The sequence below is a fragment of the Vanessa tameamea genome, chromosome 10 (assembly GCF_037043105.1).
Source record: "Vanessa tameamea isolate UH-Manoa-2023 chromosome 10, ilVanTame1 primary haplotype, whole genome shotgun sequence".
NCBI classification, from domain to species: domain Eukaryota; kingdom Metazoa; phylum Arthropoda; class Insecta; order Lepidoptera; family Nymphalidae; genus Vanessa; species Vanessa tameamea.
In genome coordinates, this window is record NC_087318.1 from 4,131,048 (window position 1) to 4,275,226 (window position 144,179).

Sequence of the window (144,179 nt, forward strand, 5' to 3'; positions counted from 1 at the left end):
TATTACAATGATTTGGGTGAACACCTATTTTAATTAAATAACACGTTAATTAATATATTTAAAAAGGCGACTCCTTGAGTACACTCAAACCATTTGAGTCAGACATAGTTCAGTCTAACGTTAAAACAAAAAGGTTGCAAATCAAATCTTAAAATTTAGAATTCATTTTAAGCAAAAAAGAAAATATGCCGACTCCATTACAGTTTTATATTATGTGTTTTGTTTTTTCAAAATTAGAAATATTTTCAATAGATTTATTGATAAACAAAAACATTTATCAAAACAATGATTTAAAAAGGATATATTCGATTGCCATTCGGAAGATTCAAGTCAAGAATAGATTCGTAAGGGTGCGTGTTGAATAATTTTATTTGTTTATAATTTTAATAACTCCCTACGCGCGTCGTATATTACGATGAGGGGGTGTGCATACATTTTTCACGTGGCTCGGGTACAATAAGGAATATTGTCGCTTTAAAATTTGCTACGAGTGAAAGTGTCGAGGGCAATATTTATAGATTATCCCGGATTTCCCTCTTGAAATATTTCGTGAAAGGCCATAAACATATTTCTGCGTAGATGTCACATTATTTGTAGGTTATCGCTGTAAATACTAAAACTATTTTCTGAATTTAATAATTTTTATTTTTATTGTAAACCTTTTATGTACAAACATCAAAATTATTCTACTCGTCTAGATAATCCTCTACATTTTATTTTAATTGTATTTGTAACTATGATTTTATATGGCAATAATTGAACAGGCACCTAATATCATTGTAAACAGTACACAGAACGCATTAATTTAAATCGAAGATCACATGTGTATCATTGTGCTTCCATACGTCGAATGATATTCGGCCACATGAGTGGCTTGGTATAGAACACCTCACATTGAAGGAGCATGATGGAATAAGCTTCAAGCCAGTTTTAGCCTTAAGAAGAAAAGCCTTATCCCTAACATGTCCCATGGCTAGGACATTAACGGGTTGATTCTATTATATTAATATAAATAAATCCATATAATATTATTATTTAAATATTTTTTCTAATTATGCAACAGCTTTGAAGTATCTTTAAGTATTTCAAATATAAAGTATATAATGTAGGCAAACGTATGAGGCATCGAAGCATATATTTTTGTTAAATTTACTCCATAAAAGAAAAGATTTAACAGAAACTCATGAGCATAGACAAACATTACACTCGCAGCTGTCGATAAGAAAATAAAAGAAGATAAATAATACGAAGACAAACAGAAAGGTGAATCGAAATTACCGCGACCTGAATTTGGAATTCAAATCTCGAACGCTGGCTTTTGCATTGGTAACACTGTTCTGATTCTTGATTTTCATATGAAATATAGATGTACCTATTAGCTACATGCTATAACACTTCTTTTATAAAAAATGTTTGTGATAAGTTCTACTTTTTCAGCGTAATTAAAAATATTATAATCACATGCAAGTAATTATAGTAATTTTTTCACCAATTCCTCTCTAATTTAAACATTGTAAAGTGAGATTAGGTGTGAAGTTGTCTATTTCGAGCAATTTGACATTTTATTTGCAGTTTAGCAAGCAACTTCATTATGTAGCTTTCATATCATCGTTTTTTAAAACGCGCTAAAAAAGTGCAATTAACAAAACATGTATTTTTACCTTTGACATGATAGACTTATAAATATCTTAATAAGCAGAGGTCTTTGGAGGAACTGCTATTGTTGAAGGAAAAGTAAACTATATTAAAACAGAAGGAGAAATTCTCTTGTTTTGATATGTTTCTGCCATGTATTTAACGCTAGTCCCTTGAGAATTTCGGTAAGTGTTCTCCAAGTACCTCAATATTATGATGCTCGTAAGCAGTGCACGGTCACCCCTGTTGTCTTAGTAAGCACTAAGCTCAGGTCAAGTAAATACCCATAATGGATTCCAACCGTCGGTAAATTATCATTTCTCCGGATATTGAATATATTACGACAATATTGCTGTCTGAAGATGCATAATGGATCTTATAATTGTCGGAATATACAACACTGTATATTCGTGTATTATTCCAAATTATATTTATTCGTATTTGCTGGTGAAACACTTGAATCTTCGAGTATTAATGTAAAAAGATTCATCAAATGTATAACGCCTCGTCTTATTGCTTCCACTGGTGACAGGAGGACTGGTTCATTTTTTGCTCAGAGGATCGGAATTGCGATTCAACGGGGAAACGCTGCTAGCATTCTTGCCATCATACCACGCAGTCATGATTTTTACAGTAAATATTTTTATTTCTTATTTGTGTATAGTTAAGGACTTAATGTTAATAATTCATATGTTAATAAATTTACTCTGTTAGATTGAATTATAGCACAGCTGACTTCAAGTAATACTAAAGTTGTAATTAGTGCAAAGTATGTAGCTTATAAGAAAATGTACATTTCAATATCATTGAGTTGTTAAAAAAGATATGGATCTTTTATACTTTTGAATGACGATTCAACAAGATTAAATTGTTATGTAAAGCCTTTTAAGCATCCTACAGTCTCATCGTTTAGTTGCAAGAGGAAGGTAATTAGTTTTAAAATCAAAGTGATGGTACAAGACGATCTTGTCGTCCAAGCAATAATGGAAAAGGAGATGAACCAGACCGGCCGAGCCCTGAATATTAATCGACTGCGGGAAATGGATTAAAAATTCCGTGTCCCGACAACTGCGGCCCCATCACGATCTCTTGTGTTTCCAAACAACTTTTTTTAAACATTTCGATCTAATTTACATTATTTTTTATTCTTTGTTCCCTTGTGAATAATTTAATGAATCTTAAGAAATATCGTTTCATTTGTTCCTTTCGAAGACAAGGGAGTTTTATTTATAAGTAAAATACAACGTCAAACACGCGCATTGAATACTACTAATGTTATTTTTTAAATAATATTACTTTAAGAAGAAATCCACGGTAACTTAAGATACTAAAGTAAGCTCTTTTAATTCCAAAAGTAAGGGTATATATACATCCTTTCTTCTTACTCCTAACAAGATTGTCGTTAAGTGCTAGATTTTTTTCAAAATTTCCTTAAAAGGTATTAGCGACAGCGTAACAAAATTTAACGGATATTAAAAAGTTTAACTCTTCGTGGAGTTAATATCGACGGGCGTAGCAGATGGGAAGAAAGGGGTTTCTTCAAAAGAATTCAAAACGGTGACAAAAAGGCGTAAAGAATCACGGAGGAAAGGGGTGAAAGTAACTTATGCGGCGAAGAAAGAATCCCTGGAATTAACAAAAATAAAAGGTGACGGCCGCAACGCTGTTTACGGGGTGGCGGAGGGGACGACCTTAATTAAAGGCTTTCCTTGGACTTCGCGATGCAATTTGCTTAAAAGACAAGAATTATTTTTATTGAAGTCATCACTAATTTCGTAAGAAAAGGGGGCCGAAAAGACCTCCTTTTGTTGTGGACAAATGGCTTCTAATTGCTCGATTTTAGGTCGAGGTCTGATAATAGCATGCCATTCGATTATTACCAATGCTTATGAATAAATTATATTTTTAATGTTATCTTTTTTTTGTCTTTTTATTTTTAGCTAAGTTTTGTTAAATACAATCAAAGAACGCTCATTAATTTATCGTATACGGAAATCTTTTCTCGTAATTCAACCCTCCTATAAAAAGTAGCTTAAATAGTTTTGTGGAATCGCTGATTGCCACTGAGGGTGAAAGGATCGATGACAAAATTTTGGGCTTGTATTTAGTTTAGTGTAATAGATTATTTTTTACATAATTCTAACATCAATATAAGATAAGTAGCAAAATTGAAAATAGTTACTACTAACAGTTGTACTGATTACGACTGCGTGTTGGTGGCAAGAATTCACAAGACAGACATCAATACATATCTTTTTTGAAACTAATACAAATCAAAGAGTGTTTAATACTAAACATTTCAAGGCAATACGAAAACAAAATTACAATTTTCTTTTAGTATTTTATATAATATTTCTATGAAATACAATGCACTGTGTATTTAACGTTTATTGTACATGTTAAGCAACTACAATTACAAATATAGGTACATGTCGTAGAATAATCGGAAAAAGTGGGATATTTCAAAAGCCCTAGGACGATTGCAAAGGATTCATACGCATTTTAAAGAATCCAAGGATGTCCAAGTTTTTTTAAATATCATTGCATATCATGTTTTAGTTTGCTTAGGATAATTGGACAACTAATCAAAGAGTTGATTTTTGACATGGAACAATATAAGTCAAATGAATGTAGTCGTTGGCCAATCAACGCTGTTCGTCAAGTCTACCGTTAAGTCATACCCTTAACGTCAGCCAATCAACCCTCATAAAATGATAGTCCTACACAACTTGACTAACATTATTAGATTTTTTTAACCCAAAAATAGCGATCGAGGTGAAAAACTTCCTTATTATCCAGACATTTGAAATCTCTAAGAGATCGTCTCAAAAATCGCTATTATTAGTGTTTAATATTTTTTTTGTAAGTAATTATTAATTTTCAATTTAAAACTTCAAAAAATTTTATGCGTCTGTCGTCTTTATTTTTAAATAATTGACTTTAAAGTTAAATATAATAATAGACGACCTTCGTGGTCGAGTAGTGTGTACACCGGTTTTCATGGGTACGCCACTCCGAGGTCCCGGGCTCGATTCCCGGCCGAGTCAATGTAGAAAAAGTTCATTAGTTTTCTATGTTGTCTTGGGTCTGGGTGTTTGTGGTACCGTCGTTACTTCTAATTTTCCATAACACAAGTGCTTTAGCTACTTACATTGGGATCAAAGTAATGTATGTAATGTTGTCCAATATTTACAATTTAAATTATACATGAGCTGCCAAATAAACAGCACAGGGAATAATAAGAATATTACAAAAATAAATATTAAGATATTTTATGTGAACTGTATCAATAACTATCACATAACTATCACGACCTTTTGTATCAACAGTTTTTCGAAATAAGAAAATAATGAAAACGTTTTCACGATGCAAGAATTTAAAAATGTTATTTAAAGCTTTATAAAAAATCTTAATTAAGTTTGATAATGCTTAAACAAATTTTAAGTAGTATTAATTATCTTTGTTCTTTATTAATAAAAGTCGCGAAACTCAAAGTTAAAAAAATCAGAGTGGAGACAGTTGTTCGAAAATCCAAGATTGGGTGAGGGTGTTGAGAAATTAAAATCATAAGAAAATAATTAAAGTCCGTAAGGAATTTATTGGACAGAGTCGACGTGATTAATTGGTTTTTCGGGATAAATTCACCCGAAAGCAATAAGTGTCAATTTTACGTGCGCTGCGGAAAAATTAATAAAATTGTATAATTAATGCTTGCACGCATAAAATTTGTAAATTGAATTGTATTTTCAGCTACAATTATGAAAAATAATCTTTGAGAAATCGAATTAAATAATTATTTGACAATAAAAAACGGGAATAAATTTTCAAGGAAAACGTAAAACGAATAACAATATTTAAAAAATCGAATAATAATTATAAGTCAAAAATCATTCTGAAATATAAAATTTTATTAAACAAATTACCTAAAATAAGATATCTCATAACAAATGGTGTCAATTTAATAATTCATTTAAAGCAATCAGTTTCAATTGGGGCGTTCGCGGCAGGGTTGAACTTGACCATTAATAAACGCAATGATACTTCAAAGTTAACCCTCTCTAGCTCAGAACGAGTGGTACGACTCGCTGCTGCGAGGTTTCTAATCTGATAAATCGAATTTAAGAATTGTTCTTCTGGATGCCAGTTTTATTACGTTCTTTAACACCATGCAATTTGTCGTAACTATATTCAGAAAATATTCATCTTTGTTAAAATTATGAATATTATCATAAATTGCGCTCGGCTATCTCTATAGGTATATAGCATAATTTTTTTAATATTTTCACAGAGAATACAACTAATTGTCTATTATTTTTCAGTAGTTAATTAAAATTTAATTTGATTTCTTAGATTAATACATAATATCAAAATGAGACTTTCAATATATTTAATTAGTCTATCAATGTTTTTTTAAAATTTCAATTACATTTAATTAATGATTGGTTTTTGCGTACATTATATTAAAAAATATAAACATCTAATTTACGATACCATACAACGACCATTAAAAACGTTACACACTTAAAAATGAATAAAACACCGCCCACCCTAACCTTTTTAATGGCCTTGGCTCACCCTCAGGGAAACAAAGAAAAAAACTTTACAAAAAAAGTAGTGTATCTTGTGATATTTATTATTATATTAAAAGTAGATCTAGGGACGGGAAGGAATTTCGCCGTCGGCGGACGATTACTGCGACCACCGAATTTATGGTCAAACTTCGCGCGAAGGCGACGGCGCGAGTTTTTATTATGATCAACCCAGTGGACCGTGAAAGCAAGTCGCCGCGGGGAGACGTAATTTCCATACCTCATGTCTGTTTCTGTCGCTCTGGTACTTTCTTAATAAAAGTTCAGTAAGCGCCGTTAACCGATGCGTTCCGGTTTTTTTTTATTATTAAAGTGATTCCTTTTTTTCATTAAATTTTGTATCATTTTTTCATAACTAGTAAAATAATAATTCAAACGCTTTTTTCATTTTAAAAAAAAATCTTCTTGTGAGGTAGATTTTTTTATTTCACGAAGTTTTATTACTTCTACCTTATTGTAAATAAATAAATTATAATGGACTAAAATGTTATTTAAGTACAACAAAGTTATTTAAAATGTTAGCAATTAGGAAAAACAAACACTCGGAGAAAAAATCCGTCAGCGGAAAAAAGTAAAAATAAACAGAGGAATTGTAAACTCCCCAGTCATTGGATGAAAACTTTAAGTAAGACGTGAAAAATGAGAATATGAAAAGAAATAATTTTCCGCGCGAGTTGTCTGTGCAAATGAGCTGAAGGAGCAGCTCATGCGAATGATTGAGTGCTCAATGAAACAATGTTTAACTTTATAACGTTAAATATTACTAATCTTAAATTATTTACCCAGTAACAGTATATTTACCTGGCTTAATAAATAATAATCTTATAGATGGATGTTTTAAATACAAAGATTTAGATACAACTTGACCAATCACTATGAAAATAGTCAGATGATATAGGTAATAATTATAATTATATAATTTTTATACTATCCAGGTTTTTGTTCTCGCCACAAGATGGCGTAGCTGCAAATCGATTTTAGATATTTATTGTATACATATGTACATGATATTATGTATTACATAGCGTTCGACCGATCGTCATAGAAATTGCTATACAGAATATTTAATCGCAAGTCGTGTCATACGTATATAGTTTACAAACAAATTTAAACTCAGACATGAACCATACAGGCCAAACAGGCGTAACAGACTTTCAGGTACACGGAGATGATTTTTTTATGGTTATAGTTCTTTAAAAGTAAAATTTAACAATCTGTAAATATTTCACCTCTGGGCCTCCTCTTCCATTGAGAAGGTTCGGAGCTTATTCTATCACAATGCTTCAATGTAGTTTGGTGGCACACATGATGTGGCAGATTTTGTGACAGAATTAACTTAAGCACCATATAAATTTAGGGTTTTTTGCCGAGACTTGAACTGGCAATCTTCAATCAAGATGCACGTGTTATTGGACCACTGGTAAGGACCTGTAGTTATTTTATTTATTCCTCATCGGTAATAACGTGTTGGATAACTATTTAAAAAAATTGTAACTTATATGTTAGTTACAGTTCACTAGGCACCAGGGGTCTAATATATATAAATTATAAACTTCGGCAGATCTAGTAACAATTTCTACGTACTCTACATGTTGTAGTAATAGTAATATAACTATATTTTGTAATGTTGTTATCATATCTCTTAAAGATTATACTTTATATTAACAACAATTTAATAAAATACATATGTATATGTATGTATGTTATTTAAAGAGCAGTTGTCAATCCATTTTGATGCTAAAAGTTACTTTTATTGATGTAGTGACATCTCTTGTCATCTGGGAGAAGTAACTAATACAATATTGTTTTGCATAAAAGAGCTTCTAAGACAAAATAAAATAAATTGTATATTTTTAATTCATAAATATTAAAAGCTGTAAAATAATACGTATTTCAGTTAAAATAAAACATATATTGTTTTAAAATGATGTATAATTATTTCTTAGATTTTTTTATACGGCCGTACTGCCATCTATCGGAGTCACACAATCAATACTACTCTTAATGCCATCTATTGTAGAGTAGACAAGATATTCACAATATTTTAGCTAGCTACTTGCTACCGAGTTCTGCAAGCCTAGTACTTATTGGGCCAAAATGGCCGTCATGGCGGCGGATAAAAGTGCGCGCGCACGAATGACGTAACATAAAATAACGTGTTTTGTGTAACTCGATTAAATTAAAACGAAAGTATATTATTTAAATACATTTTAACGTCCCTAATTGAATATATTATAAAATAAATATTAAATATGTTTTAATTACACTGTTATACTGTGTTTAACGCCTGACTGAAGAAAACTTAAATAGCATGATCATAGGGAGCATTTTTCTCACAATATTCTATCTATTAGTTATTTATATCTATATATCTACTATCTATTATCTATTGTTAGTTTTAATCAAATATTCTATATCTATAATATGCCTACTTGATGGTAGGGCTTTGTGCAACCCTGTCTGGGTAGGTACCATCCACTCGTCAGATATTCTACCGTTAAACAACAGTACGCGGTATTGTTGTGTTCCGGTGAAGGGTGAGTGTGCCAGTGTAACTACAGACGCAAGGGACATAAGATCTTAGTTCCCAAGCTTGGTGGCGCATTGGCGAGGAGTTAATATTTTTTAGAGGGTCATTGTCTATGGGCGGTGGTGACCACTTTCTATAGGTATCCTATATGCTAGTCCGCCAACCAATGCCATTCAATTAATATTTGCAGTTATACATGCTATTTATAAGATAAGTTGGTAATGGATGTGTTACTTGTAAAGGAAACCTAAAACTACATATTAATTATTATGTTTTAATCTATTAATTTTATTTAAATAAATAATTATACTAAACTAAAGATAGAATAAAACAAACGTGTAAGTGTATAATAATATAACTTTATATTTTATAACAAATATAGAATTGCATACTGAAACAGTACGACTAATGTGGATGGTGAAATATTTATATACAATAGATTTATTAAAGCTATAATTAATTTAAATAATACTAGACCTTAATTTAATATTTATTTACAATAAATTGTTTCTTACAGTAATTTTATTTATAAACCAGTCATAAATAAAGGCAGTTGATTCATTAATATTACCTAGTAAATGTAATAAAAATATTATATACAATGGTTATAACATTATGAGAACATGATTTATTTAATAAATAGGACGGAACAAACTCTACAATTAATAGAAAAATAATATATATAAGGCACTCTTGTTGTCTGGTAATAATTTGTTTTTTTATCTAATACGACGTTGAACTACTGTCGGGTCTGAGCTGTTTAGTTTGTACCTCATCATAAGCAATAGTGAAAACACTTTTTTTCTCTGTTATGGGTAATCTTTTAATGTTACCAGCTTGTTGAACTAGCGTGCTCATTGCGATTCCAGAATCATTGTCGTCAATTTTCGATGTTGAATTTCTTTGATTAACATCGACTACAGATTCTCCACCGATATTTATTTTAGAAACATGCACCTCAGTTCCGGTTTTTCTAGCATCATCATAGTTTGTTGAAATTGATATACTATGTGTTAATGCACTTTCAGATATTTCCGGCTGCTTTTCTTTATTTTTAACATCATCTTGATTAACGTAAATCGGTTGTTGTTCTAAAGACGGCCGTCGCGGAAGTACAGGAATATTTGACGCACCTAAGTATTTGGGAATATGGGTTGGTTGAATGTAACAAAGCGGATTTTGGTTTTCATATTGATGTTCATATCTGTGTTCAGAATGCTGCAATAACGGATGTACGTCTGGTAACGGCCCTTCGGGAACAGGTGTAACCTTTCCTTCTTTCAACAAACGAGGATGAATAAAGTCACTTTCTTTATCTTTGTAGTTTTTTTTTGTCTCTGCAATTTGACTTAGATTATCTTTGCTAGTAATTTTTCCATACCGACCGTTCTTTTCTTTTAATTCTTTGTCTTGTTCTTGTTTTGCTTTTGACGGCCTCTTGGGCTTATCCGGTATTATTTTTTCGGATGTAGATGTTTTTGTGTTTGCATTTGGTTTTTTACTATACCATTGCATATATCTTGGTAGACTTTTCTGTAAAGGCTTAGTTGATTCACTGGCTTTCGTTGATTCATTTTCATGGTCTTTTTTAGAAGTTAAAACTTTACTAGTATCAACTTCTGGGATAACTAAATCAGTTATCTCTAATTTAGTTGCAGTTTTGTCAACAACGTTATCTTTTTCTTCTGTAGAGGATCCTTGTCGTGAAAATATCTTATTTTTGTTACTCTTACTCGCAGAACTACTTGTACTTTGACTATTTTCATACTGTTGAATATCATGTTTCGATGTATTGTCATGTTCGATCGATTCACGCCTTTGTCTCCGTGATTTGTTTAATGAAATGTCAGCTTCCAATTTTTCATCTAGAGAATCAGAAATTTCCATTAAGACTTCTCGTCGTAATTTAGGTTTCCTGTCAGCTTCGGAGCCTTTTATTTGCGTGGAAGATATTTTTTCATTTTTTGATGTAGTTATTGTGCTCTTTGTTACATCACCATAGTGTTTAACCCGTTCTTCCCTTTCATTGGTTTTACTAATTTTAACATGCTTTTCACTCTCTAAGGAAGGTGACACATCACTCTCTTCAATTATAGGTGTTTTGATTTTTCGTTTTAGTTCATAAATACGTATACTACGCCTTGGATCTCTATATTTTATTTTCTTTTTAGGTTTTTTCTTCCTTACCCATGCCATCTTTTTTAATTGGTCTGACGTTGGCTGTGAGTCATCTTCACTGTACGAATCATTATCGCTTCGTGATTTTCTTTTTACCTCACTAGTAAAATCTGCTTCTGTTTGTGTGCCAATATGACATTCAGTTTGAGTCGCCATGACAGAGTGGCCAGGTAAACTTTGAGTTTCTAATTTGCTTTCAACTTGCGATGCTGTTTCTTGATTTTGTAACATTTTATCTCTCTCTATTAATATTTGGTGAAGAAGTTCATTCTGTTTACGCAAGGACGATTCTAATAGCTCTTGGTGTATTGAAGATTTATTTTGCATTTCGATTAAAGCATTTTGTAAATAATCAGATTTAAGTGGTACGGTACCCGGAACATCTAAACGCACGTTTGAATATTCACGCGATTCATTTTGATTGTCAATATAAGTTTTTGATTTTTGTCCAATACTTTTGTCATCTCGGTTTGATATATTATCTAAATCAGTTACTATTTTATCCATTTTATCCCTAATATTGCTAGCTTCATCGCCTTGTTCTCTGATAAATCTTTCCATGAGTAGCTCTTTTCCATTATCTACAACGACGTATTGGGTATGTGGAACTAAAGTAACTGGTCTTTGTTGGTGAACGGGAAGATTAACATAACGTTCTTCTTCAGTTTTACCACGTGTTACTAATCTTAAAATTTCAGTATTACCTTCTTTTATAAAATATTGATCTCTACCGAGAGACGACGAAGCATGTTTATCATATTGGCGTTTCAGTTTATCTTCTTCTTTTTCTTGTTTGTTCTTGTCATCAGATTTAAGGAATCCGCCAACTTCAGAACCTCTGTCAATTTCATGTCGTCTTATAGAATCATTATCTTGATCCTTGCGATGATAATGCAGTGTAGCAATTCTATCGTATCCGTTTTCCAAATCATCAATGTATTCTTTATGTTTATTTGCAAAAGCTTCCTGGAGCTGCATTTCTTTTGTATAAATTACATTTGGTCCATCTCTGAAATAAATAAAACATTTTTAGTATATTCAAGTAAACAGTAACCTCATAATATATATATTTTATTGCTATTTACCTTCGGCGAACTGATTGTCGGGTATCATCGTATTTATAATCGTTGTCTGTGGCAGCTTGAACGAATTCTTGTCGAATGTCACCAGGTGTTGATGCGGGCTTACTTAGGTCTTTTGATCTATAGTTCCTTTTATTAAATTTCCATTGTGTCGGTTTAGTCCTCAAATCTGTTTGTTCAGCGCTCCAGGCTTCGCGTCTCCTCCATTCAGGTGCTTGTATTGATTTATTTTCTATATTCTGCGTCGACTTGTTTTCCCTCCCAACTTCCTTGTCGCGAACCACTAAATGCACGTCGTCCTCTGTGGAGTTGACACGTATCACTCTTTTCCTAGAATTTATTAATGGATTTCTATGTACCTATCTGTTCTTTATATTAATTCTTTTATTAAGTAACATTGAATAAGTGTGAATGTGCCAAATTATGCGTTAGGTAAAAAGTGTAGCGAAAAAGATAGTAACTGTGCTATTTATTTGAAAACTATTTGCTGGTGAAAGTTTTTAAAAAGCGATTTGAAATGTTTTTTACATAAACATTTTTTTTTCTTTCTGATATTGATAAAAAAATTCAGGCATACTACAAGTTGGATTTTACTTGAAATATACATAACAATTTTAAACTGATTATCAAAAGCGTTAATATTAAATAAAAAATATATATTACCTTGGTGGCATATACAAAGGGCATCCTTCACATATACAACAACATATAAGAAGTAGTAGAACTAAGGCAATTAATATTGCCAGTAAAATTAATAACCAAAATAGTAATCGACTTTCAGCTCTATAAACACCCTGCAACAAATTAAAAAAAATTATGCATGAGCTTTATATTATATAACGTTAACGTTAACTTTATATAACGTTATTATTTATATCTCAGGAATATTCAATAAATATTTATACCGAGTGATTGTCCTCAGTTGTTGATGATTGGTCTTTATGAACGGTGCTCGTAGTGTATACCGTCATATTTTTCGCTAGTTGTTCTTGCAGTTTTGCCACGTTAATTGCTGAGTTTCCGGCCATTCGAACTACTGCAGTAACTACACTCCTAAAATAATAAAAATTATACACATTTATTATCTATGTATTTCTATGAGTCATCATGGCGTATATATTTTTTCATTCCATTTAAAATAATGAAAATACGTTATGTATTGAATATTTTAAGGAATGAAATACACATAATACTGCACTTACTTTTCTTGACTAGACTCTTGGCCACTAAGGTCTGCAGTACCTTTATCATCATTTCCTTTATACGGCTTTATATCTATTATTGTGACTTTCCCTCCTGAGAGTGTACTTAATACTTCCTCAAGTTTTTGTCTATCGGGATTTGCACCTGGTACAATGAAGGACATTGTCCGTGTTTTACTTTCTGGAGGGTAAATTTTTACCATCGTCGTCGAGGACAAATTGGGAACACCAAGATCATAAGCTCTAATGGTTAACACGTAAACTTCGCTTTCTTCTTCGTTATCATATTGTCTTTTTTGTCTATAAATATTTTGTTTTTTTGATCTTTTTAATGTTTCTAAAAGATATAATTCACCTGAAATAGAGATAAATATAATTTAATAATTTATTTTATTTCATTTTCGCATATACGTAACATATGAATAAAAAGATGAACATGTTACCTGTATCTTCATTAATAGCAAATTTGCCATCTCCGTTCCCTTCGATTATTTCATATTTTACTATATTATTTGGTGGCTCAGCGTCTTTATCGATAGCCTTTACAAAAGCCGCTGAAGTAAAATTGTTTAAACTCGGCGATAAGACAAATTCATACAGCGTCCTTTCAAACTCTGGTGGGTTATCATTAACATCTAATAACTTAATAATTAATGGCACTGTAACTCTTAAACCTACACCGTCATTATCTCTAGCCTCTACTAAAAAATGCAAGTCTGGCATAGCTTCGCGGTCGAAGCCATGGTTATTTGTAGCTATAGTTATTAATCCTGATATAGGATCTAAATTCAAAGATGTATTTAAATATCCTAGTATGGCAGTATATTGAATTTTTCCAAATGATCCTGTATCTACATCATCAGCTGCAACTTGTACAACTCTTGTACCAGCTGTCGCATTCTCTGGTACTTCTTCATCATAAGAAAGAGCCAAAAATACCGGAGGATTGTCATTAACATCATTTAAGTAGACGGTGACATTTGCCGTGACAGACAAATTTGTTGCTGGACCAAGCTCTTGAGCTAAAATCTGAAATAAATATAAAATTCATACGTTAATTATGACAATCGAAAAAGTAATATCAACATGAGTGAAGAAAAATTTATAATATATTTTTATTGTACATTTTTAGCTACACATTCGGCTTCGTACGGGTAACATAAGGTTAATTTTACTTTAAACATACACCAATTAAATTTTATTTGTTTAAACAGATCGATAAATTATATTGTATTATGTTATATAAGATCTACCTGAAAAATAACTGATTTCCGAGCTTCAAAATCCAACATCGTATTGTCTCGCACTTTGATGATGAATTGCGCATGTCTCTCAGCGACAGTTGGCGATATTTCAAAAGTCCCGTTATTTCCCACTAACGATAGAGAGAACACGCCGTTTTTTCCTGCATCATTGTCATTCACTTGCGGAATGTAAGGATCGTTGAATATCAATGCTGTTCCTTGAGGAGCATTTTCATCTAAATATGTGATGTAACTGAAAGAGATCGAATCATTTTTAAATAATGGTTAATAACATATACAGGAGCCGAGATGGTCCAGTGGTTAGAACGCGTGCATCTTAACCGATGATTTCGGGTTCAAACCCAGGCAGGCACCACTGAATTTTCATGTGCTTAATTTGTATTTATAATTTATCTCGTGCTCGGCGGTGAAGGAAAACATCGTGAGGAAACCTGCATGTGTCTAATTTTAACGAAATTCAGCCACATGTGTATTCCACCAACCCGCATTGGAGCAGAGTGGAATATGCTCCATACCTTCTCCTCAAAGGGAGAGGAGGCCTTAGCCCAGCAGTAGGAAATTTACAGGCTGTTTATGTTATGTATGTTATGTTTTATGTAAAATATACATAGGTACGTGTAAGATAAAGTAAAGTAACCAGTAAAGTACAACGAAAGCCATAACCAGTGGTCGTTTTGGAAAAAATACTGATTTTAATACAATATTACTGTCTATTTTTTTTTGTGTTGCGGTCGAAACTCTTATCATTGCTTCTAAATTATGAGGTAAAGGTGTTTCGGTATATTTTCTATTAAATAAATTCTATGTTTTATATAATAAAAAAAAACTTACGAATCATTCTCAAAGTAAGGAGGCGAATTGTCTCGTTCAGGCAGTATAAAAGCGAGCTGTACGGTTGAGGACATCGCTTCTGGCTCTTCTCTTGATAGACGTACTTCTTCTGCAACCACTGTAAGAAGTATCGGCGCTCCTGCATGAGATATCGCCGCTATTTCTTCAATTGGCCGCTCCAGAGTCACTTCACCTTGAATTTATAAAAATATAAATTAGTAAATATAATATAATTTCCACAATATTATATTTTTAATTATAAGTTTTACAGATTTTATTTTCAATTTACATAATTATTTATAACTTATATACAGCGCCATCTGTTAATGACTGAAATAAAAGCAACTCTCACTTTGCTTTCAACAATTTAGGTAAGGTAAAGTGACAAAGACAAGTATTTAGTTATAAAAAGTATCGCTAGATGGCGTTCTAATGTCATATAATATACTGAACTTCTTAATGTTTGTGAAAATTGTAACAAAAAAATATGCTCTTCTTTAGGAAAAGTTGTAGTTTTCTTTGGGAAAATAAAACGCGACAAAAAAAAACAGTCTCACTACGATTTAGTAAAAATTTTAAATGTCAGTCATTTTTAAGTCATTCAGCGCGCAGTTAAAACTGCTGGGTCGATCATGAATCTCAGTCTCAGATCATGAAATTGTGCTCAGGACTTGAATATGGACGTATGTACATAGTTATGGTCGACCACTGAGGGAGGATGAAAATTTGTGTTGCTAGAAATATAAAAAATCGATGTTAAGCGTTCTATTTATACATAACTTGAAGAAAGTTAAAGTTAAAGTATAGAAATCGATGTTGAAAATTACCATATGGATGTGAAATTGGGGATGAAAGTTTATAACTTATTTGTGAAGTTCGAAATATGAATTCTATCTCAGATTTAAAAAAGGCAACTTTACGATCAGAAAAAAATCTGTCAATTTGTAAGGGTTCAATATGAAAACAGATTAAAATAGATGAATGTTCAGTTATTAAATAAGGCTAGTGATCAGAATAAATAATTATATACTGTAATTAGCATACGTTGAAATAGGAATACCTTTACAGCGGCATAGACAAGGCTTAGACAATGTACTAATATTTTAATATTTATATTATGTACGACAGTATCCGCCCACATAAGTTCACTCACAAAAGGAAATTATAATGAGTCATTTACTGAGGCAATAGGCGTTATGTGAAATGGTCTTTTGTTTAAATTCGTGACGTATATTTCGTTATCACGTATATTTATTGTTGTCTAAAATTGTAGTTAATTAAGATTATCTTAATTATAAACCAACATCAACAAGCAATTGACATTTGTCAATAACAAAATTTATGGCTGTTTTTATATAATTCGTTTTTATTTCTCGTACAAAAACAAGCCATCTTTGTCCGGTTCGCAATTACAACTGATTTTATTACACTGAAGATTTTTATTTTAATCCTAATAAGTATTTCAGTAAATGTAATATACATATATATTAAATATCTTAATTATCTTGAAAATACGTCTTAATTTAAAAAAGGGAAATGTGCTGCGTTCTTGATATAGAGCCGTATTAAGAAAGGATTTTGGGTAATTTATAATTCAAGATGTATGAATCTGAATAGAACTGTATAAGAAATCCTAGCCATTTTAAAGTTGCAGGTTCGATTCGAATTCGAAATAAAAGCTATACATTAAAAAAAGAGTGGAAAATCATAGCATTGGAATGTCTGTTGCATAAGAAGTAGTCTTTCGAAGTATTTTATAATAATTAGACATTCCATAATAAAAAAAACTGGTAAGGACGTAGTGTTTAATTTGTTTCTCCTCTATCACGTATTTATTTGAGGCAGAACAAAAAAAAAACAAGTCAGTACTAAAAAATATGTCATTTATATTATGCTCTTGTTATATTTAGGGGGGTGCTGACGTGGCATGTATGTTATTAAAGACGCTTGCGACGTGTTAGGGAGCTTTGAATAAATTTTCATTCTTTAGCTTGACAGATTGTATAAGGCCACATAAATAATACTTAAGTCTCACGTATAATTGAAAAAAGAATCCGTGATGTACAATGACGAGTCATCATGATGTGAAACTACATCATGACTCGTATATTTAATAAACAGATCGTATAATTAATAAATAAATAAAGCATATTATTCGATAGAAGATTATATAGATGATAAAAATGCATGGAACTAGTATTTTCACGCAGGATATATTATATGTACATTTATATATATAATTGTATTTGACTAAGATAAGTTTTTATTTTAAATGTTGGAAAAGAGTAACTACTGAGTTTATTGCCGGTTCTTTTCGTTAAAATGTACATTCCGAACCGATGGTAGTTTTACTTAATATCGTTTGTTAATTGACGATTCAAAAGTGCTTGTAAAAACCTACTTGAATAAAGTATATTTAGATTTTGATTTTTTTGAATATGCCTATGTTACTCATATGTAATAATCAAATTATATAAGATCAGTCTGTTGTAAGACATCACTCTACTCTGTGTATTACAAAAACAATTCATCATATAAAATAATCAAAGATTTCGTTACCAAGATCGAAGACAGACAAAATCTGTGACAGTAATTAGCATACAAAAGTCCTGGCAGCGATTAAATGTTTCAAGTGCTCTTTCAAAATGATAATTCATTATTGTTTCATTCATCTTATAAATTACGTTTGAGTACCTACGTCTGCTAGGATACATTTAATTACAGTTCACGTAAGTAGATAAGCACTCGTACAGTTACAACAAAATTCTATATTATTAAAATAGCCTGATCTTGTCAAAACATTCTTGTTTTGTATTTACAGATAAGATTTTTTAGAAGAAAAAACTTTGAATTGTGATATTCTAGGAAAGCGGCAAGGAATTCGGTATAAAATATCACATAGCCCGGACATGTTGCGTTCGGTGAAAACCTCTTTTTATTTTAAGAAGAAGGTTTGGATCTTATTCTCTTTCGCTTTCGTGTGTGTTGGTACATAAATTTGCCAAAATTTCATGCGAGATAGCAGGCATGGCAGGTTTTCTGAAGATGTTTTCCTGCACTGCCGAGCACGAGATGAATAACATTTACTTGGTGGTAGAACTTTGCACGGTAGGTACCACCACATATTTTACCGTATAACAGCAATATTATGTATTTTTTATTGCGGTTTGAAGTATGAGCCAGTGCAACTAGAGGCAGAAGGGCCAACATCAACATTAAAATATTTTTTTTACAATAATATTTAGTAGTTATACTTGCCCTGATTTGAACCTGCGACCCAAGTGTTCTATCAACTGCATTTTCTTTTGTTTTAGAATGCCGTCTAAATATAATTAATTAATATTATGATGGATATCGTACCGTAAGTTACTAATACCTATCAAAATTTAAGCCAATTCATTCAATCCCAGAATTCAGAAAGTCACTTTGGTAAACATTTAAGTCTGTTACGTATATTATTTGTGTTTTTAATAATAACATTCCAAGTGATAAACTTGTATTTATTTAGTTGCCAATAAGGCTTACGACAAAATAAAATAACAGTTTTCCTCGAAAAAGTTCGGGAGTTTGTCTTTGACATGCGATCTGTCCAATAACTGTTCAAGCGAAAAATACATTATTACAAAGCGATTTCTAAATAGATTATAGTTTATATTATTTACGTTTGAAAATCAAAGGGTACAATAACATTCAATATATGACAATTGTGTTTTATTAATACGAACATAGACAGTAACGTTTTTATTGTTTGGCCATCGCAACATCTGTCGTATATCTCGTAAGAAACAAGAAAATCTTTTCTAATCCAGGTTACGTTTTATAGGTAATGAACACGTTCATTAAGCACTAGGCCTTTTTATACCAATAAACTGGTTAATATTAGTATTACACCCGAATATACTCGTACACACAGCATTTTTTTACTAATACCTTATTGCAATAAAAATTACAGCATTTTTCAAAATAAAGCATAAATTAAGGAATTATACTTTAACATTCCGACTTCGGCAGACTAGCCGAGAGACGTTTCATGTTTTGTTTGTATGTCTATTTTATATCATTACCATTTAACGGTAGTACTAAGCGAATCTGTGAGGCACAGTTGTCTGAAGTCGGAGTTGGAGTGTGTATTGTCATGTCTCCTGGAACGCTATTCAAACTAAGTACCTCTTTATTATGAAAAGTAAGCAAAGACAGCAGAATTGTTTACAATAGCAAACTTGGTATGCAAGTGAAATAATGTATTGCCGGCATTGGCATCAATAAGTGACTTTGATGGCGATTTTATTTTACTTATACTTTATATTTGACCGTGTATTATTCAATTATATATATATGTATATACATTTAATAAAATTGGAGTATCTGTTTGTAATATTAAAATAACCGCTTTTTACTAAATGCATATGTATGTATACACGGTACATATATTAAAATAACATTTTTTACAATTTTTATTTTGTAATTATTATTATATATAAAATAAAAATAAAGTCACGCTGCGATGTTCAAATACTAACATAAATTAAGATTTCAAAGTCGCGGACTCAGCTATGTAGTTAAGAATATGTAAATAAATGTTGCTCGTGTTTAAGTTTTAAAAAAGTACAATTCTAAAAGTTAGAAAAGGTTTTTATACAAAGAATATTTAAAATAAATTGTTACAAATGCAGAGAACGTAATGATTTTGTATACGACTAAACAATTATATTTTCAAAATTAAAAAATTCTTGGACACTTACTTATTTCAACTAAGCAAACCAATGTAAAATTAGGCATAATATGAAATACTGCATACTCTTTACAAAGAATGGAACGTAGACCGACAGCACGGGTATGGTCTAATGAGGTATTATACCAAAGCTAGGCGAAATCCTAGGCACGGCATTCGATAATACGATCTTCGACTCGAAACTACCGAACTTGTAAATCGAACCACTATTGGATCTTACATACTTTTGCCATATTAGCATTAAACAGTTAAATAATACGGTATGTATTTGCATGAATAATAACGGAACGTTACATCTTTAGTTAGACTTCTTCAATAGGTCCTTTCACAAGACAAACATTGTACGAGACTCGTTATCAAGCGCTTTCAATTTAAAACCTCATAATTCCATCTGACATTTAGCGAAGGCTAAAAAGCTGATAATTAATTTAACTTTAGTGCTTACTAGTTTAAAATAGGGTTTACTTTGGTGTCGATTCGTTTTAAATTTTCATTGAGTTTGTCAGTCTGTACCAGGAAATAAGCAAAGCTTAGTGGTTAATTGTTAAAGTTGGCGGCTAGAGTTGGATTTAATTTCGTTAAAATGACTAAAGTTATTTTGTGTAAAATAGTGGATGAAATAGGTCACGCGATGTGGTTCAACTCGGGTCAAGTCGAGTAAAGTCAGGGGTTGATAAGGAAGAAGAATATCCTACGGAAGCCTGCGGAATCCGTACTGATTTTATCTAATAAAAATTGTTTGTCTACATTGACCTAGTATTTGAAATTAGAACGGAAGGAGTACTCATTTAGAAATGACATTATTGTTGAAGGATAAATAACTTCACGTGCGGTATAAGGTAATGTCATAGTAAACTAGGACGGCAATATAGAATATCTAAGTTGTTTAAATATTCATATGTACAAACTAAATGTTACATTTATTTAAGCAATGATATCAAATTTAATGAATTTATATGAACTATGTCATAGCGATATAATATTGAAATAGGAACGTTCGAAGGGAGGGCGTCGACCTTTGATATTAGTTACTATTCTAAGCGGCGTAATAACTTCAAGGGAAAAATGCAAACAGTCCATAATTTATGATTCTATTTCTGTATAAAAAAATATATATATTATATTGATAATAAATATTATTTTATAGGTCGAAATATTTATGGTACGAACAAAGGCAAGTTTTTTTTTTTTAATATAGAATTGCAATCGGGTAACTTGATAGTAATCGATCACCAACTCTTAAGCATTTGGACTATAAGAATTCTTAAGAAATTGTTACACCGCCAAAGCGCCGCCAACCATGATAACTAAGATTCTATGACCCTTGTGCCTGTAACTAAACTGGCTCGCATACAATTTAAATACAAACATTTGCCGGAACACGGTACTACTAATTGAATATAGTATTTACCCATACAAGCTTAAGTTGAACCGTACCAAATAGAAAATAAGTAAAATTTGTATTATTTTAATATGCATATAATATACATCCGTAACAAGCCTACTTACTACTATTAAGACTTTAAATGGCGTGGCTGTGATTCATGATTAAATGATTCTAAGTTTATTTATACACACTTTGAATGCAAATCGAAGTCTCGTAGGACTGAAATGTGGTAATCCATTACCTTTAGAATAAACGTTAAGGATTCAATTTATTCTAATGGACTTTCATAAGTTGTGGCTTTCGACATGCTAAACTAGAGTGATATGTGCGTCTTCTTAGCTAAATATGTATTATCAAATAAATCCGTCGAAATATATATCATCGGGGATGATGTTAAGTTTAATGTTATTTTAGAATTAATAGTTGTATATTGATTATTTCTCGTTAATAGATATTTGAGTTATTTGACTGTCCGTGTTAAAATATCAAATGGATTCTAAAATACACAAAGAAGCTTCTGAGTTATATGTGCACACATGTAAAGAAAGATAAATTAAATTTGTTGAATTGTGGAGGAATAATGTTAATAATTTGAGCGCGTTTGTGCTTTATTCGTATTTTATAATTTGTTACGTCACCACGCTTTTTCACAGCTAATCTGCAATGGAAAAGTGTTGTGAGATAAAATCTCATTTCCTTCTTTTTGATTTGGAATACCAGCTATTTTCTCAGACAGGGATTTTTTTAACGAACAATTACATTATGTTTCATTATTTACTTGGTGGTAGAGCTTTGTGCCACTCAGCATATATTCTACCACCAAAGAGCAATATTTATGGATAGCATTTGTCCATCTGCCTACCTATACCATAACAAAAAAAAGCAACTCCAATATTAATATATGCGATTTTGCTGAATCTCGATCTTAATTGTTAAACCTCTACCTAACACATTAATATTTCAACAAAATTATCAATTTATGTCAAAAAAATATTTATCGAAGCAACTTACACTACTGGTCGTTATTAAAACGGTTAATTAAACTTTCAATTTAAAGTTCAGGTACCTTACTATTAGTTAAGTTTTGTTACATTTTATATTACTCTCTACTAAATTCCGGTAGACGTTATAATGTCTGTCTGTGTATATATGTGTATCTATACGTAGATTGTCATGGCGATCAGTTGAACTGTGTGGCTAGTTACAATAAAGTGGATCGTATAAACTACTGCATGATTAAATACATATAATATTGCTTTATATATGCCAAGTTTCACGGTGATCGGCCATGTAAAATCAAAGTATATTAATCAAACTAACATTCGTTACTATAAACACGTATTATTTATTGTAAATTATTTTAAAATAAATAAGGATTTGAATGAGACATAATAAAATATTAACCATCCTATTTTTACAGTGACCTTAATAAGTTAATTATTTTTGGTCATTCCACGGTAGTAAGCGTGAAATACAAAGATCATACACTATATTTACATTTAAATGTGATCCAGATTTACATAAAACTCATAAACATAAATGCCACTTGAAACACGCAAGGTTTTCGCACGAAGACGGCTGTCGTGAGATATTTTGATTATGACCCCTACAACGGCTACTTTAAAATCAATACAACTAAGGGGCTCTGACATCTGCATATAGTATATTCACTGAACTAACATGTCTATCTATTATGGTATTTCTAGAACATAGTTCTATAACAATAATATTGGGAAATCTAATTTTAAAGGTTTTCTTTTGAATATTTTGCTTTATATATTAAAGAGACCTGTTCCAACAAAGTGGATGACAGCCTAACTGGTGGGTTTCGTAAAATCTATTTATAGATTTTTTGTTAACCCACGTTATTGTTTAAAGTCTACCCTCCAAAATCATTCCTAAGGAGGATAACCAATATTTTTGTTTTTCAGAAAATTATATTACAAAAATTGATATAATAAATTGTGACCGAGACATTTTTTTCGCATCTAAGCCTTCATACGAGATGTCGCATGGGAGCTAATAAAAATAATTCAAGCTATCTCGTCGGAATTATAACACCTCAGTAGCTGCGAGCTTAAAAGATTTAGGGCGGCGACACGATCACACAATGCGTGGTTGAGATCTGATAAGTTAGCTCCTGAATTTCAAATACAACCTCGATCCGATTTGCAATAAGTATGTACTGGTAATGCATTTTACATGAAACTTTCGACTTATACAATATTAAATTTAAATACATGTTATCGATGACTTACATGTAAAACGCACAAATTGTGTACTTGAATATAGGGGGAAAGGATTTGACTTACATAATAATAGAAATAATAAGATCTTATATAAAAGAGATTCCTACGAAAATAAATCGTAGTGGACATTACTATCTTTGCATAAAAGTAAAACACAGCTTATTCCCGTTTATTATATATATATCATCGTAAAATTCTAAATACCGTTAGAATATAATCTATCTCGCGCAATTGTAAACTGTCGAAAGCTTGTAAACGGTTATTCAACTTACAATAAAACATATATACAATTTCGATAGTTCATAATATTTCGATTAGGTTAGGTTAGAGTATATATATTTTAACTGAAATTTAATTCGATAGATTATAAACTAACGAAAAATAATATGCTAAATTGTAAGCAGTGATTAACGGTTCACGATATATAATATTTCGATTGTTAACAATTTCGCGAGATAGATTATAATCTAACGGTATTTTCAATTTCACGGTGGCATATATATTACGCACAATTATTACAAAGAATGTTGTCAACATTTTTAATTTTAATATTCCAAAATCCCATGTACGTTTTCGCAGTAACACGGGCTGCCAGATTTAATTAATTTACATTTTGATATTTTAATCCATTTTAATAATTTAACACTTTCTGGGCACTCTGAACGTCTATTAGACGTTGTAACAATAATTTAGCTATAGTCTCTTGTTACTCAAAGTGTCATATAAAAACATTTATACCGGGTAAATTTAAAAATGGAATTATTAAAACTTTATGTTTTATTGCTTTAGCAACAACATTATTTAGTCAGTGTTGCAACTTACCAGAAGTTTCATTAATGTTGAAAAATGGCGTGAACGGGTTTCCCTCAGACACGAGACCGTAGCGTGTCTGCCTTGGTGCTCCTTTATCTCCGTCTTCAGCTCGGACCTTCACTATCATGTCACCAGGCACCACTTGGCGTGGAAGGTGAGTAATAGGAGGTGCTGATGTGAACACAGGTGGCATGTCTTGGACATCTTGAACGACCACTACCACTTCTATTCCAGCTATATTTCGGGTGTCTTTACCCAGTTCTACGTAAGGGTCCTGTAAGAGAATCGTATTTATAATAAAATTATTCGTTGAATATTTTTGATTAATCCATAATGAAAACAAAATAAATAATTTATGTTTTTATAAGTTATAAATACCAAAATCATTGTTTGTTGTAATTTAATGTTAGGTTAGGCTAGAAAGTAAATTTGAAGTTAACAAAAGGTCATACATTATTTTTAAATTAAAAAATAGAACTGTAACTTATTTATATTACGCAATAACGCAACAGCACTTACCACAGCTAATAATGTCAAATGATACATGGACTGAGCTTCAAAATCCAATGGACCGACAAGGAATATCGTGCCCTCCGTATTCTCTGTAGATACTCGTCGCTGTCTTATTGCAAAAAGCGGCGAACCCTGCACAAAGAAAAAACGTCAAGTTAAAAATAGTTTTTAATCAACCTTTATGAAGATACCGAAGAAAAGCGCAATGTGTTCTTTTTTCAAATATTCGAGAAATATTTATTCACCTTCTGTTATTTTTTTGTGCGAAAAAAAATATATACTAAAGCTCTAAATAATATTTGAAAAATTAAAATAATATTTGAAATAAAATACGAGCGTGTAGAGCTACGAAATACAAATAAGCGAAATTCTATATATAACAGTTAATTTCATCACGTAGAGCTCGCTTTTAAATTACAGTGCGTGTAAAGACACGTTCCCGTCATTATAGCGTTTAATGGACGATTAGAAGCGTTTTTCCACAGAGCACTTTCAATAGAACCGGTAAATAAAGTACGGTACGATAACATCTCCGGAACACGCTACCAATAATACTTTGTGCTTAAATATCCTATAATAAAGTTATAGATTTCTGGTCATAATAGATATTTATATACTTATAAACAAATATTTTTAATGTATTGTAAATATGTCATTTTTTAAATAATATTGTGCAGACTGTCTCAAAATATTACAAGTTTTACATTACAGCTATTTATAATCGGTAGTCTATGTGATACCTTTCTCCTAATCACAATATACGTATATAAATGCACATAACATTTAATGTGAGTAGTGTCACTTCATAGCTAAAGAAATACTTCATATAATCTAACGATGTGATTATTCTATGCTAAATTATATATTCTTTAAGATTGCCTTCTGTTTCTCAATAGAATATTACAAGAACCTCAAGGCATGGGTGCCGCCCATTTACCACGGATAGTGAGAAATTTAACACGCCTGAAGACATCCTAATGCTCGGTAATTGTGTAATATCGTACTACCGAGAAATTCTGATCAAAGAAATTTTTTAAATGTATCGTTTAACATCCTTATATACCCTACCCTAATATAATGTGGTACTTGATAAGTATCAAGAATTTTTAATATTCTGCTTAAGCCATAAACATAATAGGTTGTTAGGGAAGATTGTGCTTAAAATGAATTTTCACTCAAAATGAAATGGTAAATGAATTATGGTGAAATTCCGTCAACGCGATATCACTGTGAAAATGAGCCCGATTAGCGGTGGCAACGAAACTTAATTATGTGGTTGAAGCGAAATGCGTGCTGACACGCCGCGGTTCGGGAACATCCAATCATCACCTCGTATCATTTAAACGAATAAAACATACCCAAAGTTCTAACTCCAACGGCTTCGGTGACAATGGATTTTTTCTAGCGATTACTATTTCTAGGTCCGTTCCACGTTTCGCATCCTGTAACAATAGTGATGTTTTATCGATCAACATTATAAAATAATTAATTCAAACGTGAATAGGGAGGCCATTTTTAATATTGTCTTTGTACGTGCGATCAATTTGCTACAATTTATTTATATCGTTTTAAAAGGTCAAGTACGATTTAATAACATAACAGTTAATCTCCGTTTCGTTTCCGCGAGGAAGCGAGTGTGAACGTAATCATCATCAATCACGGTACTTCACGCCGCAGGCGCCCGGTGCGGCGTCATATGATGACACCCATATTTTGAAGTATAGATATGTTGCCATTTTTTACATAGAGATCGCTATCTACTACAATTAAGTCATTAATGTTTAAGTTAAAAGAAAGTTACAATGACGATTACTCTTGCTGTGCTATTGCGAATAAGCGAATTGTCATGTTCTGTTTTAATAACTTATAATAGTCAACAAGCCAAGGTGGGCTAGGGTTAGAACATAAGATTCTCAACCGATGATTGTAGGTTCAAACCCAGGAAACCTCAGAATTTTCATGTGCCTAATTAATATTGTATTCATTTAAATTTAGCTTGTGCTTGGTGCTTTTGGTAAAGGAAAATATCGTGAGGAAAACTGCATGTGTCGGATATAAATCTGCCACATCCGTATCCACTAAATCCCATAGGAGCAGCGTGGTGGAATAAGATCTAAATTTCTTCCTTAAAAGTAGAGAAGTCCCTTTCCCATGTTCATTTACAGAATGGTACTTTACTTTTTGTACAGCAAATAGACAATAAATGTTTCAATTATACCTCAGGTACTAATATAATGGCCGGTTGGTGAGGAAATACGGTATCTCGTGGAGTGGTGGCATTGGTGCCAGTAATAGAACAGGCAATGCGAGCACTCCTCCCTCTGGTGTTGCGGGCTGACAGCCTGAAGTCCACGTATCGACCAGGTTCCAGCCTCCGAAGTAATATTACATTTGCTTGGCAGACTGAGTTGTATCGCGTGCATGGAAGTGACTCGATGCCGATATCTAGACGTCCCATTTGCCCTGCGTAAATAGAGTACAATGACAAATATACTTATAACCTACATATAATATAGACTTATTGACTTCCAGGTAGAATGTATAATATTATATAATATGTTATTGTATTTAACTAACATGACTTTGTATTTTTATATGTTGAAAAAGAGTAACTACTGAGTTTCTTGCCAGTTATTCTCGGTAGAATCTGCATTCCGAACCAGTGGTTCACTTAATATAGTTTGTTAAATGACGATTCAAAGTGCTTCTAAAAGCCTACTTGAATAAAGTATATTTTGATTTTGAGTATGCTGTTTACAATTTGACATTACTCTCGTATATCTGATTATACATAGTAAGAGTAATTTTATTCTATATATTATAACTAGGAAATACATTTATGAAACAATTCAATGCCGTCATAATAACTTAACTGTTTTTTTTTAAATTATGTCCATTTGTATGTTCAAAACTACTGATTACAGTTCAAAGAGAGTTTATTAAGCCTCTAAAACATTCATCACGTTTAAAAATATTCATAACTTAATACATACCAATAAGTTCAAAATGCAACGGATAATCGAAATCTGGGTCGGAAGCACGGACGCGGTAGATGACGGAGCCGACAGCCGCGTCCGCCGGTACGAGCACTAGACGCATCAGCGTGCTCGGATCGAACACCGGGTCGCCGCCACGCGCCGCTGCACACAACGCGAGCAACACCAGCGCCGCTGCGAACGTCATCCTATAAAAAAAAATAACAGATTATTAAAATAAAAAATAAATCAATGCTTGATCAGTTGTTCATTGATCAATGGTCAGAAATGTGGACCTCAATCAAAAATCATCCATTTCTCATTAGTAATGAAAAACATTGCTAGTAAACCTCCACATAGGAGAGTTCAGGTGAAAATCTATACACATCACCAGAGGAGATCCATTCCGCAGCAGTAGAACTGTTACGTACTACCTAATATTATATAATTCGGCAATCAGACGCAAGTAAACAAAAAACGAACATTGCAATATTAATAGCTTTTTTTTTACAATATATTTTACACTTACTTATACTTTAAAGTGTGTAAGTTACGTTTAGTTATAATATTTTATTTTGTAAGAATGTAGAAAGAAAGCTACTCCTAATAAGTCTCAAGTTAAACCTTCTTGTATTGCTCGACGATATCTGTCAATACAATAATGAAATATTACCCACGATCCACCAGATGTGGTATGATCTAAGTATTAAAATATTTAAGGCCATCAAATGTGTGATGTCAACAAATATTTTGTTACAAGATAGTCTTAATCCGGGCGGCGAGAGAGCGAATAAAAAGTAACGACATGACACTATCTGGTTTTACGATTCACTATTTACTTAAAAACACGAGTTTATGAGCTTTCGTTGATCTGTTTAAATATTATAAAGGTGACTTACCTTATTACCTTATGACTTACCTTACCTTATATTATCAGGTTTTCAATCAAATCTTCTATAATAATAAAATATCTATGAATAGAAAAATTAGAATTAGTCATAGTAGTATAGGAGTTTTTGATGTTGCCTCGGGTATGCAAGATGCACTTGAGATTTTTCGTATTAAAATAGGCACAAAAATAGTAGAACGAAATACCGTATTAAAATATGATTTTAATTCAATAAGATTATCATTGCAATCGCTATTTCTGAACATAAGTGTAATGTCTAAAGTTAAGGGGTAGATTATAATCGTGTCGCAGGTTGAACTTTGAACCGTTCGGCTATTGTCCTGCCCGCCTACAGGTACAAGTGCAAGCGATTTACGCTTATTTTAAGAAACGATAATGTCATCAAAAACATTGTTTTCCGCCATATTTTATAGATAATATTAAAATTGAAAATTTTCCTACTATGTACGCGGATTATATATTATGTTTAAATGTCATGTCATTATCTTAATTGGTTTAATCAGTGCCTTGATATTTATAGATAGAGTTATTCGATCAGAAAATGTTACATTAAAATATTAACTATCATTTATCAGAATTTTTCGTTTAAATAATTTGTTTAACAATTTTTTTTTTCGGCGTATAAAATCAATTTGCAAGAATACCTTGTTCGGAGAATGTAACATTATTTATGTTCATTTTATGCGACGTTTTTTCAAAGATTTTATAAATTTTATTAATTTAAGACGCCCCGCTGAACAAAGAGTTTCCCTAATTCAATTTTGTAATGTACGCTTTAAATACAATTTCATTTTTTTCGTTAATATTCAATCATGTATTGGTGATATATTGTTTCTAGTTATATAAGTTCCTTATCTACTGATATATTTATTGGTATATGAATACGATTTTGAATAATAGCTATCCTATTTTGAATATTCCTATGTCGAATTTTCGAAATACGCTTAAGTTTCGCTATATTTAACAAAATCGAAGTTTATTGAACAAGATCTACTTATATCAATAAAATGATATTCGCTAATCCGTTGGTTCAAAAAAAAATCTTATTAATCTAATTTTATTTGGAGATTCTATTGTTATAAGTAATTAATTGTAAATATTTACAATACAATTGTGTTTTATCTAGAACTCTTTATTTAAATATAAATTATGTTTTATATAAAGAACCACTATAACATCACATAAAACAATCATAGATAATATTATATTTTATAATTAATATAATTACTGTAGATTTTAGTACTAGACTAGATTAGTAAGTTATTACATAATATCATACTTAAAAACACCCACCAGAGTGTATTTCAATTCGTTCATATAGTGGCATACCACAAATCCAAGTTGCGAAAAGGTAAATTATTATGAAATAGCTTCTGTTACGACCAGGAAGCGTCCACTTTATGGCTTTGTAATAATTTGCTTTAAATTCAATTTCGTCTGATAATTCGCTTATTTCTACTAATGAAGCTTGTGCGTATTAAACGAAGTAATTGGATGTTATTTTTTTTGTTATATATAAGTAGTTATTTCGTTTATAACTATGAACATACTAAAATTGTATATATGTAATTATATATATATATATATATATATATATATATATATATATATAGGCTTTAATTAGTCAAGTTTAGATAGTAAACCGTATTTACAGAAACAAAACTAGAAATGTCAAATTTACTATAAAAAATTGTAAAATCCATGTGAAATCCATACAAGTCCTTTGATTTTTTATTAATTATAATTAAACATTACTGAATAAGATAATCATTCGCATAAATAGTTAAATCAATTTAAAAATGTACAGTACATCTCCATTGAATTATCTTTATGATATGCAAACTACCTTGATTCTATTTACTAGCAAGATATTAATAATAATTGACAGGAAGAAAGGAAAAGTGTTTGACCGTAAATCACTCTCGGATTCAACGCAGTATGAGTCATGCAATAACATATCGAAATGGTGGGCATTTATACGAAAATAAATTCGGAACCTAGTAGTTATTATTAAATTATTATATTTTCGTCTTATTTTCTATTATTATATCCATTATAATTAGTATAGCTTAAACTATTTCAACCGTCAGTCTATTGAGTAGTTTCATCAAGCGATATGCAAATAAAACAGAGTTTATAATATAATTATGAAGCACCTAATAAATCATAATAAATAAATATAAATATTATACAATTAATATCTATCCGGTATTGTAATGATTTTTATCGGAAAAATATTCCATGTACCAGTTTGCACCAATAACATAATTTTCTCGTGTTAAGATTGCAATATTCTGCAACAATATTACCATACAATACTGGATAGTTACAATTTGCCAACAATAAAACTGATATGAATTTTAACTGACAACCGTTTCGCGTGAATAAGCGGCGCAAATCTAAAACCATGAGGTACGAAGTGAAAATTAAATCGGTACTACCGCTTGCACATTTTCCGGGCCAAAGGTTGGGTAACCCTGTCACGAGTTCTCCTGACACCTCCGGTATCGGTTTAACATATAAACGTGCAATAGCTCATTGAAGCGAGGCTGGTATGGGTTGACGTTGATTTCGTAAAGTATAGCACGAAGTGGGCATTAGATTATACCCACATAATAGACAGGGCGTTATTAATATCTTCAGATTTTGCTTTACTTCAACTAACTTAACTGGGGTAACATATTGGTAATAAAATATTGCTTGCGATATTTTTGTAAGCATAATAAAACCAAAAGGTCAAATACTCTAATATAGAAAATATGAACAATCATCTTTATTACTTTGATAAAAGTATATATTATTTTATATATAATCTACGACTTGACAAAGTACTAGTGTTAACATTTGCAAGTTTTATTTTATGGACAAGGAGAAGAACCAAAAATTTCGCGATTACATCACGGATGCGAGCAAATACTTAAAACATTCCATCCGTCCATACGAGCCATGTGAAAACGTCTCGTATAGTATAGTTATCTATGATAACAAACGTGATCTATGCCGAAGGCGCTGAACATAATATACAGATGGTAAATCCGCAGCTCTTATCTCCCTCCCCGCAGTTGTGTAAGTAACAAGTTCACTGGCACTAGAATGCCAAGTTGGAAAGTACCCTTCTAGCACACTTATCAGCGTCACTAGTTGCTGAAATTATATTGCGTAATCTAAATTGTAATGTTTTCAATTTATGTTTACGTAAAGTAAATTACTTTACAACTTGACATCTAAATAATAACAACAGTATTATTTATAAAATAATATCCGTTGTAAAAAATACGCTTTTAAAGATAGTTGTAACTTAATTAGTTAATTTAATTTTAATCAAATATATTTTAATGTCTCTTATATAAAATACAAAAGATTTTCAAATTACAGATTAATTAAAAAAAAAACAGCTTTACTAAGTTTTCATGTATTTATTTTGTTTTATAATTATTAATTTCGAGCTCGGCGATATAATTAATCTGTATATGTCGGGTGCAGGTCTGCCATATGTATCTAACAAGCCGATGGAACAAGCGTCAAACCATCTCCTTACCAGGCTGCTCTCTTGGTATTCTAAGTGGACTTTACATTTATATCAATACCATTATATTATATATATTTTACCAGCTGTTAGTTACTGTGAGTTTTCAAACAACGTGGTAAATACCGATTACTAATCTTAATAAATCAATTCGCAATTTATAATTCATTTATATTATGTAAAAATATGCATGTGTAAATAAAACGTGATAACTATAATCTGAATCTAGATTCGTGACATCGATAGCATGACGAATATTGAGGGATCCCGCGGCGTTATTTATTACGATCCAAGCTCTCATAACAATTGGTCGGCTTGGCGCCAGTTAAAATATTTTCTATGACGCAAAACTCGTTCAATTCACTTAATCTTCTTGCGTGTAGCGCTTAGTCTAAATTTATATATACGCACAAATCGATATCTTGATAAACGAGACAGCTGAATATTTTGACAATAACAAAATTATTATTATTCGTTGTTGATTAAAATATAATTAAGAATATGGCAAAGACATAAAATTATCAATTTTCTGTATGATATTGTAATTTAAATTTAAACGTTTTCATATCGTAATACCATCAAAATATCGTGGTCTGTTAAATTATGAACGTGCATTCCAGCAAGAGTGCCAATTAAACCCGCTTAGGGCCGACATAAAAGCAATTACTGCCATTCGATCATTCGGAAAACCAAGGGAACGTAATTAAGGAATTATTATCCTGACGTCCTGGACCAAACATGACTCTTAAATCATAGACTGTTGTTTAAACAGGCTAGCACAGCTGTTGGTGTATTCTTGTAATTGGGCATCGTAACAGTTCTTTTTAAGCGCCTCAAGCGACAAAATCGTATAATGTTCACCCCATGTTCGTTCGTTCGTTCGTTAACCCCATGTTCATAGATTGATAATAATTTGTAATCTTTAGACGATCGATGTTAATCGCGTGCTTGGAATAATTTGTATTTGAACAACAATGTTGTCAGTCGGCTAGTTATATTTTGTTTCTTGATATAAATGATTTTCTATTAAACTTTACATTCAGTTGTCAAAACGTTCATAACCCATTTGATATATAATCGATCTCGGACTACAATTGCAAATCACACCAACTGTCTGTCATGGTACAAAAGTGTAATCTGCAACACCATAACGCGAGTCACAAACTAACAAGGTGCTACAGACATTGTGAGGCACCATTTATTTCCTTTGACCATAGTTTCTATGATCGGAGAATTTATCATTGTCGATTCTATGAAGTTTCTATGATTGGAGGTTTCTGCAGGTTTGAACAGCGGGAGGTAGTGCAATGGTCGCGGCATGATGTCGCTTTGACCCCAGAACCAACATATAAGAAACTTTGTTTCTTTTGGTCACGGTTCTCTATTAACATAACGTTAACTGCGAGGTCATTCCGGTAGAGTTTATTATTTTATAAAGAATGGTATTATCGGTAGGAATGTAAATCGTTAAATATATAAAGTATTGATCAGATTTTTTATTTGCGATTTATTTACTTTATGTAAATTATTCTAAATTATCCTTTGTTCTAATTTAGTGTTATTTTAAATACGAAATATTTTTTGAGACTATGTTCATCTATTTCTAACATGAAAGTAGATGAACGATCGCGACATAAATGTAAATATGTCACTCACTATCTAAAAAAACAACAAAACTAACCAGTTTTATATTAAAAGGAAAAACTCGAGCCTTAAAATTTCTATCACTGAAAATTTAGATGCATGATTATTATCAATTTTCCCTATACATATTAAAGTGATTGTAATACCTATACCTGTTTTTATATACTTTTAGAACAAAATTATGCTTCATACATTGATTATTGACAAGACTGCAGTTTAAATTGACAATATTTTGTGGATTAGGTTGAATTCCTTGTTATTAGTTTCATTTTTTAGAAACCCTAGTCAGTTATAGTATCCCTATTATTTTGGCGCTTCAAATCTTCGTAAACGATGAAAACGGCACCAAAAAAAATAGTCATCATTTTTTTTTTCATTTCATTAATAGCCTTTAGTAAAAAGAATAGAAAATGGACGACCTAAACGTGATACTTGAGGCACTCCTGAATAAATCTAATTTCATTGATCCGTTCCAATTTAATTATATTTTACGTTAAGATAGTCATTTTATTGATGACGATTATAGACCCTATAAATAACTTCAGGCTACGACCCGTAGGAGCGAAGGAGTAACAATAAACGTCAACCAATACGGATAGCTGTGTGAAACATACATGTATAATTCAAGTTTAAGGCGAATGAATAGAACATACGTGGTAAAATATATAGGATTAATAAATTTAGAGAGTTGTTCTTAGACGTACATTATAAATAAGTACCTTGAACTATCCTGCTTTGCTAGGTCTGAAAGTATTTTATTTCTAATCGTAAGTGATTTATGTAATACATTTCATTAAAATCCGTTCGTGTTTTTGTTTGATAAGTAACACATCTAAATACATAAACTGTTGCATTTATATTTTTTGTAGGTTTACAAGTAATGAAAATGTGGTCTATATGTATAATAATAGAGGTCAATTATGACCCATGTCTTCGCAGCTTTGATTCATTATTATTTGTAACACGGCTGTTGAAACCTGATCGTGTATCATACATTTAGTATTTTCGTTTCTAGCTTTCTTAATTCTTAAATATAAATGATGTGTTATTAATCTCGTTGTAGTATATGCAGCAGATTAACTTAATCCCATATTGGGTAGGATTACAAATACCCTGTTTTGTATAATGAAGTTTCATATCAAAATGCTTTTTGTGTTTTTCATTGAATATATTAGTATAAAATTCTTGGTTGCCTCGTTTAGTGGATAGATATAAAGTCAGATCAGATCCTGAGTTCAAACCACAGGTCAAGCCGATGAAAAATTTAGGGTTTTTCTGAAGAAAAGTTCTAAGTAACAGCCCGGAATTTGGAAGATGGAAATGTGTATACTGCTATGCCTCATCGTGCCTCGGGAAAATATATATTTAGTAACCTCACAAGATACTATCATTTCGTATTAAGTGATATACTTATAATTTAAATTTAGAAGACATAAAAAACAAACAACGTTTAATTACTTAGTTTTTTTAAAAACGTCCCAAGTTTGAAAAAATAATAAATAATGGAGCCACATTAATTTATCATAACAGAATGAAATGAAACAGATTCAGATGTATCTCCACCTCCGAACAAATATGAAATTCTTTAATTACACTCAAACAACCTTAGGTCTTATTCAAAATAATTTTACCAAACGACAAAAAATAATAATCACATACGTTCTATTGTGTAGCCACTGGTCAATATCGATTTTCCGTCAATTTAGCCGTATATAGGTTACATACGTATTAATAAAACATGCTTCAAGTTAATGTATTTAATTTAATAATGCGTTCGTCTATGGAATTTAGTACCACACTACTTTAAAAACTAGTAAAATTTTACATAAGACTTTAGTGACAATCGTTACAATGGATTAAGTAATTACAGTAAAGCGCGTGAATGTCCCACTGTTGTGGAAAGAACTCTTGTCATGTAAGGAGAACAGTCTAGAATTATTTTTTTCTCTACTCTTCAGGAGATGGTTTGGAGCTCATTATATCCGTACATATATTCTATTACTTTCTAGTACTTTATACGATAAATGCAGGTTACCTCACAATGTTTCTTTTGTCGTTGAGCATAAAATGAAGAATTAAAACAAATGAAGTACGCTATAACTGAACAATACTAGTCTTATTAGATCTGCTTAATTTCATTAAGTTTTCTTTGCTCTAATAAGTGGATAATTTCGACTCTGAGGAGAAGGCTTGGAATTTATTACAGTCGCTGCTCCAATGAGGATTTCTAGAAGCAGGTTAGTTTCAGTGTAAAATTTTTCTTCACCGGCGCGTGTTTATGTATAAATATAAATACTGAACACGTGAAAATGAAATAATTCGTGCTTCCTCAAACTAATTAACAATAGAAACGCAAATCTAAACTTATCTATGACCTATATTAAAATAATAACATACGAATTTTGAAAAAAAAAAATGTTTCAAGACACGAATTTTGTTAAAATAGTTTCAAAATTAATTTCCAATGGTTCAACTGCGCACTTTGTTCAACTAACATTCGTCTATCCCATCTCGTATATCCATTAGGATATCGTTACATATTGTGAGGTTTAATTTTAATTGTTGCTAATGCCCTTTTGCTCGTAATTTCTCTATCTCCGCCCGAGATAATTAAGTAGATACGGTTTATAGAGTAGCCGTTGTTATCTTGATCTTAGACTTATTAAGGTTTATTAACATGGTGTTTGACTTCGTGACCCTTATACGGTGGTATCGTGGCGCTGTAAATCTGTACAAAAACTTAGCTTTATAGCAAGGATCACGCGAACTGACCCTTCGAGTTTGTTACGTTAAGGCTAACGTATAAGGCGAAGTTGACCTGGATAAACACTTATGGCGTTTGTACTAAATCTTTTTGTTGATAACGTGAATTGATGTGTCTGCGTTTTGTTAACGTAATTTTATTTTTATTGTGTATTATGAAATATTATTATTGTTGACGAATTTTTAAATGCTACATTTAAAATATTTATAATACTTTTTACAAATTTTGATATATTCTTTACTTAAAACGATAAATAACATATATTAATATCATTTACTATTCCGATTCCTATTGCGGAATGCTTTACATGGCTCTTGATGACTATATTTTTTATTATCATATTTCGAATACATAAGACGATAAAACAACAAACGTAAAAATACTCTCACAAATAAAAATAAAAAAAATTCAGATCGTAATGTTTAATTATATACACACTAAAAAAAGTTAACTAACAAATCGCCACAACTTCGACTTTATCAGAATTATGTAAATAGAGCCCATTGTAATATAATATCAATCTCCAATGGCGATAGTGTTACAGTTACGTAACTATGGAACTTGAAAAGGTTAATCAAGATTGTTTAAAAACCAGACGACTTTTATGTATTACTTGGAATTAGGCACGGTAGTTTATGGCCGGTTTGGCGCTGTTCTGAATTGAACTAAATGAGTATTATGCAAATTCGAAGCAAGATTCGGAAATCAAATATGATTAATTCATACTATTGCTTTTCGTTTTCTTTAAATATGCAAAACCTACGAATCAAAACTTTATTCATTATGTTTATGTTGTTATCACTGTATATATTATACATATATTTGTATTTATGTTTTTATATGTAGGTAAATATTGTTGTTTTGTTTTATATTTTATGTAGATAATTTTAACTCAGTAGTCGGAAGTTCCTATCGGGATACATTTTATTATACGATATCCTCAAAACAAAAACAAAAGGTTTTCGGGAAAAGATTGTTATTTTATAAATTACCCTCGTTTCTGTTTACCTAGTATTTTTTTTTTTTGAAAGTATACAAAAAAATGTGTTTGTATTGTTGTTTTTTTTATTATGTTATTTGTGTTTATTATATATGAGGTGTAACTTTTATAATTATAAACATAGTAATTAAATTCTGGAACAAAAGGAGCGATAAAATAATACTAGTGATCGCACGTGAAATTCCCCTTTATTCAAGGTGTTTTTACAAATTTAGAAACTGACGACGTCTGTTCGCAAGTTTAACACTAGTGTTTTTTTTATATACAGTCATAGCTGTACGCTGGCTTACTCTATTAATATATAGGATATTTTTTCGTCAAATTATTTTTACATTACAGCAATGAAAAATTTAAGAAAATACTAGGAGATAGTATATTATTACACTATATTTCTTCCTACCGTACAAACTACTATCTCATAATAATCTTTAATAAGTAATTATAAGATGTTCATTATAAAGAACGGAACAGCCTCTTCATTCATATTTCGTGAAACGTCCACAAGACACCATTACAAACAAACGCCCTATACTCTCTACGTCTAAGTTATAAATGAGACACAATACATAATTGTCACGAACGGTAATTAAACTTAGAACCATGTCACACTTACAAATACTGCATAAGATTTATTTCATTACATTCTGTGATTTACAAGATATTGAATAAATTAATTAAATGTGATTTCAATTAAATAGATCGATTTTTATAGCTTACTGCAATATACTTACTTACTGTACGGTTACTTCGAAATTGTAATCTGCGTTCAGTTTTGTTATTTCAAATAAATGAACTAATGAAGTAGCGTAGGTAATCTAGATACGTAGAAATTATTTCAAAACATTAGTAGTAGTAGGTGGAAACTTAATTATTTACTTTGTTACAAGGAATCTTTACTTATCTTCCGCTCGATTAAGAAGCGATAATCGTGAGGAACTTGACACATGTGATGATCTTAATTAATAACTATGACATACATATGTGACGAACTTAATAGGGGCATTCTAGTTGAGCTTAAAAATATTGCGTCAAATATTAGACGAGGCATAGACCCAGCAACATATTTACATGATGTAAATAAACACATCATTTATATGGTATTTTATTATACACATCTGAGGAGATGATTGGCTATCATCATATATATTAGTTACTGTTTTGTCTACTAATCGATAGCACAACACATGGTCAATATATATGTACCTTATTTGGTATTCGAGTTTTAGACTAGAAATGGGAATTAGTTCCATGCACCTATAATACGAATTGCTGCAGGTTCGACTGAATACTCCTTATTTAATTTTCGCTTGGCAATCATTTTAATAGATTATGGTCCAAAAGCTTAAGAAATGAATGAACTTTATAGCAACTAAATCAATTTAATCCCTGGATTGGCAATGAAATACAAAGTTTAACTCTTACTATAACATTGTTAATATTCAGAAAGGGCAAATGACGTAATGTCCCACGGTTGGCGAAGGTGCTTCATGCTTCTCGCCGTTCTACAATGACACCATCCAGAGGCGTCAACTTACCGCCAGGTGACCACAACTGATACGCCTTCATGCGTATAAGTTAATACCGATGTAAATACGTAAGAACCTCATCATCCTGTTGTATTTCCCGTAGACACCACGCAGTAGGTAAAATTTAAATAATCTTGATATACCGAACTGGTTATCCGACAACGCCCAACTTTCGTCAGTTTTGTCACGAACTCAATGATATGATCTCTTAATTGTCTTGCCTTGTTACTTTCTAGATTTGTGCTGGAAGCAATCGCTTTTATAAATGATAATGAGAAACGGCCTATCATCAATAACGGCTAGGTTTTGACCGTTATTTCAGTCAATTCTTATCGTTTTTGTTATCTATTGTAAGGACTTTGAGAATAGATTTTCGTTTTCGTATTAATTTTACCAATTTCTAAAAAGGTTTATCCTATACAAAATACATTTTATACAGTCAGGTACGACACTTTTATACGAATTAACCTTTCACTTGAATAAGATTAATAAATTATCGCTAATGAATTAAGTTATGTAACTAAAATATTAAAGATATATGATTTAATGTTATGAAAAGTTTAATAAATAATCGTTGAGTATAAAGCACGAGGATAGGACTTAATTAACACAATTACTAATGAAGTATCTACCGTAAACGTATCGACGTTTCATTTAATGGAGTATTGTATTCATTAAAACATACTGACCACCGATACGTATCTATTGCGATTGTTATATATAACTAACAGTAATTTAATTTTACAAGCTAATGGTGCTCTCAATATTCTAGCGTCCATATCAACAGAAGATCATTGTGTTTCGTTATGTGCACGCGGTCGGACCACTTTCTCTAATGACGTCTTTATAAGTACGACGTACGTTGCGTATGCTATCTGGAATGTTTCCTCTTGATTAGACGATTTATTTTGCACGAACGAACCGACCTACTTCTTAGACGCTTGTGTAAAAACACTACCTTTCAGAATGTTCTTTTGATCATAATAAGATTTAAGAACTCTTTACGAATTCTGTAATTAAATTTATTTTTAGTTCATTTTGTTTTGTTATATTTTTAAAACAATTTTCATTGTTAATTTACAACTATGTCACAAATTATTTTATTAGATTCAATTTGATTGAAATTCAATTTAAATACTTTATTATAAAACGGTATCGGAGCCTTCATTCTACTTTTTTAAATTTATTTATAGTTTAAATTAAGGTGTTTGGTACACTTGCATAGACTAGCGAAGCGATCACTATCTATTTTTTAAATACGTACATTAATGCTACTGTAAGAGTATGTTCGTAGTGTAAATATGGTTAATAAAATATGAAAATGTCTTATAAAATCAACAAACTACATATCTGATTTAAAAACAGCAAACTTTTATTGAATAAGGCTAATTTTATTTATAGGAGGGTCTCTAGTAATTTACAGGTTTTTATTAACAATCTAATAAAAAAATGATACAAAAATATAATATTTTCATAATGTCCTAAATTCGAGAGCCGAGATGGCCCAGTGGTTAGAACGCGTGCATCTTAACCGATGATTTCGGGTTCAAACCCAGGCAGGCACCACTGAATTTTCATGTGCTTAATTTGTGTTTATAATTCATCTCGTGCTCGGCGGTGAAGGAAAACATCGTGAGGAAACCTGCATGTGTCTAATTTCAACGAAATTCTGCCACATGTGTATTCCACCAACCCGCATTGGAGCAGCGTGGTGGAATATGCTCCATATCTTCTCCTCAACGGGAGAGGAGGCCTTAGCCCAGCAGTGGGAAATTTACAGGCTGATTATGTAATGTCCTAAATTGTTTAAAAATTTCATAAAAATATTTTTAAGAGAGATCTGTTCAGAGAGTCTGTTCTGACTTGTTATCATTTTCCCTCACGCGAATTCATTTCAAACGTATAACGAACGAGTAGGAGCAATTAAAACAATTTATCTTAAGAATAATTTGCACTTGCCGTTCATTAAACCTTTTAAGGGAGATCAATGTGCCTGGCCGATTGATTGTTTGATGATATTACGATTTTCTCACACTAAATAAAACTATATATAGCAATGTATCCTTAATTAGTACATAATTTGTAAAATAGTTTGAATTTACGACTCAAAATGGCAAGTTGAAATAAAATGAGGTTCCAACTAACGCAGCAATCGAATGTAAAGTATTTAATATTATCGCTGTTCATCTTAGCGCGTTGGTGGAAGGACTCGTCACTCACCAAGTATTGTGCAGTTAAACGGCGGTTTGTGTTGATGTATTTATATGAAGAATGAATGGCCCTGTGTAATTATAGGTACTAAAGTCATAACAATGACGGTTTACAACGGAATTTAGCAAGTCGGTAGCTAAAGTTAAAATGTCTTAAATACACTTCACCTTTAAAGTTAAACGAATTCTTCAGTTTACATTAATTTGATAAGAGTTTAAGTGAGTTCCTTTGCAATTACACAATCATTTCGACTACATCGTTATGTTAGTTTTTTGTTCGCTGCCCACTCAAGCTCCGTTTTGTTCGAATAAGAAACAATGAAAACTCTGTCCATTTCGTATTTACGTTTTTGCTTATCTAAAGAATAATCTAATTTACAGTTGTATGTGTCGTAACTGCATAGAGCGTGAGGCGCTTATTATTCATGGTTCCGTACCGTTTCAATACTAGTGCATTATTGATACTACGTTAGAATGACACAGGACAAACATTGGTATGTATGTTTTTATGTAAGGAATATGCAAACGACACATTAATTTTTTTTTAGTACAATCAGATTAACCTAAAATTGTTCCACTATGTACAGTTTGACAATCATAAATCTGTGTAATGGATTCGAATACAATATTTTTATACCATGTAAGAAATAAAATAGGAAAGAAAGCTGATGTTTTTAATAAAAAAAACTTTTTTATAGTTTCAGTACCTGCTTTTGTTTTTATTATAGTTTCAGTACGAGAACCAAAAATAATACTAGATAAGATTGTATGACCAGATCGTATCAGTAAAAGTATGTGCATAATTTTATATCAAACGTTTATATGGTGGTTATATCAAATATTGTATGATATTTGAGAATTCACACATTGCAGAATTAATAGTCTTGGACGAGAAATATTACTAAAAACATTCCTTAATATACTTAATTATAATACTGTGAGATTAAAATAACGATCTGTCCCAATTCTAGGCAAAGAGAACTAGAACTTGTTATGTAAAAATACCTAGAGCTGCTGATGAGAGAAATATTTTTAGCTGATGACGAGATGTCTGATAGCCGAAAAGCGCTATTTCGTGTAAAAAAATCAATCTTGTAGTGTAGATAAGTTTTTTCTAAAACAATCATAATACTTAGACTCACTTAATTTTAAACGAATCAACCATGACGATGGCCTGAAATATCAATGTCAATCTTTGTGTTCGTTATTAAATTATACAAAAAGGCAAAAACCGTGAAAAATTTAAAAATAACTCGTATAAAAGGACAAAGAGTGCGTAACATGTTGCCTACGAATTCGATACACGCAATAATGTTCAAATGGTTTTCGAGTATAGGCCAGTCGTTCACAAATCACAATGCTTCTTTGATATGTTCAATTACACGATGCTAACTGGAAGCTTTGTACGCTCTCGAACAACTAATTGGATATGTGCAACTACACGCATACACCACCTTTATTTCATATAACAAAAAGCGTAAAATACTTTGGAGCAATTTATCAGTTTTTTGTTAAACGTAGCCCAGTTTTGAAACTTCCAAAATGGACACCGTTAGATCAAGCATTAAATCACGTACGCACTGTAAAAACTAAAACATGAAAGGTTTTCCTTTTAGCTTACAAGGTTGGTTCGACTTATATTTATACACCTAAAAAAACTTTTTGAAACATACTTATTCTAGAAGTAAACGATAATATAAAAAAATACTTATGCTTAATACTTAAAGTAATAGAAAATAAATATGTTTTCTTTTATTTATTTAACATTCCAATTATAACGTTTCCGATAATAATTCATCTAATATGACATTTATCAAACTCTCGTGGGAATATTTTAGGTACTAGAATGGAACGAAGTATTTCATTCCAGTGACATTAATGGTCCACATTTTGATCTAATAATCTTCCAAAATATTGGAATGGCGTCAAATATAATTTATGCTTAAAATTATTATATTCCTTAAGAAATTTAAGAAAAACGTTTATGATAATTGGTTGGTGGTTAGTACTAAATCATTAAAGTATATTAAAGGACTGGTGTCCGTAATTCATCTGAGATTGTTATGTTAAGTTCATTTATGGAATGTCTTAAACGAGTTTGAATTGTGGCCGACCCACGCCGTATAATAAAGGAATATTGTCTATGTTTCCGGGCGAGACATTCTGTGCATCTATCTGTATTAATAAGGGATATTTCATAGACAATCGTAAGTATTTATAGTAATGATTAAAATGATAAATCATTTATGTATATTTTAAATATAAAAAGTTTATATTGTTACATATATTTTATTTTGATTAAATCAAATAAATTCCAGTCTGAGTCTTAAGGTTACCAAAAAACATATTAATTTTGGTATATGATCAACTGATCCTAGAATTAAAAAAAAAATTTAATTGGTCCTCAAAATGCGAATTCAGAACCAAGGGAACGTGAATATCGTCGTATATGAACAAGGATTAATAAAGGACCCAAGCTGTCAGGACAGACCCGGACGTCGAAGACCACTTGTATTAATACGAGTTCCTATCTTGGTATTAAGTGATTTTTTGTTCACGGTTTTTGTCGATGAGCTTATGATACGGAATGTAGATTATTTTATCGTAAAAGTGAATAGATTGGTTGCTCGATTTCTTATTGAGTACTCTCTTAGAACATTTTATCTTGCTTGACTTGTAATCGTTTATACATTTAAGATGAAACGACGAATAATGATATCGGTAAAACTGTTTAATGAGAGTTTTAAGGCGATTGTATGGAAATACATTAAGGGCCCCGATAATGGGATACCACACATGATATAATGTGAAAACGGTGATTTTCTTTAACGAACTATATTGTTCACGAGCTATCCTCTGCTATATCTTCGAAAAAGGTAAATTGTGAGATGGTTCTTAGCTTCAATTTAATGAGAGCGAACTCAGATCGTTACGTTGGACTCATGTATTATTAAGCCTAAGATGGAATGCTGTTTGAACCTAGGTCACTGACAGCGCGGTAGCACGCAAGATAGCATATGTTTTAAGTCAATAATTTTGACTGAAGTCTGATGCCTTGATTACGCCAACCGTTACGGTATAAGAAGCATAAAATATCATTATAACTGTTCTCGTAACATAACCTTAATTTTGAAATTTGTTTTAATATTTACAATATCATAATACAAAAAAAAATAATTCAATATCTACTTTTATTTATTTTTTAATGTTCAGAAAAACCAACGATGCTTTATGTTAAATCCATATCAGGATTAACATTCCAAACATCAGTTACAAAAAAATTATCAAATATACGAAACTTAAATCTAAGCTCAATTTTATCGTTATCTATAATAGGATATCATTACTCGGTTCATCTATTTAAGTCTTGTTATCGATAGACATCCGACCTCTGCTCCCCAGTAATAATCAAGGTGAAGAGCCGTCATTTTTACTGCGGGAGGCCATTGTTACTTTTTGCTCCATACTCTTTGTCTTTTGCACAATAACAAAACCTTCGAACGCCAAAACATATAATTGGACCAAAAGATTCAAAACTTTAATTTAAAAAAACCGAAACTATTCTTTGACAATACTGAATAACTCCTTTTCAAACTATCATGGTTTAGTTTTGGTTATAAAGGTCTATAAGTAGTAGTAATAAATAGTTATTATTGGGAATAGGCTTGTCATCGTAAGGTACAATCAAAGCAAGAGGCGAGTCTGCGCCTGAGGCTTGTTCCCACTTGAATCTAAGCTTGTGTATGTTTTCTATTCAAGCTATCTCACGACTGACAGATGTTCCTTCGATTTTAAATACTTAAGATTCTAATGCACTTTGTGTATGTTTGAACTCTCGAAGTTCTAAAGTTATTGTGCATTATTTGCATCTTATATAACGTATAATCAGTTTTATCTTAATGTAATAATCATAATTTACTTATATTTTTTAATAGTTTAATTTTAAAAATGAAAGGAAAAATGTTTTAAATAAAATCTAAATATCAAACAGCGATGACGAAGTGTGGTAATTCATTAGAACCCCGCTCATGAATATTTCTTCACTGTGATTTTTAAGAATTATAATTTATGGCTTATTTGAGTGTCGAAAGAGGCATCGGATTGTGTGGGCGGGACTGGTTACAGCACTAGAAAAGCATCGCTTCTTAAGATGCTTGATCGTCATGTCTTGTATTGTTTGGTTGCGTTACAAATTACATTTGTACATCGCAATCAATGTTACTCATTAGTCGACATTATAGCTATTGTTATCATATTGTTATCGACTATGTTTACGCATTTGTTTTATGATCAATGAATTGAAAGCACTTCCTAATTCATTTGGCTATTGTTCAATTATATTTACAACAATCACTTATTCCGTTTTGAGTGTACGCAGTAAAAAAGACGAGCGTTACACCAGATGATCATCATAATGACTCTTATTATATAATATGATCATGTATACTAATATTATAAATGCGAAGGCAACTCGGTTAGTCTGTCTGTTTTTCATGGCCTAACTACTGAACCGAATATAATGAAATTTGATATGAAGCAAGCTTGAATACCAAGTAAGCACATAGTCTACTTTTTATACCTAAAACCTGACGACCAATCCCTAAAACGCGAGTCAAGATACGAGCGAAAATTAGTTCTTGATATCGCTAACTATGGGATACATTACTAGGTTAAGCTTAAGTTAGTTAGGTTTATTATAGTATATGGTATAAAAATGGTTTGTTCCATTTTTAAAAGAAAACGAAAATTGGGAATAAAGCCGCGGACAAAAGTGATATGTCAAAGTACCTAGTCTTCATAACAATTAGGAAAAAAGTAATTGAAAACATTAATACGTTCGGATCGAATAGATAACATGACAATAAATTCAAAATTGAAATGCCACTCGTGAAAATTATTTGACACAATCAGTTCTCCTTCTTAAACGAGAATATCAATACATGTCGATGTCAGCATCGGTTTATTTCTCAACAAGTATATAAGATGCTAATCCGCCTTTAGCAGGACATGCTATGCCCTTCACTTGACATAGCGATAGTAATGCTTTGATACAAACAGTCTAACGGAAATATTAATAAATTAAGCCTCAGTTGCTCTAGTTTGTCTGACTTATTAGATTTAAATCCCTCAATCATAAAGTCTAGATAACATTTCTATTATTCACAAAGCTTAGACGATCCAATAAATCCAGATTTATGAAATATAGATTGTTTAATTAAAAAAATAATAGCCAAACATTACTAAACAATTGGAAGAAAAGGCTTTCTTGAAGTTCGACAATATCCAATTATATATTTTAAAATTGACTATTATCGTCGGCAAATTAGTTCTAGTGCATTTTTTACGCTATAAGCAGTCACGATAACGACACAATTGGTGGATACCTTAAATCGTTAAAAGTTTTTTTGCTAATATCAAAATGCACTAAAATGATTACAGTTTTACAATAGAATTCAGTCGACACTGAACACAAATTGATGATTATACACAGATCATGTATTGTAATTGGATCTCCATGTAGCCAAGAAGACAACCTGCTAACGAGATAACGGTAAAAAATAACAACAAAAAAGAACTGTTAGCTCATTGTGACTGCATTGGTTTCGGCAAGTGGCCACAGTCACGGCGTTCGTGGTCAATACGAGATCAGATAAGGGGATAAAAATATCGAGTAAACTATCGATTGGATGGCGAGATTCGAGTCGTGATCGATAGAGAATCGAAGTGTCACGAGCGGGGTTGTCGACCTGGGGTCAGGGTCGGGAATCTTGCTCGCTCGCATGCGCGAATATCATTTCACCGTGATTTCGCCGATGGATGTCGTTACGTGGAATATCTCATGTAACCACTTCATTGTTATGCCTGATTGTATCTATTGGAAACTTTAGTAATGACACTTTGAAGTGAAATATTAAATTAAATGATGCATTGCTACTGTTTTATTACTAAAACAGTAGCAGAATGTATACCATTATATTTATAATAAGATAATTCAAATTTGATATATATACCAACATCTGTCAACGTGTAAATTCTAATATATTTATATTTCTCTTCATTTAATCGTTACTGTGATGTTATTTCTTATTATTTGTATTTAATCGTGGTTTAAATATGACACTCTTCTATCTGCAATTCGTTTCGCGTCACTAGTCGAACTCGAGTTAAACGCCAATTTCCAAGTGAATGGTATCAAATCACCATAAACCCATCTCGCCTCGATATGGACTTGAGAATAACGGACTATGGTTCCCTTCGGAATGACGTATTGGGAATTTATACACCGACCTTTGTCTGTTTTGGTATTCAGATTATGGTGTTGGTCTATTAAGATATACATCTGGTTATAGTATTTATGATTGTTCGCAAGGGGCTTTTTTATTTGAAGCACTTTTCAAGGTTTCGTATTCAAACACTCTGCTCATTTTACAAATTTACAAACTTTCTCGTTTGTAAATTTTCGATACCTAACAACAATTGAATCGCGTGCTATCGAAACTATACTCAGGAAACTATGAATTATAGAAGTTATAAATATATTAATAAATCCATTATCATACAAATAATATGTAGAAGTTAAAATTCCGAATATTTTTTCATTTTTCTATATATTTTTTTAAGAATATACCAGCAGTATAATATATTCTAAATAAATTAGATAGAAATATTATCACAGCATTACCAGCGTCCACATATTACAGGAAATATTTAAAAAATATGTAAAATTCTTATCCTGTTTTAAAGTTTTAACTAGGTTCCTTTAATGGGAATAAAGTTAACTAAGGGCATAGGTTAATCGCGCATGCGCTCTAAGGCTAGCGTTACACGATGTAAGTAACAAATTACTGGAAGTATTATGCATAAGTATGGAGTAATCCGAACTCATATGCTATCGTTTTCTTTGAATAGCATGTTTGGATAGAAGGATGCCATGTGAGGAAACATGTTGCCAATTGATGAAAATTACTCACCACCGTTTATGGACATAAACGTCGTAAAAGGAGTAAATCTAGGCTTTCGAGAATTAACTAATGAATTCCCAAGCGTGGGATTTGAATTTCCGTTCTGACAGTTGAGATACCACACCATCCTAAATATCAGATGTTATATGAACACAAAATATCAATATCCATAGCGTAAAGATTAGGAATAAGAACAGTTATTTTTTAAATATTTAGTAAATTTTTTTATGATTAATATTCAAGGTGACTGTACGCACCATTATAAAGAAATTCAATTTTAAAGTAGTTTATTTTAATTTATAGTTATCGCAGTAGCCGAAAACCTATTCTATTTTTAAACTTCAAATGATAAAATGTTTTAGTATTTCATGTTAAGAAATTGTTAGTACAAAGTTCTAGCCTGGAACGAATATTTCTGTCCATAATAAGCGACACAGAACCTGTAATATGTGGCCTAGACCTTACCCTATGCCCCTGACCGAGGCTCTGATAATATTCCAGCGTAATACAACACGTGGCTGATGAATAGTGTAATTTACTCAAGAGATATCCGATTATCCAACATACTATTCAAGCTTAGCAATATTAATTCTTAGCTACGGAAATTGATCAAATGAGGAATATATTGGTATCGTTGAAATATCAAAATATGATCTGTATATATATAACGTTGCAAGTAAGAATCAATTTATTAGCTATGAACTTTAAATACCGATAGGTATAAAAAAAGCCGAGATGGCCCAGTGGTTAGAATACGTGCATCTTAACCGATGATTTCGAGTTCAAACCCAGGCAAGCACCACTGAATTTTCATGTGCTTAATTTGTGTTTATAATTCATCTCGTGCTCGGCGGTGAAGGAAAACATCGTGAGGAAACCTGCATGTGTCTAATTTCAACGAAATTCTGCCACATGTGTATTCCACCAACCCGCATTGGAGCAGCGTGGTGGAATATGCTCCATACCTTCTCCTCAAAATGGAGACGAGGCCTTAGCCCAGCAGTGGGAAATTTACAGGCTGCTTATGTTTATGTTATGTTTATGTATTAATAATGATATATAGCAACAATACAGATGAAATGAAACAGTTCAATTGACGCTATAATTCTACACTATAAATATTTTAGTCGAGAGTAATAAATATCATGTATCGTAATATAATATCGTCGTTGTTACAAGTAAAATAAAATCCAATTAAATTCGTCCTACGCATTACGATATAATAGGGACGCGCGTCGACAGCTTCGGCGTCCGCTCGAATTCTCATATACTTTTAAAAATAATCTATCGAGTAACACTGATGAAAAAAAAATGATTATGGAAATTTTAATGAGACCATAAATAACGTTCGAAGCGTTGATTACTCCAATACAGGACAAATAGCTGATGCACCCTCCTGACGTATCTAACAATACCGACAAGAACTGAGGGTCAAACATTTTTTTACCTCAACAAAATAAAACGGTTTGAATAGAGCTTGATTTTATGATTTATAGGACCTTTTATCCGTTCCCGGTTTCTCCACGTTTTGTTTTGATTGAGATTCCTTTCAAAGTTCGGAAGATTGATTGTTCTATGTGGTGTGAGAGTTTTTGTTGATTGCTTTCGAGTGTAAATATTTTTCACAGGTTAACTCTTATCTTGTTTAATACTATTTAAGAAGTTTTGTTTTATTTTGGCCTATCTTTGAAATAAATCTAATTCTTATTTATACACTGTTTTTATAGATTTTATCTATATTATAACACTTGAAATTGATACTATATAAAGAATTTTAAGTACAGGATTTGTTCCATTCAAAATTGATGTTCTTAAACATTTATGGTTCAAGCGAAATCTAATATCGATACCTTCGTTGAGATATGGATGTTCTAAGTATCGATCGCCTGTAATTCCTGTTTCATCGCAATCCCTTCGAGGTACAATTGAAGAGTTGAACCCAGAGATTCCACTGATTCTTCGAGATTGCTTTGAGTTTGTTTTTTTTTTAACTTTAAAATACATAGACTTAGTAAAATTTAGACAGGTTGACTAAAATTATTTTATATAAATGTATATAATATTTTGTATACATATGTATGAGATAAATACGAAAGTGTTCGTTCAGTGTTTCTATGTTTGTTACGCTTCTTCAGTGGGTAAGACGTGGTTACCCACTAAATTTTGCATACATGTAGTCTAGGTTACAGAATCAAACACTCTCGCCCTTCAAATGCGGGCGAAGACGCGGTTGGAAACTGATGTTACATACACACAAGATGTTGTATGATATATCACTGTAACAGTAACAGTCTGTGAGAGCATGTTTCTTTGACAATTACAGATCTTACCATGTTTGAGTTAAGCAAAGATGCACGAGTTCGGTAACTAATGTCGCTTGAGAAATTGATTCGCAGACTCTTTTATAGTCGTCCCAGGTAACTGGCGTCCTTTATGAGTTGGGTGAGGTTTTATCGCATATTCGGTTTTATTTGTAGACTGTTAGAGTTCAGTGGAGTCGTTTAGGCGCAGCAGGCAGTGTTGAGCCCAGGGACGAAGCATTAGTTAGTCACGCGCGAGCGCGATGGTATTTCTCATTAGGCGGCTCGTAAACAAGGACACTTCGACGCTTACTAATGTCCTCACGTTACAGTTTTACGACTATCAACAATTTTAAGTTGTCGAACGCTTCGAATGTGCGGTGTAATGGATTCGTTATAAATTATGTGGAGCATGAGAATGTGATCTTTGATGAAATTTCGTTTATTCGTTTTACATTTACACACTAAATTAAAGTTTTTTCATCTCACTGTCGCTATGTTTATTATACAACTTCGTACTTTCATTAACTACCCCTAGTTATTGTTAAATATTATAATTAATATATTTATGGCATTTCTGATGACCGGTTGCTATAAAGTGGTACTTTTTCTTAGACAAAACTTGAGTAATGTTATTCAATGAATAATCAGTTCAGCCGTAGCAATATTTCATTCTGAATGATTATAGAATCAGTAGAGCAAGAGTAATTAATTCCATTGAAACATGACCGTTGTATCTGAGCATATATTTAGTCGGCGATTGAAACGTCTCGGTGCTTGTGTGTAAGCTATTTCCGCAATTTCAAAGTAGAGATCGTGTACCGACAATAGGTTGTATCGTGTGGCGTCTAATCACGTTGGGTACAGTTAGCCCTCGCCTAGGGCTTTGCCTTCGCCTGTAATATGCGTGCGAACAATCCGATAGTCATGCTTGTACCTTTTACCTGCGTCTGATCCGATCTACTGAAATCCTGGAACTCGTCGACAGTACAAGCAACTAAGTGTCTGACGATGCATAATTGACCTTTCACTTTTTGTCATATAATTGCATTCCATTTTTTTCTGTTTACTCGCATGTTAGTAATAACTAAAATTATGAAAAATCCTACGTACCTATGAGATATGATGCCAAAAATATACACATCTACATGTGTTCATTGATGATATAAGTTTGATGAAGGTCTAAATGTCAAATATCTCTTCCAACGGGTTATACATGAAGTAAATGTTCATAAAAAATATGCAAATTCAAGTCGATACTAGTCAAGATATAATGCTAAATATAAGATTAAAGTCACTTTTTAAATAATACAAATTTTTGCATTGCAGTTTTGTGAAATGTAACATTCTTAACTGGCAGCTTAGTCACGATATTTAAATTCACTAGTGGTCATTTATCTTTGGATCGAATTAAGTTTGGGTTAACCTTCAAAAAGTTCGAAATCGAAATATTATCCGAGTGGTAATTCTGTCGAATTACTGGACAGTTAATTAGAGCCTGCCATTCCACATAGCCTTGTTCCAAACCTACTAACTTCTACTTTCGTAATCTGTCGTATGCCGAGCATAATAACAATAGCTATGAGTTATAATTCGCCAGACGTAACCAGATTGAACCCTTTGTGTAACTGACAAATTACGTGGTCACTTTTATCGTTATTTATAAGAATACCAGCAATATATTTGATAAGGCTAGCGTGAACCAATTTAATATTATTTTCATTGTTCAACTGATTTTGATTTACAGCCTCCAGGTTATTGTACAAGTGTACAACCGGTTAGCAACATTACTACAGAACAAGGCTACTATATCCATGCAGACAAGCAACTAAACATTTTGTATAACAAACATGTAAAAAATATATCCAATAGAACAATTTGAATTATTTTTGAAACTAAAAAAATATTCACGAACGCAATATCTATATTAAATTTCACTGTACATTCATAAGTGGTCGCTATAAATTTTTCACTCTGTACATTCACATAACAATACATTCGCTTACGACAAACAACGTTTTATTAAGACCGGTGCACAAAGGCTTTGAGAAGGGCCCGTACCAGAAATAAACACTTATAAATCTCTCGGGTTATATTTAATCACTAGTGCCCTCACAGAGCGCACGTTTGCAGTTGAAGTCTGAATTATTTTAATCCTGAGCACCGAGATATCTTTTATACCAGACTCTGTAGGTCCCTGTAAATCAGCTTAACGGACGGATGGTACGACTGCTATCTACTCAGCTTTTGTATTGTACAAATCTGTCAGTATGCCTCTTATTTTCACATGGTGACTCAAAATTAAATGTTATTTTATATCATTTAATAGTGATATCGCGTGAGCTGTAACTCGTATGATGATGAATATCTTTATATAAATGTAAAGTGAGAATGTAATAGCCCTTTAAAGTTACAAATTTAATTGATCTTTGTTTTATGTTTTATCAAATGTTTCTCACGATATTTTTTCTTTTTTTCTTCTACGTTTTTCCACTAAATAATTTAAATTATATTTGTTATAAGTATTTACTATTTTATATACAAATATTCTCAAAGAATTATAAGAAGAAGTCGAAGTTAACGAAGCGATATAACAAATATATTCGTGAGTTTTTATTTTAAGACAATATGAATTATTTTTTATCGAAGGAATCCAGTATAAAGCGCACGATGTACTTAATTGAGTGTTTATTTCTTAAGCCGTAGATGAAACCTTTTACGGTGGAATCCTTTTAATGCTATTAACAGGTTAAGTGAGTTAAAGAGCTTCGGTAGCCGCACGGGTATTCTTGGTCACGTTCAGATCATGTTTGCTATTTTATCTCATAATTGCATAATTGTTGCACGTAAATTGCTCCGAGCGAATTAAATATTCGATTAGATCGAATTCGATGATCCTGTTTACTTATTAATTGCCTTCACTGACTCGTTTAAAAATATTCGCTTATAGATTATGATATTGATTGACTACTTAAAAAATATACATTTTATATTATTATAAAAATATGTACTAGACATTTCGACTTAAGTGAGTGGTTTTTGTGTATAAATTAGTGAAACTGTATATTATTGCATGGGTTATAATGTTTGCAGGATATTAAAATTGATTTATAATCATTTCTTTATACGTTTTAAAGCTTTTATTATAAATGAGGCCTAGCGTTGCGTTGCAGTTAATTTTTTATATAAATAATTATTTGATATGATTCACGCGTCGAAGGTATTGTGTTTTAACAGTATTACGAAAATATATACACGAACGCGTCAACAATAAGGATTTAAAGTTTCAATGTAATTTTATGAATGGCTAAAGAACTCATACGATGCAACTATAAAACTTTAAAACAGCTTATTAAAAACATTAAACGCTCCACGTAAACTGTGGAATAAGTATTATTAATTTACTTTCATGCAAGTTATACAAAACTGCGAGTAATAAATAGTTAGGTATATTATGTATTGAATATATTAAAATAAAATATATAGAGAATATATCAACCGTGGTTCTTGGTGAAGTCGACTTTTTAAACCGGTAGTCTTTACGCTTTATTAACACTTAATGATAAAATAACCGATATGTCTCAGTGGTCACACGTGAATTTCAATAGAATTGCGGGCTTCAAGCGTGTTTAGAACAACAAGAGTTTTCGTGTCCTTGATTTGTTTTATATTCATAACGTGTTCGGCGTTGAAGGTAAACATCGTACAAAGACGTCATATACATTTGTATCCATCCGAATCGAAGGAGTGTGTTGGAAGATATTTCACACTTTCCTCGACAGGAGAGAAGACCACAGTCCAGCAATGAATTGTACTATACATTACTACTTTAAATAACATGTACTTTGATTTTCGGAAATCAGTAAGGAGATTCACTGTAGTAGGTAGTTAAATTAATAATAAATTATTTAAAAAATCTGTATGACTAAAATTTTCATTGGTATATCAATGACATAATCAAAGCTAAGTTAAAACTATTTAAAAACTAGTTTTGATTAATATATTATATATATTATAATTATATTTAACTATTTTGTACAATATTTTGAAAAAAATGTGGTATCTTATAAAATTTCTCATACAATTCATTTACGGTATAAAACGTGACCACAATTGTGGTCAAGACGCGTTTAAGAAGCTTAACACCGACCCGACATACTGACCAACCACTTTATAACAAAAACATGACCTGGGGATTTTTTTTGTTTAAGTCACTGTTTCGTATTGATTAAACCACACAAACTAATAAGACTTCGGTATACTAAAGTTCACTATATATAATTATATATATTTTTGGTTTAGGATAGGATCTATAATATATTTATATTACCTTATTGACAGTTACATTATTTTAAAGGAAAATATAATTTGAAAAAAAAAGGTGTCACAAAATTTTAACTTTTTAATCAGATTAGAATTAAAGAACTTGTCCGACTGTAGAGGGAGGACTATACAATCCCCATATCATCCAAACTGCTGAATATTTTTTACAACTATTTGGGATTTTTAAATTAGTCTTGGTAATTCAAGCGAAATACAAAAAGAAAAAAAAAAAAAAACAATATGGCGGCCTTATTAGTAGACACGTCGTACTCTATATTTAATTTATATATTCTATCTAATTTTTTCTTCGCATTATCAACTCTGCTCATTATTTCTTATCCAGCTTTGATGTGCTATCAGTTTTTACAGCGGGAGATTGCCTATTGACTCTCGTAACCCTTTTAAGGACTTACTACTAATAATGCGAGAAAAGTGTAATCTCTGAGTCGAAGTTAACGACTGCTATCAGATATTTGTGATAACAGCCGGTTTCAATGACTTAATACTTTTATACGTCGGGTTAAAAATTGAAATATGAAATATAAAATGACCATAGAGACAGTGACCATGTGAGATGTGTATTGCTGTGCTATCCAGATTATAATTAAATATTCAATTAAAAGATTTCATCATCACGAGAGACAGCAGTTCAATTCTAACACTCCCAATTTATATATAAGTTATTTTTAAGGACTTGGTATTGTTATAAGTATTTTAATGACATTATATACCTGTATATCGAATACTATCGTCGAATACAAGTTTTTATATTTCAAATGCGTGAAGATTGAAGACTTGGCGCCGAAGGCAGTTGATATTTGCTTGAATATTTATTAATATCGAAAATATATTACGATGTTAGTTGTTTGCCTTAAGGTTTTTATGTCACAGGTATATTATTTGAAAGGTTGCGAATAAATCTATATTGATCTATGAAATATTACGAGATGTGATTAGTTTATAATATATTTATAAACGCGAAAGTATTTATGTTTGTTTGTGCGGCATTGAAGAAAGAAACAAAAGTTTTTTTATTGTTAATAAATATGGTTTATAGAATAAAATGTTTCTAGAAAGAAGTACGTTTGTGTATTTGTAAATCGCTTTACTAAGCCCTTAAGAATTGTCGCGGTCAAGTAATAAGGAGCTTAGCGGCGACCCCGACAAACTTGCGACCTATGAAGGCAGATTATAAATAAAGCTAGTTGCCATTCGAGATTGTAAAAATAGCTGTATCGTGGATTAAATTTCTATATTCGTATTCACTTAAATGCTATTTTTAAAATTATTCTATTTTAGTTTATTAAATGAGTGTTAGAAAATAGAAAGTCGTTATTATATTTTCCAGATTAACATTTTTTTATTATATAGGTTGGCGGATGTGCGAATTGGCCAACAGATGGCGCTGTAAGAAATATTAACCATTCCTTTCATCGCCAATGCGCCACCAACCATGGGAAGTAAGATGTTATATCCATTATGCTTGTAATTACACTGGCTTACTCACGCTTCTAACCGGAACATACCAACTACTACTAGTTAGTATTGCTGTTCGTCGAAATAAATAACTTAACGACAATCCTATTCTATTGTGAAGTACTTCAAGTTAATTGTCACGTGACAGACTATTTGCTTTAAAACATGTAAAACGTATATACTTACTGATTGCTCTTACAATGTAATTAAATTAAAATAGAACTCTGCCCCTTATGGTGTATTGTTTATATCATAATGATTTAAAGAATTGCATTACCTGTGAAATTAAGCTTTGCTAAATATTTACAACCCAAACATACCTGTAACAAATGAAAATTTATTAGGATACAATTATTGAATTTTAAATATTGTAAAATGTTTTTAATAGACACGCAAATATTTGCCATTTGTAAGAATCGCAACAAAACGCATTGTTGATTTCCAGCATGAAGTGCAAGTAAGTCAGTGTAATTACAGGTAACTCACGTCTGCAAGCGTATTAGTAATGTTAGATAATTATGGTAAATGCCTCTAACAATGCGTATATCTATGGGCAGAAGTACTTACCATAAGCCATATGCTAGCTCTATCTGCCTAAGCTTAATTAAAATACTACATCCTACATGATTACAGCTACATACTAATATCAGCCTGAAAGAAATCTAATAATAAGACAAGCTTTCCATTGTAACACAATTATATTTATGCTAAAACATTCTAAGAATACATTTGGTACATAAAACAATAATACTAAAAAACACATTTCCTAAAAATAAAAGTCTTTCATAGTTAGAAATTTTATTATACGAAGCATAATTTTTACTAGTATTGATTCCTCTGAAACAAAACGCGCGACCGATTTACGTCACCTAATCGTTTATCCACAGCCCAATGGGCAGCATTGTTACAAACTATGAAGTTAGCGTTATGTAATGCATTGCATCTGAACCCAAACTTCGAAGCTATTAATTATGCTTATGGGTAATTCAATGTATATACCATCGGTTGCTTTGTCACGAGTCTTGGGTAATCCTAAACAGGGTCAGTATTTAATGAGACGTATACAAATTACGATGTTTGTCACAGTTCAAGTAAGAAAAAAGTGTATTTTGTTACCGAAATATTCGCAGTATTTATAGAAGAGCAATATCACAACCAAAAATCTTGTTATGCAGCGAATAAATGGTTTGAAGAAAATATTAATATGTTTTGTATATTTATAAGTTTGTGACTATGTGTACGAGAGCATATAATATTTTATCTTTTATAAATATAAAAAGCAGAAGATTATAATCTCGTCCAACGCAATTAATAACAAATTAATATGAATTTACTTAACTTAATAATATCGCAAATAATTAAAAAAAAAATTTCTTAAAAAACAAAAAGTATCTGAATCTTTATTATTATTTAGTTAGAGCGCTATATCAATCAACAAATGTTGATTGTTGTAATACGTGTAAGAAAATAAAATATTTGAAAGTGATAGTTATAAACTTTAGTAATGAGAAAATAATACACTTTTAAATATTTTGAATACTCAAGATTTTATAGTTCAATTTCCTTGTTTTATAGATTCATAGAAATAAAACTAAATCACCCTTGCAGATCCTCCGCTGCTATAACTTCGAGAAATAGAATTGTTCAAGAAACTTCATTAACAACCCTTTCAAACTAGTTAAGATACGAGCATTCTATTAAGTTAATAGGGCGTGAGAAAAATCTTTAAAGATATAAATCAATTAATCTGCCTTTATGTTAGGTATAATGGTCATGGATAATTACGAACAGAAGAGCGATTCACACAGTCAATAACGGTATGTTACATTGACGATTATTTATAATTTTTATAATATTGGTTCTCTTCTAAGCTGTATTTTATATCACAATTGCGCGCTTACGGATCGGAGACTGACGCTATTAAGTCATCTTTATTGTTAAATACTTATTATTTGCTATACTTTAGAATTATTGTAATTTGCAAAAATTAGAAGGGTATAATACCCTCTTTTATGATTCATATTATTTCATCTTTTACAATTCGCATTTTCATTGTAACATAACCAACAGATATATATTAGAGAAAAATAAGTGATCGTCACTGAGACCCAGTATAATATGTAAAACATCTAAATATATGGATTGAGTTACGATAATAAAATTAATTTATATTTATTATGATTATAATAATATACATATATGAACTTAGTGTGTGTAAGTATACGTTGTATACGTGCTACGCACACTCATGAGGTAGATAATGGCATAACAGAAAGAGTTATGGCGTTTGCGGTCACGGCATACGTCTCGGCGTCACTTAACCAAAAGCGCACCGATAGATATTCCAATTTTTTTCGTTTATATACACACACACACATACTACGTTATATTTCAAGTATAAAAAAAAACGTTTGAAAGTGGTACTGCTTTAACTAATAGTGTTATCAAAAACACATACGTCCGCGTTATTTATTTATTGTACGTAAGTGTACAATCAGGGCCAATTTAATGTACCTATTATTACATTCGAAACATGTCGAAAGCGATTAGCAAACTTAATAATACGTCTGTCTAAGTTTGATTTATGCGCTCTGAGCAATAAACCGTTTGTGTGTGGATATTTGCATTACAAGCAATCGGTTTACATTATTTTCATTACACATTTACATTCATGATTCATCGAACGCTAAGAGTATAATTTAAACTTCTGAAATTAAATGAACTAAAATCTTACAACGTTTGCGTTATTTATTGCACTAGAAGACCTTGAAAATATCAAGATGATATCTGTGAAGTTTATTTACAGTGGTTTATAATGAAGTTTATGTAGTATCGTATAAAACATAAAATCACTAGTAACATGAAACGAAAAGTTTCACGAATATTCTTTGATGATTTGATTTGATTGATGGAAATAATGAATTAAAAAACTCGTTCATACAAGATTTCTTAGAAGGAGCTGAACTTTGACGAACGATTTCTACTAGATATTTATATATTTATTTATAATATAGTATGTAATACGACGATGTATATATTTTTTCTATAATCACAAAATTTTAATGAGGTATGATTGATCGTAACATTAACAACATGTCATTCAACCTTTGCCTATGAAGAAAAATATCAAAAGTATCTACTTGTAATATATAATGACGTTTGTAGACACGTCTCATTGAAATGTAAATAAATTAACATAAACGACGAACGCAGCGCTATCCTTCGGTAGCGAGCAAACGTTAGCTTGAAGAACGAGCATTTAATTTAGTAACAGAAATGTTTTAGTAATGAGATATATTTGTATATAGTCCAGTACTAAATTTAGCTTTGCGAGATTCAGGAAAAACAAATAAATTATTTACTCACTAAAATATACTAAAAGGTCTTCTACTCTAGTGGCTAGGATGTATGTAGATGTCGAGGTTTTAACATCAAGTCCTGCGTCGGACGAGAAAATCTTTGGAAAAAATCGTTAAGCAGCCCAGAGTTGGTATGTTAGTAATATTTATAATACCGCAGATATCGCTTATAAGCGTGGGTGGTGAACTCTATCCAGTCGTCTAGGATTGCCATCCAATCAGATTATTACAGCATGAGTATTAATAATAGGAATATACGGTAAGGTACATGATTAATAAAGCCATTTTTTTTTAAATTATGAATTACACAAATAAGCTACATGTTAAATAATAGTAACTAAAATAGTGTAAGAAATATTAACCATTGGCTACACTGGCAATAAACCACAAAGTATTGGTCCAGGATTATTATCTTGGTCTCAGTAGTTATATTTGTACGCTGTGTCTCAAAACACTGGCGCAACATTTCAAACCGAAACACAGCAATTGAATATTGATGTTTTGCGGTAAAATTACTTAAGTGGAATTAGTTTGAAAAACTAAAACTTAAAGAGCTACATAATTTTGTAACATTCATTACACGCGAAATAAACACAAACTAATATTTATTGAGGCAACTATAATGAATTTTCATTTATTAACGCCGAAATAATAGCAGAAAAACGTGTCATAAAATTTTGAACGAGTCCTTACTGCATACAGTACTTCGTTCAGTGCGAATATCTCAAAACGGAACACAATAATACTTACCGAGCACGACAATTCATTTTTCTGAACCAAAACTGAGTGGAACTACACGTTTGTTGATCTGAATCTATCCTTATGGAATCGTGACTAACGATTTGTTTAGAATTGATAAGTGGACAAACAAACAAACAAAATGCCGGAAGGTTTCATTCTTACGGTACTTATAAAATAATGTTCAACATAATAATATGATTAACCGACTGCACATGTATGGGAAAAATTTATGGCATCTTATATAAAACTCGGAACAGTTATCATTCGACGGGCATAAGAGACGGAGCAGCGGTCTATATCGGACTGTTATCTGCGCCCGCGCATTGTTAGCTCCGTGGACGGAATAACAAGTTTATCGAAACTATTAGTAAATATGAAACCTTTATAGAGCCATATTTATAACCAGCCGTGCGTTAAATTGTTTAGTTATACCCTGAAAATAGAATGGATTTATTACTTTACAATTAAAGGCGGATTGTAAGCCGCTATACATAAACGCCAGGTGTTATTAACCGTATAAAATTAATCGTTATATCGTCGTTTGACGAATTAATGTAATATATTATAAGATATTATTTTTTACATTTAGTCAGAGTATAGTAAGAACACGTAACGTTAAATACGAATAAGAAACGTTGAATACAATGATCATAAAGTAAGCATCATACTTTTGTTTGAACTTGTGTTGAAAGCTTTTATTCAAATGCGACATATCAGTAGTATTTTCAACACACCAGCTACCTCAAAATCATATGTTTCGTTTTGTTCGCGTGAGAACTGTAACTATCAGGTTGTTACAGCTCGCGTGTTAAATGCGCAAACGCGAATTTAAATATTCCGCCGCATGAGTTATGATACTTCGCTCATGATTATCTCTGTAGTGTTCTTCGGATCATGACGTGAAATAGCTGTGAGCGTTTGCATTTATACGATGAGGACATTAAACACGCCATAGCGGGGCTTTGGACGGATACTTTAGTGTCCATATTCCCGGAGTTTCAGAGCTTGATCCAAGTACCACTTTGACCTGTATGAATTCTGGATTGTAATTCTCAGTGGACTGTCACGATGTCTTCAAATGTGAAAGGTATTGTTTTTCGCATAAAGTGCTGTCAAGTGATTTATACCTTCATTACGAGTTGTAGGATTATTTCCATCGCATCTTCCGTGATGTTGACCCCTTTAAATTATTGTACTGTGTTTATTTTAACGTCAACATTTGATTGAGCATCATCAAATGCTAGAATTCAATACTGTTATACTCGCAATATGTATATAATTTATAAATTCAATTTTGTACTAACTCAAGAGCTCAATATGAAATGGATGGATGGCAATATCACTATCAATTAAATGGTTTAGATTGCATGCGGATTATTTGATATTCATCGTGAAGCATGTTATTACTAATATTATTCGTAAGTGTGTCGGCGCTAAACTAATTCGTACAAGCTCAACGAGCAAGCTTGTGGTAGCTAATTACACTGACCTATTAGCTTGGTAAGCGCACCTATGTTACGCAGTTTAGTTTAAAATTACATGAGTTTGATTAATACAATTTTTTTTTATCTATACCTTTAGTGAAGGTAAAGTAGCCGTCTTTAAATTCCACTGTAGGACAAAGTATCCCTTCCCCTCTAGAGAAGATGATTCGGAGCTGACTTCTACTATGTGGATAGGTGGATAAATACACATTTCGTCTGACACATAAATATACTTTTCAAAATAGGTTTTTCAAAATGTTTTCGAGTCGAGCACGAAATGAGTTATAAACATTAATTATGTGGATAAAAGTAGAGTGTTACTTGATCCTATTTGGACCCACTATCTTTGATTCCATATTTCCTATCTACTAGGCCATCTAGGCTCCTGTAAATCTAAATTCAAATACACATTATTAAAGCACAAACACTTATGAACATCGTAATTTATGACAGAATTTATTCAAAACTGTAATATCACTTACACTAAAATATCTATTATCAAACGCAACTCTATACCTTTCTCATTTTTTTGATATATTCAATAAATTCAAATACAATCGAAGTAATATATATTGCTTAAGTTCCATTATTTGTTATATGATCATCGTAAATATCAACAGAGATCTAAAAATACCGTATATATAAATACGATGTATTTTATCGAGCAACAAATAGTTGTGATATTAAAATAATATCAAAAAGGAAGCGAAGCGCAAATTTTACACAATGAAAAGATTAAAGAAATCGAATATAATGAAATAACGGTCGTCGCATTGTTGTCGTCAAATCTAATAGAAAATTTTCCAGTTGTATAAGTACATTGTCAGAGAGCCGTTACAATGAAAATTACTACTATGATATATCAGATGAAATAATAGTATCCGTTATTTGTGCATGCAGATAATTACTTTTACTTTAGTTACGGTAGGCGCCGAGAGCAGGTAGTCTGTATCATTCAATTGTCCAGTTATTTTATCGCTTAAGAGAAATATTTTTCATCTTTGATACGATAACACAAGCGAGACAGAACAAAAGAAAGAAAGAGAAGAAACGAGTTTAAATACGTATTATCATTATACTATTTTCCCGTGTTAGGATTGATGTTTACAACGTTGATGGTTAAAGGAATGAGATGAACATTTCCATCCATCGTCTGCTATCCTAGTATCGGTAGAAAAATGTGTACATATACCTTAAACCTTCCATGAATTACTTAAGAACAATTTAAAGATTTTGTTGTGCTATCATACATAATATTACGAACATAATAATAGTCTACAGTGAACGAGCAACATCGCAATCTTAAACTAGTTCTACAAATGAAAGGACCGGTCACAATATTCTGTCTACGATAGAATTGATTGGTCAATCGGTTTCGAAATCACATTATGCTCCGATAACTCGTCTCCGATCTTACATAATTCTGTATTACTTGTTTTACTCTGCGAATTGTTTGTGATGTCGTTATAAATAAATAAATAATAAATATTGGACAACATCACATACATTACTCTGATCCCAATGTAAGTAGCTAAAGCACTTGTGTTATGGAATATCAGAAGTAACGACGGTACCACAAACACCCAGACCCAAGACAACATAGAAAACTAATGAAGTTTTTCTACATCGACTCGGCCGGGAATCGAACCCGGGACCTCGGAGTGGCGTACCCATGAAAACCGGTGTACACACTACTCGACCACGGAGGTCGTCAAAAGGTTATAGAAATCAAAATAATTATTCGTGAGAAATAGAATTGTTGATAAAATATTGCATAATTAAATTACATTACATTAAATTAACAGCCTTTTTGAGGAGAAGGTTTGGAGCATATTCCACCGCGCTGCTCAAATGCGGGTTGGTGGATACATATGTGGCAGAATTTCGTTTAAATTAGACACGTGTAGGTTTCCTCACGATGTTTTCTTTCACCGGCGAGCACGACATTAATTATAAAAACAAATTAAGCACATGAAAATTCAGTGGTGTTTGCCTGAGTTTGAACCCGCAATCATCGGTTAAGATGCACGCGTTTTAACCACTGGGTCATCTTGGCTCTTCTATTCAAAATTTCAAATTATATTTTTTTAATTTAATCGTCATAATTAAATTAAAAAAAATATAATTCGAAATTTTGCTTTAAAATTTTCACTTGTTAATTCTAATCCGAAATATCAAAGTATCGAATGATATCGATGTCAAATTCACATATCGTAATATTCAACACCGATATAATAGCTTTCAATGGGCTTCTATAATTGCTAAGTGAAATCGTTTGAATATGTCTACAATAATAGGCTAGACAATAACAATAGCGGTCGACATTTATAAATTATCTTGAATTACTTTTATCTACCATTGTTTATTTCAACTTATAAAATATTATGGTGTAGTTATTGTGCTATGACAGTCGAATGATCAACTGTGCAATGGCTGTTGTTATATCACGTGACAACCGACAGCGATATGACCTCTTTCTTATGATAATCCATCTATACTAATATAATAAAGAGGTGAAATTTATTTGTTTGTATGTAAAGGGTAATATCCGGAACTAATGGTGCAATTCTAAAAAAATGTTCATCATTAGAAAGCTACATTGTTCCTGAGTGCTATAGGGTACAAATGATACTTATGTCATAACAACTTCTTTATTAATAAATTGCACACGTGCAAAGCTGAGGTAGGGAGCTCGTATTATGTACCCCGAGAAGCCCCTCTAGGTGTTGGAGGCCCGCATAGGAGGCCGACCGTCAGGGCGTCACGGTAGCATGCGTAAGCGATCTCGTGGCGCCTGCCGAAAGACAGAGAGGGTACCGCTTGTTTTTTAGTGGGTATTCCGGTGCCACATACCCCCCCACTTAACATCACGTGGGGAAGCGCGTAAAGCGTTATTCCAGCGAGAAAAAAAAAGGGAGCTCGTATTTTATATAGTTGGTGGTTGCTTCAGTGATTACTGGAAGTGCCTCATTGGTCTTGTAGCTGCTTTATGAAGCTACAAAAGCCGAAGAGGGCAATAGAAATTTACTAAGATTTTATATTAAGAAATTCTTAGTACCAACGAAAACTGTTCGTCCGGCTGAACCTTGTGAATAAGGCTACTGTGGTACCAGTTATCGAGTTCTGCTGCTGATTATTATTTTAAAAGGCGCATGGATTTATGCCATATGTCGTTTTTATTGTTTCTTTGGGAAAGCCCTGTTTCCTAGTAAGGTCACTTGCATGAAATGATCACTCTTAAAATATTTATTGCATAATATCCTTGTAATTATAGTACACATTCTCTTTATCTAATTTTCCTTTACGCGGTTACATAATTGATGTATGTGTGCATGTGCTACTCAACTTTGACTTCCTGTCGTGCCATTAGAAATTACTACTAATCTCGTTTCATACTATACTAATACGTTGTTCAAATATCGTCAACTTGTCGTGTCGACCTCAAGTCGTCTACAATAAATCTGTTTAAGAAGTTTGAGAACCAACTTACATAATTGGAAGTCTGATTTGTTGATATAAGGCAACAACTTACATAAGTCGTATTCGTTACCATTGAATGATAAAACACGTGTTTGGACATAATTACTCTTTGATTAATGTTTATTGAAATGCAATATCTTAAAAAAACTAAACAGGAAATAATATGTATTTAAGTTAATTACTTTATTTTAAATTATATTAAGTTTGTTTTTGTTTTTAATTTTTCTATATAAATTCTTAATGTTGCGCAATTTGATTTATCATTTTAGTCTACGTCTGCTTATGTTTGTGATCTTGTGATATTATGTGTAGATATGTTTGGTTGATGTATATTTTAAATGTTTTAATTATTTATTTTGTGATAATTGTATGCCTTCTTCAGTAATAAACAAATAATAAATAGGGTAGGATAAACTATTAATTGCCTTAACATATGTTTTGAACTATGCAATATTATAACAACATTATCGTAGATTTCGAATGACTTTCGTCGCTGCCGAGTTAGAAAAATAAATTATGAAAAATTCGATTATATAATACGCACAAAAATAAACTTTTAACAAAAGGCCTTGTGATTTGAAAATATTTATTATATACCTATGACAAAAGTTTATAATAATAAGGAGATTTCGATTAAATAGTTGAATAGTCAAGGGTCCGAGACAAAACAAAAGAGTAGATCGAATCGTACTCGTTCAAATGAACTTACGAATAGAACGAAATGAATTGAGAAAGTATAAATTTATTACCGCATAAATAATACAATTACGCAAAGACTATTGTACTTTACCCGACATAGTTCTAATATCGCCGCTGTTAGGTTTAAAACAGGACACCTGAATTTAGAATTATTTATCACTCGCCAAGCAGTTACGAGGCTTTTCAATTTAGACTAACAGTTATGAATATTTGTTATAATTGTACTATGTATGACCGTGACTTAATAAAAATATAGTTTTTAGCTAATATTGTCTTTATATTTAGATAATATTGTCGTTATTCTGAATAAAGCAAAGTAATTGAATTTTATAAGTATATAAAATATATACGATTAGTATAAGTCGAGTTACTAAAAATATACGCAAACTTTTTGTATGAAATAAATTACTTAGTGTTTTAATAGTGACGTTAAAATTATTGAATTCGTATTATTATTTAATTGAAATTCGCGTTAATAGACGGTTCATAGTAAAAAAGACACTATAAAATCATGCAGCCAAAGTTTCGATAAATTATCCAGGATTCCTCGACAAATAGCGTGATGGAATGCGGATCAGAAATAAAGAATTATAATAATTAACTCATCAGAATAATTTGGAATTAAGATAATTAAATCAACATATTTGACGGGATTAGTTCTAAATGTGTGTATCGAAATATTTATTAATATTCCGATTCAAAGATTTATTGTTATTTTCTTACAAAAATGAAGCCTTTACGTGACTGCGTGATACATGACCTTAAACAATAAGTTCTACTCTAGCTTTGTATTTAAAAAAGTAAATTTAAAGAGAAATTATATTAAAATTTACGCATCGAAAATAATACAGCTGATATTCGTTAAAAATTACATTAATGTTTTTCGTAATATTAAAATTAATCACATTAATGCGGACACATATCGACCAACGTGCTCGCGCAATAACTCACTAATAACATATTATTTACCTTAAGAAAATATTACAGCTTCTGTATTCGACATTGAGATTTAAGTATTTGAAATTTCGATCACATTTATATTTAGAGCATAAATATACATAATGATTAAAAACGTGCTCAAGAACACATAGTGAAAAATTCTACATGTGTAACCAAACTGCTTCAGTGGGCGTTGTAGAATAGACTCCAAGCCTTCTCCATAATAGGACGAGGTCTTTTCCCAGTACAGGTATTAACAGGCATTTTCTGTTCTCAAAACTACTATTTCAATGTTATGTTTCTTATGAAGTCTTATTGGCTCTACTTTAGTGTTATATTTTGAATTTTAACAAGAAAATAACTATAGATTGATTTAAAAATATTCGTACTAAGACACAATTGCCAAATTATTTGACGCGATGCGTATTAAAAGTAGTGCGCAAATAAAGTCTAAATTGAATTTGTAACTTTCACATTGCTAGACAGTTCGTGTGCCGCTGGGCTATTGAGGCTTAATTTTTATCACGATTTATTTACGTACATTATACAAGTGCTTACATGTTATATACGTTCACCGGATGCCGTTAAATCTAAAACACAAATTGCACGCTTCGAATAAACCATGTCTTATTGAATTCACTTATCTGTGACATCGCACTCTATTATCTGTAATATCTGCAGATTTAAGATCAACGATTCGCACAAGATAATAAAATGATTTTTTTTTTGAAACGATTTTTCGTTTGTAATTTTTTGATAGAGTCTATTGTATATGGAAATTTGATATTTATTTTACTATTCAATTTACATACTATAAAGTTCATTTTTGCTTGCGCGTAGGACTACCTTGATGTGCGAAGACGAACAAAGTCTCTTTATATTAAACAGAAGAAATTTCTAAATGCACAATGAACAAGCTACTTCTACATATTTATGTTAGTAAATATGTATAACATTGCAAAACCTATGTAAAATGTATACGTATTTCGTTTAATTATGTGTACATGAATACATTTTTGATTGTGAATGTATAATTCACATAATATTAATCAATAAGTGTGTCAATGAAAACAGGATTATTGCTTATTTCCTTTATTTACTTATATATTCTAAATTAACAATTTATGTTGGTCCTACCGCCTTGATAGCGTCATCGTTTGAGGGTCAGACTACATGAGAAAAGGGGAACTCATTTGAAGGTTCAATGAGACGAATGTCATAAGGGACTCCTGCCAGAAAGCGTCTAGTATGTCGAAACGGTTGTAGCGCTATGCGGAGCGCGTGTCGTCGTCACGTCCGTCGACAAGACATCGATAAACCTGTTTCCGCTGACGGAGCTGGTGTAAGAATTATAAAAGCAAAGTGTGGTTATTGCATAATTTTACTTCAATATACGTTGAAAAAGTACCATTGAAATATGTGAGGATTAAAAAATTTGTACGTATTATACGTAAAAAGAATGATATTTTTAAAAAACAATAGAAGGTTACGATTTTGTTATATATTATTGACATAAAGTATTTCATTATAATGAATCTGTTATAAATGTTCTCAGAAGTAAAAATAAAAATATTAATAGAAAAAAAAACACTCGTACCTCTATGGAATAAAATTTATGAATCGTAAAGTAGTTACTCAGAAAAGCGTATATTTTACATTAACCATAGACATCCTATGCAGAGGAATTTGACCTTATGCAGCCTTGTAAAATATGCGGAATATTCCTAGCATCGAAGTAGTATTTTTATTTTTGTTCAAGGATCTCTTCGTTGAGGTTTATTTGAAAGGCACTGTAATTCCATTAGACACACTTCCTTCATTTAATATGGATTATCTTAAAGAATTACAATGTGTATGTACGTAAGATTTATTTTCCTTTAAATATTTTCTGTTATTTCACGTTTATAAAATATATTCTTTTATATGAGTATGTCCAGGAATGAGGAATTTCTTACACAATTTTCAACATTCTTTGAGTATTTTATGTTAAGCTAATTGCTAATATAATAAAGTTTACATTACAATTAAAATTCACTTAAATAAAATGGACTAGAACTTAAAATTAACAATGATTATTAAATACGATTTTATGATCTACATTGAATATTAATACATACTTCATTTGGATGATAGTACTCTGTGCAAGCCCATCTACTTAGTTAAAAACGCTTACTAATTACACAATCTACCACCAAACAGAAATACTTAGTATTATTGTATTCCTGTTTAAAGAACGAGTGACAGTGTGACCACTCATCATAACACCTTAATTACCAAGGTTGGTGGGTTATTGGTTATTTGAGAATTGGTTAATATTTCAGTGACAATGTCAAAGGGCAATAGTGACAACATACCATCAGAAGACTCATTTACAAATATTAGCAGATTTCATTTAGTAACATAAGTATTTCATCTATATTTTATACATTTTGGTAAGTCTGATTTCAGCTCGACATGTTAAATATTTTTTCGTTAGAACTAGCTTCAGGTTTGAGGCCAGTTAATCTTGTCGGTTGTATCGCGTTGGATCAACTCGTTTGTGCATGTCCGTCAACGTTCGTCGCAAACAAGATATAAAGACGGTTTTCCCATATACCGTTATATTTATATATTGCCTTGATTACTGCGCGAATTTTTGCTTCGTTTTCCGCAAGAACTTTCCATCGCGCGTTTTTCATGAACTCATCGAAGATATGAACTTGTTCATCTTACACAAGAAGATATTTCGCACATTGACAAGTAAAATTAATGATTATTTTTTTTGTCGAAATGATTTATTTTGCTATAAATAAGTGTGTCATTTTTTATAATTAATTAACCCTTACTCCTTAGTTTAAATATACACTTAGTTTAAATATAACATTAAGATTTTCATAAAAAAAACGGCCTAAAAATAACAAAACGGCGGTTTTTTTTATAAATTCTAAAAGCTTTTTTGATATAACCGATAAAATAAAACAATATCGGAACGTAAAATAAAATAAAATGAGGCCGAATTGATAACCTTCTTTTTAATGTGGAATAAAAAGTGTACCTACATCAAACTTTTGACACCGACTTCAAACAATTTTGTAATACAACCTTTTAAAAAACCTAATTGAGCTATCTTCCGCTTAGTGTATTTTTTTTTTAAAGTCGACTTAATTAAAATAAATTCCTTTTAAGTGTTACAATATTATTATAGCAATTAAAGTTATCTTAGTACAGTAAGAACATACTTTGTACAGTGAGATTAAAAATAATTTAAAATATATCATTTAAAACTCAATACTTTATTTATTTACAAATTGACATGATCTATTCGTCTGTACCTACGACGCTAATGCATCTGAGGACTAAGTGCCCCAGCTGTTTTCATCCTAACAATACGCTCTGTGCGCCGTAAAAGTATGAATTAATAAGTTATATAAATAAAAAAAGCGATAAAAGCATGCAGAACCATATAAAATTTTATAATTAAATTGAGTAGTGAAGCAGAATGATAAATTAATATGTAAAAAAGCAACAAAATATTATACAAATGAAAAATGGTCTCAAAAAACGTAGAACATACAATAATATGAAGGCCCCCAACTGTTTATGTGCTTGTTAAAAGCGACTGAAACGTCGTAACTATAAATATAACTATAATATTTTTTTATTAATAATAAAATACGGAACTTTATATATAAAGTTTAGGATACTGAATATGATTTTCGAAATATCTTTAATTATACAGTTTAAATAACTGAAATCTGCTGTCACATTATCGAGAAATTAATCCTCAAAAGAAAAAAACCTCGTTTCTTTTTCGATTTTCGAAAAACGTTATGTATCAATTATATATATAAAAATATATATATATATATATTATTAAGGATCTTCCTAAAGGGTTGAAGTTTTAATCATCAAAATTGGTCTTCGAGCCGAATTCCAAGTAATCGTTGAACATAAATAAAATAAATCATGCGCATCAAATATAACCAGCTCCTTTTTGTGAAGCCGGTTAAAAGCAGAATCAGTGATCGTGCCAGTCTTGCGAAACTAAAGTTTTTATACATTACAAATTCTACGATACTCTCTGTGTGGTCTAAGATGATGCATGCTGATTGTTATAACGAGTGCCGACGAATTTGTTTGTAGCTGCAGTCTTAGGTTTCAATTTCAAAGGCATAAATAACGACTTGTACAATTTGTACGTTGACTGCTTATACATGATGATCAAAACTAGGCCAAGATTACATATTACAATTCTATATTTGAATAAGTTTTTTTTTAATTATTCTTTTTATACGTATACTTCCTACTGTTGGAATTCATTAATACAATTCTTAACAAAAGTAATTAAAGAAATATATCGTATTTTATTAGCGTATTTATTATTTTTATTATAAGTATTAGCATTTTAAGAACAAAAGAAAATATTGCATTATAATTGTCAATATTTTTCCAAATTTCATATCATCGTATCGTGTAGTTTAAGCTTCAGTCAATATTTTAAAACAATTCATTTAAGTACACTCACCCCTTTATCATCTATAAAAAACTTAATTGAGTTGTACACGGGCATAAAACATTTTTCTTTTTTGTAATTGTAAAGGTGAGCTAGAGTAAGTGAGTAATGTAGGCTTACTTTTATTTTTTATCGATAATAATCGATACCGTCGAGGTATTGAGTTATTTTATACTATTATTAAAGGCGACATCCCTTGACGAACGCTTGAATAAACTATTGATTAACTCGTTTATACACTCGGTATTTATTTCGAGCCTGAACAACGCGTACGCCTACAGAGTTCCCATTATATTGAGGCATCCGCAGGATATCGGATATCCTAGTCAATAATCGAATCGCAGAAACTACTACTAATTGCATACATGTGGTAATATTAAAATGTAAACGGCATATCATCGCATGCATTTCCAAGTATCGATCTATGTTAAAACAGCTCGTGTTTATAAAACAATACTTACACATTTGCTTCAAGCAAATGTGATCCTTATTCTGATAAATTTTAACTACTATCCGCTCATTGCTGTATTACAGTTACTTAACATCATGCGATGTGATGTGGTCATCATTATAATAACCTATGCCGTTAGTAAAAAGATGCTATAGTGATTCTATAGAAAGTATTGTCGGTCGCAACCATCACGAACCGTAAAGGTATGAAAGTATTATTTAATGATAACTTTAGCAGGAAGAAATTGTACAAACGGTACAATCTCGGTTCCAAGTTTAAATTTGGACTTCACGCGTTTCTATCTATTCATTAAAAAATTAAATTCTCATTACGGCTTAGGGTACATAAGCACCTTAAAATTTAGGTAATGCTTTTACATTGTAATAAAATTATAATAAGCAAAAAAAAGATATACAACCAGGTGGTCTATCTGCTTGTCTGCATATTAATTGAGAATATAATAAGTAACTTGTCTCAGTGGTTATTTGCTCATAAATAAATTCGCTTTATTTAGCATTGCGCGTTTTTTCTACATGATTCATACGTGCCTATAACCCGCCGCCTCGCATAATCTCCGTAATCGTAAAAACGTGATAAAATCTACCTGGCAATTCTTTAAAATACCGTTACGAACAATGTCAAAAATGGCAAAAAAATATGAACGCTGGAGCCATTCTCTCAGCGGAGGTCCGTTTATCGCATATGACTTTTTAAATTATATGGATAATATGTGCATATTATATTTATTATTCCGAACGCATTAATGTGCTATCCGCTTCAAAGAACGCTGTCTGATGCTGATTCAATATGCTTTGTCAATGACAAGCACATGTCGTAAACCGATGCGTTCGAACAAGATTCGATGCCGTTGCGTTGAATTCGCTGACAGTTGCCCGTATACATTTGAAGCTGGAAGTTATGGGCGATAGGGACATTTGTATCGGCTATTAAGTAATAAGTAAGCGGGTTCACGTCGAACATAAAATTTAATTCTAAATAAATAATAGAGACATTACATTCGATCGTGGATGGATTGATGTTTTAATGTTGAAACGGCGAACGTGGTTTCGTCACGCGATGCGAATCGTAAATGACATTTAAGCTTTTTTGCTCTTAATAGTATTTATTTGAATGAGAATAAATTCCTTTAACCAGATAATGTATACAGATTTAGATATCAATTTATCTTCGTTAAGTATCTGCTTTAGACCGGATAATCAATCTGAGACACCTTTTAAGGAAACCTAAGCACTTGTATTTTGCTCGATGTTAACGTTAACTATGATAACAGAAATCAATCGACTTTAACCCTTAGCGTATTTAAAATTATACAAAAAAAATTATAAAAACCCTTTTTAGTAAAGACTATTTTCCAATATTCAATGTATTAAAAGTTAGATACAAATGTTAGTAATTGGTGTTGGTAATAATAATGTATCGATCACTAGTTTAACAATGGGTGACTTTCACTAATCTATGTATAAAACAAAGCGCGAGGGCTTAGGTGAGCGTTTAGTTTTTAAATACGAAATGTTATCTGTGTGGGCTCTGTTGCCAAATTATGAATTCAGTTACGAAATTATTGTTTATTATACCTTAAACATTTTTAGTGATTGTTACGTTGGCGTATTGGTTAGATTAATATGATACGATAAATAAATATTGGACAACATCACATACATTACTCTGATCCCAATGTAAGTATCTAAAGCACTTGTGTTATGGAAAATCAGAAGTAACTACGGTATCACATACACCCAGACCCAAGACAATATAGAAAACTAATTTTTCTACATCGACTCGGCCGGGAATCGAACCTCGGAGCGGCGTATCCATGAAAACCGGTGTACACACTACTCGACCACGGAGGTCGTAATATAAAATAAGTTTTCTTTTTAACACTACGTTGCATCATTACTTCTATATGTATGCTTTACACATAGTTATTGACAGCAAAACAATTGAAAAGCTACTATACCTACCAAGTTTGAGAAGTTGAAAAACTGAATGCCCGCAACCCACCATAAGTAAACTCTTTTACTAAAGTTTATACGTATGAAAGTTTAAATAAATTTATATAAAGATTGAAAAACAATGGTCACGTAAAAACCTAACTACATAAACTATATTATAAGTTTTTATATTTGACTAAATTTATTATGACTATTCTTGCTTTTCATATGCGAAACAATAATTTTAAACTCCCATTAAAGTTAAACTTCACTAAGATCCGAAACCGGTTATTCGTCTGACGTGACATTTTTCTTCACAAAAACTTACATAATTTAAGTGTACCAAATAATCTTAGCTATAATCTCGACAGTTAAATGAGATCATAAAACTAGCAGAAACAACAAAGGGATTCTATACTTTTTGTTTATTCCGAGTAATAATTCGCCTCTAATACTCAGGAACATAAAGTTCGTTGAAATCCATGGCCTCTATCGTGACCTTGTGATTCTCATTAAAGAACTCAATGAAGTATATGTCAGAAGCAAAAAAGTGTTGAGTATTATTGGTATCCTATTAGGACATAGTTAGCTCAAATAGGCAAGTCGAGTAGAAAAGCCCCGGCTATGTTATAACGAGTTTATGCGGAAGGACATTTTAGGCAGAAAAGGCAATGGTGGACTCGAGCGGCAAAACTGTGAAGCAGTCTTAGCATTCACGTCCTAATGACACACAGTGCAAATAGTAATAATAACGATTGGAAATTATTCAGTGATAATAAATTATATTAAACTTACATTTTAGTATGTTTTAGAATGAAATTAACTTAAAAATAGTTTTAAATAAAAAGCTTAAAATACTATATAAAAAGGAATTGTTTAACTAATCCACATTTGTAGATAGAGTTAATTTTAATTGGTTGTATTTGTACCGTTGACGTAAATTAGAGATTTATTTCCTCAGAGGTGGATGTACTCTCTGAATCGGACACATGTTTCAAAGTACTGTCCTTTTTATAGTCTGTATGCAAACGTATGCGAATAGCTTAAGCCGATTGCACTCGTCACGATTGCAGATAAGCGAAAACCAATGTTTCACAACAATAGATCAGGGTTGCCATTATTTGGGTATTTGTTTTATTCTCTCTAAACGGCCAAAACTATTGATTTATTTGTTTCTATATTAATACCTACTACTTGGTGGTACCATCTACACATCACATACTCAACCGCCAAACAGCAGTACTAAGTATTGTTGTGTTCCGGTTTGAATGGTGAGTGTGACAGTGTAACTCCAGAAACAAAGGACATAACATCTTAGTTCCCAAAATTGGAGGCGCATTGGAGTTTTAAGGAATGTTTAATATTTCAATGTCAATGAAAGTGATTCCGCTTATCTATATAAAAAATATATATATCTGTTATATAAAGCGTTAAGTGGTAAAAATATTTATATATTCCAGATTTTTTTCCATTCAAATAAAAATAGCAAAACAAAACTAATTGTTTTTTTGCTTAGAGCTTTTAAATATGATAATAAGTAATTATAGAGTTTAAAAATACATCCTATTTCTCGAGAAATCTGTGTTTTTATTGCTTGGTTCTGAAGATCGTTAATTGCTTCGGTCAGTTCCATAGGACTATTCGTATTTTTTTTAATGCAGCTTGGTTTTAAGATAGCAATTTATTACGCCTGGAAATGGCAAGTAGATTTATTGGTTGTAATACTAAGTTACGAGTCGAGCTTGTAACTAGACGAGTTGGAACCGAATATAAACCGAATATAATAAGTTCTAATAAACCGTATATTAATAATATAACTAATTTCTATGTTCATATAAAACTAAATGTATATTTTTTTATAAGACTTGTTTATTTTTGTTATTCATATCTCTTAGATATTTCACTATATATATTTTTTACAGTTTTAAAAATAGTACTAATCGACTTCGTTCTTGGTCTTGATACTGTAAAGGCTGAAGAGGCATACATCGTTCGAAACACTTTTTCCTTTTACTTGAAGAAAGAAACCTCCTCGAATGAGGCATATTTGACCAGACAAGATAGACAAGACAGCGGTAAGCTGTTGTATTCAGAGGGCACAGGACCGGTCGGAGTAGCGTCAATTAGGGGAGGTCGATGTTCAGCTGTAGACCTTTAAATATTTATATATCCATATGTGTCCCTATTTTTTATATTTCTAGAACTCTGTTAAATTCCTCGTAAGAATTTAAGATTAAAGGAACTGCTTGGTTATAAAAAGTCATGCACCACTACTATTTAAATTATTCCGCTTTACCTTCAAGTAAATTGCTCTTTACTCCAGATAAAAATCTAAAGTAAGGAGAGACATTGTGGCTACCTAATGTCATGACTTTCTTTAGCCCCATTATATTCCATTATGCTCTTTTTTAGCTTCATTGTCGCTCATAAAGGATTTACAGCGCTTTAAAAGTACATTTACTCTGACGACCGAGATTAGTCTTTTGTAAGTAATTATCGCTTAAAATGTATGAATGGTTCATAAATGTAAAATGTTATTGTTACGCATTACGTATGATCACGAGTAAGAAGTATATTATTAGGTAATGTTTGAGACATTTGAGTTCATCTCTTTAATATAATCATTATATATAAATAAATAAATATGTAATCTTATTTATATTTTATGTACAATTATATCTATGTTTAAATATCTTTATTTTAGTGTAATTTATATGTAACATAATATTATGTACTTTTTTTTAAATTAAAACTTCGTATTACTTACATACTTTAAATACAATAAAACCTTATTTTGTCATAAGATTTTATTCGTAAACGATATATGTTAATAAAATAGGATTACAAATAAAAGTGTATTTTCAACAATAATGTATAAAAAATACTTATTTTTTAGTATGTAAATAAATAGTGCAAACACTGATTTGATAAAACGAAGAAAATAACGATATACCTAAATCCGACAATTCCCCTTTTCCCTTCTTCATATAGTTTAAGCGTCCTGTATACATTTCTCAGGCATGCAAATGTCATTCGCACGAGTCGCACGTGTAGCAACGTTTTGTGCCAACAAAGTAATTTGTTTGTTATTTATCGCCTGCTCTCAGGATGTATTTCGACGATACAATTTAAGCCTCTCGCACACAGTGAAGGCGAAACCCTGGTTATATTTGATATATTGATTAACGTAAAGTATACTTTTAGTAATTGGAAAAAATAGTAAGAGCGAAAATGAGCGTAATAAAGATTTTTTTGTATATTTTTTTAATTATATAAGATCTTTTCACACTTTCAAAATTTCTCGAGCGTATAGAACCTCGTCTGTTACGACGTATCTTATGACCAAAAGTATATTCATATTTAATTACAATACGTAGAAAGAAAGAGTCTTTCTATTACAATACTATTTCCTACTAATAATTTCTCATTTTTTAGGATATCGTGGCAATACATTGTCGCTTGAAACTACTTACAATAAAAGTTCTTCAATAAACGATTAATGTCGCGTGTTTTACCACGAACATTGACAGTGACTTAATTATTTCGGCAAAACTCATTACCAAAAAATCTTTGAAATTTAACAAAGAAAAATATGTTTAATATTTTGTGCATTTCTATTTTTTATTACATATCGTATACTTTTTGTTAAGTTGGCAAATTCACGGTTGACATTAGGTACATGTCAATGTGCTTTGGCATGTGACCACTTACTAAGAGGTGTCCCATCTGGTTGACTGCCTTCATGACGTTCATAAAAAAAACTTTAATCCGCAATGTATCATAGCTCCAAATACTTTAATGTTTATAAAATTGTATTTATTAGTTGATGCCATTAAATCTACATATACTTTATTGATATCTCATAAAGCAAATTGTTTGTATGTACATTGACAATTAGTTCGAGAAACTATGAATATAAAACGAGAATCATGCAATAATTCGAAACGTGTTTTATATTTATTTTTGTTAATAATAAATAAATTGACATTATCTACATGTCAATGTGCTTTGGCATGTGACCACTTACTAACAGGTGTCCCATCTGGTTGACTGCCTTCATGACGTTCATAAAAAAAACTATAATCCGCAATGTATCGTGGCTCTACTCTGACAAGCGTCTTAAATCGGGAAATCATACAGGACAGCGTGAATGTGATACGACAATGTGCAAATGCTTATAAATGTACGATGGGTATAAATTTCGTAAGGATTTAAATCTAAATACACATTTATCAGTCAATTCTAGTTATTCACTGCCTTTATTTTTGTGACGTTTGTGTAATATAAGCTTGCTAGAATACAATAGCCGTTAACAAGATATTTACAGTACAAAGTAAATACATGTATATACAAATTAATTTAATGTAGATTTGCTCGTAATATTTGCCATATACTGTTTTATCTTTTATTTCGTAGAATGCATTATCCGATTTAATTAATCATATAATTATTTGTGTTTTTGTAACCTAATTTTTTTTTTTTTTTATACTTTTTTTTTATACTAGAGGTGGCAAACGAGCAGGAGGCTCACCTGATGGAAAGTGTCTACCACCGCCCATGGACATCTGCAACACCGGGGGGCTTGCAGGTGCGTTGCCGGCCTTTCAGGAAAGAGTACGCTCTTCTAACCTAATACTGTATTATGATAATATTATACTACAAGGAGTATCCCATCTGATTGGCAATACAATGATACACGCATATATTGTTACGAAACTTCACTCACCTGTTGACTTCAGTGTATCCAGGCCGACAAAGCTATCCCAACTTCGTTGCTTACTCCTCATCCTTTGGAAACTGTATCTACGTTTTTATCCGCACACCTGGAAAATAAAAACTTCTATCAAAATCTTTGTAGCCCACGCATTCAATTAACTTCAATTAGATATTAGAATAGAAAAATTTCTTGTTCCTATTTCTTCAATTAGCATATACATAGAGAATTGGAACAGTCTTCTCATTAGGAGAGTTGAATGTGGCAAGAGGTAGATTTGAGATAACGCATTACGCATGCGCCGTCCATTGTCTTTGCGATAGTTAGATAATACGGCGAAAGCTTAACTAGTAATATATAAAGCATTTAGATGTAACGACGCAATGACTCGTAGTTTATTAAAAAAAAAAAAAGACTATTCTGTAACTGTTTTTAAAAATTTACATATAAATTTTTATTTCATATTAAATAATTTAAGGCAATATCGTATTCAAGAACAGTAATCACAAACATTTTAATCACGCCAAATATAACGAGTGCCTTTACAGTTTTGAAAGTAGCCTAAGTTTATCTTAATTTAAATCAAACCTACAATTGTCTCAGCTCATTTTAAACCACTTTGAATGAAAATTCCAGACAGCCAGTAGTAATGTTATATCAACAATCTTTTGTAGCATGTCGTGACTTTGCTTATACATAATTGTAGTGTTAATGCTTAAGCGCACGTGCCCAAGGAGTGCGTACCGCCAACGCCCGTATATCTTATACCTAAAGATTAATATAAGTGGTACAGTTGCCGACGCAATAATACCTTGCGAATAGCAATTCTGCAGAGAAAATTATATAATTTTTTTAGAGTGCATTGTGTGAAAGACGATTTGGTTAGAAAGAATGTTACTTGTGAGATGACGTCCGACAGAGAAGTATGGAAGAAGAAGACATGATGCTCCGACCCCAAGTAAAATTGGGATAAAGGAGGAGGATGAGTACTGTTTTTTAATTAGCCACGAACTGAGACTATTGTTATGAATACGTGAGGATTTTATATCCCCACGAAAATGGTTGTTGATAGTAACATTTTCGGGAAAAATCTACGGTTTATGGTTACCAGGATTGGATTTATTATATATACGCGCATAAAACTAACACTTCATTAATTAATTAAATTCGTATTATATTCATAAATTTTGTAATCTTCATCAAATGGGAAGTAATCAATTGAAATAAAAACCAGAGAGTATTGGCCCAACCCGAAAGTTAAACTCAGGATCTCAAGATGTATAGCTTTATATCCTAGTCACTAAGATGGCGAGGCATTCATATGAAAGTATAAACGTGATAATGAGAATGTTGATCTTGTTTAATTAAGGATTTGTAGAGATAATAATCAACCGTATCGTTCATCAATCCCTTTCTATCGACGTTGTTCAAGATTCACGATCGCGATATAGATAACATTTATACGTTATTTAATTATTATGAAATTTTATTTATTAATTGATGCCATTAAATATGTATATACTTTATCGATATCTCATATAGGAAAATTTTTGTATGTACATTGACAATTAGTTCGAGAAACAATGAATATAAAACGAGAATCAATCATAATTCGAAACGTGCTTTTTAATTATTTTGTTAATAATAAATAAATGACGTCAGACAAAGAAATAGAAAGTCTTTGTAAGTACCGCCCACTATTATATTATATTCTACCGCCAAACAGCAATACTTAGTATTGTTGAGTTCCAGTTTGAAAGGCGAATGAGCCAGTATAACTCACAGTCACAAGGGAAATAACATCTTAGTTCCTAAAGTTTTAGGCGCATTGGTGACGTGAGTAATGATTATTTCTTACAGTACAAATGTCTACAGGCTTACCTAGTGGTAAGTGGTACCACATACCATCGGGTGGTCAATAGGCCAGTCTGCGACATTAAAACAAGAAATATATGTATATAAATACTATTTATAATTAAATTCATGCAGATATATCCCCTTCTCTTATACATGCTTTTAATTATGAAAACTGTAGTATTTATTTACTGACGTATTTATTCGAGTAACATTCCGAACGTCACATCTTTTATATTCGTAATTACGAATATTCAGTTCATTACTTGAATCTTCAAGTTCCTTGATGCTCTTCATATTTGCATACGCGTTCCATACTCAACTTGGTATCATTAAAAGTTAAATGTCAAAGGGCTCTATGAATACGAATGTAGTTACATTTTTATTCATATCTTGACTTTAAATAAACCCTTAACTAATCAAATAATTATACCTAAATGCATCGGAATAATTTAATTATGTAATTTTCAATTATAAATGCATGACATTTTGATCTTATGTGTGATATGCATCACATGAAACACATTTCAACATTAAATGATACATCATTATAGTCTTTGCGTGAAGTTACACAGCTTAAATTGTCTCTGTTTGTAATATATTTTAAAGTTGTTTTTATATATAAGCGTTTTGGCTTAATAACAATTAAATATAACATATAAAATTTATAGTAAAAACCAATTCGGTTTTCGTTTAAATAAAAGTAAAAGTATTTGATTTAAGAAAGACACCAGCTTAAAATTATAACGAAGGCAAAAATTTGGGGAAAAAAACACGATAGAGGTCTAATTCATTTAAATGGCTAATTGTTCGTATTGATGTTATCGTTATAAGACATCAAACGTAATCAAGATGATATTTGCGTACTCTAGCAGTGATACAATAATCTCAATAAAGTTCCATATTTTTTAAATTATGCACAATACTTTTTTACAATTCCATTCCAATAAAAAAAAATACACATACTACCGATACATACGTCAATACAATAAATACTATTTTATTAATGTCAGAGACGGTCACAATATGGGCTATATTACTATTGGTCAGGCGTACCACATTCGCGTTTCGTATTGTTCTTGGTTTAGAGACTATTAATGATCGTCTCTAACATAAATATTAATGTTTTGTAAAATGCTTCCTCATTGAAAATATTTTGACAAGGACAAGATCTATAAGATATTTATTTAGATAATCTATCGTAGATATTATACATATATAATGTCAAATTAACGTAAATATATAAATCGTATATTAAAATAATCATCGATTTTAAGGCCAAAGTATATTGTGTAAAAGTTTTCTGTCTTTGTATCTATCATCTATAAAAATCCTTTAAATATTTATTATTTATAATCATCTTAGGTATACCTTAACTCCAGATCCAGATAATGTTTACAATTGGTTCTTCATAAAAGATTATTCTGGGCTAAAAATATTTGTCCACAAAACACCTGAGCAGGCTAAGCCAGGCAAAGCAACTCATTACAATATAATAAATAGACGAAATCTGTCGGTCAAACCAAAGGTGAAATGTTGATAGAGAATCTAAATATTTATACAGAAAACGCATTCTTCATATTGGTAAAGGGCTTCGAACGGATGTTTTGTTTGTTCAAAATTTATGCCCAAACGAAGTTAAACATAACGGTGCATTGAACAAAGCTATACCTCAGCTAGAACTATACAGTTTTTAGCGAAACGTGAGCGAGATTAAATGCGTTTTCGGAAGATTTAAGATTAAAAAGGAGTGTCAATGTTTGCGTAGGTAACGAAAGTTCAAGTGGGCGTTTATTGACATTTTATTTTTCGAGCCGGAATGTACTCGCACTGCATAATAAAATATATACTTGTTGTGTCATATTTTTTAGGTCAGATCTGGTATAAAGTTGTTTAAATATTAAAATAATTATGATATATATTTTTTATTTTATGGCATAGGTTAGCGGACGAGCATATTTGCCACTTGATGGTAAGTCACCATCACCCATAGACAATGACGCTGTATGAAATATTAACCATTCCTTACATCGCCAATGCGCCACTAACCTTGGGAACTAAGATGTATGTCCCTTGTGCCTGTAGTTACACTGGCTCATTCACCTTTCAAATCGGAACACAACAATTCTCAGTACTGTTTTTTAACGGTAGAATATCTGATGAGTGAGTGGTACCTACCCAGACAGGCTTGCACAAAGCCCTACCACCAAGTAACGCATATTCCACAGCGTTGCCGTATACCATTTTAAAATACAATAAATGTATGTATATGTGAAATAGACAGTGACCTGACGTTTTGTGATGACTGATTTATCTTAAGCTTAAACACAAACTCAACTAAAATTTTACGGAAACATAAACGTGTAATATTAAAATATACAAAATGTTTCCACTGAAATGTAGTTAATTGCTTATGCTATATTTCAACCGCGCCTTCAAATCGAATCGTAATGTTTGACAAGTTTTATTCTTAACAATAGCGCAAGAACGCGGCCATTGTTAATAAGTAGCAATTTACGCGTCAAATTCTTGCGCAAGCAAACGCCAAACTGCAACTAGTTTTTGTTGATGAAGATATAGAAAGTGTCGTTTTCACAATCTAGTAATTAATTTACAATCGCAACAATCATTGTATTTTGCTATCCGTAATCGACACCTACAATTTGATATCTCTCTTAATTCAGACAACAAACGAGTAAGATTAGGTTACCTTTCTACGAATTTATTAATTTACAGCCGTACAGCTTATTCAAGCGCCACGACTGTGTTTTACAATTGATTTATAAATAAACTCAAATTGTATCCATTTACAGTTTTGATAATAACTTAAAAGCTCAGTTGTAACTATTTTACTAATTATTTAAATGTATGGCAACAATATTCATAAATTATTCGTTGAAAATGTTGTTATCTTGAAACAACAAATGGTTCAAGATATACAGAGTCGATCTACTAGAAATATGTAGGTGTTTATTTTTTCGACAAAACTCTAATATTAAAAGCATCGAAGTAGGTCTAATTCTTAGAGAATTTTTTTTTTATTTTTTATTTTTAATAGAAATATCTTTCATGGAAACCATTCTAAAGTTATAATGGTAATTTTTATTTATTTAGTAATACGTTCAAACTCGTTACTGTTTTATTTTATTATATTGTCCAAAAATCTGTACAAAAACAGAAGTTTTATAAGTGATAAAGACGCGTAACCCCATTAGGCATATTGATATTTTCATAGTGACGAATACATAATCGATGTTCCAAAAAAAAAAACAATTCAATGAACTCCACGACGCACGGCGGACACGACGCGTCCTTCATGAATCAAATCGTAAAACCAATATAGACAATTACATACATTAATAAAATATGCATTAACCGTTTAACGTTGAACCGTGTATGGATTGACCGTTTGTACGTTTTGAAGATCAACTTACATTAAATTTCTGACATTTGCATCACAATGTGTGATTACGCGTCTTAATTAAGAAAATAAAAATGACAGATGATAGAAATTAATGCGTATTATGTAACTTTACTGTAATGAGAAACTCATTGTTCTAATACTGGTATTTTATTATTTAATATAATTATTTATTACACAATTAAAAAAAAGTATTCCTACATTTGAATAACAAAATTAAAGTTATGGTATTAACCGTGACATAATGATGTGAACCATCCTTTACATAACTACCGGTAGTAGAAACGTACTATTTGTTCTACTACTGCTATGAGAATCCACGGCTACGTACATACCATATTATCATACATAGATAAGCAAAATTAGTCCTTATATTTAAAAACATAAGAGTTACAGTTGTATAATTATGTATGTAATATAAACGATTGGTATTTACGCGCGGATTGAGTGCAGACCGAAGGCAAGCAGCTTTCCACAATAAGCTCGCTTTAGTACGCACATGGACGAGTTTACGACCTCAAGGCATCCTGCAGCAGTTCTTCTTACCATATGTTAACATCATTACAATTATTTTCTTGACTTACCTGATGCTTCTGTGACCGATATTCGAAATCGATTCTTATTTGCTCATGAAAATATTACTCTTTATACTTTTATAAAATTGTTAACAGTATAGTCTAGTCAAGCCCAGTGCTGTCTTGTTTGAACATTAAACCAAACTGTTTTTTAGTCGTTAAAGAATATTGTATTGTCATATTTGAAGAGCGATCCATAAATAAGTGTATAAAATATGTTTATGTAGTATACGACTAAATTCATTTAAAATTAAAAAGCCTCAACTTTTATTTAGTACCTATTTATTAATTTAACCATTCAATGGTTGCCTCTCTAGTATTATGTTGAATTGATAGTTTTATTAAATTTCGAAACAACTAATTGTGAGTAATAGTTGCTTTTAAAAAGGAATCGATAAAGACTTGTAAAGCGGTTTCACTCGTGAATATTTTCGTATAGCTATAGTATTTTGAACGTATTCGAGTAATATTTTTTACTGGTAAAACTTTTTTATCGATGCCGCTATCACGTTATATTGTTGCCTATCTTTATTACCAATTATTTTTTTTTTTATACGAAAACGTTGAGGAAAATGCCACCCAATTGGCAAGAGTCATTGTCATAAAAAATGAGACTTAAAAAAAAAACATTACACAGCACCATCAATTCAGTGTCAACCTTGGATTGCAATATGTTACGCTTCTTGTCGTAGGCCTGTAATTACAATTGCTCATTTAATCTTCAAACCGGAACACGGCACAACAAAGCTGTGTGTTCGGCGAAAATCCTACCAATAGTAAAAAAAAGTAACGCATTAATTATTGTTTGCGTGTTTGTCTCTATCTTGTAAATCTAAGAATATGTTTTGTATTTAAATTTTCACGTAACGGCTCCACAAACACTTAAATAAGATTTAATCTTGATACTTAACAAAATATTTTAAACATTTTTAGGGTCAAAGATAATGTTATGAATTTATAAATATTGATATATTTTTAGTTGCCAGCTTAATTTTCTTTATTGTATAGTTAAAGGAAACAATTGTACGTAATAAAAAATAAATTAAACATACAATCCCGTTCCAGTTTTAGTTTATGTATAGATGTCTAATAATTGGCATGAAGCGGAGGCGTGTGAACTGTCTAACACGCAATCACTTTCATTAGTAGATGCCACTTTTCCCACTTCTGTTACGAATGCTTTACTTTGCGTACACGATAAAACTTTTCACACGCGTTTGAAACATATATCATTAAACAAAGTTTTTGTAATAACGGTAAACCATTTCAGATACCAATTATTTGAATGTTTATATTTATATAGAAAGCGAATAGCATGTATTGTAATAAAATGTCTTTCAATAAATATATCTTCTTAATTAGAATCAAGGAAGTACTTATCTTAGATGTATCGAATTAATTCAATGTAAGCATCCATACGATCCTATCTATTTAGAAATGCGTTCGATAAATCCGATCTAATCGACTTCGCTAAGTCGAGACTATTGTTACTAAACTTTTTCTAACACCGCTTTCGTAAGCATAGTTCTAAGACTAAACAGGTTATCGAAACCTTTGGTTCCTGTTTCTCTGTATTTGGCCATTTATGTGTACTCGGTTATTACTCCACAAATATTTGGTTTCCGTCAAATGGAGTCAGAGTCGTTGTAATGCGTTTTTAAATTACATAACGCAGTGTTACGTGTTAAAAAGTTACATTTTATTTATTTATTACATATTTAATCTTAGATGCCAAATGACTTGAGAGAATTATATTTAAAAAATGATGTATAATTATATTTCTTGGGAAATATAAAGCAGGTTTTTTACCTCATATATGTATGTACATAAGAGCTAAAATAATACAGAATTAACATAGAAAAAAGTATAAAAAGACAATTCATGAAAGGAACAACGAAGATTATTTCTTAATTTTTCCATTATTTTTTGGATGTAATTACGCCGATGATGCAACCGTTGCAAAGTGGGGGCGCAATCGTTCACAGTAGAAAGTTAACTTGTATGAAATTCATTATAACAAAAAGTTGGCCATTTAAGGCGAACAACGCAATACTGGCTATCGCTGGATAGCAGTCCTTTAAAGTCCCTAACCACTTATGATATTATGTGTGGACCCGCGGCGCTTCAGCGTTTCTCATCGACAAAGTCTATCAAGTAATCAATGCCGCAAAATTGCAATCCACGAGTTCCCATCGAACCTGATGTTCCTCGATGAATTTTTAACTTCACGTTTGTGATAAACGATGCGCATATCAAAACCGTTCCGGGTTCCATGCTGGTTTCACTTAAAGCGTCTTGAATACGTTGCAAAATATAAAATAGCTAAGAAACTATTAATTGTCATGCATCATTTAATTCAGATATTGTATAACGAAAATAAAAAAAACCAAAAAACTTGTTGTCGTTTATTACAAATCATGAAAAGTAACAAAAACTAAATAACTTTCACGTTTAAACGTTAGGTAAATTGCTCTTTAATATAAAATGTATCCGTATCAAATGGTATTTAGTTGCAACATTTTCCATAGAATTTAGAGTAAGACTGAAAATAGATAACATTTTTTAGTTGACCTTTTAAATGGCCGACGGCGGCAAAGTTGCACCAGTTAAAATCAGAGCTGTAGAAAGCGGGCAGAACAGGATATGACCTTTCCACGTGACCTTTAGCCATTAATAGTAGTCTGATATGACCCCGGTAGTGTATGTGAAAATCGCTACCATTTCACCTGGATATAATTCAACGAGCACAAATCATAGAGTCATGTTAATGTAATCATGAACAATATAGGTGTATACTTATCGTGGGTTTTATTATTGTTCCAAATACTATGCATCGATTTAATTTGATTATTTAGCCATTTAGCATTTGGTTCTCACAAAGCTACCGTTTCGTATTACTAAGTGCTGTGGAATGCTCACTATATTTTCTCGGAACCCATAACTATAACCGAACGGATGCTTACACCGGGAAACCGTAACAGTTTACTTTTTATTAATATCATCAAAAAATTTAAATTCGATATTTGAAGATTTTCTTCATAGGCCTAGGAGCGTTAAATTATTAATTCGCGCGATTATAAATGAACCCAAGCTTACCCGATGACTAGATCTCCAATTGACCACTATCCTCATTAACGCAAGACCGATAGAAAGAGACGGCAACAGTAAAACTAGTTTAAATGTTTTCTTCCGGGCGTATGCAAATGCATGTTACTAAGTACGCGATCGTAAGCTTGCAATCATCTTGTATGTTCACTCCTAAGATATATTAGCACGCGTAGGCGTGAGCATCGGTCACGTATTGGCCTGAGTTATAAGCTAGAAATGAAATAAATCCAGCTTCACATTCGACTGCCGCTTTGTTACAAACATATTGACACCCACGCCAAGAATGAACGCACGTGTTGAGCCTTACTGGCTATGTCAGTCATATTAAATGTCAAATTCTTTCTAGATTGAATATGCTCCGATATACTTTTAACCTATAATTATTATTTTTTCATTGATTTAGTTGTTCAATAACTTTTCAAAATTCTTAAGTTCACATAAATAAAATACGTTGGACTTCGAACCTTGTTCAATGATTATGTTGGTGTATAAACGCACTCTTGAAAAACTCGCAGCAAGATTACGTGATTTAAAGCCATTTAAGCTGCCATTAGGACTTTAATGATTGCATTGCCGCCCCGTTCACCGGGTCTCGTTTTAATTTTTTTAGTTTCATCTTAAAGATAAAGTATGTGTTGCTCATAATGGACAAGTGATTTCGAAAACATTACAAACTCACGCCGAATGTGCAAAATAAAATACACAGAACTTTTTGTTTTCTTCGTCTTTAAATGTGTGACGTTAACCATGTTAAGATTCATTTATTTTCATGTCGTCAAATATTTACAAAATCAGAATTAAAAGTATCTACTGTCCAAATCATTACTGCTAGTACAGATAATAAGAGAAGATATTACAGTTTTTTTGCACTAATGCTCCAAAATCTATACTTAATATTATAAATGTGAAGGTAACTCTATCTGTCTGTCTGTCTGTCACTCTTTCACTGCCAAACAAATGAACCGAATTTGACGAAATTTGGTATGTAGCAAACTTGAACTCCAAGGAAGGACATTTTTTTTGTTAACACATACATAACCAACCCCTAAAACGCGAGAGAAGTCGCAGACGACAACTATACAAAATATATATACCAATATATCCTTCACTTATTCACTTTACCATTGTCCACTAGTATAGTATAGTTATCTATTATAGTATAGGTATGCCATTAATATACTTCCAATATAATGAATTAAATCTAACATAAAAAGTTTTGAAAAAAACTCAATGTGTTTCTTTTGTCTAAGGTGCCAACTATGACTAGTTGTTTTACGAATACGCATTCTGACGAAAAAATCTCTCCGTTACTGATTTTACAGCGAAGATTTCTTGGTTTCAAAACATTGATTGACGGCACACGGGAGATAAAATGCATTCAAAATGTATTCGAGAACTATAAAACTCTCATAGGCTCACTTCACGGTTATATCGAAATTCGAGACGGCATAAAAATGTTTGCGATGGCAATGACGAAACTTCTTATTTACCTGTTACGTTTATTTATACGTATTCGTGCGTATAAAATAATCACAAATGTGATTGCTTTCGGCTATTGTAATAATTGAAAATTAATTAAAATCGGAATACTTTCACAAATAAATTAAATATTCGGTTTCGTGAGAATATGATTTTACTTGTATAGAACTTGTATGGAATTAAAGTAGGTTTGAGTCGAAATGGCGTAATTATATCGATAGGTTGAGGAACGTTTTACTTTTGCAAAAGGCAATGCAAATGATTACTACTTACATAGGTATATCTAAAGGTATAGCTGTTAATGAAATGAATACAAGCGACCTCAAACAAGTACGTCTACATCCGGCCCGCAAGACACAATAAAACATATACTAAAGGAATTTCGAACTTGAACCAATGAATGGAATAATTGAAAAAATAAACTAAACCGGTTTATCGTATTATTTAAAGACAGTATACATTATACGGGTAGCGATAAAAAAAAATACGTCGAGGTCGTTTGACGGTCGTAAACGAGAAGTTAAGAAGATAATAATGCAAGAAAACAAACAAAAATAATCTGGATTTTAATGTACAATGATAAAATATATAAAAGATATATTTCATCTTCGATTGAATAAAGATATACGTCACCAGGTGGATACAATATATGAAACTAAAACAACTTATTGATTTATAAGTGTTGACTATATATATTTTCCTAATACAAAACTTGTGCTGCTCTATGTACAAATACGAAGTCATAAAAACGTGTGACGGACCGGCCACCGCGAGTTAAGTTTTATGATCGCAGTCCGGACGCTTCGACCACACCATTGTGGAATATCGGTTTATCTTTATAGGATGTTTGATAAGTGACTGCTGGTGGATATGAATCTGATCTATAGAGGTCAGATTATGTAATGTTTCGTAATTTTGTACAAGCCTTCATAAAAAATTGCCTAAACGTTGAGTATTTTTATTTTGGTTTTTAATTTGTTTCCTGCAAATAATTTAATTTTAAATGAAACTAATTTTGTAAAATAATGAGTCAAACGTGTTCTTAAAACTAACCTATATGAACATTATTTTGCTTATAATAGAAATAAAAATATCAACACCTAATCAAACAAATCAATATTGGAAACAACCTGGAGTTTATTTCGTTATGCTATTTGACGACGGGTTGGTGGGAAATGAGAGAATTATTTCTTAATAATAATATAGGTTTTCGCATGTTAATCCCCTTCTTAGCAGAGAAAAAGATGAATTATAAACAGATATTCACGACACAAAATTCTAAGTTATTAATTTGATTAAGATCCACGTCTCGGCTTTATCCACGCCGTTATTACGATACCATGAAGTACCTTTCCTTTATTAATTTAATTTTTTTTTTTAATTTATTATTCGGAATCTTATATGATTGGCTGTTACTAAGAAACATTTGCTATTTACTAAGAAAAAATAATTTATGAAATATGTTGTAATCGTATTTTTAAACCTAAGCCTAAATTTACTAGTAAATAAGTAAAGGCAGCTGTCACGTTTAAATTTAAAGTAACATGTATTAGTAGCAATAAATATATCAATGCAATTTAAGTGTAGGCATATGAAATGCAGTCCTAACTTTATGTGACCCTAGTAATCAGTTTACGTAAACAGCTGACCTCAGTACTTAACAAGTACCTCGTATCCGATTGACATTCCCGTTACTAATATCTAGATGTAAAATCCGAAGAAAGAACGCGGCGAATTGTTTAACTATGTAAATTAGCAAGTCTTAGCCCTTCTGATTAAAAGTTTCACGTTTAAGGCTACATCCAGATAACTTGGCATGTTAATTAAACCGAGCCTCGGTTAAACAATACGGAATTATCAAGTCATTGGCACAAATAATTCTAGTTCGGTTTGCGGTTTGATAGCGCTTTGGATGTTGGTTCGTTTAACTATATTCAATTAAGCCTTTTGTCTTATCTTAGGATCGCTAAAAAGTATGCATTTGTTTTTTTTTAACTGTCATTTGACGTGAGATTCCGGCCATTTAGTATAAGAGTCGACAAATTTTAATAATTGGATGTCATAAGATCCAATTAGGTGGATATTTGCTAAGTGCATTTGCTTTGGGGTTAGAGGTCCACCAAAATATTTCTGTGTCATGCAGTTTACACATTGCACCAAATACAAATAATGAGATAAGCGCAAGTGTGTCTCTGGGTTTATTTTTAATCCAAGATATTAAAATTGAACCCAAATATTATTAAAAACAGCCCCATAGCCAAAGATCGCATAAGGAAAGTTGCAGGCAAGAACTTGTTGTAATATATTTAAAATAGTTTACAATTCCTGGTACCCATAACCCGAAACTGGCTGTCAGTTTTTATTAAGCATTTGCTTCGGACAGGCTTAAATTGCATTCAGAATCACCTACGGGAATGAAAATAAAAGAGTTTATGACTGAGGTAGGTAAGTGGAGATATTGCGAATTCTTGGAGCACGTTGTAAAATCTGTCTCAAGATGATGTATGTCTGTAAAAATAGAACGTATTACACTTTGAGAAAATAGTTGATTTATCGTGTAATTTTATTACATATTTAAAAAACTCTACGTCTCTTACTTCAGAATATTCCTTTAATTTTATTATTTGCACAAACACAATTATTAGATATCGTCTATAGGAAATAAAAAATACTCAATATACTAGAAATAGATATCGTATTCGTCAACTGTATGTAAGAAAGAAACTGCCTATAATTGCTCCAAATGAGTCTTCTCGTATTGGAGAAAATGGTAGAATTTAATCTGGCTGCACAATTTTTTCGGCTCTCAGTCAATTTTGTATTTAATAAATTATATGACGACGTTTATTTACAACAAATTGAAATTGTATTCAAGTAAAATTTTAATCATCAATGGATACAAAACGAGCCTGCGAGAAAATTAGTATTCACATAACATAATCGATATAATCATGTTAATATAGCAATTTGTAGAACCTAATGTCAAATTAATAACTTAATTTAGAAGTAGTTTTGCTCATTGCTATCATAACGACTACACTTTTTTTGCAGGTTATGATGAAATCATATTAGTCGGGTGGTTATGGTTACTTACATTATCAGAAATGATAATCATCACTCTGTTTAAGAAGATTGTGTTAATTCTATGTAATACTGTTCGCTGATAAAGGTCTGATGATGAAACGATTCGCAATCGCTCTGTGTTGATGAAGCCATCAATCATATCTGAACTAGTGATGAGTAAATTCTGGTTAAGGATTAGCTAATAGTTGGTTCAGGCTTATCTGTAGGTACATACACACATTTTACATTAACAGCCTGTAAATTTCCCACTGCTGGGCTAAGGCCTCCTCTCCCTTTGAGGAGAAGGTATGGAGCATATTCGAGATGAATTATAAACACAAATTAAGCACATGAAAACTCAGTGGTGCTTGCCTGGGTTTGAACCCGCAATCATCGGTTAAGATGCACGCGTTCTAACCACTGGGCCATCTGTAGATACATACAATATCGATTGAATCTTATTATTTTATGTCAAAATTGATGGTCGTCAACAGGCTGTCAATTAATCAATCAATCAAAGAAGTTTTCCCATTTTGTGATAGACTAGCATTAATTTATATATCTATATGATGTATTTACTATAATGGTGTATAAGGTTGTGTCAGTGCCAGTGCCAGCAACACACGACGGCGTAAAGTGCGATTTATACATCTAACAGTTGCAGTTGTATAGAAAATTTTTACTTATGCATTATGTCATTTTAAACGAGTTCAGCTACCTCTGTCATTTTCAAGGGGACTAGCCAACTGCGCAGAAATAACCCGGCTTCAGTATTCTAATGAAATGCATCAAAAACTCAACAGATAGAGTGCTTGCAATTTTTTATTAACTATTTTGTTTTATTAAGGAATTACTAATATTCCTATTTACCCCTCCTTTTTCATATCTTATCACTTGTAAGGTCAAGGGGTCAGAATCGATCCTGTGACTTTCTACATCGCTAGGCGGCCCGTAAATCATTGCTCTATTGACGCTTATTTTATTTCTACAGACATATAAGCGTATGGTTCTAATATAAGGGTGTAGCTGTAGCTTAAGGATAAGGTGGGTTTTAATAAAAGAAATATTCTTGATATTAAATAATTACGTTATGGATTGCAATTGAATTGAATAACACCCGATCAGTAACAAGACTAGTATATAATCTATATCAAATTAACTATAAAAAAACTTAATATTAATTAAATTCATTTATAACTATAACCATTTCAAGTCAATTACTTCTATCAGGTATCGAACTCGTTAACACGCAACCGTCACAGGCTAACCGAAAAGGTCGTCGGTAGCGTGAAGTTTTGACAGGCGTTTGAAAGATGATACGCGCAACCGAGTGAATTCAGAAAGCATTCATTAATCAATGCATAACATCTTTTATAATACTGAAATATTTAAATTGAAATGGATCTTCACTAAATATATCATATAAGATGAATGGCAAGTAGGTATTACATATATAGACTTTTTTTTGACAAATCGTTTTATCTTAGTCAATTTAAGATTTTTTATTTCGAACATAGTTAAAAGTTAATACACTATCATTGAATATGACATACCACATTAACAGTTAAAGTAGTTTAGTAGTTAAAACACGTAAATCTTAACCTAGAACGCTGAGTTTTCGTGTACTTTATTTTTATTATAATTCAACTTTAGAAGGAAAATATCTTAAGGAAAATTGCATTCGTGGAATGATATTCTACCATAAGTGTATCCAGTCCACTTTGGATTAAACTGGTGGAATAAAGCCATTGCCAAATAGTGTAACATGCGAAGGCTATTTTTTACTTTACATAATATAGCATAATCTAATCAAAGCAACTATAAAATTACGGTTTATTAATTAAAATAAATCTTTAATGTTCAAGGCTATTTCATTTTATTTTAATGTCATAAATATACGTACCTAAATAGGTACAATAATATAGAAAAATATAATTGACCCAGTTATAAACACCAAAGTATAATGTTACTACGATTATGTTTTTTTTTTTCATCACGAACCGGTAATCACAAGCTGTACTTTACTACGCGAGCTACCGGTATTTTGCGTGAACAACAGCCGTTTAATTAGTTGTAGCGACCTAAAAACATTTTACCTATGACACTAAGCTTAGCTTACAATTTTCAGTAGAATTAATAATTTCTATACAACATAATTTATCGTTTTTATAATTATAATAATAATAAGGCCGATTGAAATATGATAATCTGTAGACGATAATATTTTAAAGTTTTTATAATGTCTGGCTTAAACTGAAGAAGATTGATATGAAAATTATTTTTAGCAAGCCAAGATGGTCTGATGTTTACCTTAACCGAAAATTACGAATTCAAACCCAGACACGCCCTAACAATTTTCATGTGCTTAATTTGATCTCATAATTCATCTCAGGCTAGACTCTGAAGTAAAACATCGTGGGGCATGTGTCAGTTGAAAACATGTCACATGCGTATTGACAAGCATGTATTTAAGGAGCGTTATGAAATGGGTTCAAATATTCACCACAAAAGGAAGAGGTAACTAACAGTGGCAAAGTTACAGACCGTTTAAATGTGTTTATTTTCCTTTTGATTCGGGTCTGTGCCTTAAATGTATTATCATAATGGGGAGAATATATTAAATTCCTTTTCTTCAAAGTTTCCTACGTTTCATCCTATCCTAACTACTTTACTCATACGTAAAGCAAATATTATTTTAGGACTTACACCGTACGATGTTCTCGCACAGAGATTAAACTATCTAATTATTATTTACTTTGGTTAAACTTTGATATGTTAATGTAATTCATTCTAAATAGACCAGTCCATTTGATTATAGGATCTTATTATAATATCTCTACTCACCCGTACTATAGTTGCGTGATTTTGTGTGGTATTACCACTATTCGGGTCATAAGGCTAGACTTAATTATAAACCAGTTGTAATAATTAACCGGATTTGGCTACTAAATTTATATTGGACAAAAATAGGTGAGGCCTAAGGTGGCACTACCTCAGTAATATTAATGTTTAATTTCGAGGTAAAAGATTTTAGCGAAATATAAGTTTTTATTTCTTTCGTAGTAAATTATAAATAATTTATTACTATTATATTTTTCAATATTTATATTAAAATATAACATTAATTTATGGAAAAATAATTAACATATAATTCTTATAGAAAATGCATTGAAAAATAAATAAAACTACATTATTTTACTTAAATAATAATAAAGTGTATTGTTATAACCAACTATCGTCAACGTCAAGTTTTGTTTATAAAACCGATTTTAATAAATTGGTCAATACAATAGACAGAATTTAAAAATAAGAATTTATCGTATATTAAGTAAAAAACGAAAATATATTATTTAAATTATTACTCTGATAAAAAAAAAATATAATACCTAATACATAATTTTAAACACACAATAAAAGTATTTCGTTAAAATAATAGAAATTAATTATAAAGTGTTTGTTGTATATCTATTGTGTTTTTGACGTTTTCATTAAATTTTCTTAATACAATTTAATGAAACTCTGATTATTATCATTATAAAGAAATAATGTACTGTTTGTGATTTTATATTTAAAAAAATTATAACGTCTTTTTTTTTAAATTTGGATACAAATTAGTAGTGTAACTTGTGAGATATACATATATACATATATTATTGATCCATCCTTTTCAGACATCACAAACTTGATTCACAGTTATTATGCTAATACATTATTTACATTTCTTCGAATAGTAAGTAATACATAATTATTTTTATAATGTCAATATGTTGTAATGTTACATTATAGGTTTTTGAATCGACTTATTGACTAATGATAGTAATCGAATCAATATGTATCTCGAACACAATATCTTCAATCCAATGTTAAACGTACATTTCACTTAATCAGATTGAGGTCTCGACCTTTGTAATTAAATAGCTGTTAATTATATTGAATAGATAGGAAATGAGGCTAACGGTCAACTGGTGACATTTAGAAGTCTTCTGTTTCTTTGGTACTACAATTAGCGTTAGCCGTCCATCGGCTAAGATCGGTCGTTCCACGATAGCGTAACCATGGTAACGTAGACCACACACGAATAATAAGGTTGTACCGGGAACTATGCAAATCAGACCCTTTGATTCTACGTGGTTATGTATACATTAAGCGTTTCGTTTATACGATTCTAATTCATCTGTATCAATGTGGAAGTCTATTGCCACACCACAGGTTCGACGGCGTCGGGTATTTTTATTTCACTCACGTAACCGGCCGGCAATGTCAACAACGAACTGAACTTACTAGTCGATCGCCAACTGTATTGACCTGCCTTATGTACTAGTCAAAGCGGTATTACGCCTAGAAAACGCCGTGTTATATTTAGAATACATATTATGTAGGTACTGTTAATCTAAGTGTATATCAAAATCAGTTTTACTTATTGCAAATATATTCTATAATATATTTTTTTAAGATTAATTAAATAAATTATGTCTCGTTTAAAAAAATAATCAACTGATTTTTCTTCTGAACTCAACGGTGTCTTGTGATCACTGTTAATTTTGTATGTCTTAGTAGCTCCGACTTTCATGACAAATATTTGTATTGACCATACGTTTTTCTTTTGTGTGTGTTATGGGATCACCGATTAAGAAAAAATATTCTAGTGTTGGTTATTTATCTATTCCAATAAATCTAACAATTCTAATATAGTTCAATGAGGTTAAAGATTAAAATATAATCAATTAAAAAGGAAAACAATTTAAACAATGTTCTTACCCTTAAAACATAATTTATAGTTAAGTACGCGACATTATAACAAAATACAAAAAAGACCCGAAAAGCACCCGAATTGAGAAGTTGTTATAGTTAGTCTGGCTCACTTACCCTTCAAATAGTAACCCAAGATTATCATAGTCGTTTTTCAACCACAAGGAGACAAAAGCCGTATAAGCAAAATTTAAATAATCTATGATATTCACTTGATAGGAACTTTGGAAATAAAATTATAGTTGATATGTTTAGTTAAGTTGATTAGTGTTGTATTATAAATAATAAAATATTAATCAAGGACTGTTAGTACTACACAACATAGTCGAGCTATTAGCAAATCGCATGAAATACGTATCTAAGTTTTGTTTATCTTTGTTACTTCTTCGATTGGAAAAGACTACAAGTATTGCTGTTTGGCGGTAGAATATGTGATAAGTGGATACCTATTCAGAAGTGCTTGCAAAGTACTACCACCAAGTGGAATGATGATGAAATTGATATTATTGCATCTTATATAATTTTAACCAAGCCAGTATAAAAAATATATTTTACACGGCTCGACATATTTCATGACGGGCCGCTACCGCGGTTTTACTCACGTTAAACGTTACTACTCCGCCCCCATGGGTCGTAACATGATATATATACTTTATAAACTTTCTTAATAAATGAAATAAACTGAAATTTATTGTTTTAATTATAATAATAATACTCTATGATTCAGGCCAGAAATTCATAGACCATTTCCGTATGCAGATCTCATAGAGATGATTTATCTTAACAAGTCTACTGCACATCTGTACGTAAACCAGATATGGACAATTTCTTAAAATTATTTATAGTTACCGTTGTAGATATTTGCATAAGAGAGATGGCTGTGCGAGATAACACAGTTTAAGGCGAAATTACGTGTGCTCGGTAAATTCAGAAGACTCTTAGTAAAATCGAATTTAAATACAACATGCCTTCAAAGAACTTATGGGAATATGCAAATTTATCTCTGCTTAACAGTTTCCAGATTTTGAAACGCAATTTCTAAAAAGGTTTTCTTTTAGAATGTTAAATAAAAGATTTGTAAAACTTGGTCACTTCAACTTCGTTTTTTAAATGTATTTATTATTAAGCTTAAAAGCCTTTCACAGATTAAAAACAACGGATATTAATTTACTCTTGATTTCGCAGTAACTAATATAACATCTATATATATTTACTGTATATAACAAAGACGAAGACATGACCATGATATGAATTCGGACTTGTTAGTATTAACTTTCATTAAATCATATTTGATTAATTCTTCTCCTTTATCTATTCTTCTGTTATATTCGTAATAAAAAGATCAACATTTTCATTAATCTGCATATTATCGATTGCTTTCCAACAAGACTAAATCGAAGGATCCAAGTGACGCGACAGCGTGGACGAGTACCCTATTCAGTGCGCCCACGATTCACTCCAGCCGATATCGAGAAAACAATTATTATCTACTCGGAAAGCGATAAATCCCTTGTCCCGAAGCTGACCGTTATTGCCATCGCGACATGCTATCTGATCCTGTACTGTGACATATTGCTTCGAATATAGGTATGCTATTAGGTATTTTGTCTCGGTCACGAATTGAAATCGGTCTATATTGTTTTCTGTTCCCTTTGTTCGAAACATGATTGTAGACTAACAGTAAAATATATCATGTCATGTATTCTAGGGCTTATGTTTAATTATTTGAATCAAAGTCGAATAATATCTGCATTAAAACAGCGTTATTTTATGAATTTCATTACCTTTAATATATATAATAAAATAAATTGTAAATATCACACAAATTCACAGATAACTCCTCTTAAGGAGAAGTTGGATCTACTACACGTTTTTGAATTTGTGTTGGACTGTCCGCGAAGCTACCCGTGTCGTCTTCAAACAGGTATATTAATAGTATTCGATTGAAGAATAAGTATAAAAAGAAAAATCCTCACATTTTTCCGGTTAGGAAAGTTGAAATTCTTGACTTTCATCCTCTATAATATTCATGATTTATATATATAAACCTTCCTCTTGAATCACTCTATTGATTGATGAAAACCGCATTAAAATTCATTAAGAAATCTAAACGTACAGACAGTGGGAGACGATTTTGTTTTATATCATGTACATATTTCATATTCAAGCTTCATCGCGTTATGTTCCTTTACTACCATCCGCTGTATTGAATACATGGATTCTCATTGATACTTGTCCGTATTGTAACCTAGGTCTCATTCGTAATTTTGTTAGTAAAAATGTACATCTATTTAGTGGTATATCTTCCTGTATGCCCGCCTGTGTAGGTACTACCCACTCAATAAATATTATACCTCCAAACAACAATATATAATCTTGTTGTGTTCCATTTTGAAGGGTGAGTTAGCACAACTACAGCCATTTCTTATTCCCCGAGGTTAGTGACACATTGACGATGCAAGGGATGTTTGATGTTAATTATTTCTTACATTTATATTTCATCGGGTGGTTCTTTTGCGATCCAACCTATTTGAATAAAATTCACCAGGGCGTAAATGTATTCACTGTGGTGAAACTGATTACTTAAAAAATTAAATTAGTTTGACTAAAAATTGTACAAGTTTTGTGTGAGATATTCGTTGTATATAAAGTACTTTGACACTATTACTTAGTAACTATACATAATTTAAAATGACATTCTTGATCAAATCTAATCTTAAGAATAATATAACTGTCTCGTGTAAAATATATTAATGTTGATAACACAATTACTTACACATAGTTTTACAGTTTGTACAGAGATTGTACGCGTTGATATCGAAGTTATCTGGACGACAAATCGTTGCAATTTATTAAAAAATTATATGACAATAATTGGAATAGCTGCCTTGATACAAACGAAGCTACTGCACATGAAGGATTACATACAAATTTAGACCGTATAAATTATTATGGTGCTCCAAATTAGCCTTCACGAACTGGTATAATGTTTTTATTAGAGATAAATCAGATCTATTTCGAGACTTATAATTAGAATGCTACATGCATAATAATTGCAATTCACAGCATTTAACAGTCACAAAATAATTTATCAATATTTTAATTCAACTGTATTTTGTCATTTGATTCATATTAATAAATAAAATTAATCATTTTCATCATCATCAGCCAATCATAATCCACTGCTGGACAAGTGCCTCCTCTAAGGCGCGCCGAAGCATCAAGTGTTCCATTTTACGTTTTCAGTCAGTAATTAATACTAGATCGATATTACTAGACATGCTAAAATGTATAAATTATTTAGATCTTTATACATGGTCAATAATCAAATTGATACTAAACCAATTTGTTGATGATACTCAAATCAATAAAAAAACACTGGTCATCAGCCCCTAACGGGTTTGACGGGCATTCTCGTCTGGGGGGTACCACAAGCGGATCAGTTTTTCTACTGCCCAATGGAAATGTACTTCGTTTACAGTGTTTTTATACCAACAAGGCATTCAATACTGTCTACAAAAACATTATAAAATATTCACAGTATATACAAATTAATGGAGGAGTGAAAACCTAAACGCTATGAGGTTAGTTGTTATCAATTTGCAACGCGACGCTCTATTATGGAATCATAAATGTAGTGGATATTTGTCGAATCTAGCAATGTTTAAATTGGAGTCGAATTAAATTGAAACTTTAATATTTCTATATAGAAGCATTGCGCTCAGCAGCAGATACGACGCTTGCTCAACTCAAGAATATACTGATCACTTTTTATGAAACTTATGATGCTGTCCGCATTTATCGAGTTGTTTTACGCCGGCGGCAATATTTCTAGTTTCCCATTTATGGATATATGAATGAGTTATCCTGTCCACTCGGAGAGTTGATTTCTTCATCCTTATTTCATTAGAAATAGAGACTTTTTTAGAAGGAGGATATTACGCGGCTAAATAACTTTTCATATAAGGCCGGTTATGTCGTAGTCAGCCTAATGGAAGATGCTTTTCCTGAATGATTCAAAGCAAATGAAGGAAATATCATACTTGCATAACACGCTGAACTCAGAAACGCTACCTTACGAATTCTAAAAATATATTTAAATATTTTGCATGTTTATTTGTAATTGATATCCACATTTTGCCTGTCGTTAAGGTAAGGCTTCCTTTCGTAAAATGATTTAAAATTCTGATACGAAATTAATTACAAGTTGTGTTGTAAAATATGTTTAATGGGTAATAAAGTGTAGAGCCAAGCCCATCGACATGTACACACTTTTAAGTGTATAGTAGTCAATCTATTAAATATTTTATGATTCATTTAAGACGCTTATGTGAAAACAATAAATCAACGTTGCAGGTGCAAAAAACTTATAATCAAAAATATAATGTATATGGATAAAGTTTTAACATATATACATACATTAGCAGCATGTAAATTTCCCACTGCTGGGCTAAGGCCTCCTCTCCCTTTGAGGAGTAGATTTGGAGCATATTCTCTACGCTGCTCCAATGCGGGTTGGTGGAATACACATGTGGAAGAATTTCATTGAAATTAGACACATCCAGGTTTCCTCACAATGTTTTCCTTCACAGCCGAGCACGAAATGAATTATAAACACAAATTAAGGACATGAAAATTCAGTGGTGCCTGCCTTGGTTTTAACCCGAAATCATCGGTTAGGATGCACGCGTTCTAATCACTGGGCCATCTCGGCTGCCATATATACATGCGAAACGTTATCTAATTAAATATTTGAATTGATGTCACGTTTAATTAGAATCGATGGAAATGGTTATCGTAGAAGTTGTTCGATATAGCGACACACCGCGAGCTCTTTATCCCCGAGATATATTGCGTATTTCACTAGTATCTTACGTATCTTAATAGTTAAGTACGTGTTCTTCATTCCAGTAGTCGCTCTGATAATTAAATGTCAATTCGAACGAACGCTTACCCCGCGCCGCTTCTGATAATATCGTCGAAAGCAATGATAGTGTATTATCAGTCTATATGAATATGATAATTTTATTTAGTGCAAGTACTTATTAGTTTTTTAGAAAGGGTTGTTTGGTATTCATTATTAATTTATTTTGGATACTTATAACATGGAGCCACTTATACAAATTAAATTAAAATTTATATAAATGTATAATATAATTAACTCATATACGATTCAGTGATCAATAAGGAATTTAATACGCATAACCGAATTCTCATTTTGGAGTACAAATCAGGTAATTAAAAATAATATTGTATCATGAATATTTTTAATTTAATGGGAAACATTACTTAGTAAATATATATATTAGATTTGGGCATAGTGTCAATGTACCAATCATTAATGGCGACGAAGTAATATAATGATAATTAACCTAGGACGTTACCGCCCACGTAACATAGTCGTCACATTGGCGAAAAATGCCGACAAATAAGAGAAATCTCAGATATGATTTCGTAATAAAACGTTTGGGGCGATTGTAGACAATAGTTACGCCAGAGTTTAAACTGGAATTTTGCAAACTGTATGTTTGAAATACTACTTTTAGTTGAAACCTCAATATGTCAAAGATAGCAGGAATAGTAATTTTTAAGGTAACCCGTCAATTAAAATATGAACCCAATACAATCTTATACAATTGATGTGACTATACTTCGATATTGTTCCACTGATCTTCATTAAATTTTTTACAAATTATTTAGAAAAAGAAGGTTTATGTAAAGAAGGTTTTTGTACTAGCTCGATAGCGCTCCTATACATACTTCCATATCGTCGTGACAATTGGTACAACGTCAGACTTGTTTTGCAAGTAACATTATTATTTCCCTCTATTTTATTTTTAAGTAGTATTAAACGTAATTAAAACTAATTTCGCAACTGTTGTTCTTCCACTCCTATGTCTGGAATATACATATAGAATGTCTTCGGATTGCATTTTCATTGCGTATCTGAAAACCAGTGTCGAGTATCGTCGGCAAAAACAGGGCTATCGATTTCATCTCTAAACGCGTTCTCGTGGATCTTGTTCATTTAAAAACAGTAATATTTCATACAACTGTTTGAATAAAAAGTTCCTAAACAGGAAGTGAAGTAACGGGTCCAGACAGAACGTTAGGTCACAGCCCACGGGGATGACAGCTTATTGCCTTGTCGATTTATTGACTGAAATGACGTAGACATTACTAAAACTAAGTGTATTGTTACTTCGAAAAATATATGTATACATTATATAATTTTGATGAGTTATTTATTATTTTTAAAGAAAATTTAACAAAATCTCAAGTTTCATTGAATAAACTTTACAATATGGGTAAATTATTTTAAAAAAAAATTCTATTTGTATTTTACTAACCAATTATTTTCTATATGATATAAAACTAACTAGGTACATTAAACAAAAAAGGGCATTGGTCTTACAGCCAGTGACGCATTATCAATTACGTGTATAAAACGTATACTAATGATGACGTATACGACCTTTCGAAGAAGACTTCTCCTTACTGTATTCAGTTTAGCCGTGACGCAAATGTTTGCGTGCTATGAACTACTCACACAGTGAAGGTTACGAAATGATTTGATGCTATCGAAGTAATATCAACTAAAATTGAAATTGTAACACTATAAGGCTTTAAGGTGTACTTGACATTTTTTAAATGACAAAGATATTTACGGTATAAGTGGGCGGACTGGTATATTTGCCAGTAACTACATCCCATAGAAATCGGTTGAGTACAAAAATGTAACCATTCCTTACATCGCCAATGCGCTACTGATCTTTTGAACTAAGATGTTATGTACGTTAAACATATAGTTACACTGGTTCACTCATCCTTCAAACCGGAACACAAAAACATCAAGTATTTCTTTTTGGCGGTAGAATATATGAGGAGTGGGTGGTACCCAGATGGTGGTAACCACACGGGCTTGCACATAGCATTACACCAAGTGAGTGATTGATTTGGGTCAATGAGTTATTAGTTAGTTAATGTATTAGTTACTTATTACATCTTGAAAATTACGTTACATATTTACGTTTTAAAAAAAATTACAACACTTTATTTTAATACAATTATATAAACTTAGACCTTGCCCCAATTAACCCTTAATGGGTTAGCACAGTATTTTATCGAGCTGCATGAAAAATAATTTAAGAGGCTTATTGAGATTTCATATGCTTTATGCCATAAGCAGTTAAGCTAATGGTTTTAGCGGATGTACTCAAAACAAAAAGTCGACTCCTATAACATCCTCGATAAGAAAGGGCGGTTCTAAGCTGTACATCAAACGAGTCTTTTTAAAACACGCTCTTAACCTTACTTATAAATGCTGTTTCGCGGTGAAGTGAGCACTTTTTCTTATTTTTTAGTCATTATCTATGATTTTACTTTCAACGAAGACAGAATATTGCTTAACTGGTCACCAATTAATATATACCATTAACACATATAATATAATAACACATATACACCATAAACATATACGATTAAGCCAATTAACTTTGAGCCGTTCAGGTCATAAGGTTGTATGGATTTTTCTAGAAAATGTTAAAAAATACATCGTATTTTTTAAACAAAATGGGTTCAAAGTTTTATAATACTTTAGACTTTCGCTATTAGCATTGTATATTAATATTTATTATCCTAAATTACTCGCATATTGAATATATATTATTATAGGTATAATAGTCATATATATATATATATATGTGTATTTTTATGTATGTAGTAAATGTATATATTAATGTGTAAAAATTTGTATGTAAGTTTATGGCTGCATCAATTAACCCCGATTACGTTTTCAAAATCAGCCATAATTAGCCATAAGTCTGCCCTAAAAATAATATCCATCAATAGTAAAACAAATCATTTTTTTTTTAGTTCTAAGTTTTCCGTATTGTATTGTATTTTTGGTATACAATAAAGTGTATTGATTATTATTATTATTATATTCTTGACTGCTATATATAGTGCTAAAGAACAAAAACGATGTCATAACCAACAGATCAATATCACGAGAAGATCTTAAATGAATTATGTATGACACGCCACATTCAAGTGATGAAACTGAAGTCGAAAATAAAAATATAACCTCAATCCGTCGACGTAATACACTTTATGTAATTAATTTCGCCTGCTTCATATCCGTCTATCAATTCCTCATTCAATATATTAAAAAGTACACCTTTTCAACGACATTTTAATCATATGATGTTATTTCAAATAATATGCGGTTAATTACTAACATATCAAGGGTAAGGTCTGCGTCAATGACTGAAAGCATCATTTTCACTGGAAATATTAGTGAGGCATTGTTCGTGACTAGCGTGAGTAACATATGAATCGATTTTATATAATTATTATGGCAATAGTTATTTATGTTAGTAATGAGTACTTAGTACATTATTACAATTTATAAACGATTAACTCGCTAAAATCTAAGAGTCATATTGTTCAATGACAATGTTGTTCTTATTGTTAATCCTTATTGTCTTCTATTGAATATAAACTGGTACTTTCGGATTGGTGTATTGGACAGCTCTTACGTTATAAAGTGTCATAATTATATATCCACCGTCACGGATTGGGGTGACGTGGTGGATGCCGTAGCCCAACAATGGACATTTGCAGGCTTACTTTGCTATCACTACAAAAATATGAATACAATATAATTACACGTGTGACTATCATTAGAGTTCTATTGTTCAAGATGAAAATATTAATAAAAATGGCTTTTGGAAAGACAATAATGCCAATAGCAGACGGCCTCTCTGGATATAAATATCATTAAAAAAAATCATATCAAAACTAGTCTTCTGGCCTCTTTTTTTTCTTTTAATTTTAGCGGTAATAGTAACGGTGATATTTTAAAGCAAATATATATTCAAGCAATAAGTGAAATTTTATTTTTCTCAAAAAATGGTCTTAGAAATTTAGCAATCGAAGCATCTACGTATGTGCATATAAATTTATATTCACAAAATCATTCCACGCCTATTCTAGTTACTGTTACTGCTTTTATTCAACTTTTCAAATATAGTAAAAAGGTATACATTCAATAACGGTATTGGTCGAAGTGACCGATAAAATAGCTCGTAAAATAAATATTCACTCCAAATAGACATAAGCAAAAGTCAGAATAAATTGCTTAATTTCAACAACAAATCATACAGAGCTGTGCGGTAAGTTATTTTTTTATTAATTTACAATATAATACTTTCGCTGCTACACGTTGTCGGTGGCCGCCGACCCTAAGTAAGATTAATGACGTAACAAATCAGAGACTTGGCTCTGGTTTTTTAATAGTCTGGAATATATGGCGAGGAATCAACCGCGAAATCGTTAATAAGCGATTTAGCGATAAATTATCAAGGTATCTCAAAATGAACAAATAAACCTTCGCATCGATAGATTAAATGCTAAGATACATCACTGGCTTAAGATAAAACATGGGCATGCAATTATTTTACATCGAAGTATATAATTAAATAGTATTATTTGTGCTTTATTTATAAAATTCATTGATCTTTAAAATTCTCAAGAACAATCCAAAATTATTATATATTTGTTTTTATATTTTAATTAAAAAAAAAAATATCTTAATCATTCAAAAATACTATAGCACGTGCGAAGTTGTTTCAAAAACAATGTACATATTGTACAATCGCGTAATCTGGTTGAGTCATATTTATCAGTATGGTACAAAATACCAGAAAGTAACCGGTGTTTAGTTTGAATTTCTTTAATGAGTCACCAACTGCGGGCCCTAACGATTTTGTGTCAACCAGCAATATAATGAATAATGTAGAACACGTACATACTGGTCTACATCTGACCAATGGACTGAGTTTTGGTCAGACTTAGATCGTTAGGCTTAGAGCTTTTATATATTCACAGAATGCTTGTATAATATTATTAATGGGTATGATTAACATTATTAAAGGCTTATATCATAGTGGTATATTACAACGATTTAAAAGGCAAGAAAGATAAATTTTAATAATAATAATAATATTAGTATTTACTTCGATACATTTTTTTTCTTATATACAATCAAAGCAATTAAATTATGTAACATTGCTAGTAATATTAAAGGGCTAGTAGCAATAATTAGATTCTAGATTAGACTAAGAAATAAAAACTCAACTGTACTTAAATAGTCATAAATATAAATCGGTTAATCATTTTCACTCCCTTTTTACATAAACGTAATAAACCTGGTGTAATTACACTACGTAAACCAGAGCGAGGGTTGTCTGTAACATTATTTATTACTATTTTAACCGCAAACTATTTAAATAAACGTCTACTTGACCATCTTCTTAGAATATATTATGCAATTGCGAGTGTGTTTGTTTTGCACAATACATTTTTTAAAAGCCTGTAGTTTTTTTTCTATAAAATATTCATATATCGTATGAAATATAAACATAAATATTGTATCGTTATGGTATATAATATGATCTTATAATAATATTGTTTTTTTTCTATATATATTAATTAGTGTTATTGATTGGAAATGTTTGAATAGTAAACAATTATAAAGTTAAATTTCATCAACATTCAATTAATTAAACAAATTAATGTGAGAGCGTGACGATGCAAAATATAATAAGTCTATATTGTTCTAGAGAAAAAAAAACTTTTATCGATAAGTACCTATTAAAAAAAGTTATTTGTAATATGTATAAAGATTCGATATTATATACGTGATACTGTATACAATAGCAATAACAATAGAAATATTTGCAAAACAACGTTCGAAAATATAGAATTACTTCGATGTAACTGAAATGTGTATAAATATCAGTGCTGGCAGTTATCCTAAATTGCCTCGGAATATACGAACAAACCGCCAGAGGGAACCAGTAAGGAATAGCAAGGTCCTATGTTAGGGAGCGTTGCTATTCTAACTTAAGAAACGTACGTATTCTGACTTTAGAAGCATTCGTATTCTAACTAAGGAAGCGATCCTGTTCTAACTTGGAAGCGTCCCTATTGTAATTGGCTATTCAAGTAGCTCGTAACTTTTCTCTAATAGTGCGATATACATACTCTAGTCTCATATTATCCTTAATGGCTTTAGGGCTCACGACTCTCTTACAAATTTAGTGTAGGCGCTAACGATTCTATTATTATTATAAAACTAGGATATTCTATTTTCAAATATAAATTAATAATATGAAAAAAAAATTGATTTATCATGTGTCAATATTTTAAAGTATTCAGAGATTATGTGACGTGTTTATAAAGATAGAGAATTTAAGTTATGTATTATTATAACTTCAATCCATATTTATATCGTTGCGCAAGCGCATGTTCTGCATACGAAAGAGTTCAACGAATTGTGCACACCTTCAATCGCTAGCTTTGTTTGTATCTAAAGACATTCTCGCTAAGATCGTATTGTATTTGGTCACAATATCTTAAAATAATTATTCTTTACGAAAATCAGATTCATGTTTCTAAAACAGTGTTTTATTTGTTTCCGAAGGTTTTAAAAAAAAAACTCTTTACTTAAATTGATATTTAAAAAAATGTATGCAATCTTAGTTCCTTACTTATTATATTTAAATGTTAGTTGAATTGCAAATAAATTAAACAGCTACAGCTAAAGGTTTACGTAAAATCAAAACAAAAGTCATAAATTAACATAAGAAAGGCGCGGTTCGTTATCATTATTTCATAGAACAGCTGCGATCGAGAGTAAATCAAAACCGTACTCACTGTTATCTAGGAATTACGAAAGCCAGTATTATCAGTTACATGAAACGTGCAACTTTCCAAGTGTCCCGCCAAAACCACTGACACTCTTGCACTTCGTTCGTCACAGTCCACACAAACAAAGTTCCCACACACGTGAAACAAAGTTCGATTTATTTTGTTTTCGTGATGCGCGCGCCGGTCGCAGTGTACGGCGCGTCCGCTACGCGAGTGGGCCCGTACCGAACTAGTGAAGTTGGAACTAAGTCGACCGCCGGCCGAGTTGAGAACAAAACCACCCGCCGGACGCCAAAGCCCGATACATGGAATATATTGTTTTGTCGTTGGATCGACTCCTCGTATAACCCGACGTACTCCAATGCGTTGTCAAGGGTCAAACATAAACTCTCCGATCTAAAGGCGTATAATTTAATGTATAATCGGGATATTGTAAATAATTGTACTATTTAGTACTGGTTGTAAAAGTCAACCCACCAAGAATTAATTATTGTTTTTTGTAATTAAATATCGATACTATGTGTAACATGAAATTGTTACATTGAAAAAATATTATATTATTCAATAACGTATTCCAAAATTTAAAACGTCAAATCTTTATAATATTTAAGAACTTAATCTTACTTCATTTGCGAATTGTAATGAAATTTTTATTTAATTCCATAGATCTGAAATTATAATAAAGTTAATTTATTTTTTTCTTCACAAAAAGTTATTCATCGCGTGCCGTGTATGGGGTGAACATAGCCAACTTGTATAATTACTAAGAATACGAAGTTTTCTACTTTTTTGGGACTTAAGTATTTTTTTAATCCCACGACACGACAACGATGCGACATTTCAAATATATATATGATTTTTAATAGTCTTTTTTTAAACATTAACGAAATGTAATGATATGTCTTGGGTATTGATCACGAACTTCACACTGGACCTCGGATGTTCTCGAGCGGCGACGACGTTGACTCTTATCAAGGGCAACCCTATTGAATGCTTAACAACGACGCTTAAAAGGAATATCTCACGATAGCAATTACTATCGCCACGATCTCCTTTCCCTTTGCATATTGTGATTATATTGGCGCCAACATAGTCCCTGTGACAATTAAATCTTTACTCAGAATTTCTAAGCCAATTCATGGAAACGTTTTCCTTGATTACCCTTATGAGTTACTAGTTAACTCCCTATATTGCATTCATTGTGTCTGAAATTCAGTAATATTTTCTCTGTATGTATAACATATTAATGACTCTATCAGTGCCATTTATTATTTTTATTTTTAAATATAATTTTTTGGACATTTCATAAGATATTTTCAGTATACATTTGCGCTAAGAGTGTATTAATTATAACTGCGGTGTTTGCGACTGCTCTAACTTATAAGATTAGATATAAATATGTAATTTATTCCCTATTTGACATACCTTCGATTGTATGTTTACAATATATGTAGTAAATGTTACTAACACTGAGTTATTTTCGTTAAAAAAATCGAAAAAAAAATAAACGGTATATAAAAAACAGACTATATTAATTACCTAGAAATATTCGTATTTAGAGTTCATATCCTTAACATATTATGGATGTGTTTCATTTATTAGGTTTATTTAGTCATGATAGCTTTTACTATTAATAAAAACAGCATTCACGATAGAAGCAAAATATAACACGACTACACTTGATCGTTACGCGAGCTAAGAAGCAGATCAAAAGCGTGACTTATGAGCACCCTCTGCAGAAATAACGTGCGGCAATAAGAGGGTGCGTAACGATGGAAAACCCTAACGCAGTCAAAAATACATTAATATTCTTAAAATATAAGAAATATACTTACTTCAAGATCATTATTGTACTATTTTATAGGCTTGGGAATGCTTTTTATAAATTGTTTTTATCGTTCGATTGTAATGTTACGTACATATATTGTTCTTTACTTTTTGTGTAATCTTATTTAATAATCAGTTTTATATCAGTTTAGTATGTCAGAATAAATAAAATAGACGTTTAAATATTTTATAGAGCTTCGATAACATCATAAAGAAATTAATTATTATGTCATGTTCTGGGATCGGAATTTTAATGCGAAAAATGAACTACGTTGACCGAACCGAGTATCGTTCGTTTTTTACAATTTTGCATATCAAATATGCTTATACTGAATTAAAATGTATTATATTATTTTTTGAAGGAACTTATAAATATCTTTGAGTTTAATCTTTTGTTATTCTTTTAAAATACAAACAATATTTGTAATACTCACAGCTGCTTTGAAAATATTTACATTGAGCTTAGGTAGGTACTTTAAAATTTCGGACATCTATCACAAGAGCTATTTGCATCAAATCGTCATTTAAAATACAGTTTTTGCGGCAAAGATTTAGATAAAAAAATATCAAAGAAATCCGCCATGAGATTTCATTGCTCGACGCCCGACAATGGTTAATCAAAAGTCCGTATCTTATACCGAGACCTTGCCAGTATCCAGACTTACGTTATTTCGATTTCATTTGCGTGCTCGTGCGCGCTGTTTTTTTATCTCTTACTGCGTCTGCGCAGGCCGCGTTCGCCTAGAGGTCACGCCACGATCCTTTGTTATTCCCGCAGAAATATGAAGGGAAGTCCGCAGGTACCGCGTTCAAATAAATGGGATTCTTTTGTATATTGAAATTTCTAAAGGCGATACCGGGAACAATTAATTTTCTAGTGATGAATGATAGGAGTTAATCTTATTCATAATTTATTGCTTGTTAGTTATCGCTTTTGTTTCCTTCGTGATATCATTATGTTAGCCCGTTTTACGAATAGGTTCGCTGAGATGATCCTTCGGGCTTGTTTACGAGATAAAGCTGAATCATCGTTCATTGTTCGGGATCCGTTACTTTGGTTTTATTCTTATTCTAAAGTATCATCGGGTGTGGGGCTGTTACGTATTTCTTTGAAAAAAGTAATTACTAGTCACGAATCGATGAAGTGGCTGCGAGGAGAATAATTGAATTCTTAACTGTGAATAATAGAGTGGATTGTGATACTAATACTGTTGTCTAGTAACAAACGTAAGCTTATTTGAAAATAGAAAAAAATATATATAAAATTTTAATATTTTATAATATTACTGATTTTATAAATATAGCAGTATCGTTAGTGTCCCATTTTGTTTCATCTGTATAAATAAGCCATTATAAAGTTCTTGAAGAGATACGTAAAAAATACATATATATTTATTTAAATTTTACTGTGATGAGGCAAAGCTCTATGTTGTCGATAAGGAAACTTTAGACAAATTAATACTATTTATTGACAGCCGACAATCATTTTTTCATAGTTATTATACTGGCTGATAATATAAGAATATATCATTAATTAATAAAATATCAATGATTAATATTTATAGCGTGCGTTTTAAAATAGTTTTATATACATACATATTACATATATGTATATATAGGAGTATATCAAGTCAATAATAAAATCAGTATGTATAATGTAAATATTATACGAGGCGAGTAAAAACTGCCACTAATTGACATAGCATTACGGGTAATTGCAAAAAAATTATAGGAATATTAATGACGGAAAAATATATTCATGTATGATGCATTTTGCATTACTTCAGGTTTTTATTATGTGCTTGATAAACTAGTAATGTGAGTGGACATTACGTACAGTGCGCAACATTTTAATTTAATTTTCCTTATTCAAATAATACAAATAATAGATACGAATCAAAAGTTTTTTTTTCTATGCAAACAATTGTCTGATGAATTCGATTCGAACGTTCGATATTAAGAAAATAATAAAGTAAATGTTAATAAGAATACAACATCATGTCATCGTGACGATGTATGTAAGAGTATTATACAATAAAGAAATGACTCATTTCAATTCACATGTACCTATTTTGTCAAGGTCATACATAGGTAAATGTTTTTATTGGACATTATGCTATACGAGAAAATAATTAATAAATTATCAAAATAAAATTAATCCATTCCGATACTTAAGTATATGGCTGAAGAGATATTCATGATGATTAAAGATAGAACAGGTCACTTCGACCTCCGTGTTAGACTTATGGGGGTTTTTTACAACGGATAATGTTCCACTAATGTAACCGTGGGGCTGCTAAGGAGATGGGTGTAAAAGATTCATCTGAGATGAGAATGTTGAGACGATGTCTGGTGACGAGAATATATGTACAGGGTCTTAAAAAATATGTAAAAGGAAACCAGAGAGTCAATCAGAGAAATTAATGTTAGATTAAATATTATTGGGGAGGGTATTTGGTAACAGGAAGTTCGAAAAAAAGTGGAATGACATTGTGTCGGTGACATTCGTAGATAGGAAGTAGCAGAAGAAATGAAAAGAAGGAGAGATATTGACAAAAGAAAAGACCACAGATAAATGTAATACCGGAAAAAATAATCCTCAAAAAATAAGAATAAAAGTTTTAATTATGAGTAAACATCAATGGTATAATATTATATTATCAGGTTCATTATAATGTGAATTATTTAACACAGCTTATATATAAATTATCATACAATGTATCATCAAGCGTAAAATTGCATAAACCATGTCATGTAGACAGGACTCTGAAGGTCCTTAAAAAATAAATCGCGTCATCACTTTAGTGTATGCTGTTGTTCTTTTATTTATTTTTTATTTTCCTCAAACGGTGCGATAAAAAGCACCGTGCAAAAGAGACAGAATACATACCGACAGCATATCGTTTGACTGAATCTTAATGGATTCCACTTCTCTTTGAACGCTAAAAATTAAAGCGAAAAGAATTTGAATGAATTGCGTTAATATGCTTCTAAAGTGACAAAAAGTAATATTTTTTACTTTTGAAACCCATTGAAAGCGAGTGAATACAGGGCAGGCATTTGTATTCTAAAGTTCATGGAATGTTAATTAAATTCGTTTACGTGAAAGATAAAAGCAATTTCAAACAATTTAATTTAAAAAAATCTAACGCTACAATGCAAAAATAAAGATCCACAATACGGTAACGAAAATTTCAATCAAATCCTTTTTTTTAATTTACTTAAACTGAAGTTATTTCCTAATGAATTTAAAACGAATTATATAATACATCACTAATAATATGTTTTAACTTTTATTCAATTAAAATAAAGGATTTAAACAATCGTATATAATTAAGTAAATAAGAATTAAGCAATAAATTTTACTTTTTAAGTATATCTTCTCGGAACAAACCTACCGAAAAAATTCAATGCACTCTTTCGGAAACCAGTTCAAAGATCGGAATGAACTCGATGGACAATTCTAAAAGTTTTTTTTCTTATAGTTTTTTGTGATGGCATTTGAATATTTATTGGTTCTAAAAGAGCATGTCTCAGACGAAGAAATCACTGGACTCCAAAGTAATCGATTCCTTTTTAATTTATTGCTGGACTTAATCGATAGTTATTTTTTCCGAGAGACGTTTCCCGTGCTCGAAAATATTTAAATTGATTGAAGCAGAACTTGTAGACAATTTTTTTGGAATTTATTGTTTATTATGAATAACAATGAACTTATAATTAGAATTATTTTATTTATTATAAAAGGTGATGCTTATTATACTTCTAAAAGTTCTAAAGTAAATTAGTTTTTAAATAGTTTTTTAGAGGTGTAGGTATATACTTCGTTGACTTTGCTCGATTGGATGTTATCGACAATATAAACATAAACATAATAACATAATCAGCCTGTAAATTTCCCACTGCTGGGCTAAGGCCTCCTCTCCCGTTGAGGAGAAGGTATGGAGCATATTCCACCACGCTACTCCAATGCGGGTTGGTGGAATACACATGTGGCAGAATTTCGTTGAAATTAGACACATGCAGGTTTCCTCACGATGTTTTCCTTCACCGCCGAGCACGAGATGAATTATAAACACAAATTAAGCACATGAAAACTCAGTGGTGCCTGCCTGGGTTTGAACCCGAAATCATCGGTTAAGATGCACGCGTTCTAACCACTGGGCCATATCGACAATATGGGGCACGGAATCCTCACACTCCCTGTGTGACGTATTTGCATGGAGAGGTGTCACATGTCCGTTCACCGTTGTGAACTTATGAGTCGTTACTCATCCCACAATTATTTATTAGGCGACTGATTTATTATTTATTGCAGGGATTGCATAGCGATTTGTGCGTTTCGATTACGTAAAAGAGTTGTTAAATTAAAAAAATAAAAATTGTGTTGCTTATTATATCGTATTCCAATGTAAACAAAAAATGTTAATATAGACAACGTAAGCAAAAAGCTAATGATAACAAATTCAAACATTTATGGAGAAGAGGAAATTTAAAATAAGATGTATGGAATTGTAATTTTTCATGTTTTATTGTTGTTTTTGTTCGCAATTCTCATGTTAATGTATAAAAACTTTATATAATAACATATTAAGTTTCTCCGGTAACGATAACCGAGAAAAGAAAAAAAAACATATCTTTATTTCTAATAGTCAGTCTTACAAAATACATTGGAAACCTGGCCTTTAAACTATGAAAGCCTAGTATGTTAAGGATCAGAAAAAATAATCAATGCAACTCAAATGAAGCCATTTCTCGTAATATCCACGCGTTAAATACTCACGTTTTATAATGTCAACTAAAAGTTGACAACAATTTTACGAGTCGTTAGTTGAGAGGGTAATAAAGAGCAATGATTTATTTTTAGTTTAGTATAATCTTGATTTACTGTCTTGCTATCTCCTATAACACATCCGTAGACTCTTGTTTTACACATCTTTGACTGACATAATATTACATATATAATTGTATCACGTTAATTGACGCGACATAAAAATGAAAAAAATAAAATCATTATTCAAAGTTTCTTTGGTGTACACACATACACATATGTAAAATACGAGACTAACTTTTATATAATATCAAATAATACAAGTCAAATTAATACATGTAGAAAAACTTTTACTTGAAGGTACTCCACGGAAGGTTATCTGAGTAGGTAGCACATCACTCATTCTACCGCTAAATATACGACTAATAACACTATTTAATATTGTTTCAGTTTGAAGGATGAGTGAGCCGGTGTAATTAGAAGCTTAAGAACATAAGTTCTTAGTTACTGCATTGGTGGAACAGTTTTTTTTTTTCGCTGGAAAAACGCGTTGTCGCTTTTTCCTCCATTTTAAGGTGGGGGTGCGTATGTGGGACTCGCCAGTGCTAAGCTTACCGGAATACTAATTAAAAGACCAGCGGTACCCACTCCGTCTCTGCGGGGTTGTAGGGAGGAGCCAATGTCCATGACATGTGGTGACCTTTTATCATCAGGTGGCATATTTTCCAGGTCACCAACAATTAATGAATTTTAAAAGATCCTCTGGCAATCATTTTCGTAGCAAACTATTCGATTATAGATTTAAAATAAAACACAATGCCGTGGTATCTTGTTACAAGGTTATTTTGATTTTGATTATAAAAAAATTGTAAGAAATTTTAATTTAAAACATGGTACGAATATACTCAGCTTAAACCGTTCTTGTACATAGTAGATATTTAATTGGTTGATGTTTATGTTTCTGTTTTAATCAGTTCACCGTATTCACGAAGGAAATCAAACGGGTTGACATTTACAAATCTTCGAAATTGAGTAACTCCCACTCTTAATTAAACAGTTAAAATAACTGTAACATTTAAAGTGACTTAATAATCATCAACCTACTTTAGAATTTACAAAGATTATGCGTTCTTAGCTGTAATCAACTTTAATTATGATATTTAATACATAATGACTCTAAATTCATTCCGAAGTCGAATAAAGATTATGTCCCTTTTGCATTTACGATTGAAATAAAGTTAATACATAGTTAGTATTAGCAAACCTGTTTTAATTCTATTTAATGCTTTTTTTTATGGCATTGGTTGACGGACGAGCATATGGGCCACCTGATGGTAAGTGGTCACCACCGCCAATAGACAAAGGCGCTGTAGAAGAAGAGAAATAAATGTTAACCATTCCTTACATCACCTATGCGCCACCAACCTTGGGAACTAAGACGTTATGTCCCTTGTGCCTGTGATTACACTGGCTTACTCACCCTTCCAACCGAAACACAACAATACATAATACTGTTATTTGGCGGTATAATATCTGATGAGTGGGTGGTACCTACCCAGACGGGCTTGCACAAAGCCCTACCACCAAGTAAATTTATTTTATACAATAGTAAATAAAATGATCATGATCTTCGAAAAAATGATGCATTTTATATTTCATTTATTTACACCTCCACACCACTCTATAGCTAACTGTTTCGTTGGCTGGTGACTCAAGTATAGTGTTGCAAGTCCTGTATTCCGCCCCGAGTCGAAATTGTCATAATTAGTCAAAAGGACTTTTATTAAACTAAAATTTAATGAACCCAAGAAAATTAATATATCGACTCATCATTATTTTAAGCACGAGTTCAATAGACACTTAATCCATTCAATGACCTAAAACTTCTCACTAAAAGTAAAACACAATTAAAAAATCCTACTTATATTTTGAGTACGTACAGAAGCTTCATTTATAACGGAACATTAATATAAAGATAGTAAACTTTGTAGACATTTAGGACAAAATGGGCCATTACTGATTTTTTTTATAACCGGTCAAGTCTCGGGTAAATCACCACGTTCTGTATTATTTATAGTGGTGTGTATTACGAGGCTTTAAATTTATGAGCCGCATTATGACGTCATTACCTAAAGTATCTGGTGGATGGGTTGGCGTGTTTCCTTGAACTCATAAATATTTCTTGCATCTCTTTTACATTTTCAATGTCCTAAACGTTTATGTAATCTTTAACTTCTTACTATTAAAACCGATATCGATTTTATTGCATAGATTTATTAATTAAAAAATAAATTTGAAAAGTAATATTTTAATAGACGTATCATAATATTAAGTTTTGAATTTATTATTAGCATTATATACATCGTATCTTTATTAATTAGGATCGTTAGAGTTATTATTTATAATATTACTAAGATAAATGTGTTAATACAATACGATTTTAATATTTATTAGAATTGTAGTATTTATTTAAGTTGATTATAAAAAAATACTCAAAATTGATGGTAGAGCTTTGTGCAAGCCCGTATAGGTATCACCCACTCATCACCTATTCTACCGCCAAACAGCAATACTCAGTAGTAGTTGGAGAATACCTGTGTAAGATATATAGGACGCGATGTGACGACGGTATCCTATGACTGTGGCGCGGACCGAGACCGATTCGATCTCCCAGTAACTGTAGACGGCCATCACAAAGGTGTAAATGGGTAAAAATTTGGTAAAGAATCATAACCCAATTCCCCACTCAGGGCTATCTCTATCAAGGTTTCCACGGTGTAAAAAAAACATTCATTGAATGTAACTATTCTCCTTCAAAACATATTGTCAGCTACGTAGTTAAAAAATATTATTATTATTAAGATTATACATTTAAGTGAACATGATTATATAAGTATATTTTTTAAATAATTTAAATCAAAGTAATATATAAAATGATATATTGATCTTGAATAAATACTGTAGACTACCTAAAGGTGTAATAATGAATGCGCTGTTCAGGGGAAACTCTTAACAAAATCCAATTTTACCACCCAACCTTTTTATATTATTAAATAGGATCACCGTCGAGGTAAAAAAAAGAACCATTAAAATCAATTCACAATCGGCAAGGATTCCGTGAAACATACCAAATTAAAACCTGCTGAATTGAGATCCACCCATTTAAAAGGCTGTTAAAATGAAATTCATTCTTGAATAGAAAACCTTTAATGAGTAAAGTAAGTATGTATGTATACACGATTGCCGTTTCCAATATTTAATATAAAGATATATATTGTAGGAGATGGAAGAAGAGTGGGGAAAACGTATAAAAAGCAGCGCCAGCACCCGGTGCGATCTCTTTGCTGTTCGGCTGTTATCGAGTCAACATCTCGGCAACGTCATTCTGTTTGTTGGGTTTTTCGTTAGATTGTTCCGTAATTATTGTAATAGTTTCGGAGGTCTTACATTTTAGTTTTTGTTTAATTTAATTTTGGTTTGTTAAATTTAATTGTTTTCAAAGTAGATTCGTTTTGTAAATTGTTTTCTTGAGGGTAGTAATAAATTTGTATTTAAAAAAATAGCTTCTGGTCTTATTTCTAAGAATATATATATTAGACTGATGATTGGGATTGGAGAGGGCTATTCGTGCAATCTATAACCTAGGAGCCTAGGAATCATTAAGGTGTAAATTTAAAGAAATTAAGATATTAACTGTTGCTTCTCAATATATATTCTGTAATGTTTTGTATGTACGGAAAAATATTTATGTTTTTATGAGAAAAGTTGATTCTCATAATTTTGGTACAAGGAACAAATACAATCTTGTTACTCCTGTTACTCCTGTTACTGGACTGCATAGAGTCAGTAACTCTTGTGGGGCAATGTATACGCTTCTACAACAGGATCCCAGAAAGCGTTCAAAATGCTTCTGTTGCCAAATTCAAAAAAATTGTTAAGGAACGCTTGTGTGCGAAATGTTACTATACAATTAGAGAGTTTATGTTTGATAGCACACCTTGGGAACGAAACGATCGCCTCCTGGCTATTTCTATTCATATACAATTATGTATCTAATTAATTTGACAAAAAAAAAGGACCCGCTGAGTTTCTTTCGCCGGTTCTTCTCAGGTCAGGGGTTCCTTTTTCCGAACCGGTGGTAGTGTTTAATTTGACCATCAATAAGTAAGTGTAATGCTTCTATGTTGAATAAAGGAATTTGAGTTTGGGTTTGAGTTTGATTGATGTCTAAACAATAATATTTTTTTATTTAATTATTCGTTACAAGCCGCCTACCTATGACATAAAAAGGCCAGCTAGGTGATTCTGAAACTCATATTTCGATTCCACATGTGGAAATTTTAATGAAAACTATAATTGGTATTCAGAAACTCGAATTAAAGATATATTATAATTCTGTTTCAGATGCATTGCAAATTTATATAACGCTACAGCTACCAATCAATACCCATTAAAGTCAACAATATCTTACTAGAATATATACAGGTATATATATAAAATATAATTAATGGGTAAACGGATATAGTTTACTACAACCAGACACCATGACAAACTACATAGACAAATAGATGCTACATGGTAAAGATTTTGGAGCAATAAGTAAATACTTGAATTGAAAAAAACTCACTATTACAAGTATTTCAAGTCAATGGAATATACTAAAACTAAAAGACAAAATAAGAAATTCAGATAAAATGCATTTAAAAGTGTGTTATTAATAAAAGATAAATAAATCCTATAAGTTTCTTGGTGGTAGGGCTTTGTGCAAGCCCGCCTGGGTAGGTACCACCCACTCATCAGCTATTCTACCGCCAAAGAACAGTACTCTGTATTGTTGTGTCCCGGTTGGAAGGGTGAGTAAGCCAGTGTACAGGCACAAGAGACATAACATCTTAGTTTCCAAAGTTGGTGGCGCATAGGTGATGTAAGGAATGGTTAATATTTCTTACAGCGCCTTTGTCTATGGGCGGTGGTGACCACTTACATCAGGTGGCCCACATACTCGTCCGCCAACCAATGACATAAAAAAAATAAAAAAAAGTGCCTAGTCATTTGAAAAATATAAATTATTATAAATAATAAATTATTAGGTATTGCGAATAATTTAATTATTATTTATTTAAACAATGTGCAATAAATTGTTAAATGTTAGTTGATGTACACTTTTTAAAAAGCAATGTTATCAATAAAATTAATAATTAAATGTTATTAACATAAAAATATATAATGAAATGAATAGATACCTAATTAGAAATGTTTGTAGTTCAATTATTTATTTAAATTCAGTGTAATGAATTTTTAAATGTCAATTACTTAAAAAAGAATGTCAATCATATAACAAAATAGTATAATTACTTATATACAACTAGATATCTAATTGTAATATTTATATTTTGTTTATTTGAATGGCAATGTAATAAATAAAGACTATAATAATAATAATGTGTATATCTATATACAAAAACTGTATTGTACAAATAATAAAACAACAACATGTATATAAATTTTTAATATTTGATTTCAAATCCCAAACATTTTTCCCTCCCTCATTGAAACTTGGACCGTTTTGTGTAGAAATTTTAAAATCGGCTGAGCAGATTAGTAGAGCTAAAACTTATTATGCTTTAAAAAATTTGATATTCCTGTGCCAGATGCTGTTCCTCTATTTTCACATTTTTCAGCCATGCTGGTATGCTGTCAGCATCAATGGTATCCCTAAAATAAATAAAATAGTATTAAAAATAATATTCACCATATTATAAAAAAAAGCTGAAATATAACATACATATGTGAGACCTCCACATACTATACTGAATGTCTAAAAATTGATTTGAATTAACCGATTTAGGATAAAGTGATCACTCAAAGTTGTAGTTGTATATTATGTAGTACAATTTTTTAGCAGTAGCACCTTCAGGATGCATTCTAAATAGGTTGAAAATGAAAGAATACAGTAAATCTACATAGGCATATATTTAATGACCAGCGTAGCGGCCGTATAACGTAAAAATTATATAATTATACTGTATCGGTTTCATTCGCACTATTGAATTTTGAACATAGAAAATAATTATAGAAAAATAGTTACTTACGTCAACATCAGGGTTTCATAATAAAAGCAAACGGAAATAATTAAAAGTAGTAAAGAATTTTCGATTCCATTAAATTATTGGTTTAATTATAAAATTTAATTATATTGCTTGACATGTTAACATTTTTGTTGACATTGAAATTTTTTTTTATAAATTTTCATGCTAATGTGTAAAAATGTGTCTGATTTTGCGTTACAAATTATTTTAAACTATAAAATAAATTATTTATAACATATTTTGCATGAATTATGACGTCATTGATTTTTTAAATCCTCAGTTTTTTAGAATATTCTAATCGAAAATGTTTTTTTTTAAAACCGGCAATAAAAGTAGCTGCACTATCATCTCGCTTCACAGTTTTCGCTTCACACGATATGACATATAGTTACGGAATACCAAATATTTTTCAATTCAAGGTCGTATCGAAATGAAAACTGTTTATAATCCTAACGTTAAATTCCGATTTAGAGTTTGATTGAAATTTAATGTATGTATTTTTAAATGTACAATATATAATATTAACGAACATAGAGAAAAAACATATAATAATATTATTACTTATAACAGAATCGTCGGAACTAAAACTAGTAAAATAATTGTTTTTCAACCTTAAACAGAGGTACAATTACTCACAAATAATTACGTCTCAAACGTGCAAGTATCTCTTTATTCTCTTATTTTAACTTTTACAAGCGGCCTAAACAGTACCTTGGAATGTATGAATGGAAAAAATAAACAAATTACTATTCCTCTAAAAGCGGGGAATTTCTATTTTTTTATTTATGATATATATAGGTAGGTATATGATATATATAGGTATACCGGCAAACTAGAACCTTATGGTAAGCGGTCGCCACTATCCATAGACATTGGTGCTGTGATCATCTCTTACGTCAATCAATCATTAATTAGAAAAAGACGGTATCCATCCATAACGATGATATCAGGATGTTATAAGGTTTAACATAATCTGTATTTTTTCATCCCTATCTATCTTTCTTTCTTTATCTTTACATTTAATCTTCATGTGTTACCACATATCGTAACCTCCGTGCTATTCACTTTCCTTAAAATATAAGTATAAAAAAAATATTATCAAAATAATTTACATTAACTTATTATTATTATAGTTTCCTAGTAACAAGTATTTTATAATTGCATATAATATGACCATTCGATAGTCTTGTCTACAACAGGATAGGCAAGGTAAGGCATCGGTTCAGACAATCAATTTGGATATTGATTAATTATTATTTAAATTATTCAATATAAATTAGTCCTGTAACGTTTATAATTCAACTCAGATCAATATTAATTGGTTACGTAATAAAGCTGTTCTGGATACTCGATAATTAATTTATATTGGCACTTTATTAGCAAATTGATTAAATAAAATTATATTATAGTTATTTAAGATTTAGATATATAAGTATTTTGTATCCAGGATATTTAGCATATATGCTATTAAACATCTTTTTTATACACAATAATATATTAAGCTTAGATATAATTTTTGTACTAAATGTAATTAAAACACGCTGGAAACATACAACAAACGTACCTACAATAGTGTTTACTAAATTAAAATAATAATGTTAGGCGAATAATATTCCATATTTATCCACAGATAAATGATATAAAACTTGTATGCTGTGTATTTGAAAGTACAACGATTAGAGAATAAATATAGAAAATTACGAAAAATATCTACGAGTTATTTCTAAAAAAAATTATATTCTGTAAGTGTTTTTTGATCTAATTTACTTATTTTATAACAGTAGGTTTAATCATTTTCCCACAAAAACTACACGTATATTTATTTTTGAAAAACCTTTAAATATTATTTGGTAAATTGCTCTATCTATATATGTATATATTTAAATTAATTCTCAGTAAATCACAATATGTCGTGACAATACGAGCAAACAAATCTAAATGAGCGTCGGCAATCTTTTAATTAACAAACCGTACTAATGTTACAGGTCCCTATGTTATCTCGGGGGAATAGTTGGAACATCAGAACAGTGAAATTATAAAAATGGCAGCATGACATATTTTTTCGTATATAAAGTAGGAGTACGAAGTAAAGTAAATTGTTATTAAAAAAAATAACCATCTATGAAATGGGTATGATAATAGTAACGGATTTGTATGTATTTCAGTAATCAATACCCATATAAAATACAATAAAAATCTTATAACAGCTTAATGAAATATAACACACTAAGTTGATGATGTTCTTAGAAAAAACAGTGTCTAGAAGCCGGCCTTGGAATCCCAAATAATTGTTATTAATGTGGTCTTGATCTGAAGATACTCTAGGAAATCCTGGACCTTTGTAGCGAAATACGGCCGAGACCTACAGTATAACGGCACAAAAGGATGTAATTTTTTTATATTTAAATACATTAATTACATATATGTAGATGTGTTCAAAGTAATTCTGATGAGCAATTAAAGTCACATTTTTGTAAAACAATAATCTACTGTAAGAATATTATACGTGTTTTTGCGATGCCACTTCTGATATTCTGTTGTCTATGGTTAGCATAGGTAGAGTTTACAAAATGTTGGAAGTCACGCAACGGCAACACGAAGCGATGGTAATGGACGCTGGGGCTCTGGATGTTAATGATATACGACTAGACTAGAACTACTATAGTCCTTGATATCTGTACCAACTGTTATCTCGAGCCGAGTTCAAATATCGAAACCGTAATGTATAAAGTTCAAACATCTATCTTGAATTCCTATGAGAAGTATTTCCATTTAAACTGAATAAATAATATGGACGTCGTAACTTTGTTTCGAGAAATGGATTATTGCTTCGAGAAAACTCTAATTTAACACTATGATAAATTACTTATCTTGGACTGACAATTACATGAATAAACTTTAAGAATGAAAAAAAAAAGATAATTTAAATAATGAATTAATTAAAATGTTTTAAATAGACAAAAAACTTTTTAAAACATGTCAATAAAATATTTAAAATCACAAAAATTAAATTATCTATATGTATTTACATTTTTCAAACTTTGCTATATACCTATATTATATTTTGCAAAGAAAAATTTTTAAATTGTTTTAAAATTATTTTTTACAAAACACGGCGCATATAACAAACTGACTAAATTTCCCTCGCGACTGCTTCAGACGTAATTATATTGTGGAAGTTGCCTAGTCAATTATGCACTCCGGTATAATACCCCGTCGAGTAACAATTAGTGAACTCGTGAAGTAGGACATACACATTTATTTGAACGTTACTGGTACAGAGTTGCCTCTCTTTGTATAAGTTCTATTGTACTTTCTAGAGGTCGGCCAGAGCCTCCGCACAGTCGTGGTTTGTCCATCTACGTTATGCAATTGTTTCATATTTTTGTTCTACTGCTGTGTATCTGTAACTGAAATGCCTTAAGAATAATCTCCAGAATTAAATTTAATAATTCGTATCATGTTGTAGTAAAGTCGATATTACAATGTATTGTCTTGATTGTTTGGTTTGTTTGAAAAGCATTCGGATTCATCGAGCTAGTTCGCCGTGGGCGGTGCAGTACTGGACATGCAATATGAATTGTACGCTAGTGCAGCGACTCGCAGTAAAATGTCGATGTAAATAGTAGAATCAATGTTTCTTAAGATGATAATGCTCACACCTTTTATTTATTGTGTGAATCTCAACAATTGTATTTTCACATTTAGCGCGAGACAGCAACATTAATATTAAGAATGACTTAAAATACATTAAGATTGCTTTATGAAGTAACTTCTCATCTTTCTACTTTTTTAAACACATTCTAATAAAATAAATAAATATTGATTTATTTTACATATAATCATACTTTTTACGTATTTACTTAAATGATTTATTTAGCCTTTACGGACATTATACTTATTGTGAGATATTCTTCCCTCAAAACATTGTTTCATATCTATGTATTCCGAAAATATAGTACATTAATAGTCCACACTCTTACTCTCTATTTCCTCGATCACGTATACCGTGGTTAGCCAGTCTGACATGACTGAAGACATCAGCCTAGAGCATGGTATAACACTTCCAAGTTCAAAATAGCCGTTATTGGTCCGACGCGATATTGAAATCCGAGATCTCGTGATCGAAACTATTAATAAATATCGTAAATATCTTGTTTTGATATTGCAGTAACATCCCTATAACATTGCGATATTCAAACGCGGTTTAATGGTTTTGTCTTGACACTGGCGCCGTGTATGTACGATACTATTACTAACTAGTTTCGGTTTAAATTGTTTTAACGTGTATTTTGTATGGGTTATATCTCAGATCTTTTTGTTATTTTTAACCGACGTTATTAATGTTTATGTATTATTATGTATGAAATATATATGTATGAAAAATAAATTGTACTCACACGTTTATTAAAATAAATAAATATATATATGTAGATCAAAATTAATAATTGATATTGTAGAAATCATGACGCTTAGTATGATGACAAGAAACTAGCAACTTTTCCACTTTGAATCAAAGTTTAGGCCTATAACAAACTTGTAAGGGCTATTTAAAAAATAGTTGTATGAAAAACTAGATGAAACCGCGCCTTCGCCTACATAGCAATCAGCTTGTGACGAAAACCTTTCTAAATCTGCCATAGTTCAATTTAAAAGAGTAGTAATTATTATTTTATAATAGTAATGCATATTTAAATTATATATTATTAAGAAGTTGCATTAATCCAGTGTTGAGACTATTGGACTGCAAGCAATATTTCCATTCCATGTCACGTACTTCTGACTTTTCGAAGTTATTTCCGTATTGATTAGTGATTTATCGCTGTGTTCAACTTATATTTGACATTAAATACATTCTTTTGGGATACAGCAGCTCACTAGTGCTTTTTTGTTTTGGCTTGTTTCACAATAACATTTTTTGAGACTAATATCTTAATATTACCGAATTTATTTGTTACTCCTGGATAATTTAGCATTACAATTATTAATTCAGCAGCTTTATATATATATATAATCGATTACAAACAAATCTATCTTTCTCTTTATGTTATTCCATAGACACCGCCCTTCTTCCGGATAAAATATAACCTTTGTCATTTTCTGAGCCCTACACTATCACTATGCAAATATCACACCAATCCCTTGCTCTGCAAAAAAAAACCAAACTATCATACGGGAACTGAACATTTTTCAAGAATGCAAACCTATGTGCTGCATAATCTATCTCTGTGCCAACTTTAATCAAGATCCGTTCAGTCAATTTGGGATTGATTAACACATATCCCACGTGATTACAAAATTTAGTAACATTACAAATGTAAAAAGTTCCACGACAACAGCCTGTAAATGTCCCACTGCTGAGCTAAGACCTCCTTTCTTAATCCTAATATGAGTAAGTTTACAAATAAACAACAAATCCTTTTACAAAGTAAAGTAACATTCTGTTAATACCCCATTGCTGGACTGTTCTTGAGGAAAAAGGTATAAAGGTCTTTTCACACGTTTATGATTGAGGTTGATGGGATATATTAGCTACTGAGATTATTGTCGAGTCTTCTCACTAGAATCATTATTATGTATCGATCTAAGCTTTAAAGCAACATATATCATGATATCGTAAATTGACGATTCAAACGGCTCGTAAGAGAGGAGGTACGGTGAGCATAAGGTCATAAATTAAATAGTTGACAGCGCATTGGAGGGTTACTATTTCCCATTTTCTATCAGTAGCTTCATTTTATTTTAGACATTACATATGAAATGACACATCAAATATGATGACCGGAATTGCAAATTAAATGACGACCTCCGTGGTGGAGTAATGTGTACACCGGTTTTCATGGGCACGCTACTCTGAGAACCCGGTACGGGTTCGTTTCCCGGCCGAGTCGACGTAGAAAAAGTTCATTAGTTCTCTATGTTGTTTTGGGTCTGGGTGTTTGTGGTACCATCGTTACTTCTGATTTTCCATAACATAAGTGCTTTAGATACGTACATTGGGATCAGAGTAATGTATGTGATACTGTCCAATATTTATTTATTTATTTATATAATTTTCACTCGTATCGTGAACAAAGAGTAACTTCAATACAGTTATAAGTTTGGTTGTTCCGTATATCTTCGATCACATATGTTTATATTGTTATTTAAAGCAAGCTTGATACAGAATGCCTAATAAAATGAAACATGTAACTGAATCGTCACCTTTAACTTCAAAGCTCTCGTAAAAATGACATTTTGTATAAAATTACAATTTGGCGTCGTGTACGGTATGCAATGATTCCCATTAACATAATTTATACGTTTAGTAACAGAGGTCAAGTTTGTTTAGAAATAATGCTTTACGTATTCTGTAACGATTTCAATTTGATCGTAGATGTATTTTATGAGAGTATCTCTAAGAATTGAAAACCCCTTTTCTCGTACAGAAACAATAACTTATTCAAAATTGACACTAAGTATTGTTTATGAAAGTCGTCTTTATTATACATACATATATTATTTGATGGTTGAAATGGATTAACAAATATTGTTCTTTTAAAAGACTTTCAACAGAATAAACAGGGTAGCGTCAATAGCACAATGGTTTACGGGCCGCCTAGCGTTGTAAAAAGTCGCTGGGTCGATCCTGACCCCTTGGGCTATTGTCGTCCCCACTCTTAACACAAGTGATAAGATAAATAATAAAAGAAGGCGTAAATAGGAATATTAGTAATTCCTTAATTAATTTGAGGTACTGCTAGTATTCTTCAAAAAAAAAAAAGTTAATGTCGTCCAGACCGATTTCGGTCACGCAGGATATATTATAATGCACAATTGTGTGCATTAACACATGTGTACTTTCTATACCCTCACTCTCATAATCCGTTGGGATGGCAAATCCAGTACAACCTTTATAAGTTCAGACGCAGGACCACTGGCTTTACGTGGTTTCTGAGGCATGATATTGTACAAAATCCAACTTCCAGACACTATGTTACTAAGAATTTATCATTCGTCCTGGGATTTCAACCCTGAACCACGTGATCCCTCGTATCTAGCCACTAGACCAACGAGGCAGTCAAGTCTATGGAGAATTTCAATTTGGACCGTAGTCCGATATGCGATTTCACAAAATGGCAGGGGCATGCATATGTAGCCCTATTTTATATTTTCTGACGCGAGCAAGTTAAACGTTATCCCTTCCAACATCGCATACGTGACGAATTATGTTTGCCCGGATCTGAACCCTGACCCTTGGTTGTGATCTACGTGGTGTATAAAAAAAATTTCCGCTTTCGAATGTAAATAAAATATACGTATCCCACATTCTAACGTTGCATCAATACATCATAGCCAAATATAGTATTATAATGTGCTATTGTGGTGACACACGCTGACGTTATATATTATAGATATTTGCTAATAACTCGACTATCTCTTAACATAAGTTTCGTAAAGCGTAGGCAACTTTAATGGAAACAACCGACATGAGAAATTTACTTTAGTACTAACCATTGTTTGATAAAGGTGTTATATTGAGTTTGGCGTGGCTTTAATGTGTTTCGGAGTAGAGTATAATTTTAAAACATTACCTCGGGATGATTGTAAGTAATATATGATTCTATAGTTTATGTAAGTCTTTATATGAAAATATTGGAAATAGTTTTAGGTATTAAGTTCATTTTTATTTAATACTAGTTGTCGCCACGGCTTCGCTGGCGTTTTATAGGTTGACTATCAACTGTTAGTACAGCTATGTCCTTCCTCGGTTCAGTGGTTTGGCTGTAAAAGGGCAACATATAGACAGACAGACAGATAGAGTTACTTTCGCATTTATAATATTATTCTAGATTACAATAAATATATTACTTATTAGTAAAAACTATTTATCAACTATAGTTTATACAAATAAATTGAATAATGTCATTCAAGTATTTTTTTCTAATATATACTTTATTATAATGATAAATATTATTATGAAAATAAATATTTATTTCTAATTATAACAATGAAATGTTCAAATACGTAATTAAAAACAATGAAATAAATGTTAATCAAACTCAAATCAAAATATTTATTTACATAAATACGATATAATTACTTTTAATTTATATCATAATTAAACTAAGAGAAGTTATCTTTGACATTTTGTTTTATTATTTTCGAGATACAACTAAAGATCTACTTTTCTTTAATTGTACCAAATTTAAAGGGTTTTTTATTGAAATAATATAAGTCTAGATTTTCGTACGGTAACTTTCTCTCATTACCTTATAAGTATGACAAGCGAGTAAATACAGCTATTTTCGGAACAGGCTTAGTTCGTGACAAATTTTGTTACCACCTGATTGTCTGATTCAAATTATTCCCTTCAAAAACATGTACCAACTTTGATCTAAATTGTTGTTGCCGTTTCGAGAATGAACACATATTTTTAAATAATATATCTCTATCATTGTATAATAATTCAACCGAATTATTGTAATTCTAATTTTATACTACACTGAAACCAACGGTTTATAAAACTGACGTCACAAGATGGATCCATACAAAAGTATCATCACAATAATATTATTCTGTTCTATTAAAGAAATACATATAATTAAATCACTGGTGATTGTGCTTTTAATAATACCTCTATGCAATGCCCACAACAGATGATAACCCGAAGAAGATATGAAATTTAATGGAATCCTCGAATGGAAGGAAGTAATGGGATTAGTATCTACAATATGCTATACTCTCTGTAATATTTACAGAGAAATCAAAAACGAGAAAAGAATCAAAAACGAGCCTAGAGCCGATGATTTCAGGTTCAAACCCAGATAAGCACCACTGATTTTTCATGTGCTTAATTTGTGTTTATAATTCATCGTCGGTGAAGGAAAACATCGTGAGGAAACCTGCATGTGTTTAATTTCAACAAAATTCTGCCATATATGTATCCACTGATCCGCATTGGAGCAGCGTGGAATATGCTCCAAACCTTCTCTTCAAAGGGAGAGGAGGCCTTAGCCCAGCAGTGGGAAATTTACAGGCCATTAATGTAATGTAAACAATATGAATTTAAGCTACCCATTTTATTGTTTCCTCTGGTGACAGGAAGGTTCATTTATCTCCCAGAGGATTGTAATTGCGATACATCGATTTGACATTGCCACCATTTCGCGTGGTCATGATTTGTACAGAAGCTGATTTTAATCTTGATTTGAATAGATTTGTATAGATAAGACCTGAACATAACTAAGTTCTATAAATTGTAGATCTATTTAAAAAAACCGCTATATTTCTTATGTTGGTTCTTCTCAAGTAAGGGCACTTTCTTTTGTGAACCGGTGGTTTTTTTAGACAATTAACAATTATGTCTATATTGAATAAAGGAATTTGATCTCATTTGATTTAGAACGGCATAGCTTGTATAATAAATATAATTTCTAATCGAAACAACACAATGATCATTAAGTAATTCAGGAACAGACTTCAAAGGTTGACAATCAAGTCTGCTAGTGAACAATTACCTGCGGGGCTGTCAGCTGAAAATACACCTGATTCTAGAACGAGAATTTCGATAGTTATTGATTTATCTTCGTAATTCTCTATATGATCGTTTGATGTTTTATTTTTAATGAAAGATTACCTATTAAGATACATCGTTTTATATTTTAACTCTGTGATTATGTATCGTCTTAACAACTTGACCAATGGACTCCATTTGTTGCCGTTTGTTGTAAAAAATCTTTATTTATGAACTGAAAGAACTCATATTCACACTAAATGTTTATGACAATATATAAAGATTGTGGATGAATTATGTGAATAAACCAAACCTTCTCCTTAAAAGAAGAGGATTGCTTCATTTACAGAATGTCATTTTTTTTTACTTTTATCTATTTTTAGTGATGTTCTAATCATCACTAATAGGAAAATAGGTAATTAAAGTAAGTTTTTGATGAAATGATACAAATAATACATCGAATATATGGATAGGCAAGGCAATAAATGACAATGTAGCTAAGAATAATTTACAAAAATACAAGAAAAAATAAAGTTAACATGACTACGCAATACGAAGAGAAATACCATTGAATACACATACTGAAAAGCAGAACATTCATTGGCTATCATATACCGGCAAACACTCATAATTCAGTGACTACAAATTCGACGTACGTTTCGCCTGTAGCCGGGTCAGAAATCAGATTACACGATACAATTTTAGCTCTCCCGCAATTTTATTTCCGTCATATGACATTCGTGGATTATTGGGAATTCATATGTGTAAGAGAAATTTAGTTATGTTTTTTCTTTGCTTAAATAATATAAGGTTATTACGATTATAATTAATATTCAATAAAAATTCAAAATTGCTTGTTTGTTAATAGACAAATAAATGAGAGTGAGAGAATGTTAATATACAATATATTGAATACTCTTATTATGGATTGAATTTGAAACGTTTTAATTCTATTTGTACATGCTCGTACATACTAAGATGGACACAGAATAAATTAGAAAAATTAAAAACATATTGTACAATATATACATGTAAATCTATGTAGGGAATATGTTTAGATATACATAACATATTGGAATTTAAATTCGCAATAAACGGTACGAAATAACACAACGGAAATAAAACTAGAAAATGTCACGGGCACAAAAGTCACAATACTACAAGCTATGATGGATTCGTGGAGACCCATCTAAGTGGAAACAAACCAGCCATCATTTGTTGCTGTGTTTCAGCTAGAATGGTGACATCTGCGATTCTGTGGTTGACTGTGGTACAAGATGATAACGTATAAGACCGGGCTTATACTTCTGACAATTCTAAAATTTTTAGAAAACTTCATATTTAATAAAATGTTAATAATAGTAGCAATAATTAAAACCCAAACGCTTAACCTTATTAAGATGCTAGTTTTCAAATTGAAGTATTATTAATTATATCACGTATGTATGTACGTACGTAAATCTTGAAAGAATGCTGAGTTAACTAAGAATAGCCTAAAATATATCCAAAGCACCTTTTCGTTACATACATCTACTAACTGAAAAGATGAAGCTCGCTCGAGGCGTCTTCCGAGGGCTCTCCGACTCCAATACCGCTTGTTTGCTCAGCTGTTTGAATTGAGCTTTGCAGTTGCGACCGTGACCTGTATATGACATGTCGGACCTTGAGACGTTCTTATACTCGTTTTAGATTTAACTTAGAAAAAACAGTTAGCGAAGAAACGCTTAATGAATTGACGACCAAGAAAACATATGCGAATCTATTCAAAAATATATAATATATAATACTCTCAGAATATATATTTAAAATGAATAATCAGATATTTTACAATAACAATCATTGTAACCTAAAGTGCCAATAATTAATTATCCATTGTGTTTAATGCAAACACTAATGCTTCACAATAAGTTAAATACCATTTATACAAAACGAAAATTACTAATTTTTTTTTCAGCTAATGTGATGTGTGAAAATTATTCAAGCAAAACTAATTGAATGTGTTAATGTTAATTTTTACATTAATTATATGCAAATAATACGTATGTATAAGAGATTTATTCAATCGGCTTCCCACGAAGGGACGGTACGTTTAGATCACAGGACTGTTGGATTCCTTCACTGCGTTACCTGTCGGAGCGTCAGGTTTCCGGCAACTCAGCCTATTGTGAATTTAGCACAAACGTCTTTGAACCTTATAACATCTGAAATAAAATTCGTTTTAGATAATAATATTCCCATTTATGTTCTAGTAGACGTCTTTGCAATATAAGGTGGTATCATGACGCCTATATGGTCGGAAAACACTAACGTGGCCACAATATATGTACGAATGTAGGTACACACTGCTGATTAGCATACAGTTTTGGATTTGAATCAGGAAATTCTCAAACTATATTTCACTCCACGTGCCACCCGTTGAGTTTCCAACAAATTTTCTAAGAACTCTTCGTTTGTCCCAGCGAGCTGCGGTCAATTTCCATGAATTTAAACTATGACGAATGTTTGACCCAAAAATTTCACGAAACGTTGTAGTTAGGTTTCTCCATCTGATAATGGGAAGTAAATGATTACTTCTTTAATTAATGTGAAATCTTTCTCTTATTTATTTTCTTTCCCACGATTCGAGACCATTTATTTTATTTCGTATGGTTTCATTTCTTGTTATAACAAACATATTTTACTTTTGTGTCGTATCTAAACAGACTTAAATATATGACGACAATATTTTGTAACATGATGTTTTGATCTTTTGTATTTTTTCCTTTGTTTCCATTATTAGCTCCTTCAGGCTATATTAAATAATATATAATATCATTCACCGTACGTAAACCAAATTATCGACGAAAAAGCAAATAGACCCGTCGAGTTTCTTTCGTTGGTTCGTCTCAGATTTATCTTACCAAACTACTGGTAGATATTTTACGATCAATAAGCAAGTGTAACGCTTCTATTTAAAGAAGATTTTGACTTTTGATATATTCATCTGTTCACTTTAGGGTTTAATGAAAGACATTTTCACTATATTCAAAAATAAATTAATTTTGCTTAAATTTATTAAAATAAAATCTTTGAAATATTTCGATAAAATGAAGTAATCATAAACTTTGAGTTTAAAATTCAGATGAAATAAAAGATATTAACGAAATCGCCTCATAGGCTACGCGATACTATCAAAATACTAAATATAATCAATACATAAGTTAGAGCAGATATTCCACTAATGTAACTAATTAGGTTACGTATTATAACGTTAAAGTTAAAAATAAAACATACATTAACAATGAAAACCACTATAGCTACCACAAATAGTATTGTTACATAGTATTTCAAATGTTGGATCATAATTTAATTCATTTGAAGGGGACACTAACGATGCTTATACCATAACCACACAACACGAGGATGTAATATGATAATGGAATCACAGCCACTTTAGCTACCGAGAATATATTGCTTGCAGTTCAGTTGAGTGAAATGCATTAACGGTTAAAACTTCCGAGGGAAGTTTTGTTATTAACCAGAAAATATCTTTAATTGTTCAGCTATTACTTCAGTAGCTTCTGAGCTCCAGTTACTTAAATCTTCTGTTAGCTTTAATTTTCAATCTTTCAATTTTTAGGGTCAGGGTGACTCTAATAATATTGGAGAAATAAACAAAAATTTTATGTTACAATTTGTGCGACATAATCCATCTTTTCAATAGTATTCTGCACACATTTATTATATAAACTACATTTGAGCAGCATCATATAATAATCCTAGCAAGCAGTTTGTAAATAAATGTACGTATATTTATTTCCAAATTGCTTTTTTCCTACATATTTCCAATATATTTTAAGACATTATTAAATAACACACTTTAAATACAAAATGACCGGACTTTACGTATTGTATGTAGGTTTTAGTTTTGTTTTGGAGAGAAATAAATAATTATAATATTCATAATTATTGTTTATATTATAATTATTAAATGTTCTTTTGGCTTCAATTGTAGTACAATTAATAATTAGATTTAATATGTTTTATAATGAAAAAAGCGTGTAAAACTTACAGGTTACTATATAGTTTTTATATTACTAAATAAAGTAAAACAATAAAAAATAAAAACAATAATATAAAAACAAGGTACATGAAATGTGGGGGGCTAATTATAGTTGATACTCAAAATAATTCCATTGACTTCCAAACTAGGATAAACTGTATCTTGGTAGCCAAGTCTTCAATCTAGGTATATTTATATACCTATATATACGCGGTTCCATATTAGTACGTAAAAATAAGTCCTATCGTTAGACCGCTACTAAAGTTGCACTCACGCCGGAGCGATTTTCGTGCATGCAGGAACGATTTCCTTATTACATCGCCCGGATCAGTTCCCAGAGGTCATTTCCACAGGGAAAAGGTCCCTTGACAACAACCGACTAATATACACTTTATACACAGTACCGTTGTTTAAAAGGGCTATGTTTAAAACGTTATAATAAAATGAACACGGCTTAGATTTATTGCTTTAATTATAAAAAAATATTTTGTTTCTTTTTTAGTCAGTGAATTGCAGGTGTTTATTGTCACGACAAAATTAATTGTTTATGGACATTTAAAAAAAAAGTTTTGAATATTTAAGTTTATTGCAATAGTGTTGTTATTGAATCGAAAAGTATGAATGAGGCTCGCAGAGGCATCTTAGTTGCGTTCACGCAATCGCATAGGGCCAGTTACCCGTACTTAAAGTACGGGTTCAAATACATACATGTTTCGCTAACTACCTTAATAATGTCTGACAAGTTTTGTTTCTCAAACTGTAGAATACCTTTATTTTATTTTTACTAGAATAATATGAAGTGTTTTTGAGATCGTGAACGTTTATCGCAAAAGTTGTTGTTTATTTATTAAGTAATTTTGGTTATTTATTTAAGGTATTTTTAATAATAATATCCACTCGTAATTTTGGAAATTTTCCATATAATTTTGTGTCATATAATAAATTGTCAAAACTATATTGATCTAAATTCAAAAATTATAAACGTCATTTTCTAATATGCTTATTAATTTTAAATTACATAATTATTTGAATAGTCATATTATTGCCCTGTGTCATGTAAATACATTTTATTCAAAAATAATGTTATTTCGCGTTTTGATATACAATTTTATGCATCGATATCCTTAAAAATTATATCATATTAACGCTATGTTATAATATATACATATATGCTATAATATATTTCTTACATAAAGTTTTAGAAAAATAAAAAGAATATTCTTATTTGAATAATCATTTTCCATAGAAAGTTGAATTTTCCGTTAGGTTAGTTCCCTAAATATGAATGATATCAAATAATAAATTTAATCAGATAATACCAATGAACCGCTATATTGCACAAATATGAATCAATTGCACTAATTGCTGTTGCCAAATTGAATCGTACGAGTTATCTCTAAGCCAATTTCTATGAACTTGCCTGTGCTGTCATATTTTACTTCATCCTATTTTGAACATACGCAGTGGGCTATTAAAATCCTATTAATATAATAATCGATTATTATCGTTCGATGTTATAATAAATTAAGTTATCACTTGCTATATTTGTGCGTATAATTCATCTCGTACTCTGCATCTAAAATATATGCATAAAGTGTCGGATAAATTCTCCCACTCGTGTCCATCAGTTCGCATGAGAGCAACATGATGATTTGAGCCATATATTCTCTGGAGGAGATGCCCAGCAGTGGGTCGCTTATAGGCATTTATAGGCATTTACTTTACTTGTAATTTATCTTTGTAAAAAATCGATTTATAAATGAGCATATCAACAAATTGTAGTTTTGTATTCATAAATAATCATATGTTCTACGACCGTGGGACTTGGTCGTTGCAGCCCTTGTATATAATTAGACTGGCTCACTCATCCTTTACAGCGTAACTCAACTGTACATAATATTGTTGCTTAGTAGCGAATATCATATCAATGTGGTACTTAATCAAACAATCTTGATATTAAAATCATCGATTAAACGATATAATTCATTAAAATGAAAAACTTATGTCGGTGAAAAGGTTCAAGACTATTTTCCTTTTGTTTTGAATATATATAATAATTAGTGATGTCTAGGAATGTTATTTACATTTTTCTTTAGAAATTAAAACTAGTATAAAGATCACAAGTAACATTTTATCGTGTTAATGACTCTAGACGGCATACGCATCATAACAACCCATTTAGTGTCACTGCTATTTTAAGTCACACTAATTATTTTTAATTAATCTTTGGAGCTTCTAAGTAAAATACTATAAATTATTATATTAAATAAAACGATTATTATAACATCATGAAATAAAGGTCAATAATGCAAAAAACTGAAGTGAAATATACATATATATATCTTCGCTTATTTTCGAAGCAATTTTAAGCAATACAGCAATAATCCTTATCCAATTATGTACCTTAAATACATCGTGCATTTAATGATCAATATGGTCCTTTACAGCATGTAATTTAAAGGTATATTTTGAAGACACAGGGACATAGCGGTTTGTTTGTTTGAAAAACTGTGAACGTTGTTAGTCATTCTGTAGTATATTTAGTATCAGCATTGCACCCGTGTGAAGCCGAGGCCTGTCGCTAGTATTATATATATAATAATAATATTTTCAAACAAATGAAGTAATATTTAAGTATTTACAATAGTAACACAGACAGTGCTCCTTATGTACTTCGACACGCCTTAGGAACCCTGTGTTCAACATCCTGTATTATGAAAGATTAGTTAACGATTTGTTTAATGCTATCGATATCGATAATCGTATAAACATACATCGATAATCAATTTTATTCATCACTCTGTTACTGGTTTAAGAAATAAAATCATCCATTGAAACTTACTCAACACTCATTCATTATATTTTAAACTGTTGATAATTAAAAAGTACAATTTTAAATACAATAGTTAGTTTTTTTGGTGACTTGTTAGTAGAACGAAGTTAAATAATAATTCAAGAGTACTGTCATTAAACGCCTTACTTTCCAACTTTTGACTTTGTAAGTTCGCCTTCAGACAAAATTTTCTACAAGTATGCGCGAACAATTTACTTCCTCGGTACTGGCCGTGAATTTCGACACGAGACTACAATTTGAGCTTAATATTTCGAAGAATACATGTCTAAGTAATTTTTATATCTTAACTAGCTTCTGCCATTTAATTAACTCCAATTATTTTTAAACAATGATAAGATTTTATTTTAACTGATACTTTGCTATCTTTTTATGCATCGAATAGTAATACTACATCTAAACCAGAGTATAATTGAAATTTTAGGTTTCTGTCACAAAGGTTGCCGGGTATCCTGTGCTTTGATGAAGCCATGTATTTGCGCGCAATATTGCTTATGACTTAATGTTTTAATTCCATTCACGTCTGATTGAGAGCTTTTTAAGTAAGAAATTTACCCAATTAAATCTACGAGACCACTTAAAATCTCGCGTAGCGCAGCAAATATCATGTTTGTGCAGGATTCGCACGAGATACGTGCTAAAGGAAGCGCGTGAATAAGCGACCGTTGATTGATTTATCTGTCCCGGCGCGCTTATACGTTTCGTACACTACTTTTTACATGCCTCCCTATCGTTCAGTTTATTTAATTTAGATTTTATTTCAACGTATGTAATTATGGCTATCGATTATCAGCTTTATTGGAAATCGATTGACAGAGGGCGTTACGGTATAAAATCATATATATTTCTATAGTCGAAGCATTTAACTTTTGAATCCCAATTCCGAACCTCCGGGCAATAAGTGGACCAACCTTCCTCTAACTAGTGGAAATTAATTTTATTTTTATACTAAGGTGCTGGATTTTTCCAAATATCTGCAAGACTTTTTAGGCAACAAATTAAGTGTGCCTTAAGTGTAGACTTTTTTAGTCGCACGTATTTTGGTCACTGATTACGATATCCGACGAATAATTTAGATTTTAACGATTTTATTTGTCGTCAAAATTTATTTTTATTGAGAAGGAAAAAAATGTTTTTTTAAAGAAATTTCTAAGAGCATTATCAACTTGAATAACTTGGTATCGAGATATCAATATGATTATTTTCATTGAATATAATTCAATTTATTCGAAAAACTTCTCTGCGCATACAACCTGTACAAAAATCGTGAAATATTATTAGTTAACTAGCTTAATTCTAGATTGTATGGTGTTTTGACCTGTAAATTTATTGTGTCAGCAGTGCCTTTGACACTGACCCTGGAGATTCACTTTTGTCTTAGCAACACCGAGGCTCGTCACAAAGACTCTTACGAGAAGTAGCGCTAAGTGTGTATTCGTGAAGGTAATTAATTTGCAAATTGCCTACAAACATTTTTAACATTAAATATATATATTTTTTAAATACTTAGAAATATAGATTGCTCGTAGTCGCCCGCGGCTTAGTAGTTGGTCGACATAAATTAAAATAATTATTATTATTAATACGCACAAGGAAGGACAGAGATAACTATAATAATCTCTGTCCTTCCTTGGAGTTAAAGCTTGCTATAATAACAAATTACATCAAATTCGATTCAGTGGTTTGGCCGTGAAAGACAGACAGAGATATAAATAGAGTATAGATGCCACTTTCAATGTTTTTTTTAATATAACTTTAATCTCTTATAGTCATTATTTATTAATTTTTGTGATTTCATTCATATCCGATGAAAACTTGATTTCTAAAAAATTGACATATTTACACCCATATCGCTACTAACAAATATTACATGATGGTAGGACTTTGTGCCAGGACGTCTGGATAGGTACCACCCACTCATTAGATATTTTATTGCCGAACAATGATACTTAGTATTGTTGTGTTACGGTTTGAAAGGTGAGTGAGCCGTTGTAACTACAGGCATAAGGCACATAACATCATAGTTTCCAAGGTTGGTGGAGCAGTGGCGATGTAAGGAATGGTTAATATTTCTTTCAGCGCCATTGACTATGGGGGATGGAGATCACCATCACATGGCCCATTGGCTATATATATATATACAATAACAATTCTATATATATACCTATATAAAAAAAACTCCTTTGGAATTGTTCAGTATCAAAAAGGGTATGTATACAATTTTTAGATTGTTTAACATCTAATTATATAATTTATAAGATTTAGCCTTAAGCTTCAGTTTGGATGGAAGTTTACTTAAAGATAATATAAGCTTATTTCGTGGTTGCTTATTTTAATTAAATATTTGATAAAATTCAATCAAAGTTTTCAATAATGAAAATATAATTGCAAAATTATCTTAAATGTAAATTTAATAGTAACTCTAGCTGACTGTTGGGAGTAACACAACAAGTTCATCATCATCATCAACCTCTTCCCAAGCGGGTCATTGAGCCCATTCTTCGGCTTTAATTCTCCAACCGCTACCAACCAATATTCTGAATATGTAGGGGACGTACACTCTCGCGTTTGTCAAGACGTGGTATCCACTCAAGAAGCCGTTTACAAAATATATCATGGTTGTGTACATGGAATAAATTTATGTCCACAGTTATGACGACTACGTCGACATGAAACCAACAAGGGTGGATATACATATATATCATGTATGATAAGAATAAATAATATCTCTAAAAAAGCATATTGCATTATAAATTTTTGTATAAAATATTGATTATAAATCTAAGCGTACAACTTGTTTTTACATTTTTATAGTATGTAAAGTATAAACATAACATATAGTATTTTTATAGTGTATATATTCAACAATTTAGAATGTAAACATTTCTTTACACCAATTCACTGGCGGGCTTCACGGTACTCTCACACCAGCGAGGGGAAGAAATTCTTACAATAATTTATGTGAAGGCATCCCGCAGTCACAGCAATTGTTTTGCTCCGTCAATCGTCAGACGGCCATGACTACTGCCTATTGTATCGCGAATGATACCTGAACGGTTTCAATCGGGCCAATGTCAAAAAACGTCACAAAAAATAGAGTCGTTCAATGTTCATGCCTTCCTATTGCGGATGTTAAGTTAAAATGCGTAAGGAAAAAGCTTTAACAAAAAAATCGTTCATTCGTTATTAAAATGTGATACAATGTTTTTTTTTCTATCACTCAAATTAGTTTTAATGATCCAGAAAATAGATATACTGTTTTAATTCCTAATCGAATGTGGATTTAAATCCTGACAACGCGTTCGAGCGCTTGATCTTTTTTTCGATTCGTCTTGTCTTCGGCCAATAATAAAATCCTGTTTGAAGTTTTTCTTTAAGTATTCCTATTTGTATGCTCAAAATTTTCTCCTTTGTAGAAGATAATTTCGTAACAATGGAATATTTATAGGTTATTCTTATTAAGAGGCTGCGTAAAGGCGTTCTATACCTCGTCCGTTAATATATTTTTGATTTATGAGCGTTAATTAATATACTTTTCGCTTATTATAAATTAATTACTATCAGTTTTGAGCGTAACCTTTATATACAAACTCATTTTTAGAGCTCTGTATCTCTAAAGGAATAAATGAACACTTATAAGATCACTTGGTTGTCCGTCTGCCATATGGAACGCAGAATATTGAAATTAATACCAAATACTATGTGGTCCCTTGAAGCTGTGAAAAGATCAAATTTCTAAGTCTATGCAAACAAAAGATACGACTCTTCAAGTCGAATTTCATTTGCAAAGGGAATCAAAACTGTTAGATTACTTCCCGTAGACCGAAAATCATGAAATTTGTCAAGAAGCAATATGTATCACAAATATAGGAAAAATCTACATATTTTGTAATGTGCATATATTGTTACATTAGTATCTGTCACATCCCTCTGGTGGTACGGAACCCTCAGTGCGCAAGCCCGACTCGCACTTCCCCGGTTTTTATTTTATTTTATAAAGACATATATAAAGTTCACTCAAACAATTACATTTATTTAAACATCCAAGGGCCAATTATTGTTCGCTTAACTGTCTATGGCATCTTGTCCCAAAGTAGGTCATAACTGTCACACAGTAATAGTTACAGAATTGAAAAATAAAACTAAAAACTTAAAATTCAACTTCAACGTATAATACTGGCTATAAGAAGATTTGTAAATTCGACATGATTGGGTAAATAGATCAAATTAAATTTCAAAGTTGATGTAAAACCTAGTCAAAACCTGTCAAATATTGCAATATGTGAATTGTATTATGATATAAAACACTTTTTATTTAGTCGACAGGTGGTAAATGTTTACCCTACGAATAGCTTAAAGCGACTTCCAACAATACGTGCATGACAATTAGGATCAAATGTTGCGCTCGTGATAATCATGCTTTCTCTGTTGCGCGCGCGCATTCTAGTCTAGTGTTACTCGTGCATTATATAATTGATACTTGACGAGCTAGGGCATTCGAAAGTTTTATAAAACACCATTATCAGAGCGATGTTCTGACCTTTATTAGCAACACTTTTACCGTCTCTGTTATGGTAATTTTTCATTTTTCACGATTTCACTTTTACACAGTTTGATTTATGTGTATATTTTTGAAATGAGGTTGAGATGTTTATTTTTAATAAGAATTAAATTCACTAAACTTAAGATTACATTAGCAGCCTGTAAATTTCCCACTGCAGGGCTAAGGCCTCCTCTCCCTTTGAGGAGAAGGTTTGGAGCATATTCCACCACGCTGCTCCAATGCGGTTTGGTGGAATATACATGTGGCAGAAATTCGTTGAAATTAGACACATGCAGGTTTCCTCACGATGTTTTCCTTTACCGCCGAGCACGAGATGAATTATAAACATAAATTAAGCACATGAAAATTCAGTGGTGCCTGCATGGGTTTGAGCCCGGAATCATCGGTTAAGATGCACGCATTCTAACCACTGGGTCATCTTCGCAAAATAATAATAATTAAAACAAATTACTCGGAGTATGTTGGAGGAAATAGTTAACTATAATAATTAATAGCTAGTTAAATTCACACTATTAAATACACAAGTTACAATAGTAAGATAATATATATATGAATATATCGATGATAAATGAGCCTAGATTAATAGTTCGTTTATTTTCATACAGGATACCTCTATTTAATTGTATGTGTTTACTAAAATCATATATTTAGTATTTATTCGATTTGAAGGTATTCCCGGTAGGAACTACATACTTAGTTCTTGCTTCACATTAAATTCTTGTAAAATGTCAATTCAAAAGCGCTTGTAAAAGATTACTTGAAGTAAAGTATATTTTGATTTCAAAAACGATTCCAAAAAAATATATTTTATTTTATATACAAACGATGAAAGTTGATGGCACAATTATTTTATTCTACAATAAAATTCAGTACAAAATAGTATGATCACGATATCCTGTTTTTCTACAAACATTGTCTAATTCCGCTTTACAAAGATACATATGATATTTGCTTACAATGAAAAGATAAATACGTGTTACGTCGTGACATTTGATCTTTAATAAGAACGAAATTTGCATTTGCAAACGTGATCTCATCATATATTTAATAAAGAAATAACACATATATTTACTTAATTACTTAACGTCATCAAGTACACTAGTAGGTTAGTAGTCGGTCTTTATTTACAGATAAAATCTATAAAATACAAATGATAGTTATTTCTTATTAGAAATATTTTTTAAAGAATTCCAATTTAAACAACATTTCATGTCGTACATTCGAAACCCGTTAACAGATGACAGCTAACAAGCCTCATTTGCTACCTTAAGATCGGTGTCATTTGAAACTATTTCAAATTAAGGAATAACGAAACCTCGTTAAAAATAAAATGCGCTTCTTAATCAACGTCTTGACTTTTATTAACCCGACGCGATCATGTTTCAAGATTAGCTTGAAAACATCCTAATTTCAAGTAGGTACATGCTGTGACTGTGTAATGTGTTGACATTTTTATAAAGAACTTTTTAATTGCTTTAAATCTGCATTAAACGGTTATTATTATGTTTTTTTTATCCCTGGGAATGTATGACACAAATGAGAGTTGATAGCGGTAAATACTACCAAGAAATACGTATTTTTTTTAATGCTATTAAGCATTTGTAAAATCACTTCGACTCAAATTTGTAACAAAAAAGAATAT

General features: G+C 31.3%; 1 protein-coding gene across 1 annotated transcript; it reads right to left on the reverse strand.

The window, feature by feature from the left end:
* Positions 1-9,093: 9,093 nt before the first annotated feature.
* Cad86c (Cadherin 86C) lies at positions 9,094-109,145 on the reverse strand. The gene is made up of 15 exons (XM_026644612.2): positions 108,904-109,145; positions 78,946-79,042; positions 28,000-28,190; positions 27,225-27,469; positions 26,365-26,448; positions 25,013-25,138; positions 24,503-24,767; positions 15,313-15,505; positions 14,470-14,713; positions 13,660-14,245; positions 13,217-13,571; positions 12,920-13,067; positions 12,678-12,808; positions 12,018-12,344; positions 9,094-11,941 (listed from the first exon to the last, which is right to left on the reverse strand). The coding sequence occupies exons 3-15, from the start codon at positions 28,187-28,189 to the stop codon at positions 9,478-9,480; spliced, it is 5,358 nt and encodes a 1,785-aa protein (XP_026500397.2). The 5' UTR covers position 28,190; positions 78,946-79,042; positions 108,904-109,145; the 3' UTR covers positions 9,094-9,477.
* Between the last annotated feature and the right edge of the window lie 35,034 nt (positions 109,146-144,179).

Bases quoted from the DNA above. Each gene is read 5' to 3' on its own strand.
- Cad86c (XM_026644612.2), bottom strand. From the start codon at position 28,189: ATGACGTTCGCAGCGGCGCTGGTGTTGCTCGCGTTGTGTGCAGCGGCG. The intron at 26,449-27,224 runs GTATAATTGAAA...CTATTGTTACAG, and splicing joins CCATTATATTAGTACCTGAG to GATGCGAAACGTGGAACGGA. The intron at 25,139-26,364 runs GTATGTTTTATT...TTCTTTGTGCAG, and splicing joins CGTTGGAGTTAGAACTTTGG to GGTTCGCCGCTTTTTGCAAT.